The sequence below is a fragment of the Amborella trichopoda genome, chromosome 4, assembly GCF_054954075.1.
Source record: "Amborella trichopoda isolate Santa Cruz 75 chromosome 4, AtrichopodaSantaCruz75HAP2 v2.0, whole genome shotgun sequence".
In the NCBI taxonomy this organism is placed as follows: Eukaryota; Viridiplantae; Streptophyta; class Magnoliopsida; order Amborellales; family Amborellaceae; genus Amborella; species Amborella trichopoda.
This window is the reverse complement of record NC_142339.1, coordinates 33,280,331-33,424,509: the sequence shown is the minus strand read 5'-3', so window position 1 is coordinate 33,424,509 and position 144,179 is coordinate 33,280,331. Positions and strand designations below refer to the sequence as shown.

Genomic DNA, 144,179 nt, shown 5'->3' with positions numbered 1-144,179 from the left:
TCGGTGATAGGATAGGTCTACCCTCGGTCAAGTGAGAGCAAAAAGTGGTGAAGAGGAAAGAACGAGACGACAAAGAGAAGGAGAAATTAGGAAGATAATAGGCATCATAGTGGGCAATGCCAGGAGATGGCGCATCCCTTGCGAACAACACTAGCTCCTAGGTCCATCCCTTGTGGATGACACATCCCTTGTGGATGGCAATAGTTTCTCCTAGGTTTCATGACGATAAGTGAGGGACACAGGAGAATGGCGACAAGCACCAGGCATGCGGAGGAGGCTCACGAGCGGCGATAAGTGTTGTAAAGACCCTAGCAGGTGGCGATAGGTATCGCCGTCTGCACTAAACGCTCGACAAGGCGAGACCCTTGTAGGCGACAACAAATCTTGCCGTCTGGGTTCTTCACCGAGACGTCAAAGCTACGTCTGTGGGCGACGATGCACAACGTCATCTATAGACCTCACTTGAAAGAAGGAACAGACGAGCAGAAGGGGAAGGAGACTCGCACATGGCCCTGCCATCACCATGCGCGCCCTGTGAGATCAAGGGAGAGGCATGCACAGCACTACCACTGCCGTGCATGACCCCTGCGAGGAACTCAAACAAAGAAGAAGGAGAAGAGAGAGAGAGAATAAAAGAAAAAGAAGAGAGAGAAGGTTTACCTCCAACCTAGGGGTATCAATCAAAAGTTTCTCTCACCTCACTCTCTCTCTCAAGCGTGATACAACAATGGTAAGAAAGAGAAACTTGTATAAAGTGAAAACTCTCTCTTGTGTGTGTATGAATAATCCAAGCTGAGCTAGATGGGGGAGGGTCATTAGAAAGATGAACAGAGGTCCTCGATAGTTCCTTTTGCTTACAGTGAGCAACACTGCAGCTGAATTCCATACTTTTATTGACACGATGAAGCTCACCAAAAATATGGTTATGAAGAGGCTTAAAATTGGAAGTGATCCTAAGATGATCGTGAATGCACTCCTCTGGAGTGGTTGGGTATATGGAGTCTTTGCAATAATAATTCCTTTTTAGATAATCACGCACAATCTTTGTCAATTTCAAGTCATGCATAGGAAAAACCTCCATTAATGCATTCATTCTTTTTTAAGATAACCATGATGTTTGCCTCTATGTACATGTAACATACTGGAATCCCATCATTTTAATTTGAATAGCATTTTCTGTGGGAAATTGATCCTTATTGAGTGCAACTACCTTTTTATGCTTTAGCATTCTCTCTACTGAAACTTCTATTGAATTGCAGATTTTTTATTTTGTTTGCCTTTGATTAAGCTTCTAATGTTCCAATAGCAGCATTGTATGTATAAGAAGAAACTACTTCTACATTGCCATGTCACGGGTTTATAAATAGAGATGCATATTTGGGTCTGATTCCATGTTTTTGAATTCGCAGGTCATTATTCTTGAAGTTTTTTTACGGTCTATTCCAGCATACTTAGCAAGATTGATGTGGTTGAGCTCTAAGAATGTGTGGAAAAGAAAAGTGTGGGATTCATTTCCATTTCTGGTGAAGACCATTGATTCAGCAAAACCATGTTTTGCTTGTCTCTCAGACTCCATCAACAAACCCCAACCACTTAAGCTCGACATTTCTCTTCCATCTCTCAATGATATTAGCTGGAGCTTTTCACGCCTTTTCTATTGTTGAACATACAACTGGAACGAAATATTACAGTGTAAATGCTTACATGAATGATGTCATTAGATCGGTTATTTCATTTCAAAGGAATTATCTTCTTGCATCTTGAGAATAACTGTAAATATGTACTTTGCCATAATTCTCCATCATTCGTTATTTCTTTCAGTAACGTATCTTTTTGCATCGGACCATCTACACTGCCATAGTATTAACACAAATGAGCTTCAGTTTTGCAAACGAATATGAACCAATTTTCTGGGGTTAATATTTCTAGTTAATACTGTTGTTGGATGCTCATATCTACACCCAATGATTCTGAATGTTTGCTGAGAGATTCCATGAGTACGTACATGTCAAAAGCCCCATAATACCCACAGTTGTGAGGGAAGCCCCTGCATTATAAAGCATCCATCTTAAAGATGGATGCAAATGGGTCGTCCATGTAAAAACAATTGAATCTAATGGTCCAAATTTTTTCTTCATAAAATTATTATTTTTATTTTTGAAAAATTTATTTATTTTTTAATATTCATGATCTCCATGTTATAGATTACATGTCCTTGAAATTTGGGTCTGAATATCCATCTCAAAAATATATTTTCAAGAGTGGAATCATTTCTACATGGACTCATAGAAACCGTGTCCTTAGTTCATATCTACTGGACTATCAAGCCGTTTTAGGTATCCACTCTTTTGTGCTTGTACTTCCATTTTGACCTAGGCAAAGATGTATATGCCCTAGTGTTTCTTATTTGGTAGATTCTGCTCGATCAATTTTAAGAGAAGATGTGCGAGGGTATTGGGTGCTTGGAAATAGAAGAACTGTAAAAGTGTAAAAGAGGCAAGATGACTCAGCGTGCAAAAGACTGAGACACCCATAGTTATATACGCAAATCAAAAAATTATAATGCTTCACATACTTACTGATTAGTAACAAAAGCAAAAAAATATGTGCATACTTGTAAAATATTAGCACCCATTGATCTTTATTTGTTGGCTTCAGAGAAGCTGTTCACTCAAGACATTGGTTGCATCTCTATGATAGTAAAGGTTTCAAAAGTTCATAAAAGAGTTTGTTTACTCTTGAGCCTGGTTTCATGGTACATATATATAGAAGTGTGTTCCAAACATGGGTGGATGATCAAAAGTAACCCTGATTGCTATAAATTAAGATTAAATTGAATTAAGAGAAATAGGGTTCAAAATGATAGATTTGCCCCTTCCTAAGAAGTTGTGGAATTCCAGAACAGTCCATGTGTTGCCCTAAGACTTGCGTGATCTTGCGTGGCTGGGTTGTTTTGATGCTTGGTTGATCGTAAGATGATTGTTTTCTTGTAAGGCTCGCCATGACAATCGATTTGATACAAACTTCTAGCCATGGCTCGTGTTTTTGGTGCACAATCATGTGACTTGAAATTTAAGTAGATCTTGAAACTTTGGATCGATGGTGTGTTTGTTCCTTGATGTTTTTTTGTGTTTTCTTCGTTGAATCACACTTAGCATGCCACTATGATCACAGGGCACCAAAAGCACCTTAATTCCTAGGCCAAACAAAGATTTTACAAGTTTGAAATTTTGACCGAAATTAAGGATTTCGACGACAGAATTTACAGACTGTTTGTCATCTTCGTGCGTAGAATCCGACCGTTGATCATGTACGGGGTTCGTATCAGAGATGGCACGAGACCTTGCGCCCGTAATGGAATTGATATCGCGTAGATCGGGCTCCTTAGCAGCATGATTTGGCCACTCAAACGAGGTACAATGCTGTTGAATTTCCTGCACTTTCCTCACATATCAGCAACTTCTCTCAAGCGTTTCTTCATGCTCGGGTATCATCACGGGGCGTGCCACATATTGAATCGCTCGTCTTGACCAGACAAACATGCTCACAAAATTTGAGCACAATATGACTTAGGAGGAGTGATATATGAGCGTCAAAATTCACTAGTCGTGGCTTCCCCTTCAATGGTGTAGTGTTACGGGGTGGCCGCACGGGAATAGTGTGCGGCTTCTGTTGTTTAACTCTTTCGCCTATAAATTCTTCCTAGAATGTCCATTTTTGCTGACACTTGATCCCTGGGGGTTTCCAATTGTACCAAATCCAATGGTGGTTGTCCCACAACAAATTGAGATGCTAAAAATGTAGCTCTAGTTATAAGTGTCCATTTCAAGGTGTTAGAGGTCGATTCTGCCGGAATTGTTTCTCAGTCTACACTGCCTTAGACATTTCAGAATGTGACAAAACTTAGCAAGAAACTCTTGAGAGACCTCATGAAGATCGTGGCCAGTTCTATGGCGGTTCTGAGACTGTCAAAATTTCCACTACTTGCTAGCCCTTTATTGAGCGGGGGCCCCATGTTGATGAAAAATACCTTCGAACAAGTATTATCCCTGATATGTCCCTAAAATACGGTGCATGCAATAAAAAGAAAGAAATGGAAAAGAAGAACATTAGGCTGACTCAAAAGAGGTTCATTTCTTTCATTGCATTAGAAAAGGTTACAAGCTACAATCAAAAGCCCATTATTAGGGGATTACAAAGCATTTGCATTTGAGGATAAGAGGACGGTTACAATCCAAAAAGAAACGCCCTCATCATGAAGAAGAAGCAAAACCACTTGAAAGTCAACTTCATATCATCTGTCGGGTGTTCTTAAAGAGGATGGTTACAGGTCAAAAGAAGAAGCCAACCATTTTCGAGTCAGCTTCAATCCATCTGACATACAAAGCAGAATTCTCTAGCAAGGAGCTAGCCCATGATGGTTTCCCTTCCTCCAAAACAACATGGACTTCACTGCTGTGCTGGAGGACTTGGCTTCTAATAGACTACAGTGATCGGGCCTTTTCATTTGCCATCACTCTTAGCCACCACAAGGCATCATCGTCCATGGTCATCGTCGCGCAACTCATTGCCGCACATGATCATCGCCGCGTGTGACTTAACGCCGCAAGTGACCACCCACGGGCAGCTCAGCATCGCGTGCTACCATCATTACGGATAGGCCAACGCCGCGTGAGATTGTTGTCGTGGGCGGCATGCTCCTGGGCTATCGCCAAGTGCAGTCTTGGGACGTGTGAAGGCAGAACTACAAGCGTCTTAATGATGTGCATGCCCTTGTTTAGCCTTGGTTTCCAACGTCCCCAATTCTCAGGGGGCATTAACCCTCGTGCTTCTTTAGTTTCCCCAATTATCGCCCCTCGATGACAGTCAGCTTTCTCATGACCTTTCGCCTCGCTTGCAACGCCTCAAGTTCTCACCGACATTTCCTTTCCCCACAGGGAAAACACTTCTCTGTTTGCTGGGAATCCCCATCTTACCCTGTTCTTTCCCTTGTTCGACAACAGGGACTATAAAAAAAACCATCGAAATCCCCAAAAAGCTTCCTTGTGACCCTGCGGATTTTCCTTCTCCCATGTTTTTGCATTTCTGCAGCTCACCACAACTCACCGAAATTTCATTGTGGTTCTGGTGAGCCCATTGCTACTCCTCCTTCTTCTTTTCTGATAACCAGAGGACCGTCAAAGGCCCCTGACCCTTCTACAACCTGCTCACAATCGAAAACTACCGAAAAAGCAATCGAACTTCAACAAAGCACCATTGCGACTCTCGCAGCTTCACCAGAAAGGTCTCGATGAATCTCTGAGAAGATCCCTCTTCCCTGCTCAGAGAGCCTTGACACTCTCCAAAAACATCTGCAAGCATGTTCCGAAGGCCCACAACCTGCTCAAGCTTGCCAGAAAGCTCCTGAAGGCCTGAGTACTACAGATTTTGGATGGGAAAACACTTACCGAGAAACTCTTGACGGAAGCTCCGTCTCTCTTTCTCTCTAAAAAATCTCTTCAACTATGTTACCCTTCGGTAAAAAAGTGAAATGGGGTTTTTCCCCCATTTATACTCAACAGTGCCACAAACTGCCCCTCACAAATTCGAAATGATGCTTCAATCCCCAGCTTTTAACAGTAACAAGACCAGGCCGGGGCGGGTCCAACTAGACACCTGAAAGGATTATCGTCACGCACTTCACCCAGAGGCTATCACCGTGTGCATTACCTAGAGACTATCATCAAGCGCTTCACCTAGGGGCTATCGTTGCGCGATTCACCCAGAGGCTATCGTCGCGCGCTTCGTCAAAGAGTTATCGTCACGCATTTCATCAAGGGGCTATCACCACGCACCTCGTCAAGGAGTTATCGCCGCGCTCTTCGCCAATGAGCTATCGCCACGCGCTTCGTCAAGGAGTTATCGCCACGTTCCTCGTCAACTGCTATCACGGTGCGCTTCGTCAACGAGTTAACATCGCATGCCTCACCCAGAGGTTAACACCGTGTGCTTTACTCAAGGTCAAATGCCGTGTGCACCATCCAAGACTTAGTGTTGTGTGCATGCCATGACACTCCCATTTCGACCATCGTTTTGCATCCTCAGGAAGTTCATTCCCTGCAAGACAGCCTCACTCCTTAGGGAGTCGATCCCCCAATTACGACTCTATTCCCCTTGGAGTCACATTCTCCCCCACACAATGGTTTGTGCTGCATGACCTTAACTGAACAGCCTAGTCTGTGCTTCATTACCTTAAACTACATAGCCTTGGACCGTGCTGCATGACCTTAAACTGCATAGCCATGGTCCGTTTTGCATGACCTTAAACTGCATAGCCTTGGTCCGTGCTGCATGACCTTAAACTGCACAGTCTTGGTCCGTGCTGCCTGACCTTATACTGCACAGCCTTGGTTTGTGTTGCATGACCCTAAACTGCACAACCTTGGATCATGCTGCATGACCTTAAACTGCATAGCTATGGTCTGTGCTGCATGACCTTAAACTGCATAGCCTTGGTCCGTGCTGCATGACCTTAAACTGCATAGCCTTGGTTCATGTTGCATGACCTTAAACCATATAGCCATGGTCTGTGCTGCATGACCTTAAACTGCACAGCCTTGGTCCATGTTGCATGACCTTAAACTATACAGCCTTGGTCTGTACTGCATGGCCTTAAACTCCATAGCCATGGTTCGTGCTTCATGACCTTAAACTATACAGCCTTAGTCCATGCTGCATGACTTTAAATGGCACTGCCATGGTCCATGCTGCATGACCTTAAACTGCTAAGCCTTGGTTCATGCTGCATGACCTTAAACTGCACGGCCATGGTCCATGTTGCATGACCTTAAACTACACAACCATGGTCTAGGTGCACGACCCTAAACCTCATGGTCCAAACTATATGACCTTAAACTGTAGTGGAGGTCTAGTTCTATGACCTTAAACTTCATGGTCCTCGTCGCATGGCTCTAAACTGCACGACCATGGTCCAGCTATATGACCTTAAACCATAGTGCACATCCTGGCCGCATGACATTAAAAAGCTTAGCACCATGGTCCAAACTATATGACCTTAAACTGTAGCAGAGGTCTACTTGCCCTACCTTAAACTGCATGACTTTAAACTGCAAAGCAATGGTCCAAGCTACAGGACCTTAAAACTATAACACATGGCACGACAAATAGTCCATACGCATGACGTTAACTGTGAAATGGATGCCCTCTTCGACCAGGTGTATTCTACCTTAGTGAAGTTAAGTGTATGCAAAAAAAAAAGAAGAGGGCGTCGCACTTACCCCTTCAATCCCCAGAGGGTCTAATTCACACCAACATCCTCAGTAGGAGTCACATCCTATTGCAACCCACTAACCCCAGGGAGTTAGGGACATTCTTATCATTTCAAGCGGTTTCAAAACCTAACAGGCGATCCATCCATCCCTAAACCCTCTATTCCTTTTCTCTACCTAACTCCAACTATTGGTTGGGAGGGATACATGTTCCTGTCCCCACGGAGTGATGGAATCGAACAGCCAACCAAATCGGAGTGACCAAGGAGAGGAGTTGCGGTAGTTCCCCCAGTGGGGTTGCATCTGTACTCTGGCCTGTCATTCTCAACAGAGTTACATCATGCCATTATTCATCATCCCCAAGGAGTCACACTTGCCCTCTTAGTCCTTAGTAAAGTTCACCTCTGCTTGCCATTCCTCGTAGGGCCACCATCTTCATCTAAATCTCTCTATTTGTGTATAGCCATATCACTATCAATAGACCTTTCCCCCATGAAGCTTCACCTACATGGCGATCCACACAGTGGTCCTTGCTACATGACCTTAAATTGCACTGCCATGGTCCTAGTTACATGACTTTAAACCGCATAACCATGGTCCAAACTATGACCTTAGACTGTAGCAATAATCTACTTGCATGACCTTAAACTACATGATCCTAGTTGCATGACTTTAAACTGCATAACCATGGTCCAAACTATGTGACCATAAACTATAGTGGAGATCTAGTTGCATGACCTTAAATTGCATGGTCCTAGTTGCATGATTTTAAACTGCATAACCACGGTCCAAGCTATATGACCTTAAACCATAGTGCACATCTTGGCTGTAGGACATTAAATTGCTTTTCCTAGGTTCAGGAGGCATGACCTTAAAGATGCCCCCACACGTACGCACACGCCCTTTACGTGTATCTGCATGCACGCTTTCTCTAGCCGATCTATTCATGTGTGCACACCACCTTCATTGCTTCCCCAGTGAGTCCATCCACTTCATCACCATCATACATCATTCCTCAGCAAGTTTCACCCACGCTTATAAAATTGTGAACCATCTCACCATCCATAATCATCATCAGCTAGTGGGTCACCATTTTTCACCCACCTTTCGTATGTCACCCATCTTTCATAGGCAGCCTTGTACCATCTCCCCAAAGCGAGTCAAAATCATCACCATACTCACTCTATGACCCCCACAGACTGCAATTCATCACCACTACGGTCCAGCTATATGACCCTAAATATAGTGCACGTCTTGGCCCCATGACATTAAAAGGCTTCACACAGGTCTCAAAGGCATGACCCAAAAACACTCCTTCACAAAAAAAATGGGAATGGAGTATACCTGGACAAGGGAACGCCATGAGTAAAAATGACAGATGGGCATGGTTACGAAACAATGAGTAAAATAGTTTCATGAAAACAAAAACTAAGCATGGTGAGAACCCCAAAAGGGAACCATGAGCAAAAACGGATGAAAAGGGTGAACATGGCCGTATTGTCTTGGGTAAAAAAGCCCAAAAATAAAGGAGGTGGGTGAAAACCATCTTTATGATGCCACTTCTCCTGTTCAAGTGAAAACCCACAAAGGGCGGTTGGACCAACAAAACAGGTTGACACAGCATCACAGCCTCAGTTGGCACCCAATTACCAAAATAAGAATAATTTTGGCTAATGTGGTCTACGCAAAATCCTCAACTGCCAGCATCCAATCACAATACAAAATGGCTCACTCGAGAGTGAGATCCTCATAAGATCTCCCACACTTCACCTCAAAAAATAGCAGGAGTCCTCGAGGGTGAGGATGACGACCAAAAGATCCCTCCAGAATGCTAAAGATCCCCACGAAGGCAAAAAAACTGACAAAGCCAGGGCCCAACCTGCCAGAGACTTCTGGGTTATTCCTCTCAATGAGATCACCTTGCCAAAAACCTTCCTTAGCCAATACACCCAGATCTTCGAGAATGGCCCATAAAAAGTCCCCGACTGGACCCATTAGGATAGGGCCCATGAGGCTGCCTCACCAAAATTCCCCCTAGCCGACAGGCCCAGATCTTTGGGATAGGTCAGAATCCCTTGACTAGACCCCACTGAATGGGACCTACAGAGATACCCTGATCATCAAAAGAAAACCTGATGTAGCAGCAAACAGTGCCGACTAAAAGGTCATAACATTAGACCGCCAGATAGGCCCGATTCTGACCAATGAGATCCTTACAAAATCCTCAAGCTGTCAGAATCGTAAATAGTCCCCCAAGGGTGAGGACTTCTATATATCCCTCCAAAAGTCTCTTCTCCCCCTAATGTCTCCACGGATGGACCTGAACATTGCATCCAAAAGTCTGAGCATCCTTTTTGAATGTTGTCCCTCTTGTTCCTCTCGAAGAACAACATTCGGCAAGGCAAGCTATTTGAAGACGTTTTTCAGCACCTTGGTCCTTGATGTGGAATAAAGGGAGAAGCTAGTTAATAAGGCCTAACAAACAGTGAAAATTTTGACAGACTTAGAATGGCCCCAAAACGGGTCAATATCTTTATAAAGACACTCAAAAGTCTTCTGCCACATTTCATCACATTCCGATATGTTTATGACAGTGCAGACAAAGAAACGAGTTCGTAGAATCAGCCTCTAGCGCCCAGAAACCGGCCACTATAACTAGAACTACATTTTTGGCACATCAAATTTCTATGGGACAGCTGCCATTGGATCCGTCATGATTGAAAACCCCTAGGGTCAAATTTCAGCTTAAACGGACACTCTAGAAAAGCGTTATAGGTGAAAGATCGAAACAGGAGGAGCCGCACATTATTCCCGTGCGGCCACCCTGCAACTAAACTCCATTAAAGGGACAATCACAATGAGTGACTTATAATGCTGATATCACCCTTGTTTGAGATCGTATCATGCTGAACTCGACGGAGCTTGTTCGTCTCGTCGAGACAAGCGTTTCAATATGTGGCAAGCCCCACGACGACGCTCTAGCGTGAAGAAAAGCTAGAGAGAAGTTGTTGATCAATGAAAAAAGTTGTTAGGAAATCTACAGCATCGCGCCTCTCTCGAGCGACCAAATCACATCGCTCCTGAGTCCGATCGACGTGAAACCAGTTCCATCGCGTCCGTAAGGTCTAAGGCTATCTCTAATACGAACCCCGTACATGATGAACGGTCGGATCCTACAGATGAAGCTGATGAAGCGATTGCAAATTCTAGCCAAAACTCCAAAGTTGCAAAATCTTTATTTGGACATGGAATCAAGCTGTGTTTGTTGCCACACGATCGTGTCGGCATGTTTAGTGTGATTTAGTGAGTAAATCACAGAAAAACATCAACGAATGAGCACACTATCAATCTGAAGTTCCAAGATTTATCTAAATTTCAAGGTGTATGATCATGCCCTAAAAGCACGATCCATGGCTCGAAGACTGTATTAAATCGATCACCATGCTGAGCCCTACAAGAAAAAAATCATCTTTCGATCAAACGGGCATCAAAATAATCTCGGAGCATCCATGAAAAATGATGCACGTTCTAAGGCAGCATAGCGACTATTTTGGAATTCCACAAATTGTTACGAAGGGGCAAATCTGTCATTTTGTACCATATTTTCTAATTTCTCTTAATTCAATTAAATCTTAATTTCCAGTAATTAGATTTAATTTTGATCAATCCACCCATGTTTAGGCACAGTTCTATATATACCATGTACTACCATTGTACGCAGACCCTTGATTCATTCGCCAAGGAGAACTTTGCTTAATAAAATTTTCTTTTTTCTCATTGTTGGTCACGTTTGGAGAGAGAGAGAGAGAAAGGATAGAGAAAATTTTGGATCGGTACCTTTAGGGTCAAGGTAAATCTTCTCTCTCTTCTTTTCTTTCTTCTTCTTCTTCTTCGTCTGAGCTCCTCTTAGATGCCATGCACGGCTGTGGCAGTGTCATGCATGCCTCTCTCCTTCTTCCCTTCCTGTGGTGTCACAGGTCACGCATGGCAATCGCAGCGCCATGCACGAGCTCCTTTCTTCTTCCTCGTCATTTGTCACTGCCTCTTCGTGAGAAGCATAGACAGCGATGCCTATTGCCACTTGCAGGGGTCTCACCCTGTTACACGTCTATCGTAGACAACGATGCCCATCTTCGCCAGTGAAGGGTCGCAGCAATACCTATCGCCATCCACTAGCTTCTCTTGTGCCCTCTGCCTATCGTAGACGGCGATGTCTATCGCCGCCTGTAAAGGGTCCTGACGATACCTATCACTGTCTGCGAGCTTTCTTCGTGCGCTCGGTGCCTATCGCTGTCCGTGAGCTTTCTTCGTGCGCTCAATGCCTATCATCGTCTGTGAGCTTTCTTCGCACGCTCGGTGCCTATCGCTGTCCGCGAGCTTTCTTCATGAGCTCGGTGCCTATTGCCATGTGCAAGCTTCTCTCTGTGTCCCAAGACTATCGTCGTGCGCCTCATAAGAAGCTATTTCCCCCGGCAAAGGGACGTGCAGCCTACTTGCATTGCCCACGATGATGCCTAACACTGCCTGTAGTTCACTGATTGCCCCCTTTTTCGTGAGTAATAGTGTCAAGGGCTATCATGACCTCCTCTCTTTTTCGTCTCGTGCCTTCTCCTCATTCTCTTCCCTTTTCACTTGGCTGAGGGTAGACTCAATCTTGCGTTGCCCTGTCAAGCAGTATTGCCATCGTGCTAGTACTGAGTACCATGTCCGTCTTGTTGCCACGCCGCCAGATTAGGACAGTCATATGGACCTTGGTTTCAAGTAGCATTGCCGTCATGCCAGCATGAGGTACCGTGCCCGTCTTGCTACCACTTCGAGTCGGTCATTGCACTGGCCCAGCTATCATGCTAGTCATGTCTCCTTATCTAGTCCCCTTTTCTTTTCTCCTCTCATTCAAACTCTCTTCTTTTCATCACCCTAACTTCCCACCTTCTCATCCATATGAAGGTGCATTACCCTAAGACAAGTGTGGGTCCTTCGGCCCACTTGTCTTGCAAATTAACCGGAGCAGTGTTGTGTAGGAAACAAGGAGATTGCAGGTCAAGGGAGGTGATTCCGAACGAGCTGAAGAAGCTGGGGGGCTTTCCGTCATGATCTAAGAGGGCACTCGTGCTAATCAGATAGAGTAATTCATAGACCCAGGTGAGGTTGATCCCCACCTCACATCCAAAATTCCTCTCTCACTAGTTGGATACCTGCCCTTGTCCTATGAACTAGGTTCTCGAGAGAGCGATCTCAGGTTTCAAGTCTTTTGAACCCGAGACAAGTGTCACCCATTCACCTAGATCTGAGGACGTGAGATCGAGGCACCTAACCAATGTTCTCGATCTTTTTCTTCATAGTAGGAATTTACGGTGAAGTATCATTAGCTGCTAACTCTCGAGGAATCCCAAGAGCCTGCCAATTCCATGGATAGTCCAAATCAATAACCTCGCCAAGAGTGGGAGCGTTGACAATGCTCCTCTGTCTAATCTCTTGATGTCAATTGTCGTTTTCCCCTTTCCAGGGGTAATCAACATTCCAGTATCCTGAGCTAGTAAGCCTCCACCAGCGTGCATAGGCCTCGATCACCCGAACCCTTCTACCAAAGTGGGGAAGCACATACTTGCTAATATCCGTTGCCTCCAAGCATGTAGACTGTGCAGTCCGTAGATGCTCTGGCAACCAGCATTCTCTAAGAGTCCCAACCTTTTTGTTTTTCCCGATGTTTGCTCTGTCGTGGTGCTTCGCGAAAAACGTAGAGACAGGGCAGCTCTAGTCATTCCCCATAGTTCGGGGTCCGATAGGGCAAAACCCCCCCTCTAACGCTCAACATAAACATGAGTTCGCTAATAATCGTTGGACCACCATCCAACTCCTTCCCTTGTTCATCGATGAAAGCACGATCGGTATAGCTCCCAACTAGAAATGGGACTTGCCGCGTATTTGAGTAGTCATGCCCAAACAATCTTCGAGCCTCCCTTGAGCTATGAAAGATAGCCTTTTGACCAGAAATTCTCATCGAGACGGGGCACATGATCTCCCCTGTGCCCTCACTCCTGACATAAGTGGAGGCAAAATGGGCCCCAAACCCCCCATACACATAATGAATGGGGAATGGAGTCTTAAAATCTTCAGGAAAGGCTTCTCCCCCGATAATGCCATTTCCCCCCTCTTTTCCTTTGTAGGCCTTCACCCTAGAGATAACTCTCAGTCCATGGTAGATATTTAGGACTGGTTGAGCAAGAGCATATTGGATTCCCCTCGCCATATCACAAGCCACGTAGAGAGTGCCTAGTCGGATGTCATCTACCCCTCCAGGAATAACAAATTTGCATAAGAATAAATCCAGGTAAGCGGCAAAGAAGACAGAGTTTTCCCTAGTCTCATGTTGATAGATGGGAGGCGTCTCCTTAGCAACCTCCTTCCCCTTCTTTCTTGCAGAGGTTCGACCACCCTCAGGGGAATCCCCGTAAAAGAACTTCACCTATTCGATGAAGGTCACCCAACCGTTGCTAGATTTGGAATGAAGCAACTGGTATATCTCGAAAACATCCTGAAGACCAGCAGGAGGCTCCTCTCTTTCTGAACGAGTACCACCAAAGATGACCAAGTTCTGGGGCACGAATTTGTCGTATATGGCCCCGATTAGTGGAAGGCCGCCAATAAAATGAAGGTTCAGTATAAAGATCCATGCTTCCCCATGCCCAAGGAGCCAAGTGTTGCTAACTTGACTCCATGTTTACAGCAGCACCTTGACAGTATTGGAGCACCGATCATATTATCTAGTTGAACACTGAACTGCTGCTAGCAAAAAAGCACATTCAAGAATTTTTCTAAATGACCCCAACACTTGGATGGTCCAAGAAGAATAGCCTTTCAAATGTTGGTTCTCCCCCAACACTCGGAGACCAGAAGAAGACCACATTATCCCTTGGTTCTTCACCATTTTCTTCCCCTAATTGTGAAATTGGAATTGGAGGCCACATTCATGTGCATACAATGAAGGAGCGCCACCCCTTCTTCAATACTGACATTACCGTCATCATCCCCCCGGTCTTCAAAACGAACAAGGTCGGTAACAAACGTCATGCTGAGAGGCCACTCTGGCCTGCCCAATGTATCAATGAGCCAAATAAGCTCACCCCTCCCTAAACTCTCACCAGTAAATTCATTGGTGTCGACCTCTCCTACTCTCGGAGGGTTCTTCACATTAGAGATACTGTGAAAGGACACGGCCATCTTATCAAGGTTAAGGACCTACTCCTGTACAGAAATTACTAAGGCACAAGATAGTGCCGACTTTGATTCTAAAAAAGACCACCGTTGACTGTGTTCGCTAAAAAACCTAGCGCCAACTATGTTCACCGATACCAATGCCTGCTGGGTTCACAAATACCAGCGTTGAATGTGTGCTCCAAATACCAGCATCGACTGTGTCTGCTAACACCTAGCACAGACTATGTTCGTTGATACCAGTGCCGCCTGATTTCGCAAATACTAGCGCCGGCTGTATTCACCAACGCTTAGCACTGACTGGGTTTACAACGGACTATCACCACTCAGATTCAAATCTCCTGCATGTGCCACAGATCCTGCATGTGTCACCTTGAGCCTCGCTACGCTGCTTGACAACTGTCACCACGACATGGCCTGACGCACATCCTCGCACGTATGGACTGAGAACTTCTCACCTCCCACGACCCTTTGCCTTCGGTAACTGTTTGCCACCTGCAACTTCTTGGTTCCCTGCTGAAAACTCTCGTTGCCCGTTGGAAACTCCCTTTTTCGCATCCGAAAAATCACTGCAAGACTTTCCTGTTCTTGCGTTTCGCTGAAAAACAACCAAAAACCAGCAAAAATCCCTAGAAAACCTTCTACTGTGTCTTCTTACTTTCTCAAACACGCCAAGAAGCCACAGTGAGACTTGTGCCAAGCCAGCAAAAGCTCGTCGGAACTTCCTCACTCTAACTCTCCTTTTTTTTTGGCTATTCTACACTACAGCCGAAATTCCCCATTTCTCCAGTCAACTCCCTTTTCGCACTGCAACTACCGTGAACTCCAGCATTCAGGCCTTCTCTGCTGGCGTTCTCTTTTCTTAGCTGGAACCTGCACCTGCTTGCCGGCAAACTCCTGCTAATCTTGCCAAAATACCCTACGTGACCGGAGCTCTCACCATAAATCTTTCCCTCACTGCTAGAAGCAGTGTTTTTACCATAAGATATTTTTCTTCACCTTTCGTGAAACAGTAAGAATGGGGTTTACCCCTTTATATAGGCAAAGCTTCCCTCAAATACCCCTCATAAACCAAGAATGCTAGTCATGTTCTAGAAGGTTAAACGATGATGGGATGGATCAGGTCAGATTCAGACTTGAGTGTTTGATGGCATTTTTCAACACCATGGGTCCCTGATGCGGAATAAAAGAGAAGTCGGTCAATAAAGCCTAACAAATAGTGGAAATTGAGACAGTCTAAGGAGGGCCTCATAACAAGTAGCGATCTACATAAAGAATCCTAACAGTCTCCTTCCGTGTTTCATCGCATTCCGACATGTATAAGACAGTGCAGATTGAGAAACAGTTTCAGCACAATCAGCCTCTCGCACCCTAAAACGGACCGCTATAACTAAAACTATATTTTTAGTGCATCAAATTGCTGTGGGACCATTGGCATTGGATCTAGCACGGTTGAAAACCTCCAGGAGTCAAACTTTAGCTTAAACGGACACTCCAGGAAAAACAATATAGGCGAAAGATCGAAACAAGAGGAGCCGCACACTATTCCCATGCGGCCACCCTACAACTAAACTACATTAAAGGACAGTCACAAACAGTGGCTTGCGATGCTTTTATCTCCCTCATCCGAGATCGGATAGTGCTCAAACTTATTGGACAGTGTTCGTCTCATCGTGACGACCATTTCGATATAGGGCATGACCCCATGACGATGCTTGAATGAGAAGAAAAGCTAGTGAGAATTTGCTAATCTGCGAAGAAAGTTGCAGGAAAATCAGCAATGATGCGCTTCACTCGAGCTAGAAAATCACGGTGCTCTCGAGCCCGATCGACGTGAAACCAGTTGCATCGCGTTCATAGGGTCCATGACTATCACCGGTCCAAATCTCGCCCATGATGAACTGTTGGATTTCGCACAGTCACTGAAAATTCTAGTGTCGAATTTCCATATTGCGGCCAAAACTCAAAAGTTGCGAAATCTTCATTCGCGCATGAAATCTAGCTGCGTTTATTGACACGTAATCATGATAGAATGCTCAGTGTGATCCAATGAAGAAACCATGGAAAAACATCAAGGAACGAGCACACTATCTATCCGAAGTTCGCAATATTCATCTAAAATTCAAGTCACACGATTGTGGCCTAAAAACATGATCCATGGCTCGAAGTTGGTATCAAATCAATCGCCACGCCGAGTTCTACAAGAAAACAATTATCTTTCGATCAAACGGGCACCAAAGCAACCCCGGATCATCCATGAAGGATCATGCAAGTTCTAGGGCAGCAACAAGGATTGTTTTGGAATTCCACGATTTGTTAGGAAGGGGCAAATCTGTCATTTTGCACCCTATTCTCCTATTTTATTTAATGCAGTTAAATCTTAATTTCTAGAAATTAGGTTTAATTTTGACCATCCACCCATGTTTGGGCAAAACTCTATGTATACCACGTATTATCATTGTTCACAGACCCTTTGACAAAGAGACTTTTGCGCAATAAAATCTCTATTTCTTCTTACTGTTGGGTCACGTACTGAGAGAGAGAGTAAGGAGAAGGAAACTTTTGAATTGGTACCCCTAGGCTCAAGGTAAATCTTTCTCTCTCTTCTCTTCCTTTCTTTCTTCTTCTCTCTCTTCTTCTCGTTCTTCTTCTTCTTCTAGGCGTTTCTCAGAGGCCATGCATGGTAGTGGCACTGCTGTGCATGCATCTTTCTTTCTTTCTTCTCATGTGGATTCATAAGTCTCGCATGACAATGGCAACACCATGCACGAGCTGCATGAGGGTCCGTGCCCCGAACTTTCCCAGTCAAGGCCGGGATGGTTGGCCCAGCATGGCCGCATAGAGGGCACGCAAGGGAGGGAGGACCGAACGGTCAAGCCTCCCCATGAGTATCCATGGGTATGGGAATGTAGAACTCCTCGACCCGAAGGAAAGAGGGATAAGTGGATCCCATAGCAAAAGTGGAAAGAGGAGAAAGAGAGGTTGGTACCTGGAGATGGCTCGATTCAATGATAGAGTGACGTGTCCCCATTGGAGTCACCAGTTAATGTCGGTGGTGTCCTGGTTTCCCTCCGAGGGGGAGGTGGAAACCCTTTGTCGCACAACCTTGCAGGTCCAGCGCGTGGTGCACACGCGGACCCTCATGCTAGCAGATAGCAGGCCGACGGTGAGAGAGATTTTTACGACATGATCGTGAACACTCTTACACTGCTTTGGGGGTTAGGGGACACGCCTAGGCTGATGACCCTCTTAGAGAAATTATGAAGCCCTCCGACTACTCGTCAATGCAGTTTGAATGGGAGCCCTCTTCAAGCTCAGAAGCTCTCCTCTCACTCTCTATATGCTATTTGGGTGGGATCCGAATGTCCCTCCTCCTTGGTCACCCTCTCGAAGGAGCTTGCTAGCCGCTAAAGGGGTGTAGAGAAACCTGAGGGTCGAGACCCTCGAGTTTGCTCACATCATGAATTTACAGATGGACACGGGCTGCCACGGGGACGGGATCGAATGTGCGAAGGTGAGAGTAAGAGAGAGAGAGAGAAAGGATGACTCAGTTTATGAGAGGGGGGTGACCCGCGAGACCGGGGCATCCACGGAACCGTGCACTTAGGGGTATCCCTTCTCTCTCAAAGTTTTCTCTCTCTCCCTTTCCTCTCCCTCGAAGGCCAGGGGCTCACAAAGAAAGACAAGAAAAATCTGGCCTCAAATCTTCCCAACCTTTAGCGGTATTGAAGCATCCAAAAAGAAGGGTCAGAAAAAAAGGGTCTCTAGGGGTCAACTAAAGCCCTCCTTTTACAAGTGAGTTAAGCTTGCTTATATAGAGGATTCACCTAATGAGGGTGGATGCTCAAACTTCAAGCTTAAATACAATTAAAAAAATTCAAAACAAATCAAACAATTAGGCACAAATGACCAAAATATCCTTACAATCTTTTGCCCGAATGACAAGATTGTCCCTACATACAAGTTATTCTGGCATGGGAAGACCTTGGAAGATGGTCATGTAACTTGCGGCAGTTGTTCAACTATTTCAACAACATATCTTCATTCTTCTTTGGATTGTGAGCATTTTGCCCTTTAATCGTGTTGTCGTGGCCTTTTCCCCTGAGGTGAAAGTCCGACTAGTTTTGTGAAATTTGTTTACCAATGCATCTTCAAACTGCATCATTTTAGCTCATGTCTCTACTTGCAAGTCAGAGAGGAGGCTGTTGTAGTCGTTTTACACGAAGTTTGGGTTGATTTAGTGTCAATTTGCGCATTTGCCTAATTTAGAAGGTTGTTAAAGGGAGGGATTCTAGCAACTGCCTGGATTTGCTTATTTGGCAACCTGGGGACTTGTATTCATCAAATCATGGATTGAATACAAGAGTTGTACTAGAATGTAGCTCTTCACGAGGTGATTCTATTGAACTCCTCCCCTCGTTATTCTAAGGCTTGGACATTGAGCTATGCTTCACTGAATCCAGAGCTTGCTGAACCCTATTTTGTCCTTGGATTCTCTAGTCACTTTCCTCTTCAGAGCAATGAGGGTTCTCGGTCACGCCACAGTGTGTCACATAGGTCAAAACGACGGGGCTGGCATGATCTGGAACATGTCTATGTTTGACCTTCATCTGGTTTCAAAGAAAGGTGCCGTGGGTTGGCTAAGTCACTGTCCAAAAACATTGTTGCAATCCCCATTTCTAGGACTAATTTAGAGAAGCCACACCACGTTGCGGTAAAACCCATGAGTTGCGAGGCCGCGTGAGCGTAGACCCCTCTAGGGAGGTTCGATCGAGCCCAAATTTGGTTCTCGGGGGTTTTTCGACGTTTCGAGCACAATGACGGTGGTCTGGGGCCCTGTTGCAGCCATTAGCATAGGGCTACAATGAAGGTTCCTTCTTTGGTACAAGGGCACCGTACCCAGGTTACGTAGGCTCGAAGCTTTATTTTCGGAACAATCTTGGTCTGCGGGTGCTTCATTAACTTGCGAGACCAGACTATCACCGGCTCTCCCCTTATTCGCATGGGCTTACGGTCGAACGTCAACAATGGTGTACAACATGGTCACCCAAGTTTATTTCTTCCAAATCGTCTACGGTGGCCTGTCCACCATCTTATAGGACATCCGGGGCTTCCTCTATTTCATCATCATCAAGAGGCAATGAGTCTTTGATGAGAGTATACGTCTCTAATGTTTCAGGTTATGCGGACTCCTGCCCTTCTTAGTCAGTTTCTGTCCTTGCCTAGGAGCCCTGGGTGGATGCTTCCTCAGGAATAGACTTTCAAGGAGATGACGGTGATTCTTGCGATACCATTATGTGGAAGACTTGCTCAGCAGGGAAAGTCCATGGTGGGAGGCTTGATCGTCCTGAGTAATCAATGCCTTCCTTTTGACGGTGTCGAGACGATGCGGCCCGATTATGATGAAGGGGGCCAGCATTCCTTTGTCATCATTCATGCCCTAATTGTCATATGGGTCGTAGTCCACTTTCTTCATAATTTGGTGAGCCTTCGAGCTATATATGTCCCACCTAAGCTTGATCGCGGCCTCTAGCAAAGGGTCACTTCGTGGGTTTGTCCATAAAAATGCCTCTTGAGTTTTCGAGATGAACCCTGGTAATGGAGAGGGAGGGGATTTCGAAGGGGAAACTCCCACTGCCTTGGTTTTTCTCTTTCTTATTGCCTCTGCTTGGTCAAGCAAACTTTGATCTTGCTCCCCTAGCACAAACATCAGATCTCGTGAAAAAAGTCCACGCGGCTGACAAAATCCTTTAGCGAGGCAGTGGTCTAGGGAGGAAGGGCCACTTCCTACCTCCAAGCAGGGTAATCAGGTCTTTGACAGGGGGATTGGTAAGGTCATAATCTTTTGAGACTCTAGCATGTGGCAAGACTGGGATGTGGGTTTGGACCTTAGGAATTTGGAGGGTCTTGGTTGGGCTTCGTCGATGTAGCTTAGAGGGTTGGGGTGGGTCGCTTTCGTCCCCTTCAATGCTCAGCGTATCAGGTATCTACAGAACTTTGAGCTGGTTTGTGGAATAATCGGTCTGAGGGGTAAGAGTGTCGTCCGCGCCTCTTAAAGAGGATGGGATGCATAAGATTTTCCAACTGGCATTTGTCTCTTTTTCAGTTGTCCGTGCCACTTTTGCTTTGGGCAGGGGGACAGGGATACACAGCACTTTCATGTCTCCTTAGTAGCAAGTGGACGCGGGCACTGGCGGGCTTAAACTTGCGACTATGTTGTCACCGGGTTTACTTTGGGCCTCTACAGGCAGGGCCATTTGTGCTGAGGGGAGGGGGAGCAGTGTGTCTCCCTCGTCCCTTCAGCTTGGCGGGTATTTCGAGGACACGGAGAGGTGCTTGTCTGCAGGAGTCAAGGGGATTACTCTTCCACATCTCCTTTCCTCCTAAAAGAGAAGATTAAGTGACCTCGTCATGTCTTCCACATCCTCATGAGAGGTTGAAGCGGTTTCCCTCAATTTCGGGTCCGTTCAGGCTTTTGTAGGTAACACGGGCCCTTGGGGGCATATCGGGTTTGCAAAGTAATACTTTGCATCTTCATAGTGTTTTTCAGTGATTGAGAATGGCCTTTTGTAGTATTAATGAAGCATGGAAGGAACCACGCCATGCTCATGGAGCTAGGGGCGACCCAGCATGATGTTATAAGAGGTATCCGTGTGAATGACGTGGAACAAGGTGGTGGTGTTCAAGTCCTCGATCTTGAGCTTGAACCAAATCGTGCCCACCAAATTTTCCCCGGATTGATTGAATCCTTGAACTGTTAGGCTGGTGGGTTCGAGCTGGTCCATGCTCAATCCAATCTGGGAAAGGACCCTTTGGGGCATGAGGTTCACCGCAGACCCTCCATCCAGCATGATGCGGTTGACTTGACAGGCGTGCAACTCGCTTGTCACAAAGAGGGGGCGGTTGTGCGACTCCTCACCCAGTTGTAAGTCATCATTTGAGAATTTGATGGTCATGAAATTGTTCAGTATGGCAAGGTCCACTGTTTAAAGACACTTTTCAACACCAAGGGTCCCCGATGCGGAATAAAATGGAGAAGCCAGTCAATAAAGCCTGACAAACAGTGAAACTTTCGACAGTCTCATAATAGACCCATAACTTGCTAAGATCTTTATAAGGACTCCAAAAATTCTCTTACCAAGTGTTGTTGCATTTCGACATGTCTAAGGCAGTGCAGACTGAGAAACAGTTTCTGCAAAATCAGCCTCTAGCACCCTGAAATGAAACCCTATGACAGAAACCCTACTTTTGGTGCATCAAATAGTTGTGGGACCATCATAATTGGATACAACATGGTTAAAAAACCCCAGAGTTCAAATTTCAGCTTAAACGAACACTCCAGGAAAACGTTATGGGTAAAAGACCGAAACACCATTAAACGGGCAGTCACGAATAGTAACTTGTGATGCTCATATCTCACTCGTCCGAGGTCGGATCATGCACAAATTTTGTGAGCGTGTTTGTCTCTTCGAGACGAGCTTTTCAATATGTAGCATGCCCCATGACGACACCCGAGCGGAGAGAAAAGCTAGAGAGAAGTTGCCGATCCATGAAGAAAGTTGCAGGAAAGTTAGCAATGTCACGCCTCGCTCAAGCGGCTAAATCATGGTGCTCGTGAACCTAATCGATTTAAAACCACCTGCATCGCGTGCGTAAGGTCTATGACTATCACTGGTCCGATCTCCGTGCACGATGAACAGTAGGATTTCACACACGAAACCAATAAAATGACTGTAAATTCCGATGTCGAAATTCCAGGTTCCAACCAAAACTCCAAAGTTGCAAAATCCTCGTCCGGACACGAAATCGAGCTGTGTTTGTTGCCACGCGATTGTGATGGCATGCTCAAAGTGATCTAGTGAATAAATCATGAAAAAACATCAAGGAACGAGCACACTATCGATCCGAAGTTTGCAAGATTCATCCAAATTTCAATGCACGTGTTCGTGGCTTAAAAACAAGATCCATGGCTCGAAGTTGATATCAAATTGATCACCATGCCGAGCCTTATAGGAAACAATCATCTTTTGGATAAACAGGCACCAAAGCAACCTCTGACCATCCATGAAAGATCACGCACGTTCTAGGGCAGTAGCAGGGACTGTTTTGGAATTTACCCAATTGTTAGGAAAGGGGAAATCAGTCATTTTACACCCTATTTTCTTATTTTATTTAATTCAATTAAATCTTAATTTTTAGTAATTAAGTTTAATTTTGATCAATCCACCCATGTTTGGGCAAAACTCTATATATAGCATGTACTACCATTGTACACAGGACCGAGCTTTGCTTTGTAAAATTTCAATCTTTTCACATTGTTGGGTCGCATCTTAAGACAAAGAGGAAGGAGAGAGAAACTTCTGGTTCAGCACCCTTGGGCATAAGGTAAACCTCTTTCTCTCTCTTCTCTTCTTTCCTCTTTTCTCTTCTCTCTCTTCTCTCTCTTCTTCTCTTTCTCTTTCATCAGAATTTTTTCTCAGAGGCTATGCATGGTAGTGTCAGTGTCGTGCGTGCCTCTTTCTCTCTTTCCCTTCTTGTGGTTTTGCAGGTTGTGCATAGAGATGGCAGTGCCATGCACGAGCTTCTTTCTCCCTCGTTCGTCTCCATCTCTAAAAGAAGTTCGCAGACAGCGTTGCTCATCATCGTCCGCAGGCACATCCTCGATGTCCCGAGTAAGCGCAGATGGCAATGCCTTTTGCCACCCGCAGAGGTCTCACCCTTTTGCACCCCTATCGCAGACGGTAAAGCCTATCGCTGCCCGCGAAGGATAGCGGCAATGCCTATCATCGTCCACAAGCTTCTTTCCCGTGCTAGATGCCTATCACCATGCGCAGGCTTCTTTCTTGAGCTTGGTGCCTATCGTCGTGAGCAGGCTTCTTTCAAGTGCTCGGTACATATCACCTTCCACAGGCTTCTCTTGCACCCCATGCCTATCATCGTGCGCTTCACGAGAAGCTTCATTGTGCGTCTCACCAGAAGCTATCGCCGCCTGCAAGGGATGTGTGTAGACACCCCGTTTTAATCTGGCAAATTCTATGGTTTATGAACCTTTATAACCACATTATTCTAGTAAACCCAAAATCCATTTTACACACAGCCTACCCTATGACCAAGAACCAATCTTCCTACCCAGAACCTTGCAGACACCCTGTTTTGACCCAGAATCTTGCAAATGCCTTGTTTTACTAAATAAATCATTAAAAATAGTAAAAAAACCCTTTTTGACCCAAAGTTTCTCTGAGAGATTCATAAGAGGCAGAGGAACATACTCAAATTAAAAATTTTCAATTTGGATGATTTTTTGTTTGGTTTGGGCAACACTACCAGTGTCGCCAAACCACTTTTGCCCCGAATTTCTTTTTTTAGCTTTGGGTTGATTTTTAATGATTTTTTTTTGTGACACTAGGCGCGTGTCGCCTGAGCAACACTACCGGTGTCTCCCAAATCCGTACCTTCAAAAATGTTTTTTGTTTTTATGAGATCAGTTGGTTATGGAAGTATATCCTTTCCAACAGATCTTGGACCCTTGTATATCTCTTTTTCATGGCTACTTAAGGGAAAATGAAGTTAGAAACGGGAGATAGAAACCCTAGACACGACTTTAGAAGATAATTGAAACCTTAGAGGATAGACTTGCTTCAGAAACCCTAGCCTCCTGAAACCCTAACCCTAAGCTTAAGGAAACCTAGACTTAGGGCACAACAACCCTAGATCTAAATTGTCTTTAGGGCACAACAACCCTTATACACCAGAGATCCACTGGTCAACATCTGAATCAGAGAGGCAAAGAGGATGTTGATGCTGATACGGGGTGAGCCCTCGAAGGCTTGGGAGTCCTGGGCCATCTGGCCCTGATTGGCATTGTTTTTTTCACTTTTATTTCTTCTTCTTTTACTGTTTTTATCTTATTTTGATCTGTTTATTGCTTTTGAATCGTGTTTTGATGCTCTAGATCATTGGCTCTGCCACAGATCTGAGAGCATGTATGATCGTTTCTGAGCAGATCTGGCCTCAAATCTGAATTCGATTTGTCTCATTTCTCTACTACTGTATTTTATCAGTTTAAGGTGTCAAGATCTAAGAGATCTTCATCGGAGGATCTGTCAGATTGTCATCGTAAACAATTTGGCACCCACCGTGGGGCCTTTCGAGATTGATCCAAGCACCAAAATACGATTTTCATTGACTTTTTTTCACCAATTTCAGTCACAAAAGGTTCCAAAAGTTGGTAGTAACTAGGATCTAACGTTTTGGTGCTACGAAACCCTAATTTTTCTGGACGACACCACCAGTGCTGCATAGAAACAAGGCGACACTCCCCGTGTCGCCGAAATTTAAAAGTTTCAGATTCTTCTGAAACTTCGTGTATCTTCTCTAGGTCTCTCTTGTGACTACTCAAAAAATTTCAGATCAAAATAAAATTTTTAAAAATACCAAAAAAATATTTTACTTAATACAGATCTGTTTTGTCTGCACGGTCCTGCTTTACTCTGTTTTAATTTATTTCATCATAAATAATTTTTTTTCCTGCTTCTTCCAAGTTTATTGTAGCCTTATTTCATCAAGTTTAACGAGATAAAAAATATAATAGTAATAATAATTTTTTCAGCCGACACTGCTGCAAGGGCGACACCAGTAGTGTCGGTGACACCACCTGTGTCACCCAGCTGCAAGTGCCCCAAAAAATTCTGGGACCCCACAAGCTTGTTCCAGAGCCTTTTGGATCCATGTTGACCAAGTTTTGGCTCAAAATAAAATTTTTAAAAATATAGAAAAACTATTTTGCTTCGAATAGGTATCATGTTCCTGACTTTCTAATTTTTTTTTAGTTTGTTAATTTTGATTGAAATCATATTTTCCCTACTTTCACCATGCTTAGTTTAACTGTGTTTCATCAAAGATAAAAGGATAAAAAAATAAAAAAAAATACATTGAGGGTTGCTTGTACCCTCAATGAACTGTGTTCCGTTCGAGTCACCCTCGACTCGGGCAACGCTTGACTTAGCACGTACTGTGCCTGGTCTCAGTGTTTTGATTTTACTTTCTTAGGGGTTGCCTACCCCTCCATCTATATTGTGCTTCAATCGAGCTTCGCCTCGAAGCACGCATCGCTAGGCACAACTAGTGCCAAGCGCTCTCTTTATTTCTTCATTGCAATGTATGCCTTCTTGCTTTTCACTTTATTTTTGCTTGCGTGCTTCTTTACACACTCCAGCACATGCCGGATCGGGTATGCCCTAAAAAGCAGCAAACAAATATTTCAAAAGCCCCAAAAATTCACGTTAACAGCCTGAGGGGAACCTAGCTTTGAGAATCGAGGTGGTTGGGATTCACATAACTTTAACTGTGAGTGCCCCTCCATAATCTTTTGCCTCAAAGAAACTCCGCGTATAGTAAGACCTGGTGAACATCCTATAACAGGAGGTCAAGACCTAAGTGGGGACCTATATCAACCTAGCCACATTTCAATAGTTAGGAGCGTACTCTCAAGCCAAGCCTACCTATAATCTAGGTCAAATATTTTCGTGTGTTGTGCTTGCTTATTTTTGTCGATTAATCTTAGATCTCAGTCCGAACCTGCTTTTGGTTCGACCTGAACCCTCTGGGTCCAAGTCCAGGCTTGTACCCAGCTTAGCCTAGGTCCGAACCATGTTCCGCCTTAGTCCGAACTTAGACCCCCTCTCGGTTCGAGCCGAAGGCTCGTTCCTAGTTCATATTTGATCTAGTCCAGGTCCACACCTGGTCAGATTATCAAAATTATGGGTCCAAGTTAAGGCTTATACCCAGCCTAGCCCAGGTCCGAAACCAGGTTCACACCCAGGTCCGAACCTAGGCCCCTTTTATTCCGAGTCAGGGGCTGTTGCCAAAACCAACCTTAATCTAGTCTGGGTCCACACCCGATCTGATCTCCAAAATTCTCTGGGTCCAAGTTCAAGCTTACACCCAGCTCAGTCTAGGTCCGAACCAAGTTCACACCTAGGTCCGAACCTAGACCCCCTCTTGGTCCGAGCCAAGACTCGTACCTATCTAGTCTAGGTCTTAGTCTAGGTTCTAGCATAGAGTTACCTCTAGAGCTAGACTAAGCTTACCCTAGTTCAGGGTCTGAACCCAAAACCCATTGAGTCTAGCAAGTCAAGGTTCCAGTCTAGGTCTCAATTAAGGTTTTGCCCTTAGAGTCAAGCTAGGTCTGCCCTAAGTCGTCTAGTCTAGATCTTACCTATGTCTACATCTAGAACCCCACCAAAATCAATCACCATGTCGGTTACTCAAGGAGACCATGATGATCGCTCCACGGCTGACTTTAAGCCTAACCTTCCCAAACCTAGGGACCAATATGCCGCGATACTTTGGGATTATTGACAGACCTCAGGTCAATCAATTATCCAATGACCAGGTCTTCAATTAGAGGTAGAATCCCATGGGTCCACCCCTACTCCAGAAATTTTTGTGGCTTAAAAAGTCGGTTCAGCCTAAAAGACTCAAATAGTCAAGGGGTCAGATCGGGAGTCGTCCTACAGGGGCTTTTAGAAAACTAAAGTAGAAGTCGAGTGAGGAAAGAAATCCATGCAACATCTAACACCAATTCCCGTAACTCGAACCAAGATAACCCTGACGTGCAGCGATCTAAAAACTAACACCCACATAGGTCTAAGGGATCAAACCCAACCTCACGCCATCATAGTATAACTCATGATGTCCTTAACACTGTACGACGATGAGGTGTCGACCCAAACCGACCCTTAGGCGAGATGAGCATCCAAGCTACCTTTAAAAGCCTAGTTGACCTAGGTTACACTATTCACACCCCAGCTTATGGGTCGATGCCAAACCAAGTTAGTGATATAGGTCAACCCTTAGCACAATCAAGTCAGTCGATTCTTCAATCGGTCCCTCTAGTTCACCCAGTCCAACAAACTGAGCAATTTTCGCAACCGGTGGCGACACCTATGAGTCAGTACACCCCTCAGGCACAAATGTATCAAACCACCCCAGTGACTGTGGCTCATCAATCTCAGGTTCATGTAGGCCAACATGTACCCTAAGTTTAAACTTATCAGTCTACGCTTGGAAACCCACCGACCAGTGGGCCTACTGTCATGCTAAATACACAACAAGAAAGCACTTTAAAAGCAATGCAAGATATGCTTGTACGAATGGGCATGCATAGAATCCTACTCTCGAAGGCCTCTGTTGATGAGACCCAAGGAGGCCTGGAAGACCTTCCCCTGGGATTTGTCGTCCCAGAATTTAGAAACAAGTTCAATGGGAAGAGCGATCCAAGTACTCACGTCAACGTGTACCTCCTCTGCGTTCGAGCTTTGCGAGATAGGCCTAACCAACTGAAGGCTATATTTCACAAACATTAACCGGTGAGGCCTTGAACTGGCATCGGAGAACAATGTCTACTTGGCCACACATCACTCCAGACAAAATGTTCAACCTATTCGTCTTTCACTACCACGGGTCGACACCAAGACCTCTCTCCTTGGGTGAGCTCAGTGCAACGAAACAAAACCCATGAGAATCCTTCAAGGATTTCAACAGTCGATTCCACGAGGCGGCGATGTGGGTCATATAATGTCCACTTACGGACCCAGCCAAGACGTCCACAGTTTTAGAGAATGTTGCTCCTAAATACAGGACCTTCTTTAGCCAAGGTCTTATCCCCCACTCCTTTGACTCCATGATTGAGTAGGTGGTGTGACATGAAAGGGCCAGAGGGACACTCCTCAGCACCAAGCCCGACAATAAACAGATAGCAGCTCCCCAAAATAAGAGCAATAATAATAACAAGGGGAATGCTTCTTGTCATGTTAATGAGATTGTCGTTAACGGACCGGCTCAGGGTTCAGCAGCTCAATGCAACAATTAGAACCAAAACTGAGGGGGTCAGCCTAGAGCCAACGCTCAAAATAATAACCAAAGGGGAGAGGATAATTTCACCCCTCCAAAAGACCCATTGAAAAAAGTGTTGGAATTAGTCCTAGCTCGAAATATGGGTTATCTCTCGTCACCAACTGAACCACCATTTCAAGTCACGAATAAGAGAAGGTGGTGTAAATGGCATCAAAACCATGCTCATGATACCCAAAACTGCTTGTATTTGAAATGGGCGATTCAAGGGTTAATCAATAGGGGGGACATCACGGTCGCATCTAAAAATCAACTTGTCGAAGAACCTAATAAAAAGATGGGTATCTTCACAAATCCTCTCTAAAAATATGGTCACAACAACCTAAAAACCGAGAGCTCAAGACAATGCAAAAGGGAACTTTGTCATTCACATGATTGAGAGTGGAGATGAAGAAGATGATCCCAGCCAATTCATATTTGCTTGTGATCATCACTTTCAAGAGCCCGAAGAAGATCTTTTGAGCCTTTTGAGAGGAAACCCTTCATCTCTGAATCTCGACAACCTTCCCAAATCGGATCAATATGGGGAAAATGATACATTAGAAATCGATATGGTCAGGACCAATGAAAAGGCGTCATCTCCTAAACACAGGGCCAACACACCAAAATCTCCCATTACTCTCACTAGGGCTGACCCTATTAGACTTCAGGCTGGTGAGGTTGATTCCCTAACCCGAAGAGGTCGAGTGTTCAAACCCATTCAATTGATGGCCGATACTCTCGATGAAAGAATGGGAAACATCTCAAGAGCCAGACAATCAGCAGGGGTCATAGATCAAGAACCGAACAAGGAAATTCAATGATTTGCAACTACCTACGATATACCAGCTCATCTCGAGAAGATCTAGGCTCAAATCTCCATCTTGGAGCTACTCGCCAACTCACCAGCACTCAGGGCTCAGATCGAGAAGGTCCTCACCAAGACACAAAGCCTAAGCAGCACACAACCAGAAGAGTTGTGGGGAATGATCAACCAACTGATGGCACCAACGTCAATCGTGTTCACTGATGATGACATCCCAGCCAGCTTCAACCGCTTTCCTGTCCAACCTCTGCATATCACCTCATGTAGGGATATGAGATATGGAGAGTGCTGTTGATAATGGGGCATCCTTAAACATATGCCCTACAAAGACAGTGAAGCGGGTAGGCAAAAGTCCAGATGACTTCGAGCCATATCAACTAACTATCGCTGCATACAACGGGACCAAGTGACAAGCTGAAGGCATACTGCCTCTCACACTCAAGATTGGTCCTACCATTCAAGTGATAGAGTTTTATGTCCTAGACATAAAACCTATTTTAACATGCTGCTAAGTAGACCATAGCTGCATGAAAACCTCGTGGTCACCTCTACACTCCATCAATGCCTAAAATTTTCGACTAAAAATGGTGTCGCAAAGGTATGTGCTGAACCCCCTGCTTTTCTCAATTCTAGTATACATAACGGGAAGTTAGTCATAGGGGTCGAGCTTGAGGAAATCCCATTCACTTCCTTCGAGCAAGGCGACCTTACCTTGTTCCTCAAATTTTGCAAACTTCTGCATCACTGGAGGACATCATCCAATGTCAACATCGATACGGTTTTGGGTCCCTCGAGGCTTGGCACATGCTCTTCTCACAAGGCTTCCAACCAGGTCAAGGCTTGGGGAGTCAAGGGAAAGGCGTAATGAAGGCAATTTTTGAATCATCCCAAGCCAAAACTGAAAATGGGGATCGAAGAGGACTCGAGTGTTCTCTCACCTTATTTCAAAGCTGGATGAAGCCTTCCAGCTATCCGAGCTTTGTTTCTAGAGGCATTTAAAGCCTCAACCCTCTCGATGACCATCCTTTAAAATGGCCAAAGGTGATCCTTGATTGCCTAATGGGGAATAATTCTTCTTCCGCATCTCAGCACATACAAGAACTGGGAATTGAAGACCTTTTTGCTGACTTGGATTTGAAGGTATACACAATCGGCTCTAACACAGCCAAGCGTGCTCATCCGCCTATTCAAACTCAAGAACGGAATTGGTCGATCACTCTCCTATCTTGAGAATCGTTGGAATACCAGTGGCACGTTCAAGTCCCGGTGCCAAAAAATGGATAGACACAGGGTGGCCATCTAACCACCCTATGCATCCAGTCCCCAACATTTCTCTCACGAGTCCCATAAGGGACACCTCTTGTGATGTTTCAAAATCCGTTGAAAATTTGAAACATGATAAAATTGATAATAATGAAAAAGAATTTTAAAAAACAGTGAACACTCGAGATAACCCGATAACGGTGCACAATACCCAAGACAACGAATTGGACCACCAAGATGAAGATCAAGAGAGCCAAGAGTCTGAGGAAATCCCTCAACCTGAGGAACTCGCTTCCATATTGAGCAATTCAAGAAGAGGTTCGATGGTGACCCAATAGCTATCATCGAAGAGACGATCGACGTGAACCTAGGAACTGAGAATGACCCAAGGTTAACCAAGATTAGAACCTCCCGATCTCTTGAGGAGTGGGAAAATATGATTTCCTTTTTCAAGGAATATCGCGATGTCTTCGTCTGGTCATACGATGATATGTCAGGTTAAATCCCACATTGGTGCGACATCACCTCAAATTCAACGAAGGGGCAAAGCCCATAAGGCAGAAACTCCAACGTCAAAAGACCTACCTTGAGCTCAAAATTAATGAAGAAATCGACAAACTGCTCAAGGAAAAATTTATTACCCCCGTCGATTACTCAGAATTGTTGGCCAACATAGTGGTTGTTCCCAAGAAAGACAGGAGGATCCGAGTGTGTGTCGAGTACAGAGACCTCAATAACGCATGTCCTAAGGACAATTTTCCACTACCAAACATAGATGCCTTAGTCGACAACACTGCGGTGCATGAGATGGTGTCATTCATGGATGGCTTCTCAAGCTATAACCAGATCCTCATGGCAGAAGAAGACCAAGCCAAGACTACTACTGTGTCATGCCCTTTGTCCTCAAAAATGCAGGGGCAACTTATCAGCAGGCAATGACTAGCATCTTCCACGACTTAATGAATGCCATTAAGGAAGACTATGTCGACGACATTCTGGTCAAGTCGAAGACCAGGTCTGGTCATCTCACCAACCTGAGAACCATTTTTGAAAGACTCTGAAAACATCAACTCAAACTCAATCCATAGAAATGTGCCTTTGAAGTTGAATCCAACAAACTACTAGGATTTATAGTATGCCAAAGAGGCATTGAGGTGGACCCATCCAAAATACGAGCTATCACTGAAAAGCCTCCTCCTCGGAACATCAAAGAAATTTGTGGGCTTCAAGGTTGCATACAAGACATAAGGCGTTTTACTTCACAATTGGCAAACAAGTGTGCGTCGTTCAATACGGTCCTTAAAAAGGATGCCCCATTCATATGGGATAATGAATGCCAAGAAGCGTTTGACTAAATCAAGGAGTACCTCACAAAACCTCTCATCCTTAGCCCTCCTAATCCAGATAAACCCATATTCCTATACATATCTGTGAAAGATAAGACCATGGGGGCAATGTTAAGACAATACGATGACCATGAAAAAGAACAAACGATATCCTACATCAGCAAAACAATGGTCGACTACGAGACAAGATACCTAGATGTGGAGAAGCATTGCTCAACACTTGTGCGGTTTATACAGAAGTTAAGACATTATGTCTTATCTCATACAGTCAAGCTCATATCAAAAATAGGCCCACTTAAGTACTTATCAGAGAGACCAGTGGTTAGGTGCCTCGATCTCGCCACCCCGGATCTAGGTGATCGGGTGACACGTGTCTCAGATTCGAAAGACTCGAGACCTGATATCGCTCTTTCGAGAACCTTGTTCATAGAACAAGGGCATGTGTCCAACTAGTGAGAGAGAAATTTGGGTCGTAAGGCGGAACTTACCTCACGTGGGTCCGTGACACACTCGGGTTGGCTCGCGTGGATGCCCTCTTAGATCACATTGGAAAGCCCCCTGGCCTATGGCCAATTTGGAATCTCCTCCCTTAACCTGTTTCTCCTTTCCTACAAACACACACACATCAGACGTCCCAACCAATGGGTCTGGGGACCCTAACTTGTCAAAAATAAAATAAAATAAAATGGAGTGAAATGAAAAGTAAAGTGGAATAAGATTAAATGAAAATGAAAGAGATGAATTGAAACAATTTAAGATTAAAGATGGAGTTAGGAAGAAAGAAGAATAAAATGAATGAAAATAAAACGAAGTAAAAGAAAAATAAAATAAAATGGATAAAAGAAAATGAAATGATATAAGATGGGGAAAATAAAATAAAAGATGTAAATGAAATAAAGTAAAATAAATAATTAAAATAAAAGAGGATGAGGTAAGATAAGATAAAAAAAACAAAAAAAAGTAAATAAAATAAAATAGGATTGGGAAGAATAGGATGAAATAAATGAAATAAGAAAAATGGGATGAAGATAAAATAACTATAAAAAGCGTTTTAATTGATCGAGAGAGAAGGGGGTTTTGGTTAGGCTATTGGGTATTACGTGAATGTGGGGGATAATATTTAAATAAAGGAAAAGGAGTAGATTGACTTATGGCTTGAACGAAGTGAAGTGTGGAAAGGGCAAAACGTAACGCAATAAGAAAACCAAAAAAAAAACAGAACAAAAGGGAGAGATGGGGAATGGACGGCAGCTAGGTGACTGCAGCGGGGTTGAGCACATCGGAAGAGAGAGGCTGGGATGGTGGCCACGGGCGACGAACCTCGGTCACGCACGCGACGAAAGGGTAGGTTAGGTAGCACACAGCAATGACTCGGCTTGTACACGGCAAGGGGAAAGAGTAGTGCGTACGGCGATGAAAAAGAGTGAGTGCGCATGCCGATGAGAAAGATACACGGCGATGGAGTGGTTGCACACGGTGATGGGAATTGATCGTTCACGAGATGGGCGATAGGCAGATGTTCGCACGAGACGGTCATAGGTATGATACGAAGCAAAATGGGCAAAGGTGGTCTCATGGGACCCCATGTGAGGAGGATACCATGAGGGTAAAAAAAATAAATAAAAGAGGAGGAGGTGGACCCAAGGGTCCACATGGAGGATATGGTCATGCAAAGGTACAAGGAAAAGAAAATAGGTGGACCTGAGGGACCGTCAGGAATAGAGGGGAAGGGTGGTCACAAGGGACCACAAAGAGGGAAGGAGAGAATAAGAAAGGAAGAAAGAGTGACACAGATGGCGATAGACTTCCGTTGTCCATGGAAGAGGAGAGACAAAAAGAAGAAGAGAGAGAAAGAGAAACACTAAGTCTAGGGGTACTGACCCAAAAATTTCTCTCTCCTTCCTCTCTCTCCCAAGACGTGACCCACCAATGAATAAAGCTCAAGACTTTATTGAGGAAATGAAGGGTCTGTTTACAATAAGAGTACGTGGTATATTTATAATTGTGCCCAAACATGGGTGGATTGATCAAAATTAAACTTAATTGTTGAAAATAAAGATTTAATTGATCGAAAACTTGCTTGATCTTTCATGGATGATCCGGGGTTGTTTTGATGCTCATTTGATCGAAAGATGATTGTTTTCTTGCAGAGCTCGGCATGACAAATGATTCTATACCCACTTCGAGCCATGGATCGTGTTTTTAGGACACGATCATGTGACTGAAATTTGAATGAATCTTGAAATTTCAGATCGATTGTATGCTCGTTTCTTGATGTTTTTATGTGATTTCTTCTTTGGATCACACTGAGAATGCCATCACGATCGCGGGGTAACAAACACAGCTCGATTCTATGCCCGCACGAAGATTTTGTAAATTTGGAGTTTTGGCCTAAATCTGGAATTCTGGTGACAGAATCTGGATATCCGGTGATGGAATTTGCAGTCATTTCATCGGCTTCGTGTGTGAAATCCGACCGTTCATCTTACACAAGGTTTGGATTAGTGATGGCCATGGACCTTACGCACGCGATGAAACTGGTTTCATGTCGATCGGCTCGTGAGTGGCGTGATTTGGCCGCTCAAGCGAGGCACAACACTACTAATTTTCTTGCACTTTCTTTACGGATTAGCAACTTCTCTCTAGCTTTTCTTCGTGCTCGGATGTCGTCACTGGGCATGCCACATTATCGAAATGCTCGTCTTGATGAGACGAATACGCTCATCAAATTTGGGCTTGATCCGACTTGAGACGGGTGAGATGAGCGTCGAAAATCACTAGTCGTGACTTCCCCTTTAATGGAGTTGAGTTGCAGGGTGGCCGCACGGGAATAGCGTGCAGCTCCTCCTGTTTCGCTCTTTTGCTTATAACTTCTTCTTGGAATGTTCTTTCAAGCTGAAATTTGACCCCAGGGGGTTTTCAACCGTGCCAGATCAAATGGCGATGGTCCCACAGCAAATTGAGACACCAAAAATATAGTTCTAGTTATAGGGTCTGTTTTAGGGTGCTAGAGGATGATTCTGTCGGAACTGTTTCTAAGTCTGCACTGCCTTAAACATGTCAGATTGCAACGAAACTTGGCAAAAGACTTTTGAGAGTCCTCACGAAGAACTTGACCAGTTCTGGGGCCATTCTGAGACTATCATAATTTTCACTGTTTTGTTAGGCTCTATTGACTAGAGACCAAGGTGCAGCTTACCTTGCCAAATGTTGTTCTTCTAGCGAAACGAGAGGGACAAATTTCGGAAAGGATGCTCAGATGTTTGGATGCATTGTACAAGTCCATCCGTGGAGACTTTAGGGGGAAAAGAGACTTTTTGAGGGATCTGTAGAAGTCCTCATCCTCAAGGGACTATTTACGATTCTGGCAGCTTGAGGATTTTATAGGGACCTCATTGGCCAGAATCAAGCCTATCTGGAGGCCAAGTGCTATTGAACCTTTGGCTGGCATTGTTTGCTGCTACACCAGGTTTGGTTTTGATGATCAGGGTACCTTTGTGGGTCCCGTCCAGTCGGGGGCTTTTATCTTGAAGGTCTGGGCCTGTCGGCTAGAGGGAATTTTGGCGAGGCGGCCTCGTGGGCCCCATCCTGCAGGGTCCAAAAATTCTGGGCCTGTCGGCTAAGAAAGGTTTTAGGTGAGGCGATCTCATGGAGAGGAATAATCCTGAAGTCTCTAGCAGGTTAGGCTCTGGCTTCGTCAATTCCTTGTCTTCGTGATGCTTTTTAGCATTTTGGAGGGATCTTTCGGTCGTCGTCCTCACCCCCAAGAACTCTTGTTGTTTTCGAAGGTGAAGTGTGGGAGATCTTATGAGGCTCTCACTCCCGAATGAGCCATTTTACGTTGTGATTGGATGCTGGCAGTTGAGGATTTTAGGTAGACCACATTAGCCAGGATTATGACTGTTTGGCAATTGGGTGTCGGCTGAGGCTGTGGTAGTGCGTCAACCTATTTTGTCAGTACAAGCACCCTTTTGTGAGTTTTTACTTGAATAAGGGAAGTGCCATCGTAAAGACAATTTTCACCAACTTCCTTTGTTTTCAAGCTCTTTTACCCATGAACTTGCGGCCATGTCCACCCTTTTCATCAGTTTTTATTCATGATGCCCTTTGGGGTTTTCACCGTGCCGGGGTTTTTTTTTTCACGAAACTCTTTTACTCATGATTTCGTGACCATGCCTGTCCGTCATTTTTACTCATGGCGTTCCCTTGTCCAGGTGTACACCATGCCCATTTTTTACGAAGGCATGTTTTGGGTCATACCTTCTAGACCTATACAAAGCCTTTTAACGCCATGTGGCTAGGACGCACACTATAGTTTAGGGTCGTACAGCTGTACCATAGTGATGATGACTGGCAGTCTGTGGAGGCCATGGAGTGAGTATAGTGGTGGTTTTAGCTCATTTTAGGAGATGGCATGAGGCTACCTATGAAAGATGGAAAATGTATGAGTGGGTGAAATATGGTGACCCACTAGCTGATGGCGAGTTTAGGTGGAGAGATGGCTCGTCGTTTTGTAAGCATGGTGAGACTCACTGGGGAATGATGAATAGTGGTAGTGGAGTGAGTGGTGTGCACACACGAATGGGTCAGTTAGATAAAGCGTACATGAAAATGCACGTAAAGGGGGTGTGCACATATGTGTGGGGGTGTCTTAAGGTCATGCCTCCTAGATCTTGGTAAAGCAGTTTAACGTCATGTAGTCAAGACGTGCACTATAGTTTAAGGTCATATAGCTTGGATCGTGGTTATGCAGTTTAAAGTCATGCAACTAGAACCAGGCAGTTTAAGGTCATGCAACTAGACCTCCGCTACAGTTTAAGGTCATATAGTTTGGACCGAGGTTGAGCCTTTTAATATCATGTAGCTAGGATATATACTATGGTTTATGGTCATATCGTTCGGACCGTGGCTCTGTAGTTTAAAGTCATGCAGTTAGGACTAGGCAGTTTAATGTCGTGCAACTAGACCTCCACTATAGTTTAAGGTCATATAGTTTGGACCATGGCTATGCAGTTTAAAGTCATGCAACGCGGACCACGGTTGTGTAGTTTAAGGTCATGCAGCACGGACCACGGCTGTGCAGTTTAAGGTCATATAGTATGGATCATGGTTGTGCAGTTTAGGGTCATGCGACTAGGATTAAGGTTGTGCAGTTTAAGGTCATGCAACTAGACCTCCACTACAGTTTAAGGGCATATAGTTTGGACCATGGCTGTGCAATTTAGGGTCATGCGACTAGGACCATGGCTGTGCAGTTTAAGGTCATGCAGCACGGACCATTGTGTCGGTCGCCATGTAGGTGAAGCTCTATGGGGGATAAGTCTGTAGAAAGCAATCCGACTCCTTGGGGATAAAATTGGTAAGGCTATACACAAGCATAGAGCTTTAGATGAAGATGGTGGCCCTACGAGGAGTGGCAAAGGGAAGCAAACTTCATTGAGGATTAAGAGGGCAAGTGTGACTCCCCAGGGATAATGAGCAATGGTATGCATGCTGAGAATGACAAGCCAGAGCACAAATGCAACCCCACTGGGGATTGAAAAGATAAGAATGGCCCTAACTCCCTGGGGATAATGGGATACAATACGGATGTGACTCCTACTGGGGAGGAGAGATAGTGGCTTGCTCCTAACTCCAATGGGGATGACAGAGGTTACAGATTTGGCACAACTCCACTAGGGATAGTGATAGAATACGCTCGGTAGTAACAGGGTCTAGCATAAGGGTATGCATGGAAAGAAGTGCGGTCATGGGTACAATGAGTGGTGAAAGCATCCTATCAGGTGTAGGGGTATACGGTTGAGACTGCGGTATGCCTTTTGAGATATTGCTTTGTAGAGGCGGGCGCATGCCTTGCATACTTTGCTTTGAAGCTTCACAGTCGAAACTATGGTACAGCTCTTTGTGATATGGCATTGTAGAGATTATCGCATGCTTTGACAGTTGCATACTATGCTTCGAAGCCTCACAGTCAGAACTATGGTACACCTCTTAGATATATGGCTTTATAGAGGTAGGCACATGCTTTAAAGTGCATGCTCTGCTTCAAAGCCTCACAGTCGGAACTGTGGTACACCTATTTGATGTATAGCTTTATAGAGGTAGGTGCATGCTTTGAAGTGCATGCTCTGCTTCGAAGCCTCACAGTCAAAAATGTGGTACACTTATTTGTGATATGGCATTGTAGAGGTGGGAGCATTCTTTGAAGGCTGTATACTATGCTTCGAAGCCTCACAGCTGGAACTGTGGTACACCTCTTTGATATATGGCTTTATAGAGGCGGCCGCATGCTTTGAAGTGCATGCTCTGCTTCGAAACTTCACAGTCAGAACTATGGTACACCTCTTTGATATGTCTTTATACAGGCAGGTGCATGCTTTGACGGTTGCATGCTATGCTTCGAAGCCTCGCAGTCACGACCGAGGTACACCTTGATTTGGGAGGACACCTCGAAGGGGTGGTGTCTTTTCACCGGGGGTTTGTGAATAAGGATGTAGTAGGGGATGTGTAGAATGGTATCATGCGGTAACCCCAATGAAGGTATGTAGGAACAGGAAGCAATTTATAGTCGTGCAAATGGACTATATGTCACGCAGTTTAACGTCTTGCTACAGACATTTTGACATTTTTACTCATGATGACCAGTAGGGGAGGATCAACACACCCGTCATTTGAGAGTGAGTGCCCCAAAGGGTTTTCACCACACCCCCTTTATTTTGACAATCTTGCCAATAGTGGCCTTGCGAGTTTCACTATGCCCGTCTTTCTTCTTTTTGACATATTTTGCTCATGGTGGCCTTTGGGGTGCACACCATGTCCATCATCATTTTGTTTTTGACATTTTTTTACCCATGATGCCCTTACGAGTTTTCATCATGTTCGTCTTCTTGTTTTTTTTTTTCAGAAGCGTGTTTAAGGTCATGCCACCATGACCATCAATTTGGCGTGTTTTAAGGTCATTTGCCAAGACCTGAGGGCATGTTTAAGGCCTTGCCTCTGAGACCATATGTTGTGCATTTTAACGTCGTGTCACTAGGACGTGTGCTATAGTTTAGGGTCATATAGCTTGGACCATGCAGTTATGGTCGTGCAACTAGACTACCGCTACAGTTTAAGGTCGTGTAGTTTGGACCATGCAGTTTAGGGTCGTGCATCTAAACCGTGGTGTTTGAGAAAACCTTCAATTTGAACTGCCTTATCGACTATCTTGGCGAATGTATTGAGCCATGATGAAGTGACATAACGAGCCAATTCTAGGTGCATCCCCGTTGATGCAGTACTCTATCTCTTACGGCTCACTTATCGGTGTGGCTAGATTGATGGCGAGATTGCGCTACCTTTCGATGTACTTGATCACTGGCTCATGTGGCTTTTGTTTCACCTTAAAGAGTTCAAAGAGTTGCACTTTCTTTTCTACGCCTCAGAAGCGCTTAAGGAACTCTTCCTCCATTTGTGCCCATGATGAGATTGACCCTAGAAGTAACCGAGAGTACCATTTGAATGCTGCTCCTATAAGGGTTCCCACAAATTGCCGAAGTAGTTGGTGTTCATTGTTCGCTGTATTGTCACAGGTTATAATCAAATGGGCTATGTGTTGCTGCGATGAGCTAGTACCATCAAACTTGGGGAAGTTAAATCTTTGATAGCCCGGTGGAAATGGAGTTTGGTCAACATACACTGGGTAAGGCTTTTAGTAGCGGCTTAGCTCTTCCATCTCTGGGATATTGTACTTTTTCAATGCCTCGGCTACCATGCCCTTCACTAATTCTTCGTTCCCAACCTGCGTTGGTGGGGAAGAGACTGGTAATGAGGGAGGCGAGGGTGGGTGTACCCTTTCTTCTGATGGTGCTGTTTCGATGACCCGATACCTTGCTTCATGGATGGTAAAGAGGGCTTGGTGCCCCGATTATGAGACACCAATACCTCTTGGCGCAAAGTTTCCATTGTTTCATCTTTTAACCTCATCTCAACTTGTAATCGCCTTAACATGACCTTGAGTTGCGCAATCTCGTCTCCATAGGATTTTAGTACTTCGTCGATTACTATAGCTTCAACAGCTGCCATACTTGAGGACTCTTCTTCTATTTTCCGGTTACATGCCTTGGAGCTTACAAACTTGGATTCGACTGTTGCTGCTTCAACAACATTATTGGTGAGGGTCGTCTTCGAGAGCTGGAGGCGCTATTTCATTGGGGTGGTCAGCGAAGGGAATGTTGACCATATCATCCTTTATTAGGAAATGATTTTACTCCAATGAGAGTGACGAGCTCTTGTCAAAAGTAGGAGTTATTGGGTGGATGAGGACGAGGGATGTCACCCCATCAGAATTGAGCTCTTCCTCCCCTAATGGGAATGTGAAACCCTCATCAGATGAGGCCTTACTGTCATAGTCAAGAGCGCACATGCAACACGCATGACATGGGGGAAGCATGTGGCTGGCTTTGCAGGGAATCATGGTGCCTTCAAGGCGTGGAGGAGCCATATCAGTGGGGTTGCCAACAAGGGAAGTGCAACTCATTCCATCCAGTACTGGGGAGTGGCTTTCCTCGAATGAGAGTGACGAACTCTCATCAAAGGTAATAATATATAGATGAGAGAGGGTGAAGGAGGCCACATCATTAGAACCATCCAAAGGGGACGGGAGTCCATCCTTTCTCCGAAATTCTAGGGCGAATCCCGATGAAGGCCAAGAAAGGGTAAATGATGGCAAAGTCTCATTCTTGTTTATGAGATCGATCTCAACAATGAGCTTTTCAGCCGTTTGAAGCAGCTCAACAGTATCAGTTCTCTTTTCAATTTCATCTCTGGGAGCTAAAAATAAAGTAAAATAAATCATTAAAATAAAATAGGATGAGGTAAGATAAGATAAGATTAAAAAAAAAAGTAAATAAAATAAAATAGGATTGGGAAGAATAGGATGAAATGAATGAAATAAGAAAAATGGGATGAAGATAAAATAACAATAAAAAGGGTTTTAATTGATCAAGGGAGAAGGGGGCTTTGGTTAGGCTATTGGGTATTATGTGAATGTTGGGGATAATATTTAAATAAAGGAAAAGGAGTAGATTGACTTAAAGAGAGAGAGGCTTGAACGAAGTGAAGTGTGGAAAGGGAAAAACGAAACGCAATAAGAAGAAAAAAACAAAAAAAATAAAAAAGAACGAAAGGGAGGGATGGGGAAAAGGAAAAGCAGTGAGAAAGGCACGGAAAAGCAGTGAGAAAGGCACGTTGCTGGGTTTTACGTGTGAGGGTTGAACGAAAGTGAAAATCACAAAAAACTTAACGCGAAACAAAAGCAACGAAAAGGGAAGAGTGACTGTTTTCCTTTTTGTGGGTTTTAGAGAGAGAAAGCGCGATGTTGCAGAGGGAATCACGAGAGAGCAGAGAGCATGGAGGCTAGTGAGCGAGAAGAGGTGGCCAAAACAGGGGGCGCAGTGGATGGAAGAGAGTGAGCAGTGTGGTGGCAGAAGTAGGAGCTGGACTACCACAGACGATGGAGGAGGAGATGGCGTGCGACAGGGGGAGATGACGAGTGGTGCTGATGGTGCAAAGCAATGGTTTAAAAACCGGATCGGTGACCCGGATCGGGCTTTTCAAAAACCGATCCGGATCGGCGGATCGGCGATCCGGATCTGAATCGGGTGAATCGGTCAGAATAAAGCTTCAAAAAAATCCGAAAAAATTATTAAAATTCATTATAAATATTGGTTTTTAAGAATTCAATAAAAAATGAGGGTACTCCATTAAGAATTTTCATATTTTTGAATGAATATGCGAATATTGATATGTTCTTTCCCTGCATGAACCGCCATTCAGCATTTAATTTACAGTATTTCGTGCTCATCCCTACACTGTTGCTATTGGGACTCGATATGTGAATTATATGGCTGGGATAGGGTGGCCTCAAAATCATCATCTCTCTCGTTTTCTCTTTGAATAATATGGATTAAAAAAAAAAAAAAACAAATTTTCAAAAAAATCGATCATGGATTAAAAAAAAAATCACAATTTTCAAAAAATTCTATCATGGATTACAAAAAAAAATTCGATCATGGATTAAACAAAAAAAATCACAAATTTTCAAAAAATTCAATCATGGATTACATAAAATTCGATCATGGATTACATAAAATTCGATCATGAATTACATAAAATTCGATCATGGATTACAAAAAAAAACAAACAAAAAAAAAAAAAAATTCAATCGTGGATTACAAAAAAAGAAAAAAATAGTTCGATCATGGATTACAAAAAATTCAATCATGGATTACAAAAAACTCTATCATGGGTTACAAAAAAAGCAAAAAACAAAAAATTCAATCATGGATTAAAAAAAAACAAACAAACATTTCGATCATGGATTACAAAAAAAAAACAAAAATTTCGATCATATATTACAAAACATTCGATCATGGATTACAAAAAATTCTATCATGGGTTACAAAAAAAAAAAAAAAAACAAAAAAATCGATCATGGATTACAAGAAAAGAAAACAAACATTTCGATCATGGATTACAAAAAATTCTATTATGGGTTACAAAAAACCAAAAAATTCGATCATGGATTACAAAAAAATCTATCATGGATTACCAAAAAAAAAAAAAAAAAAAAAAAAAAAAAAAAAAAAAAAAAAAAAAAAAAAAAAAAAAAAATCCGTACGGAATCGCCGATTCACTGTTCGGACTCGCCGATTCCGTACAGTGAATCGGCGATTCACTGTACAGAATCGTTCGGTTCTCTCTAGAACCGGACGATTTCCGATTTTTGGGCGATCCGGTTCTTTTTTCACTATTTCCGAGTCGAACCGGGCGAGTCCGGTTCGACTCGGCGTTTTTTAAAACGCTGGTGCAAAGTAATGAAGTAGAGAGTGGCACAGGTGAGTGGTGGAAATGGCAGGGAAGGTAGAAGACGGGGTGGAGCAGCAAAGAGAGACGAGCTGTGGGAGATGGTGGAGATGGTGGAGGTTTCGAGGGATGGCACTGGCAGCTAAGTATTTGGTGGAAGGGAGCGGCAGCCAGGCTGCTGCCTTATTTTTGGTGGAGTGAAGGATGCGACAGTTGGTGGATAGGGGGATGATCGAGGAGAGGACTTTATGAATTGAGGAGAGATGAGGCTGCCGTGGTGGTTGCAGGGATGATTCGCAGAGTGGAGGGACAGGGACAGCCAACAAGAGGTGGCGGAAGTGGCTGAGAAGGGGCATGGTTGTAGATGGCAGTGAAATAAAGAAGACAAGAGACAGTGAATTGATGGTGAAGATGGCTGCTGATGGTGTGGCAGCACAAGCAGGTTGAGGGAGAGAGGGAGCGAGATTGGCAGAGAGAGGGAAGTGGGTAAGAAAAGAGTGTGGTTGCTGGCTGGGATGGATGGCAGCTAGGTGGCTGCAGCAGGTTTGAGCACAGCGGAAGAGAGAGGTTGGGATGGTGGCCGCCGACGATGGACCTCGGTTGTGCACGCGGCGTTAGTGTAGGATAGGTCGCACACGGCAATGAGTTGGCATGCAGACAGCAATGAGTTGGCATGCAGACGGCAATGGGAAAGAGGTAGTGCGCACGGCGATGAGGAAGGGGGAGTGCGCACGGCGATGAGGAAGATGGGTGCGCGGCAATGACGGAAGGTAGGATGTGCGCGGCGATAGGTAAAGGTTGTACATGGCGATGGGAGTGGTCGTGCACGAGACGGTGATAGGTAAGATCCGAGACCGTGAGAGGTAAGGAAATGGGCAAAGGTGGTCTCACGGGACCACAAGACGTGAGTGAGGAGGAAGTCACCACGAGGGTGCACTAAATAAAGGGTGTTGTAAGGCGGGCAGAACAAGAAGAGAAAGGAAGATGGAGATAAGGGACTACCAGAGAAAAGAGGTGGAGGTGGACCCGAGGGTCTACATAGAGGATGTGATCATGCAGAGGTAAAAGGAGAAGAAGATAGGTGGACCTGAGGGACCGCCAAGAGATAGAGGAGAAAGGTGGTCACGAGGGACCACAGAGAGGGATTGATCAAAATTAAACCTAATTACTGGAAATTAAGATTTAATTGAATTAAAATAAATTAGAAAATAGGATGCATAATGACAGATTTACCTCATCCTAACAATTTGTGAAATTTCAAAACAGTCCGTGTGCTACCTTAGAATTTGCGTGATCTTTCATTGATGATCCGGAGTTGTTCTGATGCCCGTTTGATCGAAAGATGATTGTTTTCTTGTAGGGCTTGGCATGGCGATCAATTTGATACCAACTTCGAGCCATGGATCGTGTTTTTAGGATACGATTATGTGACTTGAAATTTGAATGAATCTTGAAACTTTAGATCGATTGTGTGCTTATTCCTTGATGTTTTTCTGTGATTTCTTCACTAGATTACACTGAGCATACCATCACGATCGCGGGGCAACAAACACAGCTTGATTCCGTGCCTGGACGAAGATTTTGAAAGTTTGGAGTTTTGGCCGAAATCTGGAATTTCGGTGACAAAATTGCCAGTCACTTTGTCGACTTCGTGTGCGAAATCCGACTGTTCATCATACACAAGGTTCGAACCAGTGATGGCCATGGACCTTATCCAGTGATGGCCATGGACCTTACGCACGCGATGGAACTGGTTTCACGTCGATTGGTCTTACGAGTGGCATGATTTGGCCACTCGAGGGAGGCACAACGTTGTTGATTTTTCTGCACTTTCCTCATGGATCAACAACTTCTCTCTAGCTTTTTTTCGCGATCGAGCGTTGTCACGGGGCGCACCACATATCGAAATGCTGGTCTTGATGAGACGAATACGTTCACCAAATTTAGGCTAAATTTGACTTGAGACGCATGAGATATGATTGTCAAAATTAATTAGTCGTGACTACCCCTTTAATGGAGTTGAGTTGGTGGCCACACGGGAATAGCGTGCGACTCATCCTGTTTTACACTTTTACCTATAACTTCTTCCTAGAACGTCCGTTCAAGCTGAAATTTGACTCTTTAAGGTTTTCGACCGTGCTAGATCCAATGGCGGTGGTTCCATTACAAATTGAGTCGCCAAAAATATAACTCTAGTTATAGGGTCTGTTTTAGGGTGCTAGAGGCTGATTTTGCCAAAATTGTTTCTTAGTCTGCACTGCCTTAAACATGTCGGATTTGTGACGAAACCTGGCAGGCGACTTTTTAGAGTCCTCATAAAGATCTTGACCAGTTCTTGGGCCTTTCTGTGACTGTCAAAATTTCCACTGTTTTGTTAGGCTTTATTAACCGGAGACCAAGGTGCTGAAAAATGTCTTTAAACAACCAGTCCTTAACAGAAGTTTGGCGAAGTGGAGAATGCTATTTAGTGATTTCAGGATCGAATATGTTACTCAAAAATCGATCAAAGGACAAGCCATTGCTGACCACTTGGTTGAATACGCGCTGCCAGATAACACTCCCATTAACATGGATCTCCCTGATGAGAACCGCTTCACACTTGAGGACTCAATTTGGGTACCATACTTCGACAGTGCAAGGAATGAATACGGGTCAAGTGTAGGAGTCATACTATGCTCATCTGAGAGGATTTTAATGCCAATCTCCATCAGATTGAATTTCCCATGTACCAATAACATTGCTGAATATGAAGCCTTGATAGTCAGGCTCAAGAATGTCATGGGAATAAAAATCCAGCAAATATGAGTGATTGGTGACTCCTTACTCATCTTAAACCAAGTTCAAGGGATTTGGAAGGTGAATGAAGAAAAGCTTAAACCCTATCATGAAAAGGTGGAAAAGATGATCCCATATTTTAAGAAAATCACCTTTCAGCATGTAACTAGGGAAAATAATCGGTTCACCGACACCCTTGCGACCCTTGCTTCAATAGTTGATATTCCTTCAGAAATCACCACGTTGCCATTCTACATCAGGAACAAACATGATCGTTCCCCACCAAGGATCGAAGAAGTAATAGAGTAAGAAAATGAGAACGATGGGGAAGTGTCTCTCATGGCTTCAGATGTGCTAGCTAAGGCAAAACCATAGTTCCACGATGTTTTGTCCCTACTAAAGAAGAGTCCTACCCCAAAGGAGCCACCAAAAAGGATAAAGAAGCCCTTCGAAGGTCTTCTATGTGATTCTTGGTAAGAGTTGATCTTCTATTCAAGAAATCCTTCGATAACATCATTTTACGGTGTCTCGATCAGCCAGAAATCAACCAAGTACTGAATGAGTTACACGATGAAGGAGGTCATTTTGGGGCAGTCGCCTTAGTCAGAAAATCAGGCGCCAAGGCTATTACCGGACCACCATGGCTGAAGATTGTTAGAAGTTCGTTAAGAGGTGTCCCAAATGTCAACTTTATGGAGATTTCATCCATGCACCGCCTGTACCATTCAACTCAACACCGCCCGTGTGGCCCTTTGCCATGTCGGGTCTTGATATCATCAGAATGATCTCACCAAAAGCCTCAAACGGCCACCGTTTTATATTAACGGCTATAGAGTATTTCACAAAATGGGTAGAGGCCACATCATTTGTCAAAATTGAGGAACAACATGTTGCCGTTTCATAAATAACAACATTGTGTTCAAATTCGGCGTTCTTGAGTCAATTATTTCTGACAATGGATCCAATTTCAAGAATGAAAGAGTCACTAAATTTTGGGATAACACAAAAATTCTCCACACATTAAATCCCTCAAGGAAATGGACAAGCAGAGGCCACAAACAAAGGACTTCTCAGAATTATAGATAGGCTAATAGAAGGTGGCAGAGATTGACACGAATAGCTAAACGACACGCTATAGACCTATCGGACAATTGAGAAGACTCCCACTAGCATGACCCCATACTCATTGGTGTATGGTATGGAAAGATTGCTACCCATTGAAGTTGAGATACCGTCTCTTCGAGTGCTTATTCACTAAATTTCAAATGATGAACAAAAGATCGAAGCACGAATCGCTGCCCTCGTTACTTTGGATGAAAGACGACTACGAGAACCACAAAATATTGTTGCTTACCAGTGTAGAATCGAGAGGGCATACCAAAGAAAATTTGTTCCTCGACAATTCAGAGAGGGGGACATGGTGCTCAAGAAAATCTTCCACACTCCTACAAATCTACACCCTTTAGGAAAGTTTAAACCTAATTGGGTGGGGCCATTCTTGGTTACCCGAGTGCACGTAGGCAATTCTTACAAGATAAAAAATTAGGAGGAGTACGAACTCAACGGCTCCATTAATGCGATGTATCTCAGAAAATACTGCCTGTAATGGGCTCAAAAGCGTGGTGAAAACCTGAAAAAGCATCAAAAAAAAAAATGGACGTGGTGAAAACCTGAAAAGGCACAAAGCGTAAAAAAAAAAAAAGAATAAATAATCTCCAAGAAGGAGCTTCTGATTCAAAAACACTCAAGTACAAACAAGTACTTACAAGTTCCAACAATACTGCACAAGCAAACCTTGAGGATGAAGACTCTTCCTAAACCCTGTAGGTTACCAACAGAACCAACTCAAAAATATGTGGGAGGGTGACATGAATGGAAAACTGAAGTGACTTCGACGAACCCTAGAAGAACATTGAGACTTCTCCAAGATGAAAGCCCGGCAAGAATCCAGAGAACTCTTCATGGACCCGCAAAGCACATAATGAAAGCTCTAAAAGTAAAAAGACAACTTCAAGACTTTTGAGTTCTCACGATCCTACAAGGAAATCATTTCATCATATTTAGGTAAAACATGATAAAGAAAATGACCATCAAAGGAGCCACAGGTGGCAAAACTGTAAGGCCCGTCCCTTTTGAAATGCTTTTCAAATTGACTTTTAAATCATCCATTTTCAAAAGTTTAGAAAGGACTTCCTCCATCACTACAAGAGGTTAAACTGTTAGTCAATCTGGCCTCATTCCGGAAGCCAACTTCTTACGCCCATTATGAAGGTCAGGCACTCCATAGTTGTATGAGTATAACTACCAACTACTATATATCAGAGATGGGTGAACCTTGCCAATGACGAAATTGGCTAGTCTGGGAGCGTTTTTCTCTCAATTGGATCCCCTGAGGTAAAATGAGGCAAGCTCATCCGTATGTGTGTGTACGATGACCCAAAGCCAGAAATTCGAGACAAAAACCCTACAATTAGGGGACTGAATGTCTAGGAATTCAGTTTGAAAAGTGTGTGCAAAGAAAGTGTTTTATTATGCTTCAGCAAATAAAATCGCACACTTTTGATGAACAAAAACCCCCCAATAGGAGCAAGATGAGCAATGACCCCCCAACAGGGTCAATAATATAAAAAAAAATATGTATATATATATATATATATATATATATATATATATATATATATATGTATATATTTCAAACTCCCCATAATAGGGGCAAAGTTGAAAAAGACCTCCCAAGTGGGGCAGCAACACTTTAAAAAAAAAAAAAAAATTTATTTGGGCGACAGCCTGTGGGGCGACACCACTCATGTCGCCCAATTCCTTTCTTTGCAAAACCTTTTTTTTTAAACACTTGATAAAAAATAAAAAAATAAAAAAAATGGGCAGTGGGTGACACCAGTCGTGTTGCTCAAACATGGGCGACATCACTAGTGCCGCCCGGGCTACACACCTGGTGTCACCCAAATATTTTTTTCCAAAAGAGTCTTTTTTTTTATTTCCCAGCATTTCTAGCTAAATGCAAAAAAAAAAAAAAAAATCTAGGTTGGCAACTAACACCAGCCATGTCGTCCAGACCTGGGCGACACCACCAGTGCCGCCCGGGCGACACGCCTCATGTCGCCTAAAACATTTTTCCTAAAATTGCACCCACTTGATTTGAGGGACTTCCAGGAACCAAATTTGGTTTTGCCACGTGTTTTTACAAGTATTTTCAAACATTTAATTAATTTTCAAAAATTTCAATCGCTCCTCAGTGGCATGAGCCTAAACTGCCAATTATTTTTCCAAAATTTCAAAAAAAATAAAATAAAAAAGAAAATGTTCCTCGGTGGCACGAGCCTAAACTACCAACCAAAGTCCAATTCAGTTCAACGTCAAACTCGTGCGATGTAAAAGAGCTTAGATAGGTACCATCTAGCCCCGTATGACGCAAAAGGTCAGGTGTATCCAAGACACAACCACCTTGTTCAATGGAAAAACGTCAAACTCGTACGACATAAAAGAGCCGAAACAAGTATCGTCTAGCCCTATATGACGCAAAAGGTCGGGTGTATCCAGGGTACAACCATATTGTTCAATGGAAAAATGTCAAACTCGTGCGATGTAAACGAGTCGGGGTAGGTACCGTCTAGACCCGTATGATGCAAAAGGTTGAGTGTATCCAGGGCACAACCACCTTGTTCAATGAAATACGTCAAACTCATGCAATGTAAAAGAGTTGAGGCAGGTACCGTGTAGCCCCGTATGACGTAAAAGATCGGGTGTATCCAGGGCACAACCGTCATGTTCGATGGAGAAACGTCAAACTCGTGCAACGTAAAAGAGCCGAGGCAGGTACCGTCTATCCCCGTGTGATGTAAAATGGTCGAGTATATTTTGTCTATCCCCTTATGACGTAAAAGGGTCCGGTATATTTCATCTAGCCTCGTATTGACGTAAAAGGGTCGGGTGTATGGTCCATCGATGTATGACGCTAAACTGCTTAGAGGGCTCTATTGTTGCAGGAGTTAAAACTGCTAACCAACCTTGTTTTTTGAAATATCTTTCTCTTTTCAAAATTTTCACTATATGTCTTGTGTTTTCAAAAACCTTAATTTCTTTGTAAAAATCGTACATGTCATTGCTTTCGATTCTATTTCAAATCTCCCCCTATCTTCAAAAATTCTAAAAAATACTTTTAAAATGAAGGAGCTTGGACACCCATATATGATGATTACCACGTTGCCGCGTTACTGCTTCGTCTCTCTCTTTGGAACCGATCAGACAAGTCTCTTCCTATAGAAAGCCTTTCCTATAGATAGTCTTAGGAAACCCTAAGGAAATCAAAGAAGATGTCAGGATTAAACATTTCAAACTGAAAAAAACCCTGAAGTTAAGTGGCATGACCAGAAAATCCAACTCGAGTTTCAAGCTTGTGTAACTCACCGACATCTCACGCCTAAAACCCTAGGAGGAAAAATGTCCTAGGTGGGTGAGCTCGGTGAGCGCAATGACTTGGAGGGATTAGTTGGTGTGCCCTTTGACCACGTGACCTCAGGAAGAAATTTAAAATGTCTCGCATTATCTTTGACGTTCACCTACCCCTCAAAGGATAGGGAATGCTAAATTGTCTACTTCTTTGCCACTCACCTGTCCCTCGAAGGATAGGGAGTGCCAAAGAGGGGCAACTGTAGATACCCTATTTTTAATCTGAAAAATTCTATGGTTTCTTAAGACTAAATTATCCTAGTAAACCCAAAATCCATGGTTCACACAAAACCTGTGACCCAGAACCAATGTGGCTACCCGGAACCTTGTAGACACCCTGTTTTGACCCAATCCTGCAAACACCCTATTTTACCAAAAAAATCATTAAAAATAGTAAAAAAGTCCTTTTTGACCCAAAGTTTCTCTGAGAGCTTCACAAGAGGCCGAGGACCACACTCAAAGTAAAAATTTTCAATTTGGATGAGATTTGGGTTGGATGACATTGGCAGTGTTGCCCAACCTAGATTGAGCGACATGCCTGGTGTCGCCCGAATTGTTTTTTTTAGCTTTTGGTCGGTTTTTAATGATTTTTTTTGGGCAAAACTAGGCGTGTCACCCAAATCCATACCTTAAAAAATGTTTCTTTTTTATGAGGATTTGTTGGTTATGGAAGTATATCCTTTCCAACAGATCTTGGACCCTTCTATATCTCTTTTTTGTGGCTAGTTAAGGGCAGATGAAGTTAGAAACAGGAGATAAAAACCCTAAACATGGCTTTAGAAGAGAATGGAAACCCTAGAAGATAGACTTGCTTCAGAAACCCTAGCCTCCTGAAACCCTAACCCTAAGCCTGAGAAAACCTAGACCTAGGGCATAACAACCCTATATCTAAACTATCTTTAGGGTACAACAACCCTTCTACACCAGAGATCTGCTGGTCAACATCCGAATCAGAGAGGCAAAGAGGGCGCTGGTGCGGATATGGGAAAGCCCTTGAAGGCTCGAGATTCTCGGGCCATCCGACCCGAGTTGGTATTGTTTGCTTCACCTTTATTTCTTCTTCTTTTACTGTTTTTATCTTATTATAATTATTTTGATCTGTTTATTGCTTTTGAAATAGTGTTTTGGTGCTCTGGATCATGCTGGCTCTGGCACAGATCTAAGAGCATGCCTGCTCGTTTCTGGGCAGATCTGACCTCAGATCTAAATTTGATTTGTCTCATTTTCTCTACTATTGCATTTTATCAGTTTAAGGTGTCAAGATCCGAGAGATCTTCATCGAGGGATCTGTCATTGTCATCGTAAATTATTTGCTGCCTTCTCGTGTTGCCAACGGCGATGCCTATCGCTGCCCGCAAGGGACGCGCTGCGTTCTCGTGTTGCCAATGGCGATGCCTAACACCATTCATCAACTGCCACTGTCACCGTGAGCAGCAGTGTCCAACGCCGTCCAAGGGCCACGACACTGTTACTCCACAGCTGTCGGTGGCGATGCTCAATGCCGTCGCGCTCGCCGTCTCACGCCTTCTCTTCATTCTCTTTTCTTTTCTTTTTCTTTTTTTTTTTCTCTCCTCATTCTTGCTTGACTGAAGGATGACTCAGTCTAGTATTGTCATAGTGGTCTGACTATCGACTAGTATTATAGTTGTGCTGGTCCTGAGTATCATGCCCGTCTTACTACCACACCAAATTAGAACAGACATATCGACCTTGGTTTCGAGTAGTATTGTTGTCGTGCTGGTTCTGAGTACCATGCCCGTCTTGCTACCACTCCGAGTCGGTCACTGAACTAGTCCAGCTATCATGCTAGTTTCGTCCCCTTCACAAGTTCTCTTCTCTTTTCGTTCTTTACTCAGACCTTCTTCTTCATCACCCTAATTTCTCACCTTCTCTGCCATATGAATGTGCATTACCCTAAGACAAGGTTGGGTCCTTCGGCCCACTTGTCTTGAAAGTTAACCATGATAGTGTTGTGCATAAAACAAGGAGATTCCAAGTCAAGGGAGGCTATTTCGAACCAGCTGAAGCGACTAGGGGGCTTTTCGTCGTGAGACCCCATTGAGGTTGGTCCCCACCTCACGTATCAAATTCCTCCCTCACTAATTGGGAACCTACCCTTGTTTTGTGAGCAAGGTTCCCAAGAGAGCGATCTCAATCTCAGGTCTTCCGAAACCCAATCAATTAGATCCGAGTAGGTGAGATCGAGGCATCTGACTAGTTTGGCGACTCCACTAAGGACTTATTACCCCTTCGTCGGTTCGCTCTTTCTTGATAGCATCACCTTTTACTTTCTACACTATATTTCATGACATCTGGGTTACTCAACCCGTTCATCCGAGATGGGGATTTTCTCATCCCCACACTCGTGACTGTTCCAGGGAGGCGAGCTTCTCAAGCCTCGTTCCCTACACTCCTCTTGAGTCAGGACTCACAGTCCGGCTCTCAGGTTCTCTCCTGGGTTAGTGCGAGAAGGGACTTGAAGGTCCCTAGCTCGCCACTTCCTAGCCTTGGTGGACCCTCCACCAAGGCCTTTCGCATTGGTGGCACACATGTCACCACACACAGCACGCACCCTACTACTAGCAAGTCCCTTCCCGGTCATATTGCTGAGGTACACCGAAATGTTGCCCTATCCGCTTTCGCAAAAGGTAAGTAAGTTGTCATCGCTCCTGAGAGTCGTTGCAAGGCCACTCCCCATACTCCTTCACCACCCTGAACCTCTATGCCTAGAGGCTCGACACACCAAGGGGGAGATCCTGTGGCCTCAACCTCTCACACACACCTGAAGGCTCGTGGTCCAACCACTCAAGCCACACCTCAGGGCGACTTTCATGCTGCCTTGAGTTCGCATCCAAGGCTAGGCCGAACCTGGCACGCGTCATGCATCTGCATCACACAGCTCAGGGCAGCGCCAATTCTGCGTCAGCTCGAGCACACGAGGGTCAACCACTTCGTCCTCCCTCTCAGCACACACAACTCCACCCTATGAGAGATGAGCTCCCACTCGATCCCTCATAGACATGAGCTCGTAGGTATCGACCTCCTAAGGTCGAACCAGCAGATCGAGCTCAGGTTGACCCCCAAGTCACCCGGATGGCTAACTCCTAAGGTGCACATGCACCAGCTTCACAGGTTCCTTTTTTATCCTAACTCAAGCAGAGCTGTGAACGAGTTGCTTCTTTCACTCTTCCTTTGCCAGGCAAGCACCGCAAGACCAGGTATTCAAAAGTTTTTCCTAAGAGTACCATCTTGAGCCAGCCACCCCAGATCAGCCATGCATCCGGACCTCACAAAGGAATTTGGGGCAAAGGCCTGACGAGAGATAGAAGCCTTCAGTCTCCAAGGTAGCAACCCAGATTTCCCTTTATCCTGGGGCCTCATTCTCTACTCCAGCTGATAAACACAACTCTGGCGTGCTCAGTCCAAATCTCAGGCTCAATTCTGGACCGAAGTCTATTGCAGTCTCAGGATCAAAGAGAAGAGAGGCCCGCAGCTCCTAACCAGAGAGACTGCTAAGGCAGTTGAGGTTACCACTCTTGATGACCTCCTGCCTCACAATTCCTTCTTCACTCTTCGGATTCTAGAACTTGAACGAGAAGCCAAGATTGCTCGGTGGTCACCGTCACAGCAAAAGACCGAGCTGTCAAGAAGTCAAGGTCTCAAGACTATCAAGAACCAGTCCTCACACCATCGGCGTAAAAGGCTCAAGTCCAGTCGGGGAATGTTGAGCCCCTATAGACTGACTTGCCACGTATGACTCGCCAACCCCAGCAGTCCACTACTTCACCTGGCTTTGGTCTTCTAGAAGAAATGGTCAGTTTCATGGTGATCAAAGACTCGGATGGTGCCCAAGAAGAGCGGATGAATAGGTTCGAAGTAATGATGTAGTCCATCCTCGAAAATATGGACCACCTGGAGGCCTCCAGGACCCCTGCTTCTCCTCCTCACCATGAGACCAACTCCCAGCCTGGAGAGGACACAGCTCCCGAGCAAGCTCCCCCACCAGCCTCCCAAGACAGCTCTTCTCCTCGCATGGTTTCACAAACCGACATAGATGCCATGGTGACCCACAGTCTCAAGAATAAGGTCTCGAGCATGTAAGAGGCGTTACTTTACCAAAAGTCATATCCCTCGTACATCGACTAGGTGTTGTTTCTCCCAAACTAGCAAATAGGGAAGCTCCCATCGTTCAATAGTATTATGTCCCGGCACCAACATACCGCTCACTTCCAAACAGCTTGTCGAGAAACGAAAACTGATGGGCAACTCCTCCTTCGTCAGTTCGTTGAAACTCTCGAAGGCCCATCCTTTCAATGCTATGCTCGGCGACCTCCAAGCGCGATGCACACATGGCAAGAAATGGAGCAATTGTTTTACTAACTCTTCTATGAAATCTAGAGAAACATGGAAACCATTGAGCTCCTCACTCTAACTCAAGACCCTGGTGAGCTGGTCGATAAATTCATCGCCCGATGGAGAGAGTTGGCAACATATCACACCACTTCCAAGACTAAAAGAGAAGCAGTTCAGACCTGCATATGAAATATGTTGCCCAAGATCGCCATGCATGTTGAGGCCTCCAATCCACCCTCCATGTCAGAGCTCATCTCTAAAGCAGTTCGTATAGAAGGTGTATCCAAACACCATAGTGAATCTCTCCAGTAGCCCTCTAACTCGAGAGAAGATCGGGGCAATGGCAATTCTCGCTCCAACAATCCAGACAACCAGTCAAAAGCGGTGATTAATGTGACCGTCACCATGGTTGACACTTAGAAAGTCACCCCTCAGACTTTGGATATCTCCAAGGCATAGACACCTCAGGCTGAAGTCAAGCAGCAGCAGTCCTATAACAGGGTCTCACCCCCTAAAAATATAAATCGAAGTGACTACTGGATCCAGCACCAGAACAAGGTGTACCCCTTCGAGAAGGAGTGGGTTCCGCACTGCTTCGATTACTACTAGAGCAAAACATGATCCAACTACCGGAGGTCAATACCCCATAACAAGATGAACAGAAGACACAAGAGAGGTATTGCACCCATCACAAGAGAGTAGGTCACCCCTTATCGAAACCCTTATTAACAAGGGTCAAATAAAGCTCGAAGAGCTAAAGAAAACATTCAGGCCAACTGAGGCTTTCCACATTGTGACAATCCAAGAGGATGAAGTGGCACCAGCTATCTCCGTGCACTATTCTCTGTAATGCTCGAAGAAGGTCTCATCACATCGAAGCGGACAAGCCAGCCCAAATTCCTACCTCCAGGAACTAAGAATCTCTGGTGTTTGTATCATCTGATACAATGCCATGACCTGAGCGAATGCACTGGCTTCCACAAGCTGTTGGCAAAGAAGATGCAGCAGCACCAAGAAGTTCATGGTAACTCAGAAGGACACCCTCAAGTCCCTGCTCCACCAGTGCAAGAAGACCTCCTGACACAAGCCCAAGGAAGTGCTGAGCTAGACCCTCTGCAAGCCCTCTTCGAGGCAATGCTCCAACAGGGTCTCGTCACTCCCAAGCCCCCTAGGCAACTTAAGCATCTTGCTCAGGCTACAGAAAGTCTCTGGTGCCCATATCACCTGGTATGAGGCCATGAGCTGGGAGAATGCTTTGGGTTCGAAGCTATAGTCTTCAAGAACGTACAAAAAGGCCACATTGTCTGTGTCATTCTCCCTGAACACTTCCAAGCCACCACTCCTGTTCAAGAGGAAATCTCACTACAGGTCCCCTATGAGCACATCCTGACAAACTCTGATGGAGAAGAGGCAATGCCCCCTATCAATGGGCGACACCTAAAGAAGTATTATCCCTGATGTGCTCTCAAAATGTGGTGCATGCAGTAAAAAGAAAGAAAGAGAAAACAAAAATAGCAACCCAACCCAAAAGAAATTCATTTCTTTTATTGCAAAAACCCATTATCAAGGAGGTTACAGATATAGTATCAACAGTTACTTTTACTTCAGAGAAAAAGAGGATGTTCTTGTTGAAGTGTTACTCTTGCTTCCAAGGAGGACCAACCATTTTCGAGCCAGCTTCAATTCATCTGACAAAGTACGACTGGTTTCCAGGATAGGGAAGAAGTACTCTGATAGAGTCTATCAGACTAACTTTCCTGGTAAGGAGCTGGCCTATGATGGATTCCCTTCCTCCAAAACAACATGGACTTCAGTGTTGCACTTGAGGACTTGGCTTCCAATAGACCACATTGACCGGGCCTTCTCATTCGCCATCACTCTTGGCCCCGATAAGACATTGTCGTCCATGGTCATCACTGCACGCAACCCAATGCCATGTGCAATCATCGCTGCATGCAACCCAACACCGCACGCAACCATCGCTACGTGTAACTCAATGTCGCGCGCAATCATTGTCGTGCGCAACTCAATGTCATGTTCTACCATCATTGAGGGCAGGCCAACACCACACACGGCCATTGCCATGAGCGGCATGCTACCAAGCATGGTTGTCGCTGCGAGAAGCTTAACGCCATGCGAAGGAAGCATTTCATGCGGCTTAATGTCACCTGTGCCCTTATAGTGCTCCGGTTCCCACCGTCTCCAATTCCCAGAGAGTATTAACCCTCATGCCTCTTCGGTTTCCCCAACTACTGCCCCTTGGTGACGGTCAACCTTCTCACAACCTTTGCCTACCCTGCAATCCTTCAGGTTTCGTTGGAAACTCGCCTCCGTCCATCGGGAAACCCCGTTTAACCCTGTTCTTTCCCCTACCGGTGTTTTTTCTCCTAGCTAGGAATTCGCTCCTACTCGCCGGGAAACCCTTCCCCGTCTTCCACCGATGACTGAAGCTAACGAAAAGCCACCAAAATTCCTGAAAATGCTCCCTTGTGACCCTGCGGGTTTCCCTTCTCCCTTCTTTGCACTCCTCAACTCGCCTAAATTTCACTGTGTTTCTGGTGATCTCATTTCTACTCCTCCTTCTCTTTCAATAACCAGAAGACCATCAAAGTCCCCTGACTCTTCTGCAACTTGCCAGCAATCACAGAACTATCAGAAAATCACTGAAATTCCAGCAGAGTACCACTACGACTCTTGCTGTTCTGCCAGAGTCTCGCTGAAGCCCTATGAAGCTCCCTATTCCTTGCTTAGAAAGCCTTAACACTCTAAAAAAATGTCCTCAAGCACATTGCAAAGGTTTGTGATCTGCTCAAGTTCACCGAAAATCTCCTGAAGGCCTGTATACTGAGAGTTTTAGCCACGAAACTCTTACCGTAGATCTCTTTATGGAAGTTCCAGCTCCCTCTCTCTCTCTTTAAAAACTTTCTTCATTGTTTTACCTTACGTTAAAATAGTAAAATGGGGTTTTTTCCCCCTTTATATTTAGCAGTGCCGCGAAGTGCCCCTCACAAGTTCGAAATGACAGTCCAGTCCTCGTCTTCAAACTACGATAAGTCCAGGTCGGGGCGGGTCAAGCCCGAGGTCTGAATGTAAGTCATTGCTGCATGTGCCTCATGAACTCACTATTATCGCTATGCCTTTTTGCCACGTGCTTCACTAAGAGGATATTGTTGCATGCTTCACCAAAGGTTATCACTGTGTGCTTCACCAGAGGCTATCACCGGGCACTTCACCAGAAGCTATCGTCGCGCACTTCACACAAAGGTTTTTGCTGCACGCTTCATAAGAGGATATCGTCACGCGCTTCACACAAAGGCTATTGCCATGTGCTTCACCAGAAACTATCGTTGCGCACTTCATCAAGGCCTAACGTCGTGTGCACGTCATCTAAGCCTAACGCCGCGTGCATCATCGAAAACTTAGCACCATGTGCATGCTATAACGCTGTCGACTGTGGATTTTTCCACTTTTCCCTGATCGTGACCTGTCATCCCCACAAGCAGGCCACCACTTTGCATCCTCAGGGAGTCAAGTCTCCAGTTACGGCCATGTTCCCCATGGAGTCAAATTCCCTACCCACCTAAACAATCTACATGCACGACCCTAAACTGCATGGTCCAAACTATATGACCTTAAACTGTAGCGGAGGTCTAGTTACACGACCTTAAACTGCACAGTCCTCGGTGCATGACTCTAAACTGCATAACCATGGTCCATCTGTATGACCTTAAACTGTAGTATACGTCCTGGCCGCATGACCATAAAAGGCTTAGCACCATGGTCCAAACTATATGACCTTAAACTGTAGCGAAGGTCTAGTCGCATGACCTTAAACTGCACAGTCCTCGTTGCATGACTCTAAACTGAATAACCATGGTCCAGATGTATGACCTTAAACTGTAGTGCACGTCGTGACCACATGATTTTAAAAGGCTTAACACCATGGTCCAAACTATATGACCTTAAACTGTTGTAGAGCTCTAGGTGTACGACCTTAAACTGCATGGTCTAAGCTGCATAGCCATGGTCCAAGCAACAAGACCTTAAAAATGTCGTTCACATCCCTGTAGTAAGACGTTAAAATAGTCCATGCACATGACTTTAATCTATGAAATAGACGCACCTCCATCATCCCCAGTAGGAGTCGCATCTGTATAGCGGCCCATTATCCCTAGTGGAGTTAGGGTCATTCTTATCTCTTCAATTCCCAGTGGGGTTGCACCTGTGCACCAGCCTGTCATTCTCAATGGAGTTACAAGAATATTATTGCTCATTATCCCTATGGATTCATGCTTACCCCTTCAATCCCCTTGGGTCAGTCACACACCAAGCTATCTTACTCCCAGGAGTTGGGCTACTTTCCCACAAGCCATGGAGTACCATCTTTAACCTTAGGGAGTCATACTTGTCCCCAAATCCCCAATTAAGTCTGCCTCTCCATCTAAACCTCTTCTTGGTTTTAACCATTTTTATCCCCAAGGGAGTCGGATTGTTATCCACAGACCTATTCCCCATGAACAATCACCTACACAGCAACCTGCCTAAACGGTTTAGGTGCATGACCCTAAACTGTATGGTTCAAACTATATGACCTTACACTATAGCGGAGGTCTAGTTGCATGAACTTAAACTGCACAATCCTCGTTGCATGACTCTAAACTGTATAACTATGGTCCAGCTGTATGACTTTAAATTGTAGTGCACGTCTTGACCGCATGACGTTAAAAGGCTTGGCACCATGGTCCAAACTTTATGACCTTAAACTGTAGCGGAGGTCTAGTTGCACGACCTTAAACTGCATGGTCCTAGTTGCATGACTTTAAACTGCATAACCACGGTCCAAGCTATATGACCTTAAACCATAGTTCACGTCCTGACTGCATGACGTTAAACTGCTTTGCTCAGGTCCATGATGCATGACCTTAAAGATGCCCCCACACATATGCGCACATGCCCTTTAAGTGTATTTTCACAAACATCTTCCCTAACCGACCCGTTTGTGTGTGCGCACCAACTTCATCATCTCCCCAGTGAATCAATTCACTTCCTCATTACTATTCCTCATTCCTCAGTGAGTCTCACCCATGCTCACAAAATGGTAGACCATCTTGCCATCCATACTTGTCGTAAGCTAGAGGGTCACCATTTTTCATCTTTCATTCATACATCTTCCATCTTTCATAGGTAGCCTCGTGCTATCTCCCCAAAGTGAGTCAAAACCACCACCACACTAACTCCATGGCTCTACAGACTACCATCCATCTCTACCACGTTCCAGCCATCTGACTTTAAACTGTAGTGCACGTCCTGACTGCATGACGATAAAAGGCTTCACACAAGTCCCAAAGGCATGACCTTAAACATGCCTTCACAAAAGAAAAAATAACAGGAATGATTTATACTTGGACAAGGGAACGCCATGAGTAAAAATGACAGATGGGCATGGTCAAGAAACCATGAGTAAAAGAGTTCCGTGAAAAAAAAACCTGAGCACGATGAAAACCCATAAGGGCGCCGTGAGTAAAAACGGATGAAAAGGGTGGACATGGCCAAAAGGTCATGGGTAAAAAAACCCCAAATAAAATGAAGTTGGTGAAAACCATCTCTACGGCGCCTCTTCCCCAGTCTAGGTGAAAACCCGTAAAGGGCTCATGGACCAATAAACAAGTTGATGCAGCGTTCGCTTCCATAGGCGGCTTCAACCCACATTCAAAGAGAAAAATCCTTAGTGTCGCAATACTAGAACCCAAAAATATGAGCTTCAAGGAAAGATTTTGATAGCTTGAGTCTATTCGCAAAAAGGACTCGAAGGACAGAAGACTCGCCAAGAAGGCAAGAAAAGTCTCATGAATGAAAGCACCATTCCCAAAGAAGTCAAAAAAAACAAGAAAATCACTCCGACAAATCAAAGATTCCTCCGAAGGCAAGAAACTAACAAAGCCAGGGCAAACCTACGAGATGCCTCGCCATGAGGTCGCCTCGCCAAAAACCTTCCTTAGCCGACAGGCTCAAACCTTTGGGACAGGCCAACAAAAAGCCCCCGATTGGACCTGGTAGGATGGGGTCCACGAGGCCACCTCGTCAAAAACCTTCCTTAGTCGATAGACCCAGACCTTCGAGACAGACCAAGTAAAAGCCCCTGACTGGACCCAGCAGGATGGAACCCATAGAGGTACCTTAATTGTCAAAAGAAAATGTCATGACACTGCCTCCTAACCCCTACCAGAGGGTGACAGAGCGCGGGATCACTATCAGAGGTCACAAACGTCACTCATGTGGGAGTGGCTCAATGCATAAAAACATGGAACCAAGAGAAAACCATAACAGAGAACTAGAATAAACCCATCCAACAGAGAAAGTATCAATCCAAAAGAACAACCATCTCATTCATTCAATATCAAAAAGTATTTACAATTCCTTCAAGGCACTACTTGCCCAAAAATACACAAAGCAAAGTATACATCATCTTGCTGAGATCACCAAAACATATTGCGAAAGTCTTCGGAAGACGGCTTTTTAAACTTCTTGATTTCGGGCTTCAAACCCCAAAATTGCCACCCACCTTTAGCACAAATGCCACCACCCTTCATTCTACAGTTATATATATATAATGGAATGAGCTAACAACCCAATAAGCAGATCTACACCATTGCATTCCAACTAGTATAATAGTGACAATAATATGCAATGCACGTATACTCACAAGGCATCGCGTGAAGTCCCTCAACATGCTTCACAACACTCTAACAGTAACATGATAAAGGAAGTTCAATAATCAATACACAAATCATAATCACTTACTTAAAGAAGAACAGTAAGGACAACAGATCATAGTTACAAAACTAGTAAGGCCCTACTCCCAAAGTAGAAGTCCTAACGCTCAAGCTAAGGCAACCTCTACCCTCGTTCAGGAGGGAGGACAATGACAAGTGGATGTTCCACTTCGTAATTCCCTCACGCACACACACATCTCCAGTGCGCTTTGGGGTTTTCGATATGTAGTGGCCTTGCAAGACACTACCCTCTCCTTATGCCCTTTTGACGAGAGAGCGTTACACTACCAATGGGTGACCCAATGCATAGTACCACGCGACCCTCCTAATTACTCACATCCTAACTCTCGTCCTATCATGGAGAGTCAGGGGAAGATAGTAGCTACCGACACCATCATTCACACAGTAGGTGTCTTCCCAACAAGCAACTGTCAGCACCATCATTCACACAGTAGGTGCTCATTCATATATAACATAAGCAGTATGGTACCATCATTCACACAGTAGGTACCCATTCATATATCACATAAACAGCATGGTACCATCATTCACATAGTAGGTATCCGTTCATATATCATATAAGCAACATGTTACCCATTTATATATCACATAAGCAGTATGATACCATCATTCACATAGTAGGTACCCATTCATATATCATATAAGCAGCATGATACCATCATTCACACAGTAGGTACCCATTCATATATCACATAAGAAGCATGGTAATATCATTCACACAATAGGTACCCATTCATATATCACATAAACAACATGTCACCATCATTCACACGGTAGGTACCTAGTCATATATCACATAAGCAGCATGGTACCATCATTCACACAGTAGGTACCCATTCATATATCACATAAGCATGATACCATCATTCACATAGTAGGTGCCCATTCATATATCATATAAGCAGCATGGTACCATCATTCACACAGTATGTACCTATTCATATATCACATAAGCAGCATGGTACCATCATTCACATTATAATGATATCAGAGTCACGTCATAATAGTAGCAATATCACATTTTGGGTAGTGACACATCACATTTAAACAGTATCATAATGATAGTATCAAAGTAATAGTAACATTATTTCAATCAAGCCTTACCGCTTAATTTCCTGCCATCAAGGGCAATGACGTGCGCTTGCCATTAAGGTCGTAACATTTGGACCAGTTAGAGTTTAAAAATGGTTCCAAAACCAAATTTGTACTAAACACACCTATCCTTCAAATGGGATTGATTTGAAGACAATTGGACCCCGTTTGACCTCTTAAAGGTTCAATGAGATGAGGGTTAACTAGCTGCACCCTGCTGTGTACAGTGGACAGCAACATACTCTGCTTCATATCATTATAACTTTCAAACCGTGAGGCAACTTGTGACAGTTTCAAAATAAACATTCAAGACAAGTCAAGTATCTTTCTAGAAAAGAAAATTTGAAATCATTTGGATTACATTTGATTGTTCAAAGATTCATGCCAAACAAGGTGATACTTCTGAACTTTGTCAACACTGCCCACAGTGACATACCTTCATAAAACGAAGTATAACTTTCAATCTAAAACGAATTTTAAAATATTTTATCATGAAAATTTTATTCCACTCAAATATTTTTCAAATGGAGGTGGTTTGGCTGAAAATGGACCTCGTTTGGTTAGTTAAAATCAGTTACCACAGTGATATTAATGAAAAATCTAAGAAAACAGTCAATAATGATATACCTTCTTATTTTGAAACATAACTTCATTTTTGTAAAGAATTTCAAAAAATGGGAAAAAGAAATTTTTTTACTAAACTCGTATATCTTTCCAATGGTGGTAGTTTGAGGTCAATCAGACCCCATTTGACAGTTCAAAATCCTCTTTCAAGAACACATATATTCCTAGAATTTCATAGTAGCGTATAACATGTCTTAAAAATACACTCCATGACCTTCATTTCATGGTGAAGAACATGATAACAACCATTCTTTCACAATGTATACACATAACATGCATTTCTTACATAATCTAAGAATCATACATTCAGTCTTAGCATCCACTTCCATTATAGAACAAAACCCCAAGTTTCAGTGAAAAATGCGTAACGGTTTTCTACATCACATACACTTTCCTTGCTCATTTCACATGCATAATTTTCCATGCATCCTCACGACTACAATGCAATGGTGATGGACCCACTTACTTAAACAACAATGGTGCCTTCTCCGATCTTCCTTTCCCAGCTCTCACCCACCGAATAATGGCTACCCACCAATAGCCACTCCTTTGAGCTCTTTCCTTAGAGAGAGAGAAGAGATGAGGGGAGAGTGAGTGGTGTGGGTGAGAAAGGAGGCTTAAGTACTCATGAGGGTGAGGTAGCTACCCTAGTGGTGCCAAAAGACTTCAAAATCTGAACAAGTAGCACTCAAACAGCATGCACTCAACAGGTCGCACCATCAGCACATGCATGTCAGAGACACAACTGGCGCTGCACACAACTCAGTCTTTCTCTTCACAACCGGCGCTGTACACAACACAGTCAGCGCTGCACACAACTCAGCCGAGGCTGCACATAACTCAACCGACGCTGGTACTTCTCTCTCTTCAAAGTCAGCGCTGAGCTCTACACAGCCAGCACTAGGCTCTCTGCATAGCCGGTGCTGGCCTCTCTACTATCCTTCCTTCCTCCTTATCCTTCCATGCACTCTAACCGGCCAAGAAAGGTCTGGATCGTCACAGCAAACTTGATGTAGTAGTAACCAACGCCGACCAAAGGCTCTTTGATTGTCAATCCAAAAACAAAGAAACTCAGACCAAGTGGGAATAGTGCCCTAAAGCATGGCACTTGATCTCCAGATAGACCTGATTCTGACCAACGAGGTCCACACAAAATCCTCAGCTACCAGAATCACAAATAATCCCTTGAGAGTGAGGACTTTGGAAAGATCCATCAAAGTCTCTTCTCCCCTTAAAGTTTTCATGGATGGACCTGTACATTGTATTCAAACGTCTAAGCATCTTAGCTATAGCATTGCGAGGATCTCCTCGGCGTTCAGGTAATCCTATGGTTAGGAAGAAAATAGAAATAAAGCCAGAGGAAATTTTCTGAATTTTTTCCTTCTATCTTTTCTCAAAGCACAACATTCAGTGGGGAATATTGTTTGAAGACATTTTTCAGCACCATGGTTCCCCGACGTGAATAAAATAGAGAAGTTGATCAATAAAGCTTGACAAACAGTGGAAATTTTGACAGTCTCATAATGGCCTTAGAACTGGCCAAGATCTTCATAAGGACTCAAAAAAGTCTCCTATCAAGTTTTGTCGCATTCCAACATGTCTAAAGCAATGCAAACTGATAAACAGTTTCGGCAGAAGCAGCCTCTAGCACCCTAAAACAGACCCCTATAACTGAAACCCTACTTTCAGTATGTGAAACAGTTGTGGAACCATCGCCATTAGATCTGGCATGGTTGAAAACCCCTAAGGGTCAAATTTCAGCTTAAACAGACACTCTAGGAAGACGTTATGGGTAAAAGACCAAAACAAGAGAAGCCACACACTATTCTCATGCGGTCACCATGCTACTAAACACCATTCAAGGGCCATTCTGTGAGTGTGTTCGTCTCGTCGTGATAAGCATTTCGATATGTGGCACGGCCCGTGACGACATCCAAGCAAAGAGAAAAGCTAGAGAGAAGCTGTCGATCCATGAAGAAAGTTGCAAGAAAATCAGCAGCGTCATGCCTCGCTCGAGCGGCCAAATCATGGCGCTCGCGAACCCAAAAGATGTGAAACCACCTGCATCACGTGCGTAAGGTCCATGGCTATCACTAATCAGAACCCTGCGTAAGGTCCATGGCTATCACTGATCAGAACCCTGTGCATGATAAACGGTCGGAATTCACACACAAAGCCGACAAAGTGACTGCAAATTCGAGCACCGAAATTCCAGATTTCAGCCAAAACGCCAAAGTTGAAAAATCCTCGTCCAGACTTGAAATCAAGCTGCGTTTGTTGTCACGTAATTGTGACAGAATGAACAGTGTGATCCAAAAAATAAATCATGGAAAAACATCAAGGAACGAGAACACTATCGATCCGAAATTTGCAAGATTCATTGAAATTTCAAGTCACGTGATCGTGGCTTAAAAACACTATCCATGGCTCGAAGTTGGTGTCAAATCGATCGTCATGTCCAGCCCTATAGAAAAACAATCATCTTTCGAATAAATGAGCACCAGAGCAACCCCGGATCATCCATGAAAGATCACACAAATTTTAGGGCAGCGGCAGAAACTGTTCTGGAATTTCTCCAATTTTTAAAAAGGGGCAAATCAGTCATTTTGCACCCTATTTTCTTATTTTATTTAATTCAATTAAATCTCAATTTTCAGTAATTAGGTTTAATTTTGATCACTCCACCCATGTTTGGGCAAAACTCTATATATATCACGTACTACCATTGTACACAGGACGGAACTTTGCTTAGTAAAATTTCAATCTTTTCTCATTGTTAGATCGTGTCTTGAGAGAGAGAGGAAGGAGAGAAAAATTTTTGGGTCTACACCCCTGGGCTTAAGGTAAACCTCTCTCTCTCTTCTCTTCTTTCCTCTCTTCTCTTCTCTCTCTTCTTCTCTTTCTCCTTCGTCGAAGTTTTTTCTCAGAGGCTATGCACGGTAGTGGCAGTGTCGTGCATGCCTCTTTCTTTCTTTCCCTTCCTTTGATTTCACAATTCGTGCATGGTGATGGCAGCACCATGCGCGAGCTTCTTTCTCCCTTTCCTCGTTCATCTTTATCTCTCAAAGAAGTTCGTAGATGGGCGCTGCTCATCGTCATCCGCAGGCGTATCCTTGGCATCTCGAGTAAGCACAGACGGCTATGCCTATTGCCGCCCACAGAGGTCTCACCCTGTTGCATTCCTATCACAGATGGCGATGCCTATCACCGCCCGCGAACTGTCGCAGCAATTCTTATCGTCGTCCACAGGCTTCTTTCACGTACTCAATCCCTATCGTCGTGTGCAGGCTTCTTTTGCGTGGTGCCTATCGCCGTGCGTAGGCTTCTTTCACGCGCTCGGTACCGATCGTCGTCTGCACGTTTCTCTTACGTCCGATGCATATCACCGTGTGCTTCACGAGAAGCTATCATTGTGCGCCTCACCATAAGCTATCGCCGCCCTCAAGGGATGTGCTGCCTTCTCGTGTTGCCAACAGTGATGCCTATCACCGCCCGGAAGGGACGCGCTGCCTTCTCATGTTGTCAATGGAGATGCCTAATGTCGTCTGAAGTTCACTACCTGCCCCTTTCGCCGTGAGCAGCAGTGTTCAGCGCAGTCCAGGGGCCGCGACACTGTTACTCACGGCTGTGGGTGGCGATGCTCAACGCTGTCAGCATCCTCCCTCTTCGTCGTCTCGTACCTGCTCTTCATTCTCTTTTCTTTCTTTCTGTTTTTTTTTTCTCTCCTCATTCTCACTTGATTAAAGGATAGACTCTCTAGTATTGTCATAGCGGTCTAGTTATCGAGCAGTATTATCGTCATGCTAGTCCTAAGTACCATGCCTGTCTTACTGCCACACTAGATTAGAACAGTCATATCGACCTTGGTTTCGAGTAGTATTGCTATCGTGCTGGTCTGAGTACCATGCCCGTCTTGCTACCACTCCGACTCGGTCACTGTACTGGTCCATCTATCATGCTAGTCTCATCCCCTTGTCAAGTTCTCTTCTCTTTTCTTTCTTTATTTGAACCTTCTTCTTCATCACCCTAATTTCTCACCTTTTCTGCCATATGAATGTGCATTGCCCTAAGACAAGGGTGGGTCCTTCGACCTACTTGTCTTGCAAGTTAACTACCATAGTGTGTGCTGAAAACAAGGAGATTGCAAGTCAAGGGAGGCAATTCTGAACCAGCTGAAGCAACTAGGGGGCTTTCCATCGTGATCTAAGAGGGTGCCCACGCCAGTTAGCCCTAGTAAGTCATGGACCGAGGTGAGGTTGGTCCCCACCTCACATACCAAATTCTTCTCCCACTAATTGGGCACCTGCCCTTGTTCTGTGAACAAGGTTCTCGAGAGAGTAATCTCAATCTCGAGTCTTCCGAACCTGAGAAATGTGTCACCTAAGCACCTAGATCTGGGTAGGCGAGATTGAGGCATTCGACCATCCACCTCAACTTGCTCAACTTCAGTTTCATACACCTCGAGACTGGAGAGTGCTTCCACCAAGGCCATTCAGAGGTCATTGGACAACATGAGGGCATCATAGATGCTCAAGACGGTAGGGAGTTTCTTTAGATGTCTGACCACATCATATTTAACTTTATCAGCTTCAAGAAGGATGGTTCCCCAATTCTCCCTTGTCTTGACAGGAGTAGACAATGCTGGGATGATTTTTGGTTAAGGAGGATCCGCCACGACTGTCAGGGGAGTGGTAGCCACTACAACAGGCTCAGGCGGGGAAGGTCAGTTGCACTAGGCGGTCGAAATAGGTGCAGCGAGAGCGAGATAGTGTGGAGACTGTGTCAACATGGATGTTTGGACAGAGGTAGCTGAGGTGTTGGCCTGAGGTGTCGTCACAGTCTCTGGACGTTGGAGGGGAAGGGTGGGTTTGTTGAAGGAGATGGTTGGCTCTAAGTACAGGATTGGCGGTGGGCCAGGGTATTTCAAGGTTTTGGATGGAAGGGGTTGCAGATCCAACTTTAGCCTCCTTCTCGACTGTAGTTGCATCCAGTCCACCTGGGTTGCTATGCATTCTTGATGGAAAACCAGCATGTGGCATGCTTCGTGACTCGAGGGGCCAGCCTGGTCAAACTTCCCCAGTGCCTTTCTCTTACTAGACTTAAGGGGTTGTTGTCCTTTGTTGCCACTAGTCTTGGTGCTTGAAGACCTTGGGGGCACCATTTGTGTCGGTTGGGTTCAAGACGGTCTTGGGGGCACCATTTGAGTTGGTTGGGCTCAAGACGGCCTTAGGGCCGTGTTTCCTTGATTTTCTCACGATGGCCTTGGGGACATGTTTCCTTGATTTTCTTGCGACGGCCTTGGGGCTATGGGACGATGGGCGAGATGCCCCGTTTCGTGTGGCGCAGCAGTGGGCGTCGTTGTTGGTTTTAAGCCTTTCTACATCTCGCAACGGCTAGTACCAACAACGAGAGAGATTTTCAATGGTGGGGGTGCTTTGGGACACTAGCGTCGCCGCTTGGGGTTCGGGGAACGTGTCCGGGCGATCAGCCCTGTTAAAACAATTAAGAAGCCCTCCAACTGTCTACCAGCATAGTTTGGACAAGGACTCTTGTTAGACGCTCAATGTCTCTCAACTCTCTCTCTCTCTTACTAGTGGATGGGATTCGACTATCCCTCCTAGTGGTTGTCCTCTCGAGAGGGCTGACCGATAGGAGGATGTGAGGGAACCCGGTGGCCAGAGCCCATGGGTCCACTCGGGTCCACGTATGTGTCACGGACGCGAGGTGTTGCGTGGAGCAGGCAACGTGTGGAGGAGGAAAGGAAGAGGATATGTCCAAAATGTCCATGAGATCTTTTTCACTGATGACGAAGTCGCCCCTGTATGAAGATCGTTCTGTTATGGCCAAATCTTGGAAGCTTTTTCTGCAACTTGTGCATGGTTCAGATGATTTGTCAACATATCTTCAATATCCTTATGACTCTGAGCATTTTGATTCCCTTTAATCATGTTGGAGTGGCCTTTTTCCCGTGGGATAGAAGTCCGGCCAGATTCATGAACTTTGCTCTCCAATGCAGCTCGACCTGCGATGCTCTACCTCCTGACTCTGCTTGCAAACGAGAGAGGAGACTGTCGCAGTCATTTTGCACCAAGTTTGAGCTGATTTGGTCCTGGTTTGAGTTTTTTCCTAATTTGGTAAGTTGCCAGAAAGAGGAATTCCGTCAACCGAGCGGATTTACCTCTTCTGTGAGCTGAGGACTTGAATCCATCAGACCTTGGATTGAATATAAGGGTTCTACCAGTTTGCAGCTCTTTGCTAGTTGGTTGCATTTAACTCATCCCTGCGGTGATCTGATGCTTGGATGTCGAGCTACGTTTCACTAGATTTGAGGCTTCTTCTTCTTAAACCCTGGTTTTTTCTAGTTTTACGAGCACCTTCTTTCCAGGATAAATTTGACTCTAGGTCGCGCCACAGTGCATGCCTTAGGTCAAAATGATGAGGCTGACGTGGTCTAGAACATATCTGGATCTGGGCATTTCCTGGTTTCAACGAAAGGCTCCATGGGTCCTTGAAGCTGCTCTTCATGTTTGGGGACTGGTTCATTGAAGCCGCACCGCGCTAATGTGAAACCCGCCTGCTGCGAGGCCACATGGGCGTATACCCCTTTCGGGTGATCCGATTGAGCCCAAATTTGGTCCCCAAGGGTTTTTTGACATTTTGAATGTGATGGCAGTGGTCTAGTGTAGTTTTGAAGCCACCAGCATAGGGCTACAATTGTAAGGTCCTTCCTTGGTGCGGCACTGTACCCAGGTCGTATGTCTCGAGGGTTTATTTTACGACACAACTTTGTCCTATCGATGTCTTGTGTACACATAAGACTAGGTTGTTGTCAGCTCTCTCCCTCTCTTCTTGTTCATGTGGGAGGTAACAACGTCAAAAATGATGTACAATAAGGAGCTTCCGGGGTTTCCTGAGTGAGAGCATGAACTTGCTCAGCTACCTTATGCAACAAGGCTTCAAACTCTTGAGCAACCTTTTGATGTGGAGGTGTTGTGCCACCTATGAACACTTTACAATTTCTTATGAGCTCATCCAATATAGCTCGGACTCCCTAATAATGGAACTAGTTGTGTCCCTTCATTTGATGATACTGGCACCACAAGTTCTTACATTCTTCTTTGAGGTGTTTTAGCTTCTTAGGCAAGTAAGGTGTATTCATCTCTTGTTGTACCAGCATATCGAAGATGACAAGGAACATGTAAGAGGATAGCTCAGTCATGGGGACACTACGAGGATGTTCCTCTTGAACTATGACCTTGTGCGATGCTTCCATATTTCACTTGCCTTTTTTGACTCATCTGATTGAATTCTCTCTTCTTCCTTCTTACTATGAGAATTAGAAGGTGTCTTGGTGGAATTTTTAGGAGTTACTAATTTAAGTGGTTCATGAGTTCAGACTATTTTACAATAATTCGTCCTTCAGCTATGGACTCTTGTATAAATGTCCTGAAACTTGAAAACTAAGACATCTCATGACCCAATATTTGGTGAAATGGACACCAGAGATTTTCAATACCCTGAACCAAATGCTTGGGCTGTCTTTAAGAGAGTGGAGTGATCAACCCTTGTAATGGCAACATTGCAAAAAGGTCTGGAAGAAGATCAAATGGTACTTCCTCGAGTTGTAAGGAATGCACACGTTCTTCTTTGATGGTGACCACGTGTGAAGTTTCCGCAGTTTCAAAAGCTTTTCTGAGAATTTCTAAAGGAATTTTTCCTTTTTGGATTAGAGCTTTTCTTGGTGGAAACAAACTTGCACAGGATGGCTCAACATTCAATGGTATGCACAATAATTCTTGTGATTGGTGAGTCCCACCTGGTATGGTCTCCTTGGTTCATGAAGAACTACCATACCCTTTTCCAATGGAATTTTTAAGAGAACTGGTACCCAGGCTTTGTTAAAACTGTAATGCTTGTTCAATCTTTGCTCAAATTCATTGGATTGGTACATATTTTGTGGTGAAGGTGCCCTATTATAAGCATAAGGTTGGAATCGCCATTGTTGAGGTTTCCCTTGACCTCTGAATGGTACTATTCCCCTCGAAATGTCTAATGTCTTGAGAAGGGTGACATTAGTAGGAGGTTTAGGAGGAATGGGTGTGGTAGTAACTGCTACACTGACCGTATCTCCTGCTAGCCAATACGGAGGTTAGATCTGCTATTATTGAAATTCCAATTGACTAAGTCAAGGATCATGTGCTCTTTTGAGTGCAAAATTAGGACTGCCCCCGAGCCAGGTGAGTATTATACAATGCACGAGTGGCTTGAGAACCACTCTTAGTGGGTCCGGGTCCCAAGAGACTTGAAGCACGTGAAGTGACCGGGGGTAGCTTTTGCTTGTCACATTTCATCATAGCAATGGCTAAGCCATTTTCCTTGACATGTGTGAGTGTGTGTCGAATGGCTTTGGAGCTATTCCAATGAGATGGTCTGGTGAAGGAACCGTCAGCACGATGTGTGTGGGGCAGCATACCAGTATGAGTAGTGCTCGTGTGGAGTGAAGATGGGGTAACTTTGCGGTTATCCACTGAAGTGGTGGTTTTAGAAGAATCAACCATATGAAGAGAGGGAGTGGTTTTAGAACCATCTTTGAGCATATGATTAATAGAATTCTACCAGTAGCAGTGTGAGCATGAAGTGTAGCAGTTTTAGAACCGCTCATGCAATTGACACCAATGGACTTGCCTTTGGTGCCAGTAGAGAGGGAACAAGGAGTTTGAGTACCCTTTTCCAAGTTGACCAAAGTTTGAGCCGGGGTGTGAAGGTTTGATAGACCACTCAAGAGGTAAATGAGAGTAGTAGATTGAAGAATCATACATCCCATAAGTACATTAACAAATGTGGGGATGATGAAATCCCCAATTCGGATGAAAGAGGAGAAATTGGACTCCTTAACCGTTTTTATATGAGAGTAAGATGAAATGTTTTATCTGATAGCGAACCGAACCAACTATAGGGTGGCTTAACCTTGTGGAGTCGCCAATTGGTCGGGCCCGGATTAGCCTCGCCCGGGCTCTCTCAGTGGCCCGGGTCCGATAAACGTCCTCTCGAAAAACATCATGACCTGCACGAGTGCGAGTGCAGCTCGTATGTCACGTGCAGCTAGGTATGTCCAACTATGAGAGGATTTTAATGGGATGAGCTAGATGGACTCAAACACCTACCTCACCGCGGTGGTGAGTTCTTCAGATAAGCTCGCGTTGTTGCCCTCTTAGATCAATACATGAAAGTCCTCCGGCTGCCTAGCAGTGCAGTTTGGATACGGCCACCTCTTGAGACTCAACACTGCACCTCAGTTTCTCACTTAAGAACTTATGATGGAATCTGAATGGGATATACTCCTCTCCGATGTACCCCTTAATGGGTGAGTGACTATAATTTGTACGTTGAATTGCTTAAAGAAGATAGAGAAGAAAGAGAAAGAATCAGAATGGGTAAATGGGGGCTTAGAAGAAAGAAGAGGAAGAATAACAAAGTGACGAGATGACGTCAAGAGAATTGGGCAGCCTCCCGATGTAACCTCTCCCAAGAGGTATTACTGGAGACGAGGGAAGCACCAGGCTGAAAGCCTTGGTACTCTGAGGATTCAAAAAGTGGAGTTACAAGACTGAGCCTATAAATACGCCATTAAATCGAAAAGTCCCCCTGAAAGTGGTCAATTGAGATAAGAGCGTAGAGAGGAAGGAAGCTTCTCATAACCCAAGCACTTTGTGACCTGGTGGTTAGAGTAGCGAAAGGGTCAAAATTCTAAAGAAAACTGACTCAGGATGACCCCGACCCGAGTGATCGAGTGTAAGAGAATCAACATCTCGTATGACCTGAATTCACTGTATGGGAAGGTGGTTAGAGTAGCAATCCCAGAATTAGGACCCTAAAACACTATCTTAGGATGACACCAAGTCAAGTGTTTAGATAGTAAAAGAAAGCAACCAGTAAAGAGAGAGAGATAAATAGATGACGAAATAAAATAAAATAAAATAAATGAGAGGCTAAAGGAGTATGGTTTAGAGAGAAGAGAATGAAGAATGTGGGTACAAGTGTAAGAGATAAGGGGAAGTTAGAGGCAATGGGAAGGTAGGGGCGGATAGAGGTTATGGGGTGTAGCAGCTGGTAGAGGTTAGCAAGGGTATAAGGGCGGATATGAGGTTAACAAAGGTATTGGGGCATGTAAGGGTTTAGGGTTTGATAGGCACTGATGGGGGTTAAGATATGATAGGGGCGTGTGTAAGAGTGAAGGTGGATGCAGGCGTGGATGGGAGCTATGAAGTGTTAAGGGCGGGTAAGAACTAGGGTGTAATAGGCATGCAAAAGAGCTAAAGAGTGATGAGGTGGATACGAGCTGGTGTGTGATGGCACTAGTGAAGGTAGTGTACGAGCGTGAGAGTCAGAATGGCATGGACAAGGACATGCAAGATGATGGCGTAGATGAAGAGGGCTGGATGACAGTGATTGGGCGGATAGGAGCTAGGGTATTAAGGACGGATGGAGTGGTTGAAAGATGAGGATAGATGGGAGGCTAGACGAATGGGAGCAGATGAAGACGTGTGAGATAAAGGCACAGATGAAAGGCGTGTAGAGTGAGGGCACAGATGGAGACAGTGTAGATGAATTAGGTGCAGGTAGAAAAGGGAAATGTGTTAGTCACGGGTGAAGATGTGAATGTAGAATTAGGTGCTAGTGGACATGTGTATCTAGGGTGAGGGCGGATAAGTGAATAGATGCAGATGGTGTGAGAGCGTATTGGACAAAGAGTTGGACTTGAATGGGCCTGCCAAAGGCACAAGTCTGTCACTTGATGAGAAGGATAAGAGAGCAAGATGAAAGAGAAACAGATAGGGGAAGCTGGGCCCGTGCTAAGTGCAGGTCCATGACTTTGAATGAGAGATGGAAGGGGGGAGTGAAGAGAGAGGAAGAAGGAAAGAAGGGTAGGGATGCTCAGACCCACCCTGAGTCTGAGCTGGAGAGAGAAAAAAGAGAGAGAAAGAAGAGAGATAAAGAAAGAGAATAAGAGGTGCTCGAACCTTCTTACGTTTGAGCAGGAGAGAGAGCACCCACCCTGAGTCTGAGCAAGAGAGAGAAAGAGAAGAGAGAAAAAAAGAAAATGAGAGGTGCTCGGACCCGCCCTGAGTCCGAATGGGAGAGAGAGATAGAGAAAGAGAGAAGAGAAAGAAGAGAGAAGAGAGAAAAGAGAGAGAAAGAAAGAGAGAAGAAGAAGAGAGAGAAAAAAAGAGAGACAAAGAAAGAGGAGAGAGAAAAATAAAAAAAGAACAAAGAGAGAGTGAGAGATGAGAGGAGAGAGAAAAAGAGAAGAAAGAGAGTAAACTAGGATGAGCTTGAGCCTAGGTGCGCATCCATCGGTTCCCTTGCATGTACATTAGAGAGAGAGAGAGAGGATTGGGCTTGGTTGAGTCAAGACTAGGGTCTAAGTCTTAGGTGTATGGTTAAGTAGGTTGGGTTGAGATGTGGTACAGAGGAACATAAGGTGTATAGAGTAGGCTAATGTTCATGGGGGACTATGATAAAGCGTGAGGTGTAGAAGATAGGCTAAGGTTTATGACACTCTAAAGTTTCTAAGGTGTATTGAAGGTAGGGGTCCTAGGGAGTACGGTGTATGGAGTCGGGTTGGGAGCTAAAGGTTCTAAGGTGTATGGTGCTATAGGGGTCCTCGGAAATATGGTGCTCTATGTGTATTTTCTCTCTGTAGGAAAATGTGTCTCACTCCTCTCGTTTTGAGCCTTGAACTTGTAACCAAATCAAAAGAATAAGCAAAAGCTCACTTCAAGTGTTTCAATATTCAAGCCCAAAGCAAAAGTTCAAGAGTACAACCAACCTCAAGAGTTACAAATGAAGGAGCCTTAATGCAAATGGCTTGGGTTTCCTTATATAGAGCAACCACTAAATAAGGGTAGAATGCTAAAAACACCCAAAATTGTCAAAAAATACATATTTAATGAATTAAAATATTGATCCTATTTTTAGACCAAATGACCAAAATACCCCTACACACTTTTCAATAAATGAGAAAATCTTCCCTCCATGAGGGGGGCCTCTTGTCATTGCTAGGCCTCGGGAACTTTTTCGAATGTCTACGGTGGTAATTCGGGCGATCAATTGTCGTAGAATCGATTTTTGAACTTTTGCACACATTTTGATACCCTTTGATCGTCTTGAAAATGATTTTTTAGGAAGAACCCAAAATCCGGCTAAATCCATAAACTTTACAATTCTTCAACCACAAATCCAGCATGATCTATGATGTTCCAAGCCTTCATTTTAATCACAAATCGAAGGGGACACTTTCACGATCATTTTGCCATAAATTTCGTCCATTTTGGTCTCCGTTTGAGCATATTCAAAATTTGGGAAGTCGTCGAAAAATGGGATTCAGGCGACTGGAAAAGTATGTCATTTTTTACCTTAAAATTTGTATCATCTAGCCTCCAATCATACATAAAAATTATACCAAACTGTAGCTCTTCGAAGCACAGGCACAACGGGCCCATACTTGCGACGATCCAACATCGGGATCTTGAGCTATGGTCTCTGAAAGAATTGAATGTTCTCTTGTATAAAATCTAAATTTTCATGCTTTCGAGCTCATCTTTTCTCTAGAAATTATCTCGTTTCGGCCTACGCCATGACGTGTGCCTTATGTCAAAACAATCGGGACGTTGATCTAGCTGGTTTCCAAATTTGCGATTAATTAGACTAAAAAAGAGCAAGTTATAAGCATTTGAAAATCATCCCAATATGAGAAAACATAGTTTCAATAAATGGAAACTGGTTCACCGAGGCTACACTGAAATATATAAAACCCACCTTTTTATTGTAACAAATAGCCCCGGAGGGTCCGATTGAGCCAAAATTTGGTACCTTAGGGTTTTTTGACGTTCCAGATCCAATTGCGGTGGTCTGATATTGGTTTGAGACCCAGAAAATAGGGTTGTAGTTGTGGGGTCTACTTCTAGCATTATGGGAACTGATTTAAAAACCAAGTTGCGTCCTAATCATATCAAAACTTATCAGAACACAATGAAACTTTACAGGTATCCTTAAGGTAACCAAAACTACTCTCTCATGCAATTTAAGGCCATTCTGACACTTCTTCAGAGGTCGCCTAGCTTTAGGCATATTGTTGTAGTGTTCTTGCAGTCTGGCGGTGTCTCGGGCACCAGCGGGACTAAGTTACTACTAGCACTCTCCTTATTTGCCTTGGGAATACAAGTATGTCAAAAATAACATATAACACAATCCTAATTGTTATTACTTCTATATAACACTCGCCATTACATCCATTGGATGTCCAAAACGCCTTCTTACAACGGACTTGAATGAAGTATACATCACTATCCCTCTCGGATTTTCAAGACATGGGGAGATGCGTGTTTGTCATCTTCACAAGTCTCTTTACGGTCTCAAACAGGCATCCCGACATTGTTTTGCTAAGTCTTTAATTTCTCTTCGAGATACTGGTTTACACAATCCATGCCAACTATTCTCTTTTCAACCGTCAAGCCCTAAATGAGTTTATTGTGGCCCTTGTCTATGTGTTGTTACCGGGAATAATCAAAATGCTATTAACAAACTCAAAGAATTTCTCCATCACTAGTTTCATAATAAAGACCTTGGTCCTCTAAAATACTTCATGGGCATTGAGGTAGCTCGCTCTCTCCACGGTAGTTGTTTATCCCAGCACAAGTATGCTCTTGAGATCTTAGAAGATATGGGGCTGTTTGGGGCCAAACCTGCAAATTTTCCAATGGAGCTTAATTTGAAACTCAATTCTAGTAATGGTGATCTCCTTTTCAATCCCACTCAATATCGACATTCACTTGGTCGACACATCTATCAAACTATCACCAGACTCAATATCGTTTATTCAGTTCATCTCCTAAGTCAGTTCATAAGCAACCCACAAAAGCCCCACTTAGTTGTTGCACATAGAATTCTTCATTATCTCAAGAAATCAATTGGTTAAGGTCTATTCATGCCTACAGATAGCTCCCTACACCTTCGAGTCTTTTGTGAATCAGACTAGGCCATTGCTCAGACACACTACAATGGACTACTACTTACTGTGCCATGCTTAGGAGCTCACCTATTTCTTGGAAAACCAATAAGTAAACTACTATTTCGCAGTCCTTAACTGAAGCTAAGTATGCAGCCATGGCATCGGTAACATGTGAACTCACTTGGCTATGTTATCTGCTTCGAGACCTAAGTGTGGCTCATTCCCAGCCTGCACTACTTCTCTGTGATAATCAGGCAATTTCGCACATCGTTGCCAACCCGGTATTCCCGAGCAGACAAAACACATAAAAACTGACCGCCACTTTGTCAGAGACAAAATTCGAGGAGGCCTTTTACCTTCATACTTCCTTATAGCTCATCAAGTTGATGACATTTTCACTAAGCCCTTGAGTAAAGATCAATTCAACACTCTGATCCACAAGTTAGGTATTCTTGATATTCACATTCCAACTTGAGGGGGAGTTTAGATGTACACCAAATTAAAAGAATCATGTATATCTTTTATCTTGTTATGTTGTTGTATTCCAAGTTAAAAGTTGCATATATCCCTATGGTGTTAGGATTACAACCATGTAGAACTCTATATATATCTCTTGTCAAAGTAATGAAAAACACACAAGTTTTGCTTTGGCAACACATTGTTGTACTCAAAGCCATTTATTATGCCCATTTTGGACTTCTGGGCACTTGATTTATGAGTAGGTTAACTTTGGATTAGGATAACTTAGAAGCTTTTCAAATTTCCTTTCAGCTAACTCGATTGAGCAGTTTTGGTTTCATCAGCTGGCTAGCTGATTGACACTAGTGGGTTGGGTTGGACAGGTGGCTCAGTCAGGACAGGCTAGGCCAAATAGGTCTGGACCCATAGGATGGCTTGGGTTTGAAAGAGGTAAGCCTGAGTTTAAGGGACTACAAAAGTTGGTTGAACTTGGATTTGTAGTACATTGAGAGGGAATGGACAAGTGGGTAATAAGATTGAACTTTCGATATAAGCTAAAAATGGCTGAGCGGGGTGTGGTAAGTTTGGACCAATGGCAGAGCCTAGATTAGCTGAGCCAGAAGGTTCTAAACTTGAGCCTGTGCAGCAACCAAGTTCAGCTGGACCAAAGGTTGATAGACTTTGGTGATGGGACAATTAGGGCCCAAAGGTTTCTCAACTTATATTGTGGAGCTAATGGCACTGGCTGAATTTGGTAATGATATGCTTGAGCCAGTTAAACAAGCTAAGCCTATCCTCGGTAGGTTTGGGCCAAGAAGGTGGGTGGAAAGAACTACGCTTGAGATTAGGGGTGTGCCACAACCATTGGTGGTTGGGCACATAGCTGTATTATGGTCAAACTGCTTGGAGGGGTTGATTCACATGACTAGGTTGGCCATGGGTTTGGAGAGTGATGAAGTGTATAGAGGCCTTGCTCAAGGATGATACAAACAAAAATTTTCTTCACTTGACGCAAAAATCCAACCTTTAAAGTACATTACAGCCACATATATGTCAAAATAAGCTTCACAATTACAAGCACTGACGCTCCAAATTATATGTAAAATATTTTAATTAGACCTAGGATAACTCCCATGATTTTCAATCCATAAAACTTCTCAACATTCGATTCCTCAAAAGCACAATAGACTTTAATTACATAAACATACCGATGGAAGCTCAATCTCTTAGCATTACATATAACAACAAATGTGTGCACAGAAACTAGGTCATGGGAAGCCAAATCGAATTGCACAAAGTTACCTCAAAGGGATTTAGTTACACCCTTCATTATAACCACTTTCGATAGCGCAAGAAATAGGGGTCAAGTTTAATCACGAATGGAAGCAAACATCATAATGATTTTAACCAAACAAGGAGGTACTTGTAAACTCAATAAAGAAGGACCTACTCAACTCATGTAGGAATTAGAGAATATATTTGGGGGTGTGAGAGAGTGGTGTGGAGTAGAAAGACCAAGACTAGACTAAGGCAAGGAAACTAGCTAGTGAATATATGGAGCTATTTTGGCATAATAAGGGCTTAACCAATTCAGCTTTCTAGGTATGAAAGGGAGACTGATAACTTACGAAAAAACTCAGAAAACACAGCAAAAGGATACTCAAAACTACGCCAAAGTAGCAAGTTAAGTCTATGCATGACGACCAATGGGTATGAGAGGCCCAATATCAAATATATCCAAGCTAGAGACGTAATTACCTTGCTGGAGAATTTATTTAATAGCAAGAGATTGACGCCAAATAGTGAGGTAACTGTGTTCTCTATGGCTCCTTCATAGTCTCTTCAGGTATTTTCTCTCACGGAAGCGTTCTGTCTCTCTCGTTTCTCTCTCACAATGAAGAACACTCCTAGGAAATGGAATGAGGGGGGCGTACCACTCTAAGAAGCTTACTCTCTCTTGAACATTCACTTCAAATGAACGAGGTCAAGACCTTATATAGTGGTTGGTGCGTGGTTGTCCTTTTGTGATTAAGCTTGACCCCTTGATTTGGTATCCAAAAGTGAGAGAGGGCTAATGATCCTAGCCAATCAACACCATCAATAACCATCAGATTAAATACCTTTATCGCCTCATAAACCCTCACTTATCTAATTTCCCTCAAATTAAATTTGAAATTCATTTTGATTTAGAAACCGTAATTGAAATATGCCAAAATCCTCACCACATAAATATGTGATCAATGGTCACAAAACAATCTTAAATAACTCCTGTATGTGGAGAGTCACTCTCCTAATTCTTTCTCACATTTCAAATTTGAATTAAAACTCTCTTTCAAAGGTGTCATTTTCAACATAGGCTTTGTCATAGTTGACACACTTGTGTCGTGACCTCACATATGTGTATCATACTTTCACACAATTGTCCAATAAGAGATCAATACACTATAAAAAAAACTTTTACTTAAAGGATAGTTCGACAATAAATTTATGAATTAAGGAATTTAATTATATAATTAATTCAACACATGTTGACACACACATGCCAACCTCCTTTAAAACTCATTTACACTTATCAAAGATGTGCAACCAAACATCACCATGAGGCATGTCAGTATGATATAAGCCAAATCCACCTCGCCTTAATGTCTTGCTTAGTGTGATAGTGTATGCCCTAATGTGGTGGCTTACTATGAAATCTCGATTCCTTTGCTACACAAATTGCTATTGACTATCACGCATAATCCTCACAGTTCCACACTTTAATGGCTCATAACGTAATTGCTCAAGAAACTTCTTGATCTATTGACTCCTTGGTTGCTAGAGAATATGCTATGTATTCTGACTCTATTGTATATAGGGCTATTATATTTTGCCTCTTGGAATACCATGATACTACCCCTCCTCCATACATGAATAGATAACTTGAAGTAGATTTAATTTCATCCCAGTCACCTTGAAAATCAGCATCAAAGTATCCAAGGACTAGTAGAATATCTAATATATCTCCATAAATGAGTGCATAATTGACAGTTTTCTTTAGATATCTATGTATCCTTTTTACAACCTATTAATGCTTTATGCCCAAGTTACTTTGGAATCCGTCAATCATGCAGTAGGCAAAAGCTTGGTCGAATATGCTTCCTTAGGTCAGGTATATTGAGGATCCAATTGCACTTTTGTAGAGCACTATTTCCTTGTATTTTCTTTCTTCTTCATTTCTAGGGCACATGTTCGAACTTAACCATGGGTGTACCTATTGGTTTGCACTCGCTCATCTCAAATTTTTCTAGTACTTTCTTTCAATAGGTAGCTTGTGAGAGATGAATATGCCTGGCAGATCTATCTCTTATAAACTTTATTTCTTATATATACAAGGACTCTCCTAGGCCCTTTATATCAGAATTTTCTTATAGCATGGCTTTAGTCTCTTTTATCAATCCTAGTGAGTTATTGGGAATAACAATGCCATCTACATATAGTGTTGGAAACACTTATATTATTCCCACTAACCTTAACACAATAGTACTCCCCAATAGATTTGAACCTGTGTTTAGTCAAGACTTCATAGAATCTGAGAAATCACCTTCTCAGATGTAGAGGGATCTATTGAGCTTGTATTCTGGGTTTTCCTTCCTTTGACTTCAAATCCATCGGATTCCTAGAGGTAGATCGCTCTTCTAGTTCTCCATTGAGCAATGCCGTTTTAACATCCATCTAGTAGAGTTCTAAATCTAAATGGGTTGAAATGGATAGGATAATTCTAAAGGAAACTAATTTTAAAATTTTGACGGTCAAGGTCCTTCGAGTTTACTTGGAGCGATCCCTATACATTATCCATGGGCATTAGACCGATGTTGACTTGGAGATTTTGTCTTCTTTTTTTTTTTTTTTATATGCCCCTTGATTTCCATGGGCATTAGACCGATGTTGACTTGGAGATTTTGTCTTTTTTTTTTTTTTTTGGGTCTTTGGGAATTTCATATGCTTTTTATTCCTTTCTTTTGTCATGAGGACACTTTTTTATTTTTCTTAGTGAATGTGGATGCCTCTCTTCTTCTTCTTCTTATATTGCATGGGCCTTCCCATCATTTTCCTTCCCTTTTACAGGGTCCATTTCTAATGTTCAATCGAGCACACTTATTTTCTTTTTTTTTTGGACTACGATATGAGTTGACCTATGGGACCTCAAGATTGACTTCTTGAGACTTTGATGGCTCCTTCTTTGGCTTTTGCAGATGCCACTTGTAAATGGGGCTTTTCTTTTAACTGCTCTTTCTTTGGAACTCGACAATGCTTCTTCATTTGTTTTGTCGGCGTTGCTTCATTTTTTTTTCCCCTTTACTTTTTCTTACCCGTTTGAGAGACCGCCATATTGATTTACTTACAAATGGTTTTTAAATGACCTTTTAAAATTCAAGAGCACCTTGATTTGTTTTGATGGAGGACTTACGGACGGGGGATTTTTTTTGGCTCTGCCCCTTTCTTGAAGATAGATGATGCTTCTTGTGGCACGTCGCTCTAAAACCAAGTAAGGATGTCCTCATATTCCTCCACGAATGTGATCATCTTTTTTGTTCTGAAGGTGGTCGAGAGGTCTTAATTGTGGTTACCTCAGATCACCCTTGCCCTTAGATTGGTATCTAACATTTCTTTGATAGTGGTTGACAAATTTTCCTCAAATACTTTGAATGGCTCTACTAAAACTTTGGATATTTAGAATCAAAATCACTTGTCTGCTTCTTAATCCTTCTATCTCTCAGATATTTAGAATCAAAATCACTTGTCTGCTTCTTAATCCTTCTATCTCTCACTCGGGTGGCTAAGCTCAGTCAGTTTCCCCTTTTAAATGCTTAAACGTTTCTTATAACAACGTGTATTTTGAGTGTACTTTAAATTAGATGGATTTTTAACAAAATTTTAATTAAATTGCCCCAGAATAGGTGCATTAGAAAAAACTAAGTGAACGTGAGGTGCCTTAGAAGCTACCCCTGAAAGAAAGACCTATGTGGTCTTTTACCGGAGAATTTTTTTTTTTTTTTTTTTTCACCCCTTTCTTTTGGCAAAAGATCACTTACAGGTGGTCTTTATTATAATAAGATAAATTTCAAAATAAAATCAACATAACAATAAAACCAAAGTCTTAACAACTTGATACCATTGAAACAACTATGCACTATGTTAAGAATAAAAGATAAGATTGTAAGAAACAAAAGGAAGAGTACTAGAGATTACCTCAACCGGGTTTATTATACGCCACACCGAGTTACCACCATCCGATGGCATGAGATCAATGGTCTAGCTTCAATCTCGAACCAGGAAAACAAATTTTGACCATGCCACACCAATGGAACATGAACCCCTTTAATCACAAACTCAAACCCTAGGTGAATTCTTTTAGCAACCTAGTTTGAGAGAGATAGATTCTATTTTTGCTAAACCCTAAAACCGTTTAGCCATAAATCCATATTTGAGAGATAGGACAGAAGAACTTCATAATCTAAACTTTTAGGTTCTTTCACAATGTGGGAGAGAGAGATCAAACATGAGAGAGATAAACTTTCTTAAGAGAGAAATAGAAAGATAAGGTGTAGAGATTTTTTTATGGAGACGATTCTTTTTTATAGGCTTTGAATAAGATTAGGGTTTCTTAGAGTTTTCTTTAGCGTGCCTCTTCTTGTGAGATTGAACATAGACCGTCGATCAAGGGTGATTTGTGGAGTGAGAGATCTGAGTCATCCATTCCATAGATAAGCCATCAATATTATGGAATGTGCATGAACCATTATCTCCCTTTTCTAAACCATTTTCCCATCAATAAAAATTAAATAAATTAAATCTAATCAAAATATTGTGCATACCATAAAATAGCACAAATCTACTCAATCTTTCCACAAAATTTTTCAAAGATATATCAAGTCAATATTTAGTCAATATCTTCCAATCATATGGCCACTTGCAATATCACCAAAAAATAGGAAAGAGAATAAAGGTGGGGCATGCCACCCAAGGGAGGCACTCATGGGCCCACCTTCTAAAAAAATATGGCAGGCCCATATGCACAATGGGCCCCCATGATATTTTTATATATTTAAAATTAGTAAAAAGATTTTAGAATATTATTTGAATATTTAAACAATTGTAAAATCAATATCTTTAAGTTTATAAATCCAAAAATTATAAATAAAATATTCAGGGGTTCATAAAAATTCAAATAATAATCTTAAAATAATTTTCATCATAAAAGAAACACAATTAAATTAATTTGATGAGAAAATGATCCATATGGTTTAGGAATCAACAATCATGGGGCACTCCACCTTCAATTGTGGACTACAGACCACACTTGCTTTATCATACCGACTCAATATTTCCCATGACCCACAGTCCAAGTAGGGGCTCATTAGCAGGTCACCAAAATTCGTCCGATGAGACAAGATATCACAATCCCAGTCTGTGGATTTCAGGTCCTTTCCTAGAGACAAGTCAAGGTCACGAAGACCTTACGCGACCACAGCTCTATTGCTCATAGGGGTATCTCTCATAGACCATGTCTAATTAGGTGGACTATCTTGACCATGAGGACTTGTGTCTAATTAAGGAAGTCATGCCCTGCACCACTTGGTTTCTAGGGTTTTTTCTTTTTTTGGTGCAATATCCAACTTAGATGGGTCATCCATTGGCTTTTTCTGAGAGGATGGCTCGATTGGGTTCTCTAGGTTGGGTTATTATCCCACTTAGGCAGGTTGTCTAGAAAGTAAGGTGATGGTGGTCCTTGTAGCAAAACAAGGTGATAAGTTTCATACAAACTCCAAATGAAAATAAACAAAGATAAACCTCAGAGTCGGAGACAAAATTTATTTTTGATCCTATCAAGATCATAATCTTTTAGCTAGACTAGAATAGAGGAGTTCTAAGGATTAAAGGAATTCTTGTTTCCTCTACCTCTATTCTCATCTATTACAAGGTAGAAAACCTTTGTTCTAAAGGCTCTGTTACATAAAGACTCCAAGGAACTAGAAAATAACCACGGACATACCCCTCTTACTTAGCAATAAAAGGTGCTTCAAGATATCATCAGTAGTGTTCTTAGAAGCACCATTTTACCTAGAAGATTGACCAATGTTGTTAAATTCACTTCGGTCGAGGCCAAAACCTTTTGTGTTTCCCTCTAAACCAAAGCGAAGTGAAGAAAAAACCAATCTCTTCGACCAGATTTGGCATGATTCGATCGCTTTGGCCAGATTCGGGTCAATTCATATGAAAAAATACAGGTTCAGCCGAATAGGATGGGGTAAGCAATAAATTTTATAACGTCCCAAGGGCACTAAAAAAAATTGTAACCCCACTTCTAGCCATTTTAATGTTTAAATGGCTGGAATCGTTTTCCTTTAGCAAAGTGATGGGGGATCCATTTTCACAGCCGCCATTTTGGCTGGAATCCTGACCAGAATGTGTAGGTAGATCGGAGTAGAAAAATGAATTAGGCCTTGATGGCATTAAATTTGGCCGAAATTTAAAGATAGATGAGACAAAACTACAAGTTGGTATTTTATTGCAGGAAGCCAAAGATTGCAGGGAGAACATAGATGATTTATGGTTTTATTGCTTGAACTTTAGCTGGGAATTGCAGGGAGAACCCACAATTTAGGGTTTCACGGTCCTAAACTTAGCGCTACTTTACAATAATAATGAAAAAAATGTTTAGGGTTGCACTGCCTGAATTTAGCCCCGATTTACAGGAATAACGAAAGAAATTATGTAATGCCCGAAATTTTAACTGGAATTTGCATAGAGAAAGGGGAAATCCAAGGGACTGGGGTTTTAGCCTATTTGGAGAGAGGTCTCAAATGAAGATTCCAGCAAAAATAAAAGGTTTCTCGTAGGATTTTGGTGAATATTCTGCCAATATTTGGATACAAATTGCCGTGAAATTGAACTTTTCGCTCGAATTTGGTTTTTTTTTTCCCCGCAAAGTTTGTTTATCTACTCTTTGTTCCTCTTCTTGAATGTGTGTTTATTACGGTTTCAACTTTGAAGGTGTTGAGTAATTATTTTAGAAAGAGAATTCGTGCCTTTTCATTTTTGCCCTTTTTCTCTTAGTCTTACTTTTGGTCGACAAGAACATTAGTCTTGTTTGGCTGATCTTAATGTCTTAATGGGTGCATATCGATTATTTATTCATTTGATTTATTATTTAGTGTTTAATAGTTGTTTGGGCCAAATTATTTTATTTTTTTTATTTTTCTATTATTAATTTTTTATATACAAATATATACTTTATTGGTATCAAATTTTTTAAAAAAAATAAAAGACCAAAGTCTTCCCCTTGAATTGGCTAAAGCACCGAATTGCTTCGGATTTCTTTTTTTTTCTCTCAAATGGTTACTCAAATATTTTTCAAAAACGCCCTCAACATAGTGGAACAATATGCTTTTAGAGTCATTTGAGAGATTTGTTGGAATGCATAATCATCCCTTAATGAATGTTTATCTCTTAATGAACGTTTGATCATGGGCCTAACATCTTCAAATCCATGTATTTTTCTTGAACATCTTTTGCCTTAGTTAAGATTGTAATGGTTTAGGATGTACCTAATCCAACTACACCCCATTTGAATTCGATTTTGGATTATCTGAATGTTCACCATGGCTTGCCACATGGCTTGCCACTATTTTAGAGATGCAAACTCGGAGCTAGATTGGCTTACTAGAGATGGTGTTCAAGGAGATATTCAGAGGGAATTGCACTACATTCTCTGTCTTTTTTTTCCCTTGTAATTCTATTCCCTCTTCTTCTCTTGTACATCCTCTATTTTAATGGAAGTTAATGGTTAACGTTCCAAAGAAAGTTAGATGCTATTCAAATTTCAAAATGCCTTCCTGGAAATGAGTATTTAGATTTCTTTGAATTCCATCGATGATTGGAGTTAAATTTAATTCATGCATTTTCCAATAGGGTTGTACATGAAACCCTTTTCTCTCTTTTTTTCCTCCTCTTCCTGAATTTGTGGTTTCTTCTTGTTCATGACATGCTTATTTGAAGTTCTTTCTGTTAACTTTTAATCAATCAAGGAGACTTTAGAGCAAATTGCATATCTCAACCTTTTTAAAATGCAAAGAACCTTAGGTTTGACAATGCCTGAGTCATCTTCTTGGTACAAATAGGAGGCTTCCATTTTCCAACGTCTTTGCATGGGCTCTCCCATGTGGTTTCCTGATAAAGAAATTTCCGACAAAGTCGTCGTTAGCACCTCAAGGAACATAAGATTTTCCTCAATAATTTGAGAAAAGACAAGCCCCTTCGTATCCTTCTCTTTGCATTTCTTTGAATCCTCTTGAGAAATCTGCAATTCTTGCCTCTACATATCTTCTATTTTCTTAGTCTTCATTAAAAAATGATTGTTAGCAAGGATGAGAGTCATGTAACATCTTTATTTGCCTTAGTTCGTGGAGTTCTAATCCATGTTTGACTCTATCTTTGAATTCCAAAGTCCTACTCCGATGAAACTTGCTTAACCAATTATTTGAGCTAGTTTCTCATAGCAAGGCCTCAACCCAAAGATTTTTTTTGTTTCTAAGTCTCTTCTTTTCTCTTTTTCGTTTTTTCTTTTCATTATTAAACTCCCTAGGGGTTCGTTCTATTATTAAACTCCCTAGGGGAACATTTCATAACTAGAAAATGGGGATTCCATGGAACTTATATAGTAAAGTCTGAATAAGCAAGAAGATATACCGAAGATCTAGAATGCTTGTTTGATAACATGAAGATATACCGAAGATCTAGAATGCTTGTTTGATAACATGTCTAGAAGTTTTCCAATTCGTGGATCAGGCTTCATAATAATAACAAAGCTTCAAAGTAATTAGGCTTTATAGCATCACAAACAGAGAGAGTATGGTTGGAGAGAGAGAGAGAGAGAGGACTTTAGAGAGAAAGGATATGGTTAGATAGAGAACGGGCAAATTTAGATAGAGAAAGGGAGTTAGAGAGCCAAAGGGTGTGGCTAAGGAGAGAGGACTTATAGAGAAGCAAATAGTTAGAGAAAAGGAGTTAGAGAGAGAATGGGCACATTTAGAGAGAGAATGAAATTATAGAAAGAAATGACAAGATTGAAGACAAAGTGGACGGTTAGAGAGATAAATGAGTTAGAGAGAAATATGCAATTGTTAAAGAGGAATTGAGGAGAGAGTGCATGATTTAATAAAACAGTTAGAGAGAGAAAGATGAGGAACAATGAGAAAGATAGAGAGGACTTAGAGAAAGAAAGAACAGAGTTAGAGAGAGTAATTGAGAGGGCACAGTTAGATAGGGCAAAGTTAGAGAGAGCACTGCATTGGAGAGAGAAAGGGCACATTTGGGGAGAGAGGAATCAAAGACAAAAAAGGTATAATTAAAGAGAGAGAGAGAGAGAGAAAGAGAGTAAGGAGTTAGAACGAGAGAAAGGACATCAAAAAAAGAAAGAATGTGAGAAGCAAACTAAAGGGAGGATGGGATGAGCTGGTGAGGGAGAAAATGATGATGATGCAAATAAACAAGGATCTTGTATCCCTAGGCTGATGCTGGATGAGGAGGATGTTCATGAAGGCATCAAGCGATTGATGGCATTGGTGGTGGGATCTTTTTCACCACCATCCAATGATATGTTTGGCCTGAGAGACTAGGCTTAGAGGACATCATGTCTTTCTTATGAGCTTGAGGTGAGGAAATTGGCTGATAATCAATGCGGCTTCCTTCTAACCTCAAAAGATTATGTCCAGAAAGCCTTGATGCTACCTATCTGTCACGTTAAAAGTTGGAATCCTTTGATTCATTCCTCTCTTATTCAAAAAGATTTTAATTGGATTAGAATTCATGGTATTTCGTTTAATGCTTAGACCACTAGTGTTTAATGCTTAGACCATTAGTGTTCTCCAGAAAATGGGGGATTTGTGTCACAGTTTTGTTTGTATGGATTGGGGTACGCCAAAGTGTGGAGATATATACTTTGCTCGTATTAAAGTCAAAAGGAATTCAATTTCACCTAGTCCAAGGAATATCACACTACCAATAAAAAATCAAGATTTCATGATTCGTGTGCAGATGAAGGGTGTTAAATAACTTCTTGTTCAAAATGGTGATAGGCATAATGAGGTTTTTTGAGGGACGATGGGGATAAGTGATCCGATGTTGAAATAGAATGTGGTAATAGAGGGTACGGAGTGGAAGGGTGTCATTGTTGACAGGGGTAAAGCTCCTGAGGCTCCAAATTACAGGCAAAGGGCTACAATGGATGTTGGTTTGAGAAATGGATTTAACCATATACATGGATGGATGGATGGATGGAGGATCTCGGTTGGGGAGAGATGAATACTCAGAGAAATTCAAATTGAAGAAAGTATGGAGACCTAAAGTGGGGCTACAAATTTGGGGAGTGGAGCCACAATCTCGAGGTAACAATTTTGTTAATTTGAAAGCTGCCAAAAATGCTTATGAGGTGGCGGTTAATAATTCTTTATTGGGGCATGTTGGGCGTAGTCATTTGGGGAAAGGGGATCGTGTTGATAAAGAAAAAGAAACTATTGATGCAAGAGAGGTTAACTTGGGAAAGAAAATATCTTTAATAGCGGGGGGGGAGGAAATTCATAAAGTGATTTGCCATAATAGTGGGCCTCCCTTTGGTTAATAAGGACGATGACTTTGATTTGAAAGTACAAAAGGGGAAAGGAGATGATTTACCCATTGAACCTATCAAAGTGGGGGCCTATAAAATGACTGGTGTTGTTAGAGGGTCTAGCCTCCTTTTTGTAGTAGAGATTCTGGTGAGTATCATTTTCCTCTTTCAGTTGCATAAAAGAATAGCAACAATTTTCTCGACTACATTGTGGTAAAAAATGGCAATCAAGTTTCAGCCGCTTCAGAGAGCAGCCCATAGAAGGATTGATAGGGGTCGCGAATCCAAGTGGAGGAACAAGGATTGTTGGTGGTGGTTTTAGATGAAGAGGTGGAGCCACTACAGGTATTGCCAACGGCTGAATCTATGACGATTAGCTTGGGATATGATGATTAGTCATCAGATGGGCAAGATGTTGTTGTGAATCCTTTAGTTGTTGTGACGGGAGATCTGATGGAAGGCAACTATCTGACTGTGGATAATCTTGTAGCTAATATGATGGGGGATGATAATGAGGAGGTTGAGATTAATGGTGATACTGGTGAGGTTCCTGCTCAAGAGGGAGCGATTTTGGAAATGGTTAATTTGGTTGGAGAGGGAATGCTTGCGGGTCAGGGTGGAGAGAGAGTGGTTGGGGAAGGATGTATTGGGGAGGAATGGGTTGACAATAATGTAGGTGTTGAGGCATCATAAGGAGATCGTATATGTTATTCCTAATATTGAAAATTAATAAATAAATAAAATCGATAAACAACTTACTCAGATATGTCTTTAAATCACACGAGAGACTTAAGGTTCCATATTAAAACCTATAGACCAAGTCATCCAGTGACAGACTATCTTGAGAGTCCTCTTAGCAAATCTCTTTCACCAATTTTTCATCATTCTCACTCTATTACTTGAGGTTAGCCACTTTTTATAGAGAACCATATTTTATAACTCTCATAGTCATAGTTTATAGGAGTTGAGATCCAAATATAACTCCTGCCTTAATTTTCTTAAGTGCAACCAATTAGGATTAACAAGTTGTCACCAAACTGTTAATCCTATATAATGAGCTAAACCTGTCATTAGTGTACTAATGACTCACACAATAGGATGTCATCCAAGCATTCATACAAATTGATAAAAGATATTTAAAAATTAAATTATTTTGTATATCTATAATATATATATATATATATAACAATTCTTACAAAGAATCCAAACACATCACTAGGTTTTCCCTCCAGTGACACTGGGTTTTCCCTCCAATGTAACATCCTATAAAAGCTCCAAAATAGATCCTAGTATATGGCATTGCCTCATGTCAACCACATGGGATTTTGCATATATTATACAATATGGCTTTTGTACCATTATTGTAAAAAAAATTCACGGGATACAAGGGCATGATAGGTCATATTTCAAACATCTTCCACTTGGCCTGTAGGCCCTTTAACTTCTTGTACATGGCATTGCCTCATGCTTTCTACATGGGATTTCCATATACCCAACCTGAAGGCTCTTTGACATCTTGTATATGGCATTGCCTCATGTTTTTCACATAGGATTTTCATATACCCACCAATATAATTTTATGAACCATTATTGGATTTCCTTTTAGACTTATCTTAGTCTTATAGCCGCTATATGTGTCTCAAAAATTTCCCAGCTCAATACCTTAGTCAATGGCTTTGCAATCATCTCATTTGAAGGTATGTAATCAACTATTACATCTCCATATTCCACTACATCTCGAATCTGGTGGTACCTCCTACGAATGTGTTTGGATTTAGAGTTTATTTTTAAATCCTTGATAGTGACAATGGCTACTTGATTATCACATAACATGTTTGTAGTCTCATTTTCAATGCATTCCAACTTTAAATCCATGAGGAAATTTTTCAACCAAACAGCCTCTTGTGATCCTAAACTGCAAGCCACATATTCTGCTTCCACGATTGACAAAGCAACACAATCTTGTTTTTTTTTACACCATGATACAGCACCTCTACCAAGTGTGAAAATAAAACCCGAAGAAGATTTACTATCATCATAGTCACCACTCTAATATGCATCAGGTAACCCTGAGGCCTAAGGGAAGAACCCTGATAGTGCAACTTGTATTTATTTGTTCCTTGGATATATCTTAATATCATTTTTATTGCTTGCCAATGTATCATTTTGGGGTTTCTTTGATACCTGCTAACAAGTCCAACAACAAAACATAGATCTGATCTAGTGTACGACATAGCATAATTAATGCACCCAATTGCTTGAGCATATGAAATATTTTTCATGTCATCATTATCATTAGTAGGTCATAAATCAATGGATAATTTAATTGCTTTATCAACAGGGGTGGAGACCGGCTTGCATAGATCTACTTTAGACTTCTTAAGAACACATTCTAAATAATGCTCTTGAGATAAGCTGAGCATCATTTTTATCTATCTATTGTAATTTCAATTCCTAAAACATATGATGCAACCCCCATATCCTTCATTTCCAAATTATATTTCAACCATGATTTTGTTTCGTTAATCATATCTATATCATTTCCAACAATCAAAATATCATCCACATATAAAGACAATATCACTATCTTACTCCCAATAATCTTAAATATAAATACAATCTTCAACAATATATCTTTCAGGTTGTAACATGTATATCTCTTCATTTAAATTTTCATTAAAAAATGCAGTTTTAACATCCATTTGAAACAATTCTAAATCAAGGTTGGCCACAATAGGCATCAAAATTTTAACAGAAGGAAATCTTATTACTGGAGAAAAAATATCAACAAAATCTATACCTTCCTTTTGGTTATACCCTTTAGCAACAAGTCATGCTTTATATCTATCTATACTACTGTCAACCTTGAGTTTTCTTTTTAATATCCATTTGCAACCAATGGGTTTTCTCCCACTAGCCAAATCTACCAACTCACATACATGGTTTTTAGTTATAGAATCCATTTATTCATTCATAGCATTACTCCAAAATTTAGATTCATCAGAATTAATAGCTGCTTTATAATTTGACAATTCAGGAATATCGTGACAAGCAAAATTATAGTATTGGTCGAGAGTGTCCATGCAAATAAAACTCTAATATGGTTCTAAATGATATGGTGCTCTTCTGTTCCTAGAACTTCTCCTAGGTTCACTGTAATCTACATTAGTAAGTTCAAATGTATCACTCCCACTATACATATAGTTATCAAGGTTTTCTATATTAGGATCATAATATTCTATGTTTTCATTTACTTTTTTGTTATTATCTAATTCATGTATATCTATAAGAGAAAGTTTGCCTATTAACATATGTTCTTCTAAGAAATGTGCATCTCTAGATTCAACCAAAGATTTGGTCTCATGGTCATAATATAACCCTTAGAAGTATCAGAATACCCTATGAATGAGCATTTTTTAGTTTTAACATGCAACTTAGATCTCTCGTGGCTCAGGATAAGTACATGAGCATCACAACCCCAAATTTTTAAATGTTCCAATCGAAGTTTACGTCCAGTCCATAACTCATAAGGTGTTTTCTCAACGGATTTTGAGGGAACCCAATTTAAAATATACATAGCAATATGCAATGCTTCCCCCTAAAAAATTGACGACAAGTTAGCATGACTCGTCATCGTTCGCACCATTTTCATAAGAGTTCGGTTACGCCTTTCAGCAACACCATCTTGTTAGGGTGTGTGGGGCATGGTCTTATGGTGTATTATCCCATTTTCTTTACAAAAAATATCAAACAAATTAGAACAATATTCCCCTCCTCAGTCCATTCTAAGGATTTAAATTCTTTTATCCAATTGGCTTTCAATTTCTAATTTAAATTATTTGAACATTTCAAGTGTATCAGATTGTCTACTAATTAGATAAGTATAACCAAATCTTGAATAATCATCAATGAATGAAATAAAATACTCAATGCCCCTATGCGTTTTTACATTAAGTGGCTCACAAATATCAAAATGAATAATAGACAATAAATCATAAGATCTAGTTGTTTTATTAAAGGGTTTTCTACTTATTTTCCCAGATAAATATGGTTCAATATTTTTAAAATCTCAATTCGTTATTTTAGGAATCAAGTCATCATTAACAAGTCTAAAAATTTTATTGCTACTGATATGACCCAAACGCATATGCCACAAAAAAGAAGTTTCATCATCACACACATTTAAGTAAGCAGAAGAAGATGAAATTTCATTTATTTTATCAAGCAAATACATATCCCCTCGAGTTTTCCCCCATACAACGATTTTCCTATTAATCCCAATTGAAACTTTCTCATCCTTGAAACGAACTTTATATCCCTTGGCATCAAGCCTCCTGACTGACAGCAAGTTATAACGCATGGAAAAAGCATAAAGAGTATTAGAAAGGAGTAATAAGTTCCCATTTGGGATGGCTAATTTATAAGTGTCAACAACCAATACATCAGACTTAGAATCATTGCCTATAGAGATGATATGTTCCCCAACTTTAAGTTCTTTAAGTTCCACAAAGCCCTCTCTAGATCTGGATATGTGTTTAGTGGCTCCAGAGTCCACCCACCAATCATCAATAGACACATTAACTATTAAACAATTAACTACTGCACACAAGTAGTAACGACCTTGGTTGAGTGTCTCGGGTGCCCCCTCAGACTTAGAATCATTTCTTATAGAGATGACATGTTCCTCAACTTTAAGTTCTTTAAGTTCTTTAAGTTCCACAAAGCCCTCTCTAGATCTGGATATGTGTTAAGTGGCTCCAGAGTCCACCCACCAATCATCAATAGGCACATTAGCTATTAAACAATTAACTACTACACACAAGTAGTAACGACCTTGGTTGGGTGTCTTGGGTACCCCCTTGTTTGGGCATTGGGATTTAAAGTGCATCATCTTCTCACACATGAAACATGCCCCTTTGGGTCCATTGTGCATAGGCTTCTTGTTTTTATTTTCAACATTCTATTTTTTATTATTGTTCCAAGGTTGGTAAGGTTTTCTTTTGTTAGAGGACTCTTCATTTCAAGGGTTTTGAGATTGAGCAATAAGAAGTGCATCAGCCCTCCTTGTAGACCTACGATCCCTTTCAGATTTCAATTCAACAGCAAGCTTTTGAAGCGTAAGATCCTTGCGACTTAAAGATAAAGTAGTCACAACAAATTCCCAAGAATTAGGCAAACTATTCAATATAGTTAAAACTTGTTGTTGATCATTCAAAGCATAACCAACACTTATAAGGTGTTTGCCCATTAAAATCATTTTCCTAACATGTTCAACCACAGAGTCATTTTCTTTCATCTTAAAAGAATAGTACTCTTGAGTCAATACTCTTAAATTACTTATAGAAGTCACCCTAAATTATATCTCAAATTCATCATAAATATCTTTGGTATTTTTAAAAGCATCAAAACTCAATAATAATTCATCATTCATATTTCTCAAAATTATGTTCCTACACCTCTTATTTCTTTTCCCAGTTAGCATAATCTGATCTTCCTGTCCTATTGCTAACATCAGTGGGTTCAGTAGGAACTACAGTTGAAATAATATGATCTAAATTTTCATGCTCTAAGATCAAAGCTAATCTTCTTTTCCACGCATTATAATTCAGCCCATTGAGTCTTTCTATCTTCAATTCTAGTTCGAGATCTATTATAATAAAAAAGACAAGCTAAAAAAATTTAAATCTAATTTATAGTTGTGATCTCACTGGGTGATAGTATGGACTATAAAAAATACAGATCAAAAAAAAAATATGCAACAACCGGTGAATGGAAAAAGCCTCGATATGAATTCAGCTCAATCAATAATTCTTCCAACTCTTCTCATTAGATAATGCCCAAATAGCGAACCAATAGCAACATATGGGGTTCCAATAGATAATTTTCTCTCTTTAGATTTGGGGGGGAGAAAAAGGATAATAACAATATGGATTAAACAGCAGTGAAATAGAAAAGAATCACATCTTATAATAACACCAGACAAAGATGCCTCTCTATTATCTCAGAAAAGGGGAAAATACATTGATCATACAATAGGGTTTACAAGCTTTGTTTATAGTACTTCATGGCAGCCAAAAATAACAAGGGAATGAGGCACATAACCGTTAGAATGTGCAACCCATGATCCAAGAAGTAATTTTGGCAATAAACAGTCATGCCCGTTGAAGAAGAGAATAAAAAAAAAATTGGCAGGGTACAGCCATGTTCGCTGCATAAAGAAAACAAGCAATTTTGGCAAGTGGTAGCATGTCCATTTTAGAAGACTATTTTTGGCAAGAAACAATCATATTCGTTGAGAAAAAAAAAATGTTATATTTTCTGCTCTTGATCATTGGCAATGAATGTTTGCAAAAAAAATCATCCGTTGAAGGAACAGACGAAAAAAAAAAGGAGTCATTGAAGAGCCAAAAAAAAATAGAAGGAAATGGAAGTTGCCATTCTCATTCCTCATCCCGCTCGCAATGCTTCTAATTTTTTATTCCCAAGATCTTGAACGAGCCTTTGCCAAAAATATTAGGAGAAAATCTCTCCTTTGGAATGAAATTGAGAGAAAGAGAATAAGGGTGCAGGGGTTTGACCCCTTTTTTTTCACGGAACAGGTAAGTGTCTAACATTAAAAGGTTTTTATATAATGGACAAAAATGCCCTCATAAAAGACCTTTTGATAACAAGCATAAATTGGAATATGTCAATTTATTATGGGCATTTCAAAGCAATCACTATAGAAGTTACAAAAAATTAAAACAAATAGCCCCAATTTTTTTTTTTTTACTTTAACACAAAAAAAAATTTCTCTGTGTCTCGATCTATATGATATTGGCAAACAAAATATTAATAAAAAAAATGAAAAGATGATCCAACAAGTTGTATTTGGCTCGATTTAACAACCTCGTTCTGATACCATTGTTATTCCTAATATTGAAAATTATTAAATAAATAAAATCGATAAACAACTTACTCGGATATGTCCTTAAATCACACAAGAGACTTAAGGTTCCATACCAAACCTATAGACCAAGTCGTCCGGTGACAGGCTACCTTGAGAGTCCTCTTGGTGAATCTTTTTCACCAATTTGCGATCATTTCACTCTATTACTTGAGGGATTAACCTATTTTTATAGATAACCATCTTTTGTAACTCTCATATTCATAGTCTATTGGAGTTGAGATCCAAGTATAACTCCTGCCTTAATTTCCTTAAGTGCAGTCAATTAAGATTAACAAGTTGTCACCAAACTGTTAATCCTATATTATGAGCTAAACCTGTCATTAGTGCACTAATGACTCACACAATAAGATGTTATCCAAGCATTTCTATAAATAGATAAATGATATTTAGAAATTAAATAATTTTTGTACATTTATAGTATATATAAAAAAAAACAATTCTTATAAAGAATTCAAACACATCACTGGGTTTTCCCTCCAATGCAACATCTTATAAAAGCTCCAAAATAGATCCTAGAATATAGCATTGCCTCATGTCAACCACATGGGATTGCACATATACTATACAATATGGCTTTTGTACCATTATTGTAAAATAAATTTTCGAGATAAAAGGGCCTAATAGGCCATATTTCCAACAAAGAAGATCAGATGGCCATTGTAAGGACACATGTCGCTGAGGGTTTCAGAATCAGATGAGAAGTTACCCTGCTGCTAGTGAGATGGAGAGAGGTGCAAATCAATTTGGGGGCGAAAGTTCTAATTGTGTGGCAGACAGTAATGGTGGAATTGTTGATAAGGCGGAGGAATTTGCTGCTATGTTTGATGATATAGGGATGGGTTTTGATGTACCCATTGCTAATGTGACGACAATGATTAAATAAATAGTGAAAGTCATAAAGAAGAATAGGAATGATGCTTCACTTGCGAAGAAAGGGAGTAAAGGTGCTTTGGGGGAAGGATTAGTGGGTGTGGGATCAGCTGGGGCGACCCTAGTTGGATCCTCATTGCGTATTGTTGCCTGAAGTTTTGGTAGCGCAAAGGGTCCAGCCATTGTGTCGTCCACCAGAGGCAAAGAGGTGATCTCAGTTGACGATACTACTTCGACTTCTTCAGATTTGGCTGATGTTCCTCGAGTGGGGGGAGGAGGGGGACACTTCATGTTCTTGTTTTGATGATAGTGATTAGGTAGAATGCGCGGAGTTTGGGGAGGCTAGGTGGAGGTGCGAAATGTTTTTGATGGTTAGGAATATGAAGCCTCACGTTTTGTTGATACAGAAGACTAAGTTGCCAAGTCCGACTAGTTCGTTAGTTAAAAAGATTCGAGGTGTGGATCCAGTAGCCTTTTTAGGGGTAGATTATATGGGTGCTTTTAATGGTCTTTGGTTTATGTGGGGCCCAACTTGTCTCAAACTTGTTACCTCTTTTTTGTCAGAAAGGATGTGTGCTTTGGTTCTAGAAAATTTAGGTGATGGTTTTAGTTGCCTATGTATAAATGTGTATAGCCCTTGCCAATGCTTTGAAAGAGAATTTTTTAATAGTATTTGTAGCTTGATCTCAGATGTGAATCTTCCTTTTTGTATTAGTGGCGACTTTAATATGATTAGATGGCTACTTTAAATTTCATCTAATACATCTCTTAATCAGTCAATGGGGATATTTAACCAATTTATTATGCGACATCATATTATTGATTTGCCTATCAATAGAACGCATTTCACTTGATCAAATAACATTATTGAAAATCTGATTCAAAGTAAAATTGATCGTTTTTTTATCTCGGGAGAATGGGAGCTTCACTTTCCATTGGCCATAGTGATTTCACTCACCAAATTATCTTCATATCATGTTCCCCTATGTTTGCTAAAAAAAAATTTGTTTTTTTGGCCCGAGACCATTTAGACTTGATTTAGTATGGTTGGAAGAGGCAGAGGTGGTGAATTTGATTACTCAGACATGGGAAAACACAATTATAGTCACAAAAAGTTGGTGAATATTAAGCATAAGCTCATCCAATGGATAAATGATAATAAGTTCCACATTAAGCAAAAAATTATGGATATCATACTGAAATTAGATGTGGTGGAACATGCAATTCAAAGTGGTGCAACAAATTGGATGTGGTGGAACATGCAATTCAAAGTGGTGCAACTTTGACGGCTAAAATTAAAGGGGAGAAAGTAGGACTCTTAAGTTCATTACACGAGGTTTTAAGAGCAGAAGAGATTTACTGGAGGCATTGATCCAAGGTGAGATGGTTTAAAGAAGGTGATCAAAACACTAAATATTTTTATGCCATTGTTAATTCTAGAATGAGACAGAATGGCATATCGAGATTAGGTTCGAAGGGATAGCGAAAAACGATAGAGGGGGTTGGGAGAAGAAATTTGTGAGCTATTTTCATCAAGCATTTTCTAAGGAATTACCCTTCACTCTGATCCTTCGTGGTCTTAATTTTCAAATGTTGTCGATCCAAGAACAAATTATGTGGAAGGATGGGAGACATATGAGGAGGTGAGGAGGGAAGTTTTTGCATTGCTAGATGACAAGGCACAGGGGCTTGGTAGATTTCCAATGAGGTTTTTCCAAAAAATTTGGATGACCATGAAGATGGACCTGATGATGATGGTTAATGAATTTTTCGGTAGGGGACAACTCAGCGAAGCCATTAATACGACTTACCTCGCCGTGATACCTAAGAAGAGTGAAATGGAAGGGATGGGTGATATCCATCCCATAAGTTTGTTAACTAGTCTATACAAAATCATTGCAAATATTTTGGCAGAGAGGCTGAAAGGAGATCTGAATAAAGTGATTCAATTTTCGCATAAAGCTTTTATTAACGATCGTATTATCACTAAAAGAAAGACCTATGTGATCTTTTACTGAGGAATCATATAATTTTTTTATTTTTTCACCCCTTTAGTTTTAACAAAAGATCACTTACAAGTGGTCTTATTACAATAACACATGCCTTAAAATAAAATCAACATAACAGTAAAACCAATATCTTAAAACTTGATGCCATTGAAATAATTGTGCACTATGCTTGAGAATATAAAGATAAGATTGCAAGTAATAAAAGTAAAGAGTGCCGGAGATTACCTCAACCGGGCTTATTACACCCCACACCAAGTCACAACCATCCGATGCCGTGGGATCAATGATCAACCTTTAATCTCAACATGGAAACCAAGTTTAGGCTAAGCCACACCAATAGAATATGAACCTTTTGATCACAAACTCAAATCCCAGTTGAACTCCCTTAGCAACCTAGTTTGATAGAGATGGATTCTCTTTTTGCTACACCCTAAAACCCTTAGCCACAAATCTATAGTTGAGAGATGGGAGAGAGAAGAACCTCATAGCCTAAACCCTTAGCACCTTTTTACTATGTGAGAAAGAGAAAGATCTCAAGGATGGGAGAGTGGAACGTGCCGCCTTTCTTTGGCTTTCATGAGAGAGAGAAACTTTTCTAAAGAGAGAGAAAAATTCTAAGTGGGACGTGCTCCTTTGTGGAATATGAGAGAGAAAGATGGGAATTAGGTACAAGAGATAGGGTATAGAGATTTTTTAGTAGAGACAATCTCTTTTTATAAGCTTTGAACAAAATTCAGGTTTCTTAGGGTTTTTCTTGGCTTGCCTCTTCTTGTGAAATTGAATATGAACCATTGATCTTGGATAACTTATGGGGTGAGAGATTTGAGTCATACATTCCATAGATGGGCCATCAACATTATCGAAGGTGCATGAACCCTTCTCCCCCTTTTCTAAACCATTTTCCCATCAATAGAAATTAAATAAATTAAATCTAATCAAAATATTATGTATACCATAAAATAGCACAAGTCTACTCAATCTTTCCACAAAATCTTTCAAAAACATATCAAGTCAATATTTTGTCAATATCTTCCAACCATATGACCACATGCCATATCACTAAAAAATAGAAAAGAGAATAAAGAGTGGGGCGTGCCACCCAAGGGAGGCACTCATGGGCCCCACCTTCTAGAAATATGGTGGGCCCATATTCACAATGGGCCTCCATGATATTTTTACATATTTAAAATTAATAAAAGGATTTTAGAATATTATTTGAATATTTAAACCATAGTAAAATCAATATCTTTATTTTATAAATTCAAAAATTATAAATAAAATATCCAGTGGTTCATAAAAATTCAAATAATAATTCTAAAATAATTTCTATCGTAAAATAAAACAATTAAATTAATTTGATGAGAAAAGGATCCATATGGTTTAGGAATTAAATCAACAATCATGGGGCACTCCACCTTCAACTGTGGACTACAGACCATACTTGCTTTATCAGACATACCCAGTATTTTCCATGACCCACAGTTCAAGCAGGGGCTCATTAGCGGGTCACTAAAGTCTGGCCGATAAGCCAAGGCGTCGCAATCCCAGTCTGTGGATTTCAGGTTCTCCCCTATAGACGAGTCAACGTCACCTAGACCTGATGCGACTCCTATGGTGCAGAGGGGTATCTCTCGCACATACATACACTTCACCCTAAAAGATGGATTTCTGGCTTTTCTGAACGATCTATCGATATGCATGCCATGTGATGGTACATGGTACAAGGGTCACATAGTCCCTCGGCTCACGCATCCGGGCATATTTTCTGACATCATCAAGGGCTAACTCATTAGAACCCTCAGTTTGTTCTTTATGCCTAGGTAACATGGAATTAGCTAGCCTAGATCATCAAGCACAGTACGGTATCAACAAACATCATTTGGTTAGTATGGTCCACGAGGGACCACACTCCCACTGAGTTCATGTTCCACTATATCATTTCATTTTACAAGAATTCATAAGGCTTTTAAATGCCACATAAACCCAACAATCACAGATGGGGTTCTAATAGCACAAGAGTGTACTCATTTGACAAGTTTGAGAGGTGAGCATGGTGTCCTTTTAAAATTGGATTTGGAAAAGGCTTATGATTGGGGTTGATTGGGATGTTTTATTAGAAGTTTTGAGATGTATGAGTTTTAGGGAAAAGTAGTGTTGGTGGATAAATGGATGACTTGCTATACACATCTCAATCTTAGTTAAAGGTAGCCCGAAAGGTTTTTTTAAGGCATCCGGGGGTTTGAGGCAGGGATATCCTTTATCTCCTTTTTCGTTTACATTAATGGGAGAAGCCTTTAGTAGGTGTATTACCAATGTTGTGAATAGAGGGTGATTTAATGAATTTAAAGTTCCGCAACAGATAACGCATTTGCAATGCATAGATACCTTGCTCTTTTTGTGATGCCTCAGAGGATCAAATTTTGAATATAAGGAGGATGCTCTTGTATTGTAAAGTGGGGCTGGATCTGAAGGTAAATTTTGAAAAAAAAATCAAAAAAAAAAAGAACTTATATCATAGGAGTGGCTTGTGAGGGAGAATTAGTATCATCTTTGACAGATTTTTAGGGTGCAAGACAAATGTGTTTCCTATTAGATACTTGAGTTTACCATTATCTGATAAGAGGATGCCAAAATCGGTGCAAGTTCCAGTTGTGGAAAGGATACACACGAAGCTGGACTTATGGAAATAAAAAATTTATCATTGGGAGGGAGATCGACTTTGATAAAGTCATCATTATTGAATATGCTTGTTTTTCAAATGTCGCTCCTTGAAATGCCAGCGTCAGTCAGTAAGAATATTGAGAGGCTGATGAGGAGGTTTCTGTGGGGATCAAGGGTGTTTGGGAAGAAATATCATTTGGTGAACTAAGAGAGAATTTGTACTCCTGTATCTGAAGGGGGTTTGGGTATTCAAATTAAATTTGAAAATCGAGCGCTATTGGCAAAGTGGTGGTGGAGGTCTATGAATAATGTGGAAACATTATGAAAATATGTAGTGAAAGCTAAGAATGGTCAGGATAGAACAGATTCATGGATAAGTGGGAGTGGTAGCTCTAGAAATCAGTCGGGGGTTTAGAAAGGTATTCTACGTAATAGGGGTTTTATGATCAGGTATTCGAGTTGGGTGGTTGGAGATGGATTGAGGGCTTCTTTCTGACAGATGATTGCCCATTGAAATGGGTTTATCCTCTTATCTTTAATGCTACAACTAGTCCTTTGGCTAAGGTCAGTGAAATGTTTAACAGAAAAAGGGCTATGTGGGAAGTCAATTGTATTTACAATAGAGTCGGTGATGATTTTATAAGACAATCGACTTATCTACTTAATCTGTTAGAAAATGTGAAGCTTTTTCAAGGATACCAGGATGAATTAGCATGAGAAATGAAAAGTGACGGAAGTTTTACTGTGAGGTCTTCTTATAGCCTTCTATTCCATGACCGGATATGATGGAATAGATATTCATTAAGTAAGGTGTGATCGTGGCATATACCACAAAAAGTAAAAAAATTTCTTTGGAATTTATTTCAAGGAAAGTTATTGATTGTGGATAAGCTTGTGACGAGGGGTAAAATCTTAACTAATATTTGTATGCTTTGCAAAAACGAGGAAGAGAGTGGTAACCACCTGTTTTTACATTGCCCATATACCTAAATCTGGTGTTGGTTTTTTAGGAAATTAGGTATAATGCGTTTGATACAATAGTCATGTGGATGGCATTGAGCAACTCTCTTGTGAAGGGCTGACTAAGGTGGGGGAATTGATCTTTCAAATTGGTAGGGCAGCAAAGATATGATTTGAAAGAAATAGAAGAGTCTTTGAAGGTGTTTCAATGGATTGTGAAATGATTCAAAGAAGCATCCAACACACATTATGGAGCTGGTTTTTGGTAACCAAAGAAGGATTTGGAGTTTCTAAAATGGATATGGAGGTGAATGTGATTAACATTATGAAACAGAGTGTCATTAAGGACCGGCCTAGAGGAAGATGGGATGCACTAGTGTTGGGTAGCATCAAATTGAATTGTGATGGGAGATCTATCGGGAATCCAAGACCAGCCGGTATTGGGGGAATTGTGAGAGATTATCGTGGAGAAACTGTGTTTTGTTTTGCAAGGCTGTGTGGAGATAAGACTGCCAAATGAAGATGAATTATTAACAATACTGCAATGGCTTAAAATCATAAAGGAAAGAGGTATTATCTTACCATGTGAGGTTGAAGGGAATTCATTAAATGTAATTAACTGGTGCAATTCAGTTTCTAGACCTCCGTGGAGATTCAGATCAGTTCGGTTGGAAGTATGGAGAACGCACAGGAGCTCTCTGTTTCATTAAGACGTATCTATATAGGGAAGGAAATGTGGTGGTTGATGTATTGGCAAAAAGAGGTGGATCTCTACAAACATTGGTTATTTCAGATGAACTCTTAGTTTGAGAGTGTTGTAATCTTTGATTAGTAATAAAATTATGGACGATTGTAAAAAACAAAAAAAAACAAAAACTGCAAGAAGCAAACTTCCTAAAATATAACTTCCTAAAATATAGGGTAAGCACACTTATGTGGGGCATAGAAGCTACAAATTCTCATATTTTGAGAACCCATAACTTCCTAAAGGTAGTTTTTTATAACACTTCATATTATCAATCAAGAAAATGTTACAATAAATTTGAACTTCCAACTTTTAGAATCTCAAACCGTCAACTATTAAACGTGCCCTAAATCTCCCTCTCTTGATATGCTTAGACCTTTCGTTTCTTTTTTGTTTGCTCTGACCTTTTGGACGCTCAATACTTGCCCCTTTTATATCTTCTACAAAAGGGCATATCCTACAGCCTCACTTGCCTTTATATGTAGATGCCTATATTTAGTCAATCATTTACCTAAAGTTGCTTACTGTCCTACTGATCTAAAGTTGAGTTCAATCACTATTAGTTTTTTAAAACCCAGATAAACCAGGTGAACCAACTATATATATATATATATATATATATATATATATATAAAGATGGGATTAGCCCACTAGCTCATATGAATATATGAGCCCAACGTCGCAGATTGATTATGGACCAATCTGACGATCACAGATATTCGGTAGTATTTGAATTTTAATTTTTTTTTGTCTATAAATCTAAATCACTTGAAATTTTAGGTGTGTGTTCATCAAAAATAGGTGAATCTTTAAAAAATATCAAAAAAATATTTTACATGAACTAAATTGATTAAAATACCCCCAAAAAGTATCGGGGTTATTTTGGTCATTTTATTTTAGTTTTTTTAATATTTTTATTAGGTGCGTTTTGATGAGAAAAACACACACCTAAAATTTCAAGTGATTTAGATTTGTAGAAAATAAGAAAAAATTTAAGCACTATCAGACATTCGTGATCGTCAGATCGGCCCAGATTCAATCTGGGCCGTTGGGCTCATATGTTCATATGAGATAATGGGCTAATCCCATCTTTTCCCATATATATATATATATATATATATATATATATATATATATATATATATATATATATATATATATATATATATATATATAAAGGGAAAGAGGAATGTGTAAAAGCTAGGCAACCCAGCCGATCCAAATCACCTTGGTTTTTTTATTTTGACCAATGTTCAGAACTGTATTGATATTCTAAAATGAGATTACATCAAAAGAGACAATAAGAGATTCTAGGCCAATACCCCCTTTAGCCAAAGCATCAGCAATCCCATTAACCTCCCCAAAAACATGGGAAAAAGAAATGTGTAAAGAAGCTGAAATATTCAAGACTTGTAGCCATAGAGATTGGAGTTCCCAAGGAATTGACAGCTCTTTCCTGCACTATTTTATTACGTTCAAAGAATCTCCTTCAACAATGCAAGTAATTCCCAAGTTACGGTGCTTAAAAATAAGTACACTTTGAGTATGGCACTCACTTCAACAAGATTTGTTGCCCTATCGATAGGTCCTGCATAGGAGAGAATAGTGTTCTCGAAACAATCACGAATAATACCTGCAAGACATGGGTTACCCATCGAGCTACCATCAAAATTAATCTTAAGACATCCAAAAGGAGGAGCACACCATAAAGCTTTGGGCCGTGACTTTCTAACCCTAAGTCAGAAAATACTGGAAAGATTGGTCATGACATCCACGTTCGTAATTCCCCATCCCTCCTTAGTCATGGAAAGACATGACCAAATTGAATGCTGAATTATCAGAATAACCTTTTGATATGGTAAACCCATACCTTCAAAGGTCCTTCTGTTCCTTTCTTTCCATATTTCCTACAATAGCATACCAACTACAATCTTCCAAACTACTCTCCCAATCTTAGAAAAAAATGTCAGAGGATTGCGTGAACATCTCAGAAACCTTCTGCTGCATTACCATTTACACACCAACCAAGCTAAAGAGCCAGTGCCAGATTCGAGAAGAGAAAGGGCAATGCATCAACAAATGTGCAATACATTCATCGTCTTGTTTGCAAAGTAAGCAAACGTTAGGTAAAATTTTACCCCGCTTGATAAGGTTATCTATAGTGAAAATCTTATGTTGTGCCGCTAACCAGATGAATAGCTGAACTTTATGGGCAATAGGCCACCTCCGTATATGAACAATTTCTGGAAAGGACCACCGATTGCGATCATGGAAGAACAGCTTGTAGCAAGACTTCACAGAGAAAATACCATCACATTCCATCTCCTATACCACTACATCTTCAGCATCTAGTGAGATATAAACTGATTCCAATAGTTCCATCAACGCGCACCACTGGGAGAAAATAGCATTATTCAACCTTCTATATCTAAGATTGATGTTCCAAGAGAACCTCTCACCTCTTCTCTCTCCCATATCACCCACAAGCAAGTCTGGTTCAGAAACTACAAGAAACAGGTCAGGGAAAGCAACCTTTAAAGGGAACATTCCAATCCACTTATGATGTCAAAACAGTACATGTCTGTCGTTGCCAACATTCCATTTAAAATACCTAGAGACCCTAGGCCTACAATTATAAATGGCCTTCCAAGTGAAAGATATATCCTTTCATCTACCTCCACCGAGCCATAAGTTGTGGTTGTCCATCCCATATTTAGAAAGCAGCACCTTGTACCAAAGGTGTTCTTTAAAATAGATATTTCTCCACCACCATTTACACAATAGGGCCTCATTAAGTTTCCTTATATTTCGTATCCCAAGGCCACCCTCACGTTTTGGAGTGCACACCCTATCCCATATGATTAAATGGAATTTTCTATGCTCTTCTCTTGTTCTCCAAAGGAAAGCTTTCATCATTTTCTCTATTCTTCTCCCTACCGATGAAGGATTTTGGATCGAAGACATATGGTATATAAGTAAGTTAGCTAGGCAGAATTGAAGCAGAGTGACCCTACCACCAAAAGATAAATACTTCTGCTTCTACAAATCTAGCTTTACATGTATTCTTTCAATTTCCTTATCCCACACAACAATAGCGAATTTAGAGTCCGAAATTGATAGGCCCAAATAGAAAGTAGGAAAAGTGCCCACCTTACAACCCGCCACTCTTGCAAGGTTTTCAGCCACCATTTCCCCACAGTTAATAGTCAACAGAGAAGACTTGTGAAAGTTTACTTTAATCCCCATAACCACTTCACAAATTTCAAAGAATCTGATAATATTCTCTAATTGCTCAGTTTTAGCATCACAAAACACTAGCGTATCATCCGCATATTGAAGATGAGACACAGTGATATCCGAGTTAGCAATATGGAATCCTTTGAAGGCTCCACTCCTCTCAATATTACGGAGCATGAGACTAAAACATTATCCATAAATAGTATAAAGAAAATGTGATAGCGGATATCCTTGACAAAATCCCTTAGAGGCATTGAAAAAACCAATAAGACTCCCTTCGAACAGAATGAAAAAATGCGCAGAAAAAAGGCATCCATATATCTAGCTTCTCCATCTATCACCAAAACCCATAAGATTCATAATCTCTAGTAGCACCCCCCACTCCACCCTATCATAAGCCTTCTCCATGTCCAATTTCAGTATTACGGCTTCCATTTTGTAGAGAATACGAGAGTGAATTCATTCATGCGTAACCAGGACACTATCTGTTATCTGCCTATCCCTGATGAAAGCTGATTGAGACTTCGAAATGAGGAATGGAAGAACTTCTTTTAGTCTCTTAGCAATAATTTTGGCAATAATTTTATAGGCACTCGTAAGCAGGCTAATGGGTCTGATATTAAATAGCTTACTGATATTTGATTTTTTGGTAATTAAAGCCAAAAAGGTGGAGTTTATACCTTTAAAGATCTGACTTCTAATGAAAAACTCCCTCACAAAGGCAAGTAAATCTTCATTCATAATATCCCAAAACTAATGAAAAAACAGCATTGGGAAACCATCTGGACCCGGTGCCTTATCCCTAGCCAAAGCAAACACAGCATTTTTTAATTCCTCCATACAAACAGGTCTCTCTAGGTGGCAGGCCTGATCCCCTTGTAGAGACTTAAAGGGCACATTGGGAAACTTGGGGCTCAAGAAGACCTCCCTAGAAAATACTTTCTTAAAATGTTGTACAACTCCCTCTTCCATGGCCATAGGATTCTCAACATTGACTCTAGGGATCGTCAAACCTGAAACATCATTCTGCCTTCTTCTAAAGGAGGCAATAACGTGAAAATATTTGGTATTTAGGTCACCTTCTTTTAACCATTTATTCCTAGACCTCTGCTTCTAATAAATTTCTCCAGTCCTGCATAGCTCCTTAAGCTCTTTCAACTTCATACTTCGATCAATAATCAAGGCCTCTAGTCATTCTCCACTGTTTTGAAGGTCAGACTCCAAGCCTTCAATATCCTCAATGACGACATCAATCTTTGCCTTAATGTCGACCTCGTTAACTTTTTTCCAATCTATCAATTTTTGTTTAACACACAGTAGCTTTTTATGGATTTGGAAATCCATCTGACCAACCACTACCGTGTTCAGCTATGTTCTTTTAATGATTTCCACTGCCTCTTTTTCTTCTAACCACCCCGCCTCCAACCGAAATGGCTTAGGCCCTCCCCTTAGACTACCTATATTGAGAAGAATGGTAATATGGTCTGAGGAAAGCCGCACCACAGCTTTCACAGAGGCCAGTGGGAAAACTTCAAGCCAATCAGTAGACACAAGAAATCTGTCCAACTTGGACATAGCAAGATTACTTACCCTATTATTGGACCAAGTAAACTTAGCACCAACAATAGGTAAGTCCAAAAAAGCATTTGCTTCAATAAAATTGTTAAGCTTCCACATAAAAAGATTTGCGGAGTGGCCTGCTAAACATTCATTAGGCCTCCTAATGAGATTAAAATCCCCCTAATAACAACAGGATATGGAACAGACTGTAAAATAGAGTTCATATCAGAAAGAAAACCATCTTTCAAGGAAGAAGCATTTGGCCCATAGACATTCATAAAACCCTATGAAAAATTCAACTGATTACCCCTAAAACCCAGCAAAAGGAAATTATCTCGGATAATTGTTTCAAAAGAAGAGAGAACCATAGGATCTCAAAGGACCCATAGGCCTCCCGAACTACCCACTGCATCAATACCAGCAAAAGAAATTTCCCTATGACCCCAAACTTCCCTCACCCACGCAAGCGTAGGGCTAGGAAGTTTTGTTTCTTGTAAAGCCAAAAGCACCAGTCTATACTTAGACAATAAAACCAAAACCTCATGTTTTCTTCTGGGGTCTCCCAAACCATTCACATTCCAAGAGAGAAAATTCATCAAAAATGATAAGAAGAGGAAGAAGAACCTGATCCAAAAAGACCACCACCGAAATAGGCTTCCTCAAGCATCCTAGATTCGAGCGCCTCTCCATCCGACGAGGATGACGAAGAAGAAGATTCTGAGTCGACATCAGCCACCTCAGGATCAACGATAACAGCTGCAACCAAGTAGCCACCTTTAGGTACTCCACACGCTTCCAGTCTAGCAGAAGAACGGGCCCCCCGGTGGAATACTTTCTTCTTCTTCTCAGCATTCTTCGGGTTGCCGCTTGGAGTGTTTTCAACAACCACTCCAGAATCATCAATAGCCGCAATAGCTTTATCAGCCTTAGATTCTTGCCCCGGAACAACAAAGAGACTTTCAGTATTCATCCCAACCTTAGCCATGGCTTTGCGATTTTTCCTTATAGCATCTATCACGGTTGCGAGTGGGGCATCATCCATGCCCATCTCAATCATCACCTTCCCCACCATTGGCGCATCATCTTTGGGCCCTAAGACTGATAAAGGATGTTCAATTGCACCGGTAATGACCATGGTAGCCTCAGGAGAAACCACCATCTGGAGATGAGTAGAATCGGTCTCCTCAAATGAGCATGAGTCCAACTCCTCCCCTAAAACAGGCTCAACAACAGCTTGTTCTACCATCGCACCTTCCTCATCTGACTCGATCACCGATATGGCTAGGGGATCAACGAGAGGAGAGTCGAATCGATTCCTACTTTTCTTGGCAGCGGCAAGGTGGAACAACAACGGGTGCATCTTCTTAGAATAGAGGATACAAACAATGAGGATGATGCACCAAGCTTGACCAACTGGTTTGAAATGGAGAATGAGGAGAACCAGAGCCTTTGCCGAAGGTTGAAGGCCTTCCTTGGGAACAAGAACGTGGGCACCTTTATCTATAAATTTGGGCGAGGAAAATGTCACTTGTACACGATTAAGTACCTTCCCAAAGAAGGCTAACATGAAGGAAGACTTGCCTCTCCCATGCAAATCAATCTCCTTTCCTCCGCCGCCCTCTTGGGGAGAATGCTTATACTTGGTTCAAAAAACCGTGGTGGACCCTCAAGATCATTCACCCCAACTGCTAGTCCATCCACAAGCCGACAAGAAAGATCCACATCCAAAGGAGAATGAAGAATATCCTTGTTACACTCTCTATCCAAAGCAATCTTAGAAAAGTCAATTTTAGAAGCCTTCACAAATTGACCATTATCAAGCCCATACGAAAATCCCTCTGTATGTTCTGGAAACCGACCCACCGCGGCCCATTTTTTAGAAGCAGTGTTACATTCTTTTTTAAGTCAAATTTGTGTAACTTATGCCAGGACCGTTTACAAGGAACAAATTTTTCTGGCGAGGAAATCCTCAGTGATCTCCCAGATTCCGGCAACTCATTTTTCCTTCTCCCTTGGTACTGTATCAGAGATCGTGAAGCAGATTGACCAGGTGTCCCTCAGGAACCACCATCTTTCACTATGCCCACCTTGAACGAGTCGTCACCTACAGAAAGGCAAACTTTCTTAGGTAGCAGAGAAGCATCAACAAGGGAGACCTTAACCCAAACCACCTTGCATACCGTACCCAAAAAGGAGTCCCAGTCTATATCCACATAAGATGCCACCGCATTAGCAATTTTTTTAACAATGACCAAATTCTAGGCATGCAACGGAATACCAGTAAGGCCAATCCAAAAGGACTTCCTCTGAATAAAAGAACTATGATCCGAAGGTTTTCATAAATCTAACGATAGGAGGCTCCCACATAACCTACAGAATCGGTTCCAAAGTGCTATGTGGATCTCCTCCCTAGACTGGAGTTTAAACACAACTTTGTTGTCACCTATAATTTTAACCTCAAGAGACTACGAAAGGTTTCAACTTCTCTTGGCCCAATCAGAGAGACCAAATAAGTCTGAGATGGAGGTGAGAATGAACCAGTGGCAAAGAAATCCTTTTTGATTTTCAGATCTTCCCATTCAAAAGACAATATCCTAACTGAAGGCCAGTCTCTGCCAACCATTGCTAATCACCGCCAGCTTACAAACAAGCATGAAACAACCTTCATCCCCTTCCTCAAAGACGCCATCGCTAAACGGACCTGTGTGCAAAGAGATATCCATTATAGAGCCGAGTGCTCTCAAAGATTTTCCTTAACCTGTACTTATATACGGCCCATGGTGTGATTTCCTAGAGAGAGAGACAGAGAGAGGAACTATTAGGTGGACCAAAGTTTATTCAATTCTGCTTTCAATAGAGAGAAACAGGGAAAGAGAGACCAAACACCCATTTAGAGAGAGAAAGAGAGGAATCATTAGATCAAACAGAGAGAGAGAGAGAGATGGACCAAGTTTGGTTACTGGCCTTGCTAGAGAGAGAGGAATTACCACTCGAACAAAATCATCCCAACTAAGAGGGGGACCAAGTCAGTCATCATCAACTCTCAGATTAGTGATTTCTGATCTGGACCGCCGGGTTTTAAATCACCTGTCAACATGGATCGGGAGAAGGCCATAGAGCCAATCTTGGAATTTTGATTTCTTACTATACATCAATCGCATTCAGATAATACCGCATTGGGCATGCCTGGACCAAACATATCGGTCCAAATAGCCGATATTTTGACAACGGACCATTCCGTCATTAAAGAGTTAGAATGAGATATCTACACCTTTAGGGGCTGTTTCGATACTTGGAAATCCATTTCTAGAAACGTATTTCAATGGAAATGTTGGACGTTTGGATCGAAATTTTGAGACTTAAATATATTTCCGCCCATAGTTGTTTTTTTCATTTCAACCCAAAAATAAAGAAATATGTATATTTCCAACTAGATTTCCTCGAGACATCTAATTTATAAAATATAATTAATTCCACAAAAACACCCCCACGAATTAGAGAGGGATACTATTTCAAATTTTATGTTTTAAAAGGAGAAAGTATCTTAAAATTTTTAGAGAGAAACTATTTTTAATTTTAGAGAAAGAAACTGTTGAAATTTTTTGGAGAAAAATTATCTCAAAATTTTTAGAGAGGGATACTATTTCAAATTTTAAATTTTAAAAAGAAAATCTTAAAATTTTAGAGAGAGAAACTACATCAAATTTTAGATAAAAAAACATCTAAAAAGGTTTTAGAGAGAGAAACAATCTCAAAAATTTAGAAAGAAAATTTATCTCAAATTTTAAGTTTTAAGAGAAAGTAATTGAAAATTTTTAAAGAAAAACTATATTAAATTTTTAGAGAGAAACTATCTCAAATTTTAAGTTTTATAAAGAGAAAGTACCTGAAAATTCTCAAAGAGAAATTGTATCAAATTTTAGGTTTTAGAGAGAGAAAGCACTAAAAAATTTTAAAATGAAAAACTATCTCAAAAATTTTAGAAAAAAAAATTCTCAAATTTTAAAGTTTAGAGAGAAAATATCTTAAAATTTTAAAGAGAAAACATATCTCAAAATTTAAGTTTTTAAAGGCAACATGTATTTGAAAATTTTTAGAGAGAAAATATCTCAAAATTTTTAAAGAAAAAAACTACATCAATAGAAACTATCTTAAATTTTAAGTTCTAGAGAGATAAAGTACTTGAAAAATTTTAGAGAGAAAATATCTTAAAAATTTAAAAAAGAGAAACTATACCAAAAATTTTAAAGAAAGAAACTATTACAAAATCTAAGTATTAAGTAAAATATTTGAAAAATTTTAGAGAGAGACAACATTAAATTTTAAGTTTTATAGATAGAGCATCTTAAAATTTTAAGAGAAGCTCAAAATTTTTAAATAGAGGAACTCTCATATTTTAAATTTTAGAAAGAAAAGTATATTGAACAAACTATATCAAATTTTAGAGAAAGAAAGTACTTAAAATATTTATAGAGAAACTATTTCAAATTTTAAGTTAAGAAAATATGTAAACATTTTTAGTGAGAGAAACTTTTTCAAATTTTAAGTTTTAAAAAGAAAATATCTTAAAATTTTAAAAAAAGAAACTATCTCAAATTTAATATAAAAAAAACGTTATAATGAATAATATAATAAAAATATCTAATGAAATTTTTAAAAAAAAAAAATTTGAATGTTACGCATCCATGTAACATCCAAACGGCCAAAATCTATTTCATAAGAAATACTTTTCTCGAAATAAATTTCAATAGTAACAGATTACCTGCAGTAATTTATTTCCATGGATCCAAACGGTCCAGTTCGTTTTTATAGCTTCAGGTTGTGTTTCAACTTAGAGCTTCACTTTTACACGGTTTTCTCAATTCGCATGTTAAGGATGTTTTGATTTTTCCCCATTAGAGGAACGCGGGCACCAGGGTGAGAGTGGCACCAAGGCTTCACATTCCTCCACGCCAAAACCACACACCCCACACCATAAGGTCCAAAGATGGATTATCGCTCATTTCGTTTTGAATTTCACCAGTTTTCACTGGTATTATAAAATTTGCAAAATTCTATATCCAATTTATCCAGCAATCGTTGTTGGTACATGAAGTGGCCCCAGAAAAATCTACAATAGTCGTGGCCCTTTGAATGTAATAAATGCTCCTTTTACACTTTTAACCATGTCGTCCCATGAAAATTTACAACCGTAACATGTGATATGTAAAAGCACATAAGGATATATCATTCGAGAAAAGTAAACACAAGATGAAGGATACATTCTACAGAACAGGTACTTCCTATTTCTAACCGGCAGCACCTCAGTATCTGGACCGACTTCTCACCCTGCAATAGCACATTTATAATTTAAACTGCCATCGTCTCAGTATCTGGAGCGACTTCTTACCCTGCATAGCACACTTATAATTTAGAGAGAGAGAGAGAGAGAGAGAGAGAGAGAGAGAGAGATTGAGGTGAAATAGGTACCCCACCGTGATTACCTGGGTGATCGAGAACGAGAATAGTATCTTCTAGGGCTCCTGCTATGGCTTTGACCACTGCTTCTACTACAGCGATGTCTGATACCCATCAATGACTAAGTTACCACTTGCAACATTGGTTTAAATTTCAAGCTGACATATACCAGACAAACTTCGATTCTAAATGAAAAATTAGGGAACAGAAGCACAAAAAATAAGTGACAAACCAATGCCTATAGACTAATCAAGATCAGGAAATCAAATTCAAAAATTGATCAGACTATCAAGATACCCCTAAGCTGACCAATAATAAAGAGTGCCACCATTTCACACATGTTTTCACCACTGTGCCCACGAACATGGTAGCAAAACTAAGCATGCAATAGTTTTTGTTGTTCCCTCATCTCGGATGGGAATAAGAAAACATGAGTGAGAGTATTGGCCCATAAATTAACCAGGAAACAAAAAACACAGAAGTCTGAAATGAGGATAACATCTAGACAAGCCTACAGTCAGGCAGATATGGAAAAGCAGCACATGAGGCCAGGTATCAATGCAAAAAGAAACACTCCCACTCAGCATCAAAAGCCCAAAACATAAACACTGCAGCCTATTTTTAACTGAATGGCATCTATTTTGCAAATTCTTTCTATTAGACCATTCAGAACAATCAGAAAACCTGATTGTTTGGGCGCGTTTTCTAACACCTGAAGGTTTTCATCACGGTGCACTGTAGCTGTGACACATGGAAGAGTTTTCATCGCAGTAAGATGGGTTATATGATACTCGCGGTGTACTTAGTGAAAATCAAAACTTATATCTATTTTGCAAATTCTTTCTATTAGACCATTCAGAACAACCAGAAAACCCGATTGTTTGGGCGTGTTTTCTAACACCTGAAGGTTTTCATCACGGTGCACTGTAGCCGTGACACATGGAAGAGTTTTCATCGCAGTAAGATGGGTTATATGACACTCACGGTGTACTTAGTGAAAATCAAAACTTATATCTATTTTGCAAATTCTTTCTATTAAACCATTCAGAACAACCAGAAAACCCGATTGTTTGGGCGTGGTTTCTAATACTTGAAGGTTTTCATCAAAGTACACTGTAGCCGTGACGCATGGAAAAGTTTTCATCGCGGTAAGATGGGTTATACGATACTCACGGTGTACTCAGTGAAAATCAAAACTTACGCGGCGAATGGTGAATTATTGATGGATGCCTATGTTCCTCCAAGAAAACTTTTCACCATGGTTATGAAAAGGTGAGAAACTTGAATTGTCATACTCTATTGCGGTTGGTTGAATTAGACCGATAAAAGCTGCGAAGATAAGCCCCAAGAATTTGGGAAATCATGCAAGATAAAGATTTGATTGAAACACAATCTTAGCAAGATGGACCACCGGTGGTTAAGGTTTTTACAGCGATTGATTAGAAATTCAACCATCCCTTTGAATTAAGAAAGGTTTTGAGGGATAAGGTTGGTTCAAGGATGAACATAACCTCAAATGAAGATCTCCATGAATTTCAAAAGATTTGAGGACTGTCAGGACAATGCCTCACGCGATGGAGTTTACAGAGCAGTTACCCCAAAAAACATTCTAATCTCTTCCAAACCGCATTATTTGAGATAGGGTTGAATAAAGGGTGAGGCCACAAAGGCTCAACAGTTTATTCTGAGTAAATTTCCTGTAACTTGGAGTGAGTGATCAAGGATGTTCCTGCTTGCCAAAATGAGCTGGATGTAAATGAAACAAGTGTCTCTTTTTTGGGTAATTAACAAGTGTCCCTTGAGTAGCACTTGGAACACTTCCCAAACCCATGTTCAAACTCAGTAAAGAAATTTGAATGTGTTTCCCATTGTTTTGTCTTATCAGGTTGCTCGGATCATTTTCTTTTCCAATATTCTACAAAGGCACATTTTGGGAGGATCACCAATGTGTCAGTACACTCTTCCATTCTTTACCCTCGGATCCTTCTAGTGCTTCACGTGGTGTATAACCAAGTCATTCAACCATTGGTCTGATGCATAAGCATTCTATAACTGACTCAATGCACTCTTGTAGGGTAATTTAAGCTTCTAAGCCTTCCAAGTTTATCTAGAGAATAACAACCTTGCTTATGTTTATTTATGCATGAAGCCTAGTGAAAATCAATAGCGCGGTGCAAAAGCATTCTCCAAGTTTGAGAATTCCATTCCACTTCGAACAATATCTTTTCACCACATTATCTTGACAAAAAAAGCATAGCTACACATGCATATATGAACTCTCTGACTATGTGTATATAGTTCCTCAAAAGCTTATGAAATTCGCCAAGCAAACCTAAACTTAGGTATATCTACATAATCATCCAAAATATGGCTTGAAAGCGTTCCACAATCCTTTTGGAAACGAGAACCAACCAGAGGACATTGCCAAAATCTTATGAACAATAAAAGTTCAAATTATACACACAAAAGGATACATTAATAGAGATTTGTCTAAAATGTTAGCACAATTAACCGAACTTTTAAGCATAGTTCAAATATAAAAGCTTAAAGACAAGCTCGTACTAATCTCCTTTCTCACCAGCCTAGAATAAAAACTTGAAAGACCTCATCACTAAACTAGCATGAAGATTATCAAATTTCAAGCTGTGGGTTGTCAGCTACCAGAGAAGTTTTACAATAAACAAAGGCAAAAAAAAAAAAAGAGAGAGCAAGGGAAAAAAAGAGGGTTGAAGGCATGGATGGGCTAAGCAGCTAAAAGGGCTGGTTCAAGTGAGAATTTGAACTTTTGCCTTGAGAATACAAACAAAAGTCTTGTTGTATTTTTAGTTTTTACTCTTTTTCTAATTTAACTACCAATAATGAGATCATGTACAATTGAGTATCAAGAAAGAGACAGAACTGTCTGGGGTTGTTCCATGAAAATTTGGATACAGAGAATGATTGATCTGATCTATATAAAAGTGGAGTCCTCATGGGGATGATGGTGACTGACACCAGAGAACCAAAAGTGCAAATCTACCTACCCCTTCTCTTGCTAGGCAGTTAGTGATTGCAATCGCTTCACAACAAGTGTGTCAAAGACACCGAGAGGGCATGGCATGCTAAGAAGAATTGCTCAATTAGATTTTCCACCCTTCACAGCCAGGGAGTGGACTATTTGGCTAGGGCTAACAACGGGCTGGGCCTGGGCCGGACCAACCCTAGCCCTACAACAAATCTGATCCCCAAATGGCCAGACCAGGCCCAGCCTGTCCCTGACCGGGCCAAAGAGCCCTTGGTCCAGGCCTGGCCCTAGTCTTATCAAGGCAGGGCCAAATGGAAAAAATTAAAAAATATTAATAACAAAGGGCTGGGCTTGGAAGAACTAGAACATCCCTATGTTGGCCTTGTTCCAACCCAACCTGGCCCGGCCCTCAGGCCAAATTTTGAATGTGGCCAAGGAGCTAATTTTTTAGGGGCGGGACAACAGTTCCGAGGCGAGACACCCAGCCCATTGATAACCTTATATTTGGCCCAGGAACTAACATTGTCAGTGTCCCCTCCAACATTAATTGTTTGAACCCAACTTCCATCTAAAAGTTGCATAAGCAAAGCTTTAGATTTAGCATATGAAATGTTTTCTATGCCAGTGGGTCCAAAACATGTAAGGTCTCCTCTTTGTGAATTCTAGAGAGACACAGCGCTTGCGAGCTTAGATTCCCCATAAAACTGCCATCAAAGTTTAGTTTGATGACTCTATTCAGGTGGCAGCCGTAAAGAGGATCCATGAGTCATGTATATCGATAGACATGGAGAGACTATTCTAGATTTTGTTACGGCCTATGACCTAACATGCCCAAAAGGTAGGGAATAGGTTTAGGCAGCAGAGATTAGATCATTGTAGAATGAGGACAAAAAAACACACCTTTAGGACCAGGTCATCAATCTCTCTCTCTCTCTCTCTCTCTCTCTCTCTCTCTCTCTCTCTCTCTCTCTCTCTCTCAAATTGCAATAAAGGTGTGATATTATAATCAAAACAGATCTTGATCAATAAAAAATCAGCTTCATTGTATTTTTATCGATTATCTCATGTAACTCATTGTAATATATTTTTCTTTTTTTATTGTATTTTGTGAGATTATATAAACTACACCTCAAACGAATATATAAAAAATTTTCTAAACATTTTTTATTGTTAAAAATTTGTACCAATATTACTCAAATCCAGGTCAGCAACTCTACCAGTAAAATGCAATAGTTGCATGAGTGTTTAGCCAATCTATTACTTATATGTTTAATGTTGGTCTTTTGCATGGTTTTAAATGCAGGCCTAGGGCCCAGTCATTACCCACCTACAGTATGAGGACGACACCCTTGTCTTTTGTGGTGCCTGCCACCAAGAGTTAAATTCCTTGTTTCTATTTCTTGAATGTTTCAAGTTTGCTACCGGGTTTAAGGTCAACCTTGCTAAATCCAAGATGATCAGGATAGCCCTAGATCAACAAACCACTCAACACTTTGCCACCAGGTGGGGTTGCCAGGCTGAAGCTTTGTCTACCACCTACCTAGGCCTACCCCTATATTTAAGAAAGCCAAAGAAAAGATCGTGGGCCCATGTCATAGATCAGGTCAACGATAGACTAGCGTGGTGGTAGGGACACTTTCTCGTGCCAACTGGCAGGGTAACTCTCATCAAATCTACTCTCTCCTTTTTCACATACATATAGCGGTTCTCCATCGCCTCGAGAAACTCATGCGAAACTTTCTTTGGTCAGGAGAAGCCAGTAGCATGAAAATCCACCTCATCTCCGAGGAGAAGGTTTGCCAACCAAGGAGATTCAAAGGTCTTGGCATTCATGACCAGAGAGAAGAATCTTGCACTCCAGGGAAAATGGTGGTGGAGACTGGCCACACAACCCCAACAACTCTAGATACAGGTATTTTCAACAGAAATACCATCTCGACCCTCACCATTGGATACCAGAGTGCAGGCCCAATAGTAGATCCTCGGGGGCTTGGAAGCCCATTCTCTCCTCCCTCAACCTCTTCAAGAGCTTCATTCGCTTTCACCCCAGGGAGGGCCATCAAGTTAGGTTCTGGTCGGACCATTGGATAGGCCATACACCCCTCAAAGACCTCTTCCCCTCCCTATTTCTTCTGGTTCACAATCACCTCTCCTCCGTGACTAATGAAATGGTTCTCTCTGGATTATCTTGGGCCTGGAACCCTTCGTTTTGAAGACCTTTGTCTGACCAAGAGGTTGGGTACTTCACCACCCTTTCCTCTCTTCTGCATAACACCTTCCTTGCCCACCATGGCCCTGACCTCATTATCTGGTATCCCTCCCCCTCGGGAGAGTTCTCAGTATCTTCATTCTATCAAAAGCTCCTTCAACCACCCACCTTCCCCTTATCCCCCACCTCCATGGCTGCCCAGGCATGGTTTGCACCCCCAAAAATCCAAACCTTTAAATGGATTGCCTTGTCCGAAAGAGCACTCACAGTAGATCACCTCCAAAGAAGGGGATTACCCATGCCCAACAGATGTGCAATGTGCATGGCCGACAAGGAATCAATCTCCCACCGCTTTATTCACTGCCCAATCGCAATGGAGATTTGGGGCTCTCTCCTCCAACTTTTCAGGTCGCAATGGGTCACCCCAAATCTATCCCCCTCATCTTCAAGTCACTTCAACCTTGGCCCAAAGCCAGTACCTTTTGTGGAAGGCGTCGGTAGCATCAACCCTTTGGGTTATTTGGATCAAAAGGACCAATTAAATTTTTAGGGGGGGGAGAGATCCTCTCTTGCTTCCATGTTCAGCAATATCAAATGCTTGGTTATCTTTTGGGCGACCAACCACAAATTTTGCAAGGGAGTACAGTGCTCTGCCTTCACCCAAGATTGGCAAGCTTTGCTCTACACTAGCTGGCCCCGTAACTCCCTGTGGAGACCCCCTAAACCAGGGCAGATGAAGCTGAACTTTGATGGCCGCTCCCTCGGCAACCCTGGTCCTGCCAGCATCGGTGGCCAACTCAGAAACCATGAGGGTCATACTCTAGCTTCCTTCTCTAAGCACATTGGTCACACGGACTCCTACTCGGCCGAGGCTTTGGCCCTCCTCAAGGGCCTCAAACTGTTTGCCCCTCAATGTAGCCCAATTTTAATGGTCGAAGTAGACTCCAAGAACATCATTCGTTGGGCATCAGGATCCAACACAGAGGACGACCTCAGAAGCACTCAACAACATTGCCTGATCCTTGATGTTTCTCTCTCCTTTACTTTTGCTGACATACCTTAGTGGGAAGGACTACCTTGAAGTGTCTTTTGCTCTCACCCTCGGTGATTTTTGCATATGCCTTCCAGCTTGAGGAAGTCCTTCCTTTTGTATAGAGCTCCCATTCTTTGAGAAGCTTATTTTTGTATGGTGCTCCTGCGCTGTGGGAAGCCTATTTTTTGCAAACTTGTACGGCACTCTTTAGTCAATAGAAAAGTTAACACATTCAAAAAAAGAATTTGTACCTAATGTACTCCCACCTAGGGAGCTTCCTGCATGTACCGATCCATTGCTCCTGCTTCCAACCCCGCCTGGCCTCCTGCCCGAGGTAACTATGGAAGAAACAGGTAAGTATGGGTTTGCACCTTTATGGTTTCCTGTCTTTCCAGAAGTAGCCCACACATCATTTTTGGAATCTTAAGTAGTGTTTGTTAGCAGGGAAAGCACATTGCTACAGTATATTCCCCCAATTTGATTATGAGGCAAATCCTGGGTCCAACACCTATGTACTCTATTTTCTGTCATTAGCAAGGAAACTAGCGCTCCAAGGTCCTCAAGTGCCGGTTACAGCAATGCCCCAGTTACAACTAATTTTTATCAAACAACCCCTTAAGCTTTCCAGCCATAGCACTCTGAACAGGCTGATTCATGCAATTCCACCAGATCGGCACCCTTATTAGCTATGGCATTGATCTTTTTGTAATGGTATCATTAATATAATACCATTGTCCTACCTTTAGTACTTATGAACATGCAGTTTACTCTAGTGACGAGTCAATACGGCCAAACCTTTTGAGCATTTATTCCTCTACAGAAAACAACCATTGCCAACACATTTCCATCTTTTGTAACACCATGGACATGCAATGCTGGCTAAAAAGATGCCTATATCCCTTCCGTCAAATTTACTAGAATGCAAGTACCTTCCCATGTTATGTTCTGATAACACCATCTGCAAGCACAAGACTCCACTGATTTGTATTCCAAACTTGCACTGCGAAGCACACATATAATACAAGTGGAGTTGGCTCTACACATGTGAGACATGTTTTCAAGTGATTCGGTAATAATAGTTCATATATGCACCTGGGTGTTGAATAACTATAGTACAGATAGCAATTGTTTATCTTTGTTCTTTCTTCAAGATGCAAGATCAAAAATCTGAAATGTGGAATTGTGGATATTCGAAGCTTTGCATGGCAGATAAATCAATGGCACAAATATATTCAGTAAAACAGAAAGAGAAATGCCACAGTCAACAACTGCATGACTAAATGAGGAAATCATACCTTGGAGGAGAGCGGCTGTAGCTCCGACTACGACTGCGACACCTGTAACGACTTATTCTATTTGTTTCTGCAAGCTTTTCTTGCCTTTGCCGCTCTTGTTCACGCTTCTTAGCCATTTCAACAACGGTATCCTTTTTAACTGTGAACAATACAAGATACTACTTTTCATTTACAAGACCAAACTTTGGAATAACCATATCCATGCAGATTTCCCAACAAAATTTAAATAAATGCAGTTCTCCAATCCGATGCTGACTTATATAAAGAAAACAAGCAGTGTCCAAAATATAGATTTTACTTTGCTTATTCAGCTGCTTGCTCATTATCCTTTTAAGACGTTCCTGGGGAGTTTCCTTTTTCTCACTCTGTTGTGGCTTTACGGAAGCCCCAATAGCAGTTGGCTTACTTAACTTTGCCAAAGCTGATGACGTGCTGAAGTCAAAACATGCAAAAGTGAAGCAACAAACAAGCGAAAATCGGTAGCTGTTTATTTCAACTGCCTACTTCAATCATAAATGTTATCTCAAAAGTTAAACAATAGGCAACAAAATCCTAAAGATGGAGCTCTTGGTGCTCTAAGAAACCTGTTTTCGGCATTGGCAACTATCCTGGCTAGATAAAATGGGAGGATGACCATGGTCATGCAGACATGGTGTACATGAGAAGTATTAGTATGGCATGTGCTCCAAATAATAAATACCTAACGGATGATGCTTTCAACACTTTTGTGCTCTTCTCCTGACCAAGAGAGACAGAGGATGCAGGATCATTATGCAGGGCCTCAAGTATACGACCAGTTGATGGCCTGCAAAGATGCAGAAGCATTAGATGATGCCAATTTCAACAAAACCAATACCTCTAGTGTCACTTTGGAATTGATGAGACAAATTTATATAGAAAACAGATCGTCATATATGCACTTCTGCAGAAGCACCCAATAAGGACTTCATTAGTCAGCTCCCAACTTCCACTATGTTTTCTCTGCTATCATGTTAACCCCTAATGCCTGATCTACCCCAAACCCCACAATTTTCGGTCTTAGGTAACCATGAGCAGCTCCAGAATAAGCTGCACTAGAGAAAACATTGTCCAAGTTATCTGTGCAGATCTTAAAGGTCGAGTGCTCCGACCGGTTAGGTACATCAGCTTGAAATGGAGGAGATCGTGGTGGAGAGACTCCTTCCAGCTTCTGATCATCCATGTCACCAGAGCCTCCAAACTCTGTAATGTACTCTATCTTTGAAGTCCTTGATCTGCTTTGGTGCCCGATGTCATAATATGCTCCACGATCATGACGTCTTGAATATGAAGGCGAACGTGAGCATGACCTGGATCTTGATCTCCTATAAGACGAATTCTCTATCAAAAATGGTAAAATGCAATGAAAAGGTGACTTACAAGGGCACCGTACATGATCATAATGCATAGAGAAAGAGACAGAACTCTTACATCCGAGAACGTGAATAAGCTTCATAGGTAGGGCTTCGCCGAGGCTCCCTGCAGAATCAAGAGAAAGATGATAAGTGATACATGGAAGAGGTAGAAAAGCACAGGCTAAATATGCATGAGAAACCTGCAAATTAAGCCATAGTGGCTCTGAAAAATATAAGTCTCCAGAAATCCACCAGTACAAAGGAGGTCTCCGACTGTACCTGTAGGGGTCATGGTGGGACTTGCGGCTCCCTATCACGCGGGCAGCTTCCCTTTCTCTTTCTCTTTCCATCTGAGAAGCCTTTCTTCTTTCCTTACGGCTGAGCTTTCTCTGAAAATTTACAGTACTTTCTTAGAAGGTAAATGCATCCTTAGATTAACAATAACAACCAAGGCTATTAATATAAACTCTGTAATAAATATGATGATCTTACCATGGACGGATCACCTTTAACAACTTCTTTTTGTCGTTTCTCTTCTTCCCTGGCCTTCCTATCCATGTAAACAAGCCAACTAAATCTTTTCACTCCAAATTCTTTTGCAATTAAATCCATTCCTTCATTGTCACTGTCATCACTAGTACTGTCTTTCTCATCATCATCATCCTCATCATCAACATCACTCTCCAAAAGCTGGGGTTCATCCTTCCCATCGTCTTCATATGAAAATCCCACTTGAGTGTAGGAACCTTTGTTTGCTGGAGGTTGCACCGGGTAGGATCTATATACTCCAGAAAAATTGAATCGATACTCAACAAGTGGAACTCTTTAAAAATCATATAAAAGATTGCACAAATGTAAGAAACTTTAACACCTAAGACACGAATTGACACATTTAACAGAACATCGTAAGTTTACACCAGATAAACATCTCACCACATGGTCCTCAAGATCAGAATAAAAAACAAAGGATATCAAATCAAGTAAAGAATCTGAAAAGATGAGCATATATTGGCCGTTGTAAATGTTAAAGTTTTTTTTTTTTTGAGAGAAAGTTAACATTATATTAAAGAGGAGGAAGATTACATAAGAGTCCGACGTCACCCACAGATGGTAACTCGGTAAAAAATTGTTTAGTCTGTCATGTACAAAATGGGCTTAAAGTTTATGGTTCTTTTTGTTTTTAAGTCCATAAGGACTAATTTGTTATTTTCCTTGCTTAAGGGACATTAGTAAATTTAATTATATTCTGCACACACACAATCACGTACATATATATATGGGAAGTGATTTCACATTACCATGTCATTGTAATATAATGAAACAACACTACTAGAAAGCCATATTTCTGCCATTTGTATGACCGAAAACCCCTAAATATTGCACACATCCTGTCTTCATCTCAAAAAATCAATCCCCCAGAAAAAAAAAAAAAAAATCCGCACCCTAGATATGGTCATTATGAGTTCCTATCCGAAAATAAATATAGACCATCCATTTGACGAATTTCAAAACCAAAGCTTTTACAAACTCGAAATCATTTTTTTGTTTTAACATTGCTCATCTAATGATAATAAAGACATCTAAAAAATTCAAAAAGGGAAAAAATTCCTTTCAAGGCATAGATCTAAACGTCTCACCAAAATGGACGGCGTATGTTAACTGTGCTAAAAAAACACTTTCTAAGGTTTGTTTTCAAATTTGGCTTTTTTGTGATTGTTCATTAAAATGAAAAGGTTGTATATTTGAAAAATTGAGGTCAAACAAATGGACACAACATATGGCTTTAAGATTGTTTTAGTATATTCCATTAGAACCATTGCATGAAATCACTTTATGTATGGCAACGAATTACGTTACTCTCTCTCTCTCCTTTATTTGTCTCTCTAGATCACCTTCTTCCTTATTCTCTTTCTTCTTATTCTTTTGATTGCTGCAATATATTTTAACTTGGTACCAAAGCAAGAGACTGAACACAAAGAAGCAAATCCTTCACATGATAAGTGGGAAACTGAAAATCGGATTGTAATGTCTTGGTTATTACACTTTGTGCAACAAATGATTGGTAGGGGTGTCTTGTTCCTTCGAACTATGAGAGAGATTTGGGACTGGGTAATACTAGACTTACTTGCAAAGCAAAAAAGCCACTTGAGTGTACCAACTAAGGCAGGAAATTTTCCATCTTTCTCCTTCCTTCGTAGCATGTGGGAGGAGGTAGACCACTATTAAGAAGATGGGCAGAAATACAAGCAGTTTGTGGAACAAAATTTTTATTTTTGAGTTCTCAACAAGATTGAACTTGGCCTTGAGTTAGCTAGGGTTCAAATACCCAGAAAGGATGTTGTTCCATTGCTCAACTAGGTGCATTACTGTGTCCAAAGAGGGGGGAGTAGAAAAATGACATGCTATTTTCTCAAGTAATTGATCATTCTACCATTAGCCCTGCCACATTACCTATGTACCTCGAAAATTTAGAAAAGAGGATCCCAATTGAGGACATAAAAGTAGGTTGAAATGTGAACATTGTGGCAGAAATAGTCATATTAAAGAAACTTATTGGGATTGATATTGTCAGCCAGCTAAATTCAACCGCCCATATTAGGTTAATGCTGACAACGCTTCATCCACTAGGGTGCAGTTGTTGTTATTACTGATCAGCAATTACACAGTACTTCTAACCTACAAGTTTTGCTCCAAAGGAGATGATATCAGTTCCTAACGAGGAGATTGAGAGCCTTCACTGGTTGTTTGCCCAGTTAGATGGCCCATCCCACTACCTTTTGCTTCATCCTTCGCACACTTGAGTATCGATGCTTCTCTCTTACTCCTAGACAATCTTAGGTTATTGATTCAGGAGCCTAACCCACATGACCGTTATGCCTCCATTGTTTCATTTTTATTTCATTTATTTTGGTCATAGGTGCGATAACCTTGAGGGTCGGTCTACATACGTGTAGGATCCCTCCGAGGAGAGGAACTATACTATTAATTGAACTACTCCTCCTCTCCTTAGTATTATAGATTTATTTCTTTGCAGTATGTTAAATTGTGGTGCATACCACATTGTCGTTTACTATAACTATGGTATTCAAAAACTATAGTTTAATATCGTAGTAAGCCAATTTATGATATTATTAAATTGTATTATTGTAGTGAATTAGAGTATTATAACTATGGCATCGTTGGTAAGCTAAGGTGTATGATAATGGACCGAGCGGGCATTGTCTCGATCCTAATTCTATCATATATTATAAAATGATCTTGTTTATGTATAGTTGAGATTAAATCCCTCCAAGTCAAAACCTCTATCAGAGTGACATGAGATCTTGCTCATAGGTATCCTAAGATCTAGCTCCTTGCTGAATGTACAGACGTTGATCCTAATCCCAGGGAGCTTCCAACATATGGCGATTTGGTGTTCCCCAAACTGCTCCCCACTCCCCTTTAACTATGATTCTAGTAGAGACAAAGTTAGGATTGCTTATGGATCTTTTCCTCTATTGCTGGAAAAGGACTTGTTAATATTTCTCTTCAAATGTCATTTTCATCAGTTCTTCATGTTCCCAACTTTGCTATAAACTTCTATTAGTAGCATTACCAAGAGTCCAAAAGTAGTATAACCTTCTTTTCCTTCCCATTGTGTTTTTTAGAACCTAGATACGAGGAAAACGATTTGGCAATGTCATGAAGCTAGTAGTCTCTACATTCCAGACTCAACAACAACTACTACTCAAGCTCTTCAACCAGCACCAGTGTTAATAAAGATTGGATTTGGCAGTGCCATCTCCGACTTGGATATTTGTCTTTTCAGTCATTGAAAGTTTTGTTTCCAAAGTTGTTTATCTCGACTAGTGTGTCAAAGTTTCAATGTGAGGTATGTGAACTGTCACAACATTTTACAAACTCTTGTTACCTAGTTATAATAATATTTTTCCTTTTACTATTATACATTTCAATCTATGTTTCAGGTTTGTCTCATGTTATATCTATTTTTGGTTATTGTGTTTCATTTCTTTTGTGACTGATTACTTTGGATGTACCTGCATCGACCTTATGAAGACCAAATAACAAGATCCTCACACAATTTGAAACTAAAATTACAGTACTTCAATCTGATCAATGTGAGGAATATTGCAATTGGAAGTTGTTATCCTATTTGGAGGAACATTGTATAGAATGTCAAAATTATTGCTCATACACAACACAACAAAATGGTGTGGTTGAAAGCAAGAATAGACATGGTCGTGCTCTTCTCTTGAATATTAATGTAGCCAACAAATTATGGCCCAAAGTTGGGCTTGTTGCATCTTATCTTACCAATTAAAAGTCATCTCGTGTTCTAAACTACAAGTCAACATAAACTTCTCCATCACGATTGTCTACTGCTTAGTTTTCCTCATAAAGTCTTTGATTGTGTTTGTTTTGCTCATGTTCTTGTTCTGTATTGTACAAAGTTGGATCCGATCATCATCCGAGCCGTATCCCAACTATTTGGGATTAGCTACATGGATCTTGTTCTACCATTCAGCTCTATCAAGGGTCATGCCTGCCCTCAGTCAGACCATAAGTCACCATATCTCCCACTTTTTCCATTCATATCCTTATGGGCATTCCCCTTGCCTTTTTAGAGCCTTCCACTTGAATTAATTCAGACCTCCTAACCAGTGTTGTATTAGGTCTACATTGCACATGGCTAGCCACCTAAGTCCACTTTCCCTCATCTTAGCACCTCTTAGAGCCACCCCTAAGTTCCCTCATATATATTCATTCCGAATGATATCCTTTCTTGTCTTGCCACTCATCCATCTCAACATTCTCATCTCAGTTAGACTCAACCTATAGATATATTGTTTCTTGATGGCCCAACATTCTATCCCATAAAGCATGGCTACTCTTACAACCGTCCCATAAAACTTCCCCTTTAGTTTCATGGGTATGCAGCAATCACATAAAACTTTGGGTGCACATCGCTTCTTCGCCCACTCAGCTCGAATTCTATGTGTGATATCATTATCAATCTCTCCATTCTCCTGGATTATCGACTCAAATATCGAAATAATTTCTTTTAGGTATTCCTTGGTCATCAAATTTAACTACTTTCTAGTTTCTACTCCTATTATTACTAAACTTGCATTCCATATATCTTGTCTTAGTCTGGCTAATGGTAAAACCTTCAAATTCTTTGATCATCCCTCCAAAGTTCTAATTTTGCGTTGAAGTTGCCTCTAGTCTCATCAATCAAAACTATGTTAACCACGAATAATATGCACCACAATACCTCATCCTGTGGATACCTAGTTAATTCGTCCATAACCAAAACAATGAAATATGGGCTTAACACTGACCCTTAATGTAGGCCTATTGTCACTAAAAACTCGCTTCTCTCCATTAGTTGTCAGCACACTAGTTGGCGCTCCCTTGTACATGTTTCTCACCACATCAATGTATCATCTAGAGACTCCTTTCTTTTACAACACCTACCAAATTAGTTCTCTAGGTACCCAATCGTATGCTTTATCTAAATCAATAAAGACCACGTGAGAGTCCCTTCCCTTCTCTTTAAACGTCTCAATCAGTTCCTCAGTAGGAAAATAGCCTCAATTGTTGACCTCCCTGGCATTAAGCCAAACTGATTTTCTGATGCACTAGTTACATGTTTTAGTCATTGCTCAATCACTCTCTCCTAGAGCTTCATAGTGTAGCTCATAAATTTGATCCCTCGATAGTTCGTACAATTATGTATGTCTCTTTTATTCTTGTAAATAGGTAGGACAGTACTTTTTCTCCATCCGCTTGGCATTTTATTTGTTCTCAACATCTTGTTGAACAGCTTGGTCAACCATAATATGCAAAATCTATAAAATTCGTTCTTCTCAACAAAGTAGGATTCCAAATCTGTGAAATGTATTTTTCTTAGTTATCCATCTCCACAAAAGTACAACAAATGTTTTGAGTCTAGTCCTTTTCCCACCTCCCTTAAAAGGGAAGCACAATGTAGCAGAGAAGTTCTCATCTTCCTATAATTTTACGTCACTATTTTCCTTGATTTTGGAGCTCAAGATGACAATGGGGAGCATTCTCATGACATTGGAGAGAAAGAATTAAAAGTCTACACTTGATGAAAACATAAAGAAGTGGAGACCACCATAGCTGACAGGACTTCAAGCCAATTGCATAACTTGGACCAAGTAATTACACCAAATCTCACTGTGATGATTATAATCTTCCCACTATTGAGGTAGCCGAAGTTGCATTGTATACCAAATTAACAATTTTGTTCCATATGAGCCCTTGTCTCCTTCCTATCGTGCTTTCGTGTATTCCTTCTTCTGTTTCTAATTCTTCCAACATTGAAGAATCTTTGGCTCATCAGTAGTGGAAGAATTCTTCCAACATTGAAGAATATTTGGCTAATCAGTAGTGGAAAGAGACTTGAGATGAAAGAATTAATCAAGAATGATACTTAGAAGTTAGTAGACCCTCTTAAAGAGAGAAGCTTGTTGGGTCGAAATGGGTTTACAAGCTGCTTACAGAACTATTAGAGAGTTAAAATCATCACCAGGTGGAGGACTTGTGTTTCGTAACCATTGGCACTTGCGAGTTGAGGCTTGTATGGACACAGATTGGGCTGGTTCTATTGAAGATCTACATTAGGCTATTATACACTGGTTAGGGGTAACCTTGTGAATTGGAGGAGTAAAAAATAGTCAGTCGTAGCTTAGTCTAGTGCAGAAGCAAAGTATTGATCCATGGCCCATGATGAGGATTACTCTAGCTAAATGTTCTACAACAAGAGCATGGTTTTCCTATGAAGGGTCTTGCACTGTGATAACGAGACAGTTCTTAGTATTGCTCACAATCCAGTCCAAAATGATAAAACTACGCACGTAGAGTAGAAATATTTCACTCAAGAAAGAGTTGCTAGCAGAGAAATTTGTCTTCCACATGTGAAAACAGAAGATCAACCAGAAATTCTTACCAAGGCCTTGGATATCTCCACCATAAGTGATCTTAAGCAATTTGGGTATGATTGATTGCGGGGGAGTGTTTCGAAGGAAGTTATGGTTCTTTCTAGTGTTTTCAAGTCCTAAGGACTAATTTGTCTTTTTCTTAGTTAAGGCACTATTGTACAGTAGTAAATATGGTTCTTTCTATTGTTTTCAAGTCCTTAGTAATATGGTTCTTTCTATTGTTTTCAAGTCCCTAAGGACTAATTTGTCTTTTTCTTACTTAAGAGTACAGTAGTAAATATAATAATATTTATAATCAAAGAAAAGGGCATGGGGTTATGTTAGACCCAATGTGACTCTCCATCTCTCTCCCTCCATCCCTCCCTCTCTCTCTCTCTCTCTCTCTCTCTCTCTCTCTCTCTCTCTCTCTCTCTCTCTCTCTATCGAAGTTCTTTATTCCTCTCTAGTTTTCTTTCCTTATTATCTTTCTTCTTTTTCCTTTGATTGCTGCTGTATATTTTAACTTCGGCAAATGGCAATACATGCCTCTGTGTGCACAAGTGAATGGATGTATCAATTTATCAAGTAAATAGCTGTGTAATATAGAATTATAGATAAGCAATAAACAGCAAAACAATAGCACAAAGAAGTTCATAAAACTATAAGCATCACCGTTGACTCCCCAGCAAACACTTGTTCAACAAAACCAATAAAAGAGCAAAAGAAAGCTTATACCTGCTAGCAACAGCCAAAATAGCTAACTAATTTGTAAAATATGCATAACGGGGGAGATAGACATGACCAGCACTATCAACAATTCCAGGGGCATGTCTAGCTCTCTAGAACAAACATAAACCCAACTGATTAAGGGAAGAAAAATGCTATGTTGAACTCCCCGTGACACTTCTACAAGGAGATAACAAGTGTAGTCCAAGCTAAAGACAATGACATCAGATCAAATCAATAGATTTGGTCCCTTGCTGATTGGGCCAGGGATTGCACTGGCCCAATCACAAAAGAAGCAGCAAGAAAAAAGTATAGAAGAGCATTAACAGAACAATGGAATGTAAAATGCCACAACTGCTTCTTTCATAAGATCCAGTACTATGTTACATGTATTCTTCTGTTTGGTGCCGTACCATGTCAGGCATGCATCAACACAAATTCTTTTGGATTTTTTTCTTCTTCCCTAACCTTGACTACATTTTAGAGACTCATGTTCCTTTTCTAGAGTAGAAGATGCATGTGAATTCGGAAAATATCTACGGGTTCATCCACGCAAGGCATAATTACTTTTTATCTACTCATCAAGAAATGGAATATAAAGTAAACATTGTACGATTTGGTTCTCAATATAACGTAACTGTGTCACTGACAGTCTGACACAGTTATGCACACAAAAGAGCTCACTAGAATAGTGTAGAAAGAGTCTAGAAAGCTCCTAAGTGGTTTATATATACATGTACTATGTTTTTGTACAAGTTGAGTGTTTGTGTGCATAACTACAAAACCAAGTAAGCCTTCTTCCTCCCTATTTTCTAACAAGTGGTATCCAGAGCCAAACTGCTTAAGAATGGCCCCCTTGATCCAACCACAAATTCCCCTTCTCACCAAAGATAACTATGAGCATTGGAGTATTCAAATGAAGGCCTTGTTGGGGTCTCAAGATGCTTGGGATGCTGTTGAAAAGGGCTCCTACAAACCGGCAACCCCACAAGAAAAAGCCGCTTTGGATCAAAATCAAAGAAGCGTACCAAAAGAGTCGAGAGGGTTGGACAAGAAAGCTCTCTTTCTTATTTACCAAGGTATTGATAAGAGCACTTTTGAGAAAATTTCTTCGAAAAAATTCAAAGAAGGTACGAAAGATTCTTCAAAATTCTTTCAAAGGAGTTGAAAATGAATGAATCCGAAAATATTTCGGAATACCTCTCAAGGGTTTTGGTTGTTGTAACCAATTGAGAAGAAATGGAGAAAATATAGATGATGTAAGAGTAATGGAGAAAATACTACGATCACTAGATCGTAAGTATGGGCACATTGTTGTAGTCATTGAAGAATCAAAAGATTTAGAGGCTATAACTATTGATCAACTCATAGGTTCCTTGCAAGCCCATAAACAAAGATTGCAAAAAAGGACTCAAAACTCTTTGGAGCATGTACTACAAACAAAGCTTACAATGAAGGAAGAGAATGAAGAATCTCGTGGAGGAAGAGGCCAAAGAGGTCATGGCAATGGAAGGAGAGGACGTGGTAGAGGCAACTTTAATTATGGAGGTGTGAGAGATCAAAACCACCCACAAGCTCAAAGAGGACGAGGAAGAGGTAATTTTTCAAGGCCATACAATCATTCAAGGTATGGAAAATCTACGATTCAATGTTATAATTGCAAAAACTATGGTCATTATAGTTCCAAGTGTAGATACCATTCCCAAAATGATGTATTTGAAAAAGCTAATTTTGTTGAAAAGAAAAATGATTCAGAAGAACCAACTTTGTTATTAGCATATAATGATAAGAAAGATAATCAAATGAATACTTGGTATCTTGACACCGGTACAAGCAATCACACGTGTGGTAGAAAGGAATTGTTTGTGGAATTGATTGACTTAGGTCACGGGCATGTAACATTTTGGAGACTTATCAAAAAGACCCTTAAAAGGCAAAGGTAAAATTTTGATAAAAATGAAGAATGGTGGTCATCAATTTATTTCCAATGTATATTTTGAGCTGGACATGAAAAATAACATTTTGAGTGTGGGGCAATTATTATAACAAGGCTATAATATTTTTATGAAAAATGGTAGCCTTTACATGAGGGACCAAAGAAACAATTTGATTGCCAAAGTGATTATGACTAAGAATAGAATGTTTCCAATGAATATCAAAAGTGAAAATGTGAAATGCCTCAAATCTATTTTGAATGATGATTCATGGTTATGGCATTTTCGTTTTGGGCATCTTAATTTTGGTGGTTTGAAATTGTTGTCAAAAGCAAAAATGGTGAATGGTTTGTCATGGATAAAGCAACCCGATGGAGTATGTGAAGGGTGCATTATAGGAAGCAACATCGAGAAAGCTTCAAGAGTGGAAAATCAAGGAAAGCACAAAAGCCTCTCCAACTCGTGCATACGGATGTGTGTGGACCACTTGAGCCCATCTCACATGGAAAAAGTCGGTACATTCTAACCTTTATTGATGATTATAGTAGCAAAACATGGGCTTATTTCCTTAAAGAAAAATTGGAAGCTTTTGAAGTGTTTAAGGAATTCAAAGCTTTTGCGGAGAAACAAAGTGGTTTTCAAGTTAAAGTGATAAGATCGGATAGAGGTGGAGAATACAATTTTAATGCTTTCCAAAAAATTTGTAAAGAACATGGAATTTGCTACCAAATGACCACATCCTACACACCACAACAAAATGGTGTGGCGGAAAGAAAGAATAGAACTATTTTGAATATGGCAAGATGCATGTTAAAAGAAAAAAAAATGCCAAAGGAATTTTGGGCCGAGGCCGTCGCTTGTGCAGTATATTTGTTGAATAGGTGTCCTATAAAAGGTTTTTGGTATAAGACACCCGAAGAAGCTTGGAGTTCCTACAAGCCAAATGTAGAGCATCTAAGAATCTTTGGGTGTGTGGCTTTTGCTAAAATTCCCGAAGAGAAAAGGGCAAAGCTTGATGACAAAGGAGAAAAGTGTGTATTCATTGGCTATGGAGAAAATACAAAGGGTTACAAGTTGTACAATCCCATTACTAAAATGGTATTCTTGAGTAGAGATGTGATCTTTGATGGAAATGGATTATGGGATTGGAAAAAATAATCCAGAAAAGAAAACTATTGAGGTTGATGAAGTGGAAGAAAAGGGACAAGTTGAGCATCAAGAAGGCTCTTTGAATCCTATTCGTGATGCTTCTTCTAGTGGCCAATCTACGTTAACTAGTAGTTCTTCTCATAGGCCCATGAAAACAAAAAGCCTTCAAGAAATTTAGTCGGTTACTCGTAGGCTTGATGTTGAAAATGAAGATCTCACAATGCTTTATCTTTATGCAGATTTGAATCGTATTTATTTTGATGAAGCATGTAAAAGTAAAGTGTGGAAAAAGGTCATGGATGAAGAGATTGAAGCAATTGAGAGGAATGACACATGGGAGCTTACAACACATCCTAAGGGCCACAAATCAATTGATGTGCAATGGATTTACAAGACAAAGAGAAATGCTAATGAGGATATCGAAAGGTATAAAGCAAGGTTAAGTGCTAAACGCAAAGACCTGGAATTGACTATGATGAGGTATTTGCCCCCTCTGCTCGTTTGGAAGCTATTAGATTAATCATTTCTCTTGCAGCCCAAATGAAATGGAAAAATTTCAAATGGAAGTGAAATCGGCATTTTTGAATGGTGTTCTTGAAGAAGATGTGCATATTGAACAACCACTTGATTATGCGAAAAAAGAGCAAAAAACTAAAGTTTATAAATAGAAAAAGGCTTTGTATGGTTTAAAACAAGCACCTAAGCATGGAATAGTGTAATTGATAAATATTTTTTTGAAAATGGTTTTTCTAGGTGCCCATATGAACATGCCCTATACATAAAGAAAAATGAAAATGGAGATAATTTGCTTGTTTGTTTATATGTTGATGACTTGATCTATACGGGAAATAATCCGGGCATGTTTAAAGAATTCAAAGAATCCATGATTAAGGAGTTCGATATGACTGACATTGGGCTCATGTCTTATTTTCTTGGCATTGAAGTTAAACAAATGGATGATGGAATTTTTGAGTCACAAAATCTTATGCAAAAGATATTCTCAATAAATTTAAATTGGAGAATTGTAATCCGGTAAATACACAAGTAGAAAGTGATCTCAAATTGAGAAAAGAAGGTGATGGAGAAGGGTTGATTCTACAGTTTTCAAATGTCTAGTTGGAAGCCTCTGATACCTAACATGTACAAGACCGGATATTCTTTATGGAGTTGATTTCGTAAGCCGGTATATGGAGACTCCAAATACCTCTCACTTGAAAACGGCAAAAAGGATTCTCCGGTATATCAAAGGCACATTTGACCATGGTTTACTTTATTCATGTTCTAATGTTTATGATCTTGTAGGTTTTGTTGATAGTGATTGGGTCGGAGACTTGGATGATAGGAAAAGCACTTCCGGGTATGTGTTCTATATGGGGAGTACGGCATTTACATGATCATCGAAGAAGCAACTGATCGTGACACTATCAACTTGTGAGGCCAAGTATGTAGCCGCCACATCAAGTACTTGTCATGCATTGTGGCTACGGAATCTTCTTAAAGAACTTTTAAAGCCTCAAGAGACTCCCACCAAAATCCATGTAGATAACAAGTCAGCAATTGCATTGGCAAAGAACCCGGTGTTTCATGAGAGAAGCAAGCACATTGATACACAGTTCCATTTCATTCGAGACCAAGTGAAAGAGAAGAAGGTTGAACTTGTTTATACAAAGATGCAAGATCAAGTTGCCGACATTTTTACAAAACCTCTCAAGCATGAATTGTTTCAAAAATTGAAAGTTATGCTAGAAGTAACCAAGTTGGAAAATCAAGCTCAAGGGGGGATGTTAAAAATAAGCTTGTTCAAGGGTATTTTGGATATTAGATTTAAATATAAGGTACATTTTGGGAAAGTTATGTTAAGAGTAATTTTTGGAATGATGTAAAAGAATGTGTAGAGTTCCAAAGTCACAATTCCAAAATTGAGAGAGAGGAATTCCAAAATTGAGAGAACAGAGTCCTAAGATTGAGAGAGAGGAGTCCAAAGCATGCACTGCATGCAATTTTGAATTGGGAATGAGTGAAGTCTAGAATTTTCTTGAATAATCTTGTAATTTCGTCCAAGCATATAGGTTGTGAATTATGAGAGAGAAAACATCGCTAAAATGGTGTAGAAAGAGTCTAGAAAGCTCCTAAGTGGTTTATATATACATGTACTATGTTTTTGTACAAGTTGAGTGAAGAAATTGTGTTGAATTGAGCTCTTTTGTGTGCATAACTACAAATTCAAGTAAGCCTTCTTCCTCCCTATTTTCTAACAGTTCTTTGCAATCAAAATTTATATTATGTTTTAAGGGGTATCTGTTATTATTTCACATTCCCATGAAAGAAGTGGTCATGGCTGGAGTTGATTTGTTGCAATAAAGTAGGTAAATAGAAAAAAGGGAAAAATAAAAATCACTAAATAGGAATGATATAGAATCACTTTGGGTTTGCACACAATGTTACCATCTCCCTAGATATCAGATAGTCCACTCGGCATTTAACTAGCTTGAGGGAAAAAGCGGCAAGGGGAACAGAGAAAAAAACAGAAACAAACCCAACGATTAGGATGTTAGTACAAGAAAGCCTCTTGACAAAAAAAAATCATAATATATTAAAAAAAGCTTATTAAAGGTAAAAGATGGCCTAGGAACTAGACTAGCTGCCAACGACTTCATAATGTGATTTTTTTATTACAATGCTTTTTGTGTTTTTAAACCTTTATATTTTGCATATATGATATTTTATATTAAAAACTTGTACAAACGTGTCACCCGTGTATTGAGTTTCTAGGCTTGAGTGACCCTGCAGAAAGGTGACAGGTGTCAGACAAAAACGTGTCCCATTGTCCATGTAACACTAGTTGCTGAATCCTGTTCTTCCCATTGTCCAAGCAACATAGGTCTAGTATGGGATAGCTTAATGCAAGTCATATTGGGAGAATGCTCTTATGGGAAGACAGATGGGTGAATTATCTGTGTAGACCCTAGATGTAGGAAGGAAAGCTTGGGCACGGAGGAGGGCAATGTGAAGGTGGACAACAATGAATAGCAACTTCCATGAGCCTCAAAGGTGTTGGATCTTGATCAAAAGGCTTAAGAGTGTTTTTCGTGTTTGAATTTATTTGGGCCGTGTATATTTCTCAATGGGGTGCATATGTTAAAAACAAAAAAAAAATAATTCCAATTAAAATACAACAACAAATAAAATAATAATCCTGATACAATACAATGACCAAAAAAACCATTGCAAGTTGAAAGGTATTTTGGTCATTTTATTTTATTGGAATTATTTTTTCATTTTCAATGGGTGGGGCCTCATGATAACTGTAAATGCCCTAAACTTCACGTCAACACAATTTAAAAAAGAAGTAATAAAAATTAAAAAGGTGTTATGCACTACCCATCCGTCTGATCGAGATCCAATGGTGGGAAGCCTAACTGAAATTATTGTAGAAGTTAGCTTGCCACTAGATGGTAGGTTGATATATGTATTTATATGTGTGTGTGTGTATGTGTGGAAAAAGCTACAATTAGCTTGTTACCTAAAATGAATAGTGACTGTGGTTATGATCCCAGTAGTACGATCTCGATCAAAGCTTGAGAGTGCAAACTACTGTTTGAACTTTAGTTTTTATTTTTTGACAAATCAGATTGAGCTGAAATTGAGGACATGGGCAGTTCATTTCAGTGCACCAATAAAAATATATAAAAGAACATCCTAACAAAATAAATAACCAAAGTACCCCTAGGACGTTGTCAGACTATTTTGGTTCCTGACAATGATACACACAAAATTTCAACTCAACCTGATTCGTAAAAAATAAAAAATAAATAAAATAAAATAAAAACAAATAGTAACATGCACTCTCAACCACCCGATCATGATGGAAGGGCTGGAAGCATAACTGAAGTTGCTATTAATTTTAGATTACAACCTAATGGTAGCTTTTTCCTGCATATACTACTGTCGTGCATGTGTATGTAGATATCCTTTGGAAGGGGAAACCAGTATGATGGCAGTTAATGGGGACCCCCCAGCCAATAATTGTACAGATTGCAAAAATAAGTTGGTCTAACATGAAGAGAGGTTCAAAGTCAAGATATTGCAATGTGGAAGATAGATAACAATTTTATCTCCTAAGGTGCAGTAGCATGACGTCTTACTTGGCATGCAATTGTAGGAAGCTCCTAACCTAAACATCTCGACAGTTATATCATTGAATGCAAAAAGTACACCTAATCTTTAGCTTTAACCCTACATCACCAGTCAACCAAACTTCGGGGAGGGAAGAGTCCTCCAAACAGCAAGTCACACTATTATGTTTGTTGCTGCACATTGATCTTTCTCCTACAAATGCATTTACAACGCTACCCACTTAAGTTCTACATAAGGTATTGTCCAGACTGAAGCAATATAAATTAATCGCTTCACATTATGCAAAAAGTACACCTAATCTACATCTTTAACCCTACATCACCAGTCAACCAAATTTAGGTGAGGCAAGAGTCCTCCAAACAGCAAGTCACACTATTATATTCATTGATGCACATTGATCTTTCTTCTGCAAATACACTTACAACGCAACCCACTTAAGTTCTACATAAGATATTGTTCTGACTAAAGCAATATAAATAAATCCAAGCGATGTATATTACTAGAATGACCCACAAATGATAACTTGATAAAATCTACAAGCCTCCTTCAAACGACATGAACCCCAATGTGCAATGAAAATCATATGGTTTTCACTGTGGTCACACAAGTAGACAACTGACTTGTGAGCCACCCAACCAAAGCTATAGTAGAATGTATGCAGTCATCACTCCTTTCAAATCGAGCTTTCTGTATGTAAAGAAATAATTCAAACCTTAGACATTTATGATGTGCATCTTACCACATGCCTCTCATAAGTGTGGACAAAGAAATAACGAAGCAATTAGGGCTTGCCAAAATCTTCAAGGTATCAAACCAAAATCCATGTATCATGAACCACAAATAAGTACTACCCACACGCAATCCTACTAAGCTTTACCCCAAAAACCAAAACGTGTACATAACCTAACCAAAAAAATTTTAAAAAAAGTACGACCTATCCACACAAAAAAAAAAATGTGAGCATGACCTATTAAATTCAAAATGCCTCAAAAGAACAATATAGCCATACAGGTGCACATCCAACCTGTCAAATGCAAAAGGTGCAGAGAGCCTTGCTTCCAGCTCATGATCAACATGTTGCAAACCCTCCTCATCAGTAACTGTCAGAAAACGATCAATTAAAAGTAGTCCTCAGTGCAGCAATTGGATATATTGGAAACACAAAGCTCTTAGTGTCTTCATTATATGTAACACAGAAAAGAAACATGTTATAAAGAAGAGAATATAGGATAAAAATCAAAAAGTACCGACATCCTTTCCGGCGATGCTTAATTAAATCCCGGTAACGCTCAAAATTAACAAACTCTTCCAGTTCTTCTTCTTCCTCTGTCTTTTCTTGGACTCGGAACCCTCTTGAATCAGGTTCTCGAATAAAATCAAGAAGTGCACGTCCATCAAATCTGTGATGCAAGCAGAAACGGAATAAGATATCACCAGAATCCAGAGGCTGAGCTTTGTGAAGAATGAAATGCAGCAGAGATTTACCTGTCAATTAACACATTTTCTTGCCCATTCCATGGAATTCTGTAGAGTAAAAATTTACTTATAGTCAGTGGAATGCATATAGAATCAGGGAAGAAAGGCAGAAGTTTGAATGCAAAGACAACAGAACTATCAATAAGGAAAAGATAGAAAATTCAGGTTATATATGCATTATAAACTTCAGCACACAATATCTTCTCAACCTGCCCCACGAAAGTCCAGCTCTTGCAAATGATATGCAAAGCACCAATACTTGTCTACGCTTCACATACCAGCATCCTATCATGTCAACATCAATATTGATACTGGATAATATTATGGTTATGCTAACTACACACACACATACACATACACATATACACACACACACATGCACACACGCACCGGCGCCATCCATACACACGTACATGCACGAGCGTCGCGCACACATACACACACTACACACAGATAGAGAGAGAGAGAGAGATGATATTACGCAGTATGTTAAGAGTATTATGTAGGATTAGATGAATGTATATGCTTTACAAGGTATAGTAAACTTTATTGGAGTGTTAGATAGGATACTTGTATCCGAATCCATATCTGTGTCCGAGATTTCAAGAAATGATAAGTCTGATTCCCCAGATTTCCACATCCATGTCATATGTGTATCTACATCTGGGCATCTCCAATTTCTTCCCTTTTTTTCCCTGGATAGCTGACCCTTCTTTTTATTTTCTATCAGCTTGTATTGGTTCTGTGCTGATTAAAAAGTTTAGGCACAAGCAAAGCTCATATTTGCCATGTAAACCAAGTTCAAGGAATCATTTTATTTCAATATTGACTAGCAAATGATACGATATGTTTATTTGCCTGGTCAAAATACCATAGTCGTAGCCCCAAAAGCGAAGTAACATGTACACAATAGAAGAGAATGCAACATCGATCTTCCTTTGTTTACACTACGATTAAAACGTCCAACTATAGGAGCATCCCACCCATACCAAACCCCAATAAGGGAAACCAAAACACCATGGGAAAGAAAAGAAAGTCAAGAAATTGGAAAAACAAAAAAACAATGAAAACCTATCCCTGGCTGGGGTTGGGTTCAAGACCGTTCAGGGTCAGCCTGGACCAGGCACCATAAGCATTTGAGCAAGGCCAGTTGATTGATATCTTTGAGGCACGTGCCCAAGCCCAACTCAATTCAATTTCATGAGGCACGGGCCAAGCCATAGTTGAATGTCTTGGGACTGGATCCCGCTTGATTTTCCTTTTTAAATTTTTATTCGACTGAATAGTCCGCCTTGGAGACTCACTGTAAGTTTCCACTGGATTTGTAATTTTTTACTAGATTTTCGACATTTGCAGGCATATTCGAGTCTCATGGAAGCATAATTGGATCCAGCTCGCTGCTGGCCATGACCTGCCCCTCAGGGGCAGCATTTTTTGTATACTGCAATAACTCTCTTGTATACTGCAATAACTGTCTTACTTTTATACAAAGTTAAAAGGTTCAAAATAATACATCTAGAACTATTATGTTCAAAAAAATTTACAACCCAAATGCTAACAAGGCCAATGCCAAGCTCATCCAAAATCATCTAAATATCCTTAATAAACTCAACTTTGATGATTTGACACACACACCCCCCCCCCCCCCCCCCCCCCTCGCTCTCGGCCTCCCTCTCTCTGGCTTTCCTAAAGAATTAAAGATGGCTTTCCTAAATTTTAAAGGAAAATATTGCACTCCCCTCTGTCCCCTGAATTACCTCAGAAAACCTAGAAGAAAACCTATTGAATTACCTCAGCAAACCTAGGAGAAAAACTAGTAAATACAGTAGTTGGAAACTGAGGGAAATAAAATATGAATGACAAAATGCTATCAATGATAGCAACACCCCAGACAAGACGCCTGCACCATCCCCGTCCATCACCACTCCAAAATACTCAAAGAAACAACAACTAAACAAACAACATGTTCTACAAATTCCTAATTTATGACCTTTTATTCACAATTTAAACAAGAAATACCCTTTTGCAACAAAACCCATTTTTTCCACCATAAAAAACGAAGGGCAGATAGGCAAAGAGAAAAGATGAGATATTGGCAAGTGAGAGATCTTAGAGAGAGGAGGCGGACTTACAGGCCCTGCTGGTCTTGGGTAGCCTGGTAGAGAGCATCGTCGCGATGGATGCGACAACGGGAGCCTGCGACCTGGAGGGACTGCTGGGGATCTCCACGCCTCTTGGCCAGGAACACTGCGCGCCTCTGCGCACGCTTGCGTGCAGCATCCATTAGATCGTGGACCTTTCTCTCGGATCTCCTCGCCTCATGCCACATCTTCTCTCTCTGTGTCGTACGAGAAAAGCCAGCCCTCTTTTTCCTCGTCTCAGTTTCTGTTTTGCCCTCCTCGATCTCAGCCTCTCTGCGCTCTTCTGCTCTCCTTCCCTCTCTCTTTCACACGAAAGCCGTATATATAAAAGAACTACATGCCGCTAATTAGGCTTTTTGCCCCCCAAGTATGCGAGGGGTGATTTATTTCGTTAGTGATTGAAGAATTTCTTCCCAGTCAAGCTACGATAGGAGGAAATATCACTTGAAAAATAAGGAAAAAAACCACGTTTGATAAATTAGAACTAGACTATTGAATTTTTTTTAGAGTATTGCGTCTTTTTTAGAATATTGAAAAGTCTAGCCTCCCACCCATACGAAAAGATAACTTTATTAAGGATATGTGCTAAATTTAATGGTGATCATTTAATGTCCTACACATATAGATATGAGAGGGTATCTTAAGATCATTACTTTTTTTTTTAATATAACAAATAAGATAAATGACCTTATGAAACCCTCCCACACCCATGTGTGTAGGACCCCAAAAGATCACCATTAAATCCTACACACATGAGTATGGAAAGGTCTCATAGGATCATTACTCAATAAATAAAGGTAGTGCCTCGTTTTTCATATATATATATATATATATATATATATGAAGGGTGTGGTTTCTATAAAGTTGCAACCTTAAACAATCCAATTACGGTGCACCTCCAAATTTTATGATGACATATAATTTTGGTGTAAAAAATTATTAGGATTATCTCAAAATCTATTCTCATCTCTAATTATATAATTTTAAACATCAAAAATGGTTAAAAGCGAGTAGATCTATAAACATATGAAAATCTTGAAAATTGACGGTCTAGATAATGTGTTGCAAGATGCACTATTTTTGGGACTCATAATCTTTTTTTTTTGTTTGCATTCATACATCTTGATGTCGAGATGATTTATTAAATGTCTTTTCAACATTAAAAAAACATTCTTCGTTGGATTTTTTAGGTGCATATGTAATTCTACATTTTAAGGTTGTAACCTTGTATAATTTTTTTCCATATGATTTCATACAACGGTTGCATCATAATATAATGCAACAACCTTCAAAAACCATGTTATGGCCATTTGTTTGATCCAAAATTTGAAATGTACAATCTTTTCATTCTAATGAACAATCACAAAAAAAAAAAAAAAAAAATTGCAAACACAATCTAGAAAGTATTTTTTTAACCTAATTAACATAGGCTGTTCATTTTGGTGAGATGCTTAGATCTAGGCCATAGAATGATTTTTTCATTTTCAATCTTTTTGGATGACTTTATTATCATTAGATGAACAATGTTAAAAAAAGAAAACAATGATTTTGAGTTTATAAAAGCTAAGATCTTGAAATTCACCAAATGAATGGTCTAGATTCTTTTTTTGAAGGGACTTATTTTGACCATATTTAGGGTTCAAATTGAACTTTTTTTTTTTTTTGGATTGATAATGGAGATAAAGAGTGTGTGTGCCAAATTTTGGGTCATACAAATAACACAAACATAGTTTTCTAAAAGTGTCATTGCATTATAGTATGATGCAATTGTTGCTTGAAATCATTGCTCATGAATTATATATCTATATCTATATACTCCATTATTAAACCAGACTTAAGGGGTGGACAAGTGAAGGGATCCTAATTCTAGAGAGGAGGTAGGAATCGTTCTTAACTCTAAGGGCCTGTGTCACACCCCAAGAATTTACAATACTGTTATTCCTAAGATGTGACAGACAAAACATATATACATCTATTGATAAGACAAATTTACAGTGGTGAGGTCTTACAAAGTAATAAAAGAAAGCTAGCACAACAACAATATCTTCCAAGGTTGATCTTGACTAGCACTCAAAATGAATCCGCAGTTATCCTGAAAAAAATGTTTACCATAGTTTGATGAGTTTGGCTACTCAGTAAGTGATCATCATAATCCTAAAAATAATCATGATTGAAAGATATCAATATTTTCCAAAATGAGATCTATTAACAGAAATGCATCAACAGTTTCACTTTCAATAAATGCATAATTAAGTATAATCCGAGTAATTGAAATGCTTATAACACTTTTAACGGCAGTGCATAATTCAAAGGATTTCACAAAATACCCTACTGGCGTCCCAAATAGGTCACCTATATACGCCATCAGCGTCTTGATGGGTCCACTTAATCCCTATCGGCGTCCCAGATAGGTCTACTTAATACCTGCAGGTCCACTTATACCTCACCGGCGTACCGGATGAGTCCACTTAATCCCTACCGGCGTCCCAAATAGGTCCACTTATACCTCACCGACGAACCGGATGAGTCCACTTGCATACTTAAATTATTTCTAAATCTCTTTAAATATTCGAAAGCAGGAATATCATGTACTCAACATATCACTGAAATCATTAATATGAATTTCACTTAAACCATTAATAACAGTCACTCTCTATAACATTTCAAAAATAACCAATCAAATATTTTGGGCTCAAATTTAGAAAGGTAGCAGTTTGTAAAGGCATTCTAGCATAATTGCCAATTTAATATGTATAGAAAAAAAAAAACTCTTATAGAAATTAAAAAATACGGAATTATCACAATTTATGGGATGTTAATTTACAAATAAACATTTCATAACAATGCTTTAATCAAATGCTAATTAGGCAGTCATTTGCACATGAAATTTACAATGTCTAAATATTTGAAAACAGTAGAAAGAAATCTCACAATTTTACTAAAAGCAGAAATATCACATTTATTTCTAATAATTTGATAGTATCTAAAATTTTCTAACAATAGACAAGAAAAATAAATAAATTTATTTCTCTAAGAATTTATAGCATTTAAAATTTCTAACATAGATAAAATATCACAATTTTTATTCAAAAGATTATTTTTCAAGATAATGAGGTCACGTGTGCATAAAATTTATCGCGCCTAAAATTCATGATAATAAGCAGAAATAATTATTTCATTTCATTTTTAAAAGAATAGATTATTTTTCGAGACAATGAAGTCACTTACACACAAAACTTATAAAATAAAGATCCTGGACGGAAATATCACTATTTATTAAAAACAGACTATTTTTCAGGAAGATGATGTCACTTACTCACAAATATTTGAGAGGGAGCTTCCGATAAAAATTCGGCTCAAGAGAGGAGTTCACTATGTTTCGACCAGAGAGAAAAATCTCATAAGTTTTCTAAAGTAGGAGTCTTC

The 144,179-nt window shown here is 41.0% G+C and overlaps 2 protein-coding genes across 6 annotated transcripts; both read right to left on the bottom strand.

Moving 5' to 3' along the window:
- Positions 1–60,628: 60,628 nt before the first annotated feature.
- LOC148782415 (uncharacterized) lies at positions 60,629–111,044 on the bottom strand. 2 transcript variants are annotated; one of them, XM_088864003.1, is made up of 2 exons: positions 108,497–111,044; positions 60,629–60,842 (listed from the first exon to the last, which is right to left on the bottom strand). In XM_088864003.1, the coding sequence occupies exons 1-2, from the start codon at positions 109,437–109,439 to the stop codon at positions 60,838–60,840; spliced, it is 948 nt and encodes a 315-aa protein (XP_088720129.1). In that variant the 5' UTR covers positions 109,440–111,044; the 3' UTR covers positions 60,629–60,837. The 2 variants fall into 2 exon arrangements, with proteins under 2 accessions (XP_088720129.1, XP_088720128.1); XM_088864002.1 differs by lacking the exon at positions 60,629–60,842 and having other exon boundaries at positions 108,071–110,662; positions 110,860–110,986.
- Positions 111,045–112,915: 1,871 nt separating this feature from the next.
- Positions 112,916–141,050, bottom strand: LOC18428703 (CLK4-associating serine/arginine-rich protein). 4 transcript variants are annotated; one of them, XR_016053514.1, is made up of 13 exons: positions 140,745–141,050; positions 138,622–138,660; positions 138,388–138,536; positions 138,161–138,236; positions 122,736–123,021; positions 122,523–122,632; positions 122,320–122,367; positions 122,001–122,213; positions 121,571–121,675; positions 121,169–121,302; positions 120,871–121,009; positions 113,356–113,514; positions 112,916–113,262 (listed from the first exon to the last, which is right to left on the bottom strand). XR_016053514.1 is itself a non-coding variant. In XM_011623024.3 (13 exons), the coding sequence occupies exons 1-12, from the start codon at positions 140,939–140,941 to the stop codon at positions 113,352–113,354; spliced, it is 1,578 nt and encodes a 525-aa protein (XP_011621326.1). In that variant the 5' UTR covers positions 140,942–141,050; the 3' UTR covers positions 112,916–113,262; positions 113,347–113,351. The 4 variants fall into 4 exon arrangements, 2 of the variants coding, with proteins under 2 accessions (XP_011621326.1, XP_006838065.2); XM_011623024.3 differs by having other exon boundaries at positions 113,347–113,433; XM_006838002.4 differs by having other exon boundaries at positions 113,356–113,433.
- Between the last annotated feature and the right edge of the window lie 3,129 nt (positions 141,051–144,179).

Excerpts from the sequence above, each read along its gene's own strand:
- LOC148782415 (XM_088864002.1), bottom strand. The coding sequence starts at position 109,439 with ATGTTAGCCTTCTTTGGGAAGGTACTTAATCGTGTACAAGTGACATTT.
- LOC18428703 (XM_006838002.4), bottom strand. The coding sequence starts at position 140,941 with ATGTGGCATGAGGCGAGGAGATCCGAGAGAAAGGTCCACGATCTAATG. Across the intron at positions 121,010-121,168 it reads CAAGCAGCTGAATAAGCAAA|TTAAAAAGGATACCGTTGTT; the intron begins GTAAAATCTATA and ends TATTGTTCACAG. Across the intron at positions 113,263-113,355 it reads TCTCGTTCTCGATCACCCAG|GGTAAGAAGTCGCTCCAGAT; the intron begins GTAATCACGGTG and ends TGTGCTATGCAG.